General features: G+C 54.9%; 5 protein-coding genes across 6 annotated transcripts; 1 reads left to right on the forward strand and 4 right to left on the reverse strand.

Moving 5' to 3' along the window:
- Positions 1 to 11,816: 11,816 nt before the first annotated feature.
- PMS1 (PMS1 homolog 1, mismatch repair system component) lies at positions 11,817 to 44,607 on the reverse strand. The gene is given in 17 exon segments (XM_029069691.1): positions 11,817 to 12,659; positions 14,201 to 14,361; positions 15,495 to 15,625; positions 16,731 to 17,204; positions 18,020 to 19,008; positions 19,475 to 19,618; positions 20,583 to 20,705; positions 22,181 to 22,297; positions 30,370 to 30,412; positions 30,414 to 30,494; positions 30,496 to 30,526; positions 32,229 to 32,243; positions 32,246 to 32,329; positions 33,383 to 33,566; positions 37,161 to 37,196; positions 37,199 to 37,226; positions 44,603 to 44,607. Coding segments are annotated over 17 exon segments (2,850 nt in total). The 3' UTR covers positions 11,817 to 12,455.
- Positions 44,608 to 49,324: 4,717 nt separating this feature from the next.
- On the forward strand, positions 49,325 to 57,254 carry OSGEPL1 (O-sialoglycoprotein endopeptidase like 1). Its single transcript, XM_029069692.2, has 7 exons — positions 49,325 to 49,403; positions 51,902 to 52,289; positions 53,716 to 53,920; positions 54,144 to 54,292; positions 54,883 to 55,013; positions 55,166 to 55,237; positions 56,351 to 57,254. Exons 2-7 carry the CDS (start codon positions 52,122 to 52,124, stop codon positions 56,427 to 56,429), a joined length of 804 nt encoding a protein of 267 aa, XP_028925525.2. The 5' UTR covers positions 49,325 to 49,403; positions 51,902 to 52,121; the 3' UTR covers positions 56,430 to 57,254.
- A 794-nt stretch (positions 57,255 to 58,048) lies between these two features.
- ANKAR (ankyrin and armadillo repeat containing) lies at positions 58,049 to 94,040 on the reverse strand. 2 transcript variants are annotated; one of them, XM_029069739.2, is made up of 24 exons: positions 93,984 to 94,040; positions 92,246 to 92,841; positions 90,830 to 91,267; positions 89,335 to 89,498; positions 87,798 to 87,904; positions 85,029 to 85,209; positions 83,643 to 83,862; positions 82,753 to 82,794; positions 81,455 to 81,662; positions 78,614 to 78,822; positions 75,237 to 75,341; positions 71,620 to 71,864; positions 70,940 to 71,108; positions 70,435 to 70,676; positions 69,531 to 69,684; positions 69,288 to 69,449; positions 68,597 to 68,703; positions 67,901 to 68,023; positions 66,305 to 66,463; positions 64,414 to 64,531; positions 62,738 to 62,847; positions 61,071 to 61,267; positions 60,175 to 60,221; positions 58,049 to 58,470 (listed from the first exon to the last, which is right to left on the reverse strand). In XM_029069739.2, exons 2-24 carry the CDS (start codon positions 92,838 to 92,840, stop codon positions 58,211 to 58,213), a joined length of 4,362 nt encoding a protein of 1,453 aa, XP_028925572.1. In that variant the 5' UTR covers position 92,841; positions 93,984 to 94,040; the 3' UTR covers positions 58,049 to 58,210. The 2 variants fall into 2 exon arrangements, with proteins under 2 accessions (XP_028925572.1, XP_028925574.1); XM_029069741.2 differs by lacking the exons at positions 58,049 to 58,470; positions 60,175 to 60,221; positions 61,071 to 61,267; positions 93,984 to 94,040 and having other exon boundaries at positions 62,817 to 63,570; positions 92,246 to 93,542.
- A 2,937-nt stretch (positions 94,041 to 96,977) lies between these two features.
- Positions 96,978 to 102,246, reverse strand: ASNSD1 (asparagine synthetase domain containing 1). The gene is made up of 3 exons (XM_029069631.2): positions 100,854 to 102,246; positions 97,690 to 97,871; positions 96,978 to 97,309 (listed from the first exon to the last, which is right to left on the reverse strand). The coding sequence occupies exons 1-3, from the start codon at positions 102,234 to 102,236 to the stop codon at positions 97,060 to 97,062; spliced, it is 1,815 nt and encodes a 604-aa protein (XP_028925464.1). The 5' UTR covers positions 102,237 to 102,246; the 3' UTR covers positions 96,978 to 97,059.
- On the reverse strand, positions 102,156 to 109,369 carry ASDURF (ASNSD1 upstream reading frame). The gene is made up of 4 exons (XM_029069632.2): positions 109,149 to 109,369; positions 105,910 to 105,963; positions 104,841 to 104,916; positions 102,156 to 102,329 (listed from the first exon to the last, which is right to left on the reverse strand). The coding sequence occupies exons 1-4, from the start codon at positions 109,197 to 109,199 to the stop codon at positions 102,259 to 102,261; spliced, it is 252 nt and encodes an 83-aa protein (XP_028925465.1). The 5' UTR covers positions 109,200 to 109,369; the 3' UTR covers positions 102,156 to 102,258.
- Between the last annotated feature and the right edge of the window lie 11,152 nt (positions 109,370 to 120,521).

The raw sequence follows: 120,521 nt of genomic DNA on the forward strand, positions 1-120,521 counted from the left end.
CCCAGGCAGGGAGAAGCGGGTTCAACTCTTACAGGGGACTGGGTCCGCCTCGGGTCCCTTCGGAATGTGTCCTGACCTATAAATCCAGCGTGAGCACGAGCCTCCGGGACAGATGGCCTCAAATTCTTGTCAGGGAAAGGGAGAAAAACGGGGAACTGTGTCCAGCGGATGAGCCGGCTAGGGTGCGGGGAGGCAGGCAGGGGGGCAGGGGGCGGGAGGGCCCAGTGCCGTATCCTGCACCTGTGCGGCCGGCCGCTCAGCCCGTGCGGCCCACCGCCCCGGGAGCCCCGGGACCCCGGCCCGTGACGCGGGCTCTAATGAGTTTAGAAACGGTTGAACAATGTGGGTTGTGTGCAGTTTTCCAGGGATGTAGGCCTGGCACCTGGGGGCGGCGTCCCCCTGTCCTGTCCACAACTGTTTCGGGGACAGTTTGGACCCTCTGCCGGGAAAATCCCATTCCTCTCGGTTCGGGGATCCGGCCTCTCCGAGGGTCGGCCCCTGCTGCGGGGCTAGGAGAAGCGCTGTTGACGTGTCTACTCCCAAGCACTTAGGACAGTGCTCTGCACACAGTGGGCGCTCAGCAAATGTCACTGATTGATGATGCATCGATGGGGCGGGAGTTGGGGCAGGAATTTCTGGGCCTCAATTTCAGCATTTGGAAAGCGATGGGCTGCCTGGAGAGGCTCGGAAAGTTGGAGGGTCTAGAGGAGGGAGGGTGGTTCTTGGGGAGCCGAGGGGTGGTGGCCCTTGGGGTCCTGACTCTTGACTCTTGGTGGTGGGGGAGGAGGGAATAGGATCCGGTGTGCTCTGGGAGTGGGGGTGGGGGCTGGTGTCTAAGATCCAGCTGAGCTGTTAATAATAATCATAATCGTAATCGTGGTATTTGTTAAGTGCTTACTATGTGCCAGGCACTGTTCTAAGTGCGGGGGTAAATACAAGATAATTGGTTTGGACAAAATTCCTGTCCCACAGAGGGTTCATAATCTTCATTTCTCATTCATTCAATCATTTATTGAGCACTTCTGTGTGCAGAACAGTGTACTAAGCGCTTGGAAAATACAGTACAGCAATAAAGAGAGACAATCTCTGCCCACAACAGACTTACAGTGCAGAGTGGGGGAGATAGACATCAAAACAATTAAACAGGCCTCAATATAAATAAATAGAATTATAGATATATACATATATACATAAGTGCTGTGGGGTGGGTGGGGAGAGCAAAGGGAGAGAGTCAAGGTGACGTAGGGGGAGGGGCGGCTGAGGAAAAGGGGGCTTAGTCTGGAAAGGCCTCTTGGAGGAGTTGTGCCTTCCGTAAGGCTTTGAAGTGGGGGAAGAGCGATTGGTGGATTTGAGGAGGGAGGTCTTTCCAGGCCAGAGGTAGGATGTGGGCCAGGGGTCTGTGGGGAGACAGGCGAGATGGAGGCCCAGTAAAAAGGTTAGCACCAGAGGAGTGGAGTGTGCGGGCTGGGCTGTAGAAGGAGAGAAGGGAGGTGAGGTAGGAGGGGGCAAGGTGATGGAGAGCTTTGAAGCTAATAGGGAGGAGTTTTTGCTTGATATGGAGGCTGATAGGCAACCACTGGAGATTTTTGAGGAGGGGGTTGACATGCCCAGAACGTTTCTGTAGAAAAATAATCCAGACAGCAGAGTGAAATATAGACTGAAATGGGGAGAGGCAAGAAATTGGGAGGTCGAAAAGGAGGCTGATGCAGTAATCCAGTCGGGATATGATGAGAGATTGTACTAACATGGTAGCAGTTTGGATTGGCTGGAGAGGAAAAGGCAGATCTTGGCAATGTTGTAAAGATGAGACCGACAGGATTTCATGACGGATTGGACTTGAAGTGAAAGAGGTCGGCCTGATATTTAGATTTCCGCCAGCAGCGTTCAGAGGCTCGAGCGTAAGAACGAAGGAGGTGGACAGTACAGGTGATCTGGAGCTGTGGGTTAGTGGTGTGAGAGTGATGAAGGGATAGGGGAGCAAGAGAGTTGAGTAGAGTAGAGTGGGTGGAGTTGAGAGCATCTATTTGGTGATCAAGAGTGGGTAGATTGGGTATGGAGGCTACGTGGGGTGAGATGCTCCGAGAGAGATGGATAGGGTTGAAAGAGGAGGTCTCTGTGGGGGAATAGTACAGATAAATGGGGTGACTCCTTGGGGTGACTCTTCTTGCTGTGACCCTTCTTGGGGTGACCCTTCTTGGGACACCCCTCTTTGGCATATCCCCTCTTGGGCTGGCCCCTTGGAGTGACCCTTTTAGGGATGCCTTCTTGGAGTGACCCCTCTTGGGATGACCCCTTTGGGGTGATCCTTCTTTGGTATGGCACCACTTAGGGTGACTCCTCTAGGGACAGCCTCCCTTGGGGTGACTCTTCTTGGCATAGCGTCCCTTGAGATTCCCCCCCTTGAACAACACCCCTTTGGAGTGACTCTGCCTTAGGATAATCTCTTGGGATCACCTCGCTTCTCTCCTACAACCCAGCCTGCACACTTTGTTCCTTTAGTGCCCCTAACCTTCTCACTGTGCCTCCATCTCGCCTGTCTCGCCGCTGACCCCTTGTCCAAGTCCTGCCTCTGGCCTGGAACGCCCTCCCTTCTCAAATCTGACAGACAATGACTCTCCCTCCCTTCAAGGCCTTACTGAAGGCCCATCTCCTCCAAGAGGCCTTCCCAGACTAAGCCCCACTTTTCCTCATCTCCCCCTCCCTTCTGTGTCACTCTGACTTGCTCCCTTTGCTCCTCCCCTCTCCCAGCTCCACACCACTTACTTACATATCTGTCATTTTATTAATTTGTATTAATGTCTGTCTCCCCTCCTCTAAACTGCAAACTCATTGTGGGCAGGGAATGTGTCTATTGTTGTATTGCACTTTCCCAAGTGCTTAGTACAGTGCTCTGCACACAGTAAGAGCTCAGTAAATACAGTGACAAGAGGAAAATGGATGAAAAGGTAATTCAGGTTGAATGGGACAGTGAGGAGTGTGCCCATGCAGTCACAAGTATGGTGTGGGGCTGGGCACGAGGAGTTGGTGGTATGTGGCAAAGAGCACAAAATTGAGGGGGTGCGGGGAAGCGGGTGGGAAGGGGGGGTGCTAAAGACCATCCAACTGCACAGAAGCTCCTCAAAAGGGTGGATTGAGTCTTTTTCTTCTATTGTATGTTCCCAGCAACTGGTAAAATGCTCTGCATGCAGTAGGCGCCCACTACAGTGCTCTGCACACGGAAGATATTCATTCATTCAATAGTATTTATTGAGCGCTTACTATGTGCAGAGCACTGTACTAAGCGCTTGGGATGAACAAGTCGGCAACAGATAGAGACAGTCCCTGCCGTTTGACGGGCTTACAGTCTAATCGGGGGAGACGGACAGACAAGAATAGTGGCACTAAACAGCGTCGAGGGGAAGAACATCTCGTAAAAACAATGGCAACTAAATAGAATCAAGGCGATGTACAATTCATTAACAAAATAAATAGGGTAACGAAAATATATACAGTTGAGCGGACGAGTACAGTGCTGTGGGGATGGGAAGGGAGAGGTGGAGGAGCAGAGGGAAAAGGGGAAAATGAGGCTTTAGCTGCAGAGACGTAAAGGGGGGATGGCAGAGGGAGTAGGGGGGAAGAGGAGCTCAGTCTGGGAACGCAGTGTAGTACACTCCGTGTACAGGGCTTTAAACACAGCAGGCTCTCAGAAGTGTTCTGTAAATTGTTGGCACCCAGTACAGCACCCAGGACACAACTCTTTATTATTATTATTATTATTATTATTAATAATAATAATGATATTTGTTGGATGCTTATTATGTGTCCAACACTATTCTAAAAGCTGGAGGAGATATAAATTAATCAGGTCAGACACAGTACCTGTCCTATGTGGGGCTCACAGTCTAAATACGAGAGAGAACAGGTATTGGATCTCTTTATACAAAAGGGGAAACTGAAGCACAGAGAAGTGAAGTGAATTGTTCAAGGTCATACCGCAGACAAATGGCAGAGCTGGAATTAGAACGCAGGTCCTCTGACTTCCAGGCCAGATCTCTTTCCCCAGGTCACGCGAGAAGCAGCGTGGCTTAGTGGAAAGAGCATGGGCTTGGGAGTCAGAGGTCATGGGTTCTAGCTCGGGCACCGCCACTTATCAGCTGCGTGACTTTGGGCAAGTCACTTCACTTCTCTGTGCCTCAGTTACCTCATCTGTAAAGTGGGGATTAAGACTGTGAGCTCCACGTGGGACAACCTGATTACCTTGTATCTACCCCAGCTCCTAGAACAGTGCTTGGCACATAATAAGCGCTTAACAAATACCATTATTACTATTATTATTAGATACATAGTGTAGCACCCAACACGGATAGTGCTCTAAACAATTAGGCGTTCGGTACAGTGCTCTGCTAACAGTTGGCACTCAGTATGGCACTCCACACAAAGCAGGCACCCAGTAGAGTGCTCTAAACCCAGTAGATACACAATGCTCTAAGGCAGGTACTAAGCACTTGGGAAAGTACAATACAACAATAAACAATAAACAGTGATAGTAGGCACTCAGTACAGCACTCCACACAAAATAGACAGCCAGGAGAGTGCTCAGCACCCAACAGGTATCCAGCACAGCACTTCCCGCGTCCTCTCTGTAAGCTCATTGTGGGTAGGGAATGTGAGACTACCAATTATTTTATATTGTTCTGTGGTACTCTCCCAAGCACTTAGTACAGTGCTCTACACCCAGCAAGTGCTCAACAAATACCATTGATTGATTCCCACACAGTAGGTGCTCAGATTAGTAGTTACACAGTGGGTAGCTAGTTCAGTGGTCTGCACGCAATAGGTGCCCAGTCCACCTTACTGAGCACCCAGTAAGTGCCGAATAAATGTTGATGATGATGATAACAATAATAATAATGTTGGTATCTGTTAAGCGCTTACTATGTGCAGAGCATTGTTCCAAACGCTGGGATAATACAGGGTAATCAGGTTGTCCCACATGAGGCTCACAGTCTTAATCCCCATTTAACAGATGAGGGAACTGAGGCACAGAGAAGTGAAGTGACTTGCCCACAGTCACCCAGCTGACAAGTGGCAGAGCTGGGGTTCGAACCCCTGACCTCTGACTCCTAAGCCCGGGCTCTTTCCACTGAGCCACGCTGCTTCTCTACGATGAAGAGCAGGAGGAGGAGATGGAGGGAGGGAGGGAGGTGGAGAGATGGGGAGATCTCTGGGTGCCCAGCACGACAAGATCCGTTAGGAGAGATGGAAGGGATGGAGAAGCAGATTTTGCTAGGCGGGATACGGAAACCATGGCAACGCCAGATGACACACTGCTGAGAAGCAGCGTGGCTCAGTGGAAAGAGCCCGGGCTTGGGAGTCAGAGGTCATGGGTTCGAATCCCAGCTCTGCCACTTGTCAGCTGTGTGACTGTGGGCGAGTCACTTCACTTGTCTGTGCCTCAGTCACCTCATCTGCAAAATGGGGATTAACCGTGAGCCTCATGTGGGACAACCTGGTTACCCTGTATCTACCTCAGCGCTTAGAACAGTGCCCTGCACATAGTAAGCGCTTAACAACTACCAACATCATTATTGTATCCTCTCCAGCGCTTACAACAGTGCTTCACACATAGTAATAATAATAATAATAATGTTGGTATTTGTTAAGCGCTTACTATGTGCCGAGCACTGTTCTAAGCGCTGGGGTAGACACAGGGGAATCAGGTTGTCCCACGTGGGGCTCACAGTCTTAATCCCCATTTTACAGATGAGGGAACCGAGGCACCGAGAAGTTAAGTGACTTGCCCAAAGTCACACAGCTGGCAAGTGGCAGAGCTGGGGTAAAAATCTGGAAGTGGTTTACCGTTGCCTCCTTCCACGTAATAAACTCGAGTCTCCGCCCTTGTCTCTCTCCCACCCAGCAAAGGTGAGTTTTGACTTGTAGCAGATTGCCTTCCGCTCGCTAGCCATTGCCTAAGCTAGCAATGGATAGGCCTCTGCTCGACTCTCCCTCCCATAGTCAAGACTGGTGGAGTACCGGAAACTCTCCAGGCGCACCCATCGTTATTATTATGACCCGGTGAGAGACCTTGAAAGGGGGTGTGAGTGTCACCGTTTTTCGTTTAGCCACACTTCCATCCCGGCCACAGCTTCGGGGCCCTCTGTCTCTCTCCGCCTCTGGTTCTCTCCGCCTTTCTACTTGGCTCCCCCTGAAAACAATGAACTGAGCTGCTCTCTCTACCGACGCAGCAACCCTTAGAGGAGAAACCGCTGGAGGGCGGGGATCAAGCGTTCTGCTCTCTCGGTCGCTCAGTACAGTCCAGCGCCGACGGAGAGGGAGGTTCTCAGCCGGGCTGACTTGCTCTGACTGGGGGTCGCCTCCCCTGACTCTTCTCCATCACCACCCACCGCCCCCCACCATCACCTCCCCAAGTCCTCCCCCCGGAACGGCTCGCTCGCCCCTGCCCAGCGGGACCATTGGACGCTCCGGCCCTCGGCGGGGAAGGGAGCCAGCAGGCGCCCCAGATGGAGCACGAAGCGTGGATGACCTTAGGTCTCCCACAGCATTGGGTTTGGCTCCCTGTCAATAATAATAATCATAATATTGTTGGCATTTGTTAAGCGCTTACTATGTGCAGAGCACTGTTCTAAGCGCCGGGGTAGATACAGGGTGGTCAGGTTGTCCCTCGCCACGCTCACAGTCTTAATCCCCATTTTACAGATGAGGTCACTGAGGCACAGAGAAGTTGAGTGACTTGCCCACAGTCACACAGCAGACAAGTGGCAGAGCCGGGATTCGAACCCATGACCTCTGACTCCCAAGCCCGTGCTTTTTCCACTGAGCCACGCTGCTTCTCTACTATGTGCCAGGCACTGGGGTGAAGAGCAGCAAATAGGGTTTAACACAGTCCCTGTCCCACTTGGGGCTCACAGTCTCCATCCCCATTTTACAGATGAGGTAACTGAGGCCCAGGGAATAATAATAATAATGACGTTGGTATTTGTTAAGCGCTTACTAGGTGCCGAGCACTGTTCTAAGCGCTGGGGGAGATACAGGGTAATCGGGTTGTCCCACGTGGGGCTCACACTCTTTTAATCCTCATTTTACAGATGAGGGAACTGAGGCACAGAGAATAATAATAATAATAATAATAATGTTGGTATTTATTAAGCGCTTACTATGTGCCGAGCACTGTTCTAAGCGCTTGGGGGTAGACACAGGGGAATCAGGTTGTCTCACGTGGGGCTCGCAGTCTTAATTCCCATTTTACAGATGAGGGAACTGAGGCACCGAGAAGTTAAAGTGACTTGTCCAAAGTCACACAGCTGACAAGTGGCAGAGCCGGGGTTTGAACCCATGACCTCTGACTCCAAAGCCCATGCTCTTTCCAGTGAGCCACGACCTGCCCAAGGCCACACAGCACACAAGTGGCAGAGCCGGGATTAGAACCCATGACCTCCTGACTCCAAGGCCCATGCTCTAGCCACTCTGCTAGTTGCCCACATATTGATTCGGCACTTACTCTGCCAAGCTCTGAGACCTCTGCCCAGTACAGCATCTTGCACAAAGTAGGTGCCCTGTACAGCACTCTGTACACAGTGGGTACCTAGTGCAGTGTTTTGCGGATATACCCAGAAGAGCACTGCACAAAATAGGTGCCTGATACAGTGTTTTAAGCACAGAAGGCTTTTTTTTTAAGGCATTTGTTAAGCGCTTACCATGCGCCAGGCACCGTACAAAGCAGTGGGGTAGATACAACGAAATCAGGATGGACGCCGACCCTGTCCCCCAGGGCTCAAAGTCCTCATCCTCATTTTACAGATGAGGGAACTGAGGCATAGAGAAGCGACGTGACTTGCCCAAGGTCACACAGCAGACACTGGCAGAACGGGAATTAGAACCCAGGACCTCTGACGCCCAGTCTCTTTCCCCTGGGCCACGCGGCTTCTCTGGCGTTCAGTTCAGTGCTCTACCAAGAGATACAGGACAATCCAACGAGACTCAATCCCTCTCCCAAGGGGAACTCACAGTCGAAGTGGGAGGGAGAACAGGTATCGAATCCCATTTTCCGTATGAGGAAACTGAGGCCCAGCGAGGTTCAGTGACTTGCCCAAGGACACACGCAAGCTAGCGAGTGGCCGGTATAGCACCTTGCACCTGCTGGGCACCGGCGGGCGACGGTGCAAGGGTCTGAGCACTTGGGAGCGGGAGAAGCGATGAGGGAAGACTGATGGCCAGGTTCTCAGTCGGGGGGTGGGAGAAGGGGCGGTGGGAACCCGGAGGCGGCTTCCTCTACGGTCACCTAATAATAATAATGTTGGTATTTGTTAAGCGCTTACTACGTGCCGAGCACCGTTCTAAGCGCTGGGGGAGATACAGGGTCATCGGGTGGTTCCACGTGAGGCTCCCACTTAATCCCCATTTTCAGATGAGGTCACCGAGGCCCAGAGAAGTGAAGCGACTCGCCCACAGTCACACGGCTGACGAGTGGCAGAGCCGAGAGTCGAACTCATGACCTCTGGCTCCGAAGCCCAGGCTCTTTCCCACCCGGCGGGGGTCAAGGGCCCCTCTGGGAACCGGCGAACGGACAGCCGGTCAACGCATCCCAGTGGCCCCAGGAGACCAGAGGCCACCGGAGGTCACCCCCCAAACGGGCGCTTTCCCCAGGTTCCGGCCTGGGCTTGACCAGTCTTGGAGAAGCAGCACGGCTCACTGGAAAGAGCACGGGCTTTGGAGTCAGAGGTCATGGGTTCGAATCCCGGCTCGGCCACTTAGCTGTGGGACTGTGGGCAAGTCACTTAACTTCTCTGTGCCTCAGTGACCTCATCTGGAAAATGGGGATTAAGACTGCGAGCCCCACGTGGGACAACCTGATTCCCCTGTGTCTACCCCAGTGCTCTGCACATCGTAAGCGCTTAACAAATAGCAACAAGTACCAACATTATTACCCCCGGGAAGGGCGAGCAGGGGGCTGACCCCCGGCCCTCGGTTTCCCCTCCAGGCCACCCCAAAGGCAGGGCCCGCAGAGACGTCCTCGAAGAAATTCTATCGTGGCCCGGGACAGCTGCACGGGGTCCCGGGAATCAATTATCGGAGACCGTTCGGGAGAGGAGGAGGCCGGATCGCGGGGGCCACTGGAGGATTCCGGCCCTTCCTGCATCTGCCTCCGGCTCCCAGCGGGCTCAGCTGCTCCAAAACAAACTCCAACAGGTGCGGACCGGCCGCTCGCATTCCAGGGACAAGTCCGCCTGACCCCTGCGGGACCCCGGGACCCTTCCCTCCGGTTTGGCTCCCGCCCAGTTCCCGGCTCCTTCCCGCACTTCCAGACCCTGCTCCTTTGCACCCCTTCCTTCCCACCCCCCGACCGTTCGGATCCCGCCACGGTCACAGGTGCGGACGGGCGGCCGGTTCCACGGACCGTCCTCCCCTCTCGGATTTACTAGATACCGCAACAGTGAGGTAACCCCACGCCCGGCCCTGGCACTCAGAACCCGGGAATCGATTAAATACATAAAATCGTGGTATTTGTTAAGCGCTTACTATGTGCAAAGCGCTGTTCTAAGCGCTGGGGGATACGAGGTGATCAGGCTGTCCCACGTGGGACTCACGGGGTTTTTTTTAAGCCCCATTTGACAGATGAGGTAACCGAGGCACAGAGAAGTGACTCGCCCAGGGTCGCGCAGCTGACTGGCGGCGGAGCCGGGATTAGAACCCGTGACCTCTGACTCCCAAGCCCGCGCTCTTAAATGTGTCCGGCCCCCAATCCTCAGAACCCAGGGTCCGGTTAACTGGGTCCAGGGCCCAGCCTTCAAAGCCCGGGGTCCGGTTAACCGCATCTGGGCCCCGGCACTTAGAGCTGGAAACTGGAAATCAACCTGGAAATTGAGAAGCGGAGTTGTCTGGGGGCTAGAGTCCGAGCCTGGGAGTCACAAGAATGTGGGTTCTAATCCTGGTTATGCCACGTAGCTGCTATGTGACCTTGGGCAAGTCACTTCGGAGTCAGAGGTCGTGAGTTCGACTCCCGGCTCTGCCACTTGTCAGCTGTGTGACTGTGGGCGAGTCACTTCACTTCTCGGTGCCTCAGTTGCCTCATCTGTAAAATGGGGATTAACTGTGAGCCTCACGTGGGACAACCTGATGACCCTGTATCTACCCCAGCGCTTAGAACAGTGCTCTGCACATAGTAAGCGCTTAACAAATACCAACATTATTATTATTCAGTGGGCCTCAGTTACCTCATCTGTAAAATGGAGATTAAGACTACGAGCCCCACGTGTGGGACGAGGACTGCGTCCAACCTCACTCACTTGTTTCTACCCCAGTGCTTAGCACAGTGCCTGGTGCCCAGTAAGCACTTAACAGAAACCATGAAAAAAATTAAAATTACGGATTTGTTTCTGAGAGGCGTCCTGGGCATTGGTAACCGTGGCCATTCAGCACAAAGCCCTGAAGGGGACATGTGCCTTTTACACTTCACCTATAAAATGTGGACCCAATACCTGTTTTCCCTCTTACTTAGACTGTGAGTCTTGTGTCTGGCAGGGACTGTGTCCGACTTGTTACTCTTGAATCCAACCCAGTGTTTAGTACAGTGCGTGGCACACGGTAGGGGCTTGACAAATACAATTACTATTATTCCTATTAATATTGATCGAGTCTCCTCTGAAATCCCCCCTCCTTCAGGAGGCCTTCCCTGACTGATCTCTCGCCTCCCCACCCGATATCCACTCTTCCCGCCACTTCGGCCCTGATGCATCACCCGAGCCCTTGAGTCCGTCCCTCCAGGTGCCCCATCCGCCCTTCCACCCGTCTGCCCTGCCTGTCCACCTGCCAAACATCTGCCCCACCTGTCCACCCATCTGCTTACACTCCTGTCTGCCCCCACACACATTTGTCTGCCTGGCTTGCCCACCCACCTGCCCCTCTGCCCTCCGATCCGCCAGCCTGCCTCCCTCTTTGGACTAGAGTCTCCTGGAGCCAGGAAACAAGCAACATGGGATGGCGAGGTGCGTGGTTTGCACCTCGTGTAGGGACCATATTAAATTTGATGTCCTGAGGCAAATCACTTCCTGTGATCACAGGGGATCCAGATGGATAGACTCCAAGTGAAGCCCTAAACGTTGACACACCCACACGAGTCCGGGAGAGATGTCTTCTAAGAGCGGAAGAAAATGGGACAGTACTTGGTAGATTAGGGCCATTTAGGTGGAAGAAGCTGGATATCACGGTTAACAAGCATAGCATTAAGGCTGGGGAGAAATGCCTGTCGCTGCTGCTTGCTCTTCTCCGAAAGGACAACAGAGACAGCCCGGGGAAGGGGACATTCCGATGGAAATGTCTGTGTTGGTCTCAGCCCGGCTGCTCACCGTCCTCCAAAGAGAAGGTAGGGACAGCCCGGACCCAAGGGACCTCTCGGCCAGGGGGATGCCCCTGCAGGTCCGGCCCATTAAGGACCTGAACACCAAACGGGACCGATCATCCCATGGCAGGAAATTCTCAATGGCCCTGGGTTAAGGGTTTAAATAATATCAGAGATCTTAACGCCCTGGATTGAGGGCTTAATAGAAAAACGATTCTTTACTATTAATGTTTTTTTCTGTATGCCAATAGATGTTTTCTTTCTGCAATACTGAATATCGTGGTTTATTCCGTTGGTACAGCTGAGTCATGAACCCCCTTGTCCCTCCCTAACTGGCTCTATTAGGCTAAGAGACAGTTTCACTCCAAAGCGCTCGGTAGAGTGCCGGTGGTATCCAGGAAATATCCCCAATTGATCCCTAAACACTATTGGCTGAGCAGCTGATTCTACAAACCCCTGGCTATCTATTTTCTGGACGGAATCCTTGGCTGAATCTTTATTTATCAAAACAGTAACCCAGGTCAGGGCAGAAGAGGGCAGGGCAGGGCAGGGCAGGGCAGGCCAGGGCAAGGCAGAACAGGGCAGGCTGGGCCAGGTCCCGCCGGAGAAGCCACCTGCCTTAGAAAAGTCTAAAACTGGGAACTCCAACCCCTATCGGTGACAAGAGCCCAGCCCCCAGACAGCTGGACCGCCTGGTCATCTGCCCTGTGCGGGCTCATGTCACTGGACAGTGGGGTTATCTGCCCCAGCTGGGGACACGTCACTGGACCGTTGGAACATCCGCCCCGGCCGGGGGCGCATCGGTGGACCACATGGACATCCGCTCCGGCCGGGGATGTGTCACTGGACCTGCGGGGACATCCGCCCAGGCCGGGGACGTGTCACTGGACCATGGGACCATCCGCCCCGGCCGGGTGCACGTCGCTGGGCCGCGTGGACATCCGCTCCAGCCAGGGACGTGGCGTCGGACGGTGCAGACTTCCATTCCGGCAGGGGACATGTCACTGGACAGCGGGGACATGTGCTTCAGCTGGTGACATGTCACTGGACTGTGGGAACATCTACCCCGGACAGGGACGTGTCACCCGATGACATGGACATCTGCTCCGGAGGGGGCAAGTCACTGGACGACGGGGACATCCGCCTCAGGCAGGTCCGGTTCAGCGGCCCGCGGGATATCCGCCAAGTGATGGAAGAACGGTCGGCCGTGGACGCAGGTCTGGGTCTCGCTCCCGAGCTGGTCTTTCATCCTGGCCATCGTGTCCAGCACGTCCTCCTTGGACAGGTGAAGGGGCAGTTGGCGGGACAGGCGCACCGCTTCTCCCTGCCGGGGGCGATGAGAAACCACAGCTCCTCGGTCAGAAGATGGACACCACCTCCGCTCCCCCTTGCCCCCCAACACCCACACACACACACGCAGGCAGTCCAGGAATGTGGGACGCCTGGAGCTCCGGACGGTTGGTCTCTCCCTCCTGGTTAGGTCTGCTTCAGTCTCCTCTGCCACACCCCAACCCAGATCCACTGGGTCCCCTCTGCCACCCACTGGACCCATCAGATCTACTCTGCCACCCACTCACTGGCTCTACTCTACCAACCTCTGGATCTATCCTACCACCCACACTGCATCTCCTAGATTCTCTCTGCCAACCTAGGGACCCAGTCCACCAGTTTGTGGAGCGGTCGCCTCCACCCTATCGTCTTCTGGATAGACCCTGCTGCCTACTGGATCGACTCTGCCATCCAGCAGAACTAGCCGATCCACCCTGCCCTCCACGCGATCTAGTGGGGCCACTCTACCGCCTTCTGAATCAGCCGACCCGCCCCGACTACCGGATCTACTCTACTCCACCACTCTCTGGATGTCCCGGATCCACTAGGTCTACCCTCTGGACCCACTGGAGTCACTACATTTATCCTTCCACTCATGAGACCCACCACGTCTAGTCTCTCACCCACTGGATCCACGATGTCTCCGCAACCTCCCGCTGAATCCGCTACATCTACCACCCACTGGATGGCCCCCGTCGTCCCTGGATCCCAGTGACAGAGCACTGCCCTCTGCCCTTCTGCCCCCCAGATCTTCTGGAGCGGCTCCGTCACCCCTCGGATCTAATGGATCACCCCCATCGCCTCCTGGAGCCTAGTGACAGACTTGAGTTCAAAACTTGATCTTCAAGATGGAAACCTCAGATTCTCAGTGACTGTATAATGCGGGCCAGAGGATGGCTTGGATTGTGTGTTTGGTCAGTGTCCACAGAGCACCCTGTGTACACTAGGCACCCACTCCAGTGCTCTGCCCCAGCAGGAACTCAGCACAATATCCTGTACCCCGTGGGCATCCCTTTGATTCTATTCATTGCTATTGTTCTTGTCTGTCCGTCTCCCCCGATTAGACTGTGCGCCCGTCAGAGAGCAGGGACTGTCTCTATCTGGTACCGATGTGTACATTCCAAGCGCTTAGTACCGTGCTCTGCACATAGTAAGAGCTCGATAAATACTATTGAATGAATGAACGAATAGGTCCTGGAAATGGCGATGAAGCTCAGCTAGAGCTAGACTGCCTCCCCAGTGCCCTCCAGCCCACGACCCACCTATCTCCCCGTCCCCAGCCCCCTCGCCTGGGGCATAAAAGTAAACACTCCAGGTGGACTTCGATGGATTTAAATGCTCCTCCTCTGACCGACAGTCAGAATGACAGTTAGAGAAAAGCCATCGGAAGGGCTGATGATTCCAGACCAAGACATGAATCCCCTCGGCCTCACCAGATGTGTCCTGGGCGCTGCCCGTGTCGCCCTCCCTCCCACTCCCTAGCCACCGACTCCCAGTACCCAGGGGGAGTGCCCCAGCACCGTGGGCTTGGCTCACCTGTAAGTAGTTGACCACTTTGCGTGGCCGGCACTGACGCAGCTCCTGGGCATCTCCGGCCAGCACGGCGCCCAGGATCTCCTTGAGGTCCGAGACCCCGTAGAAGGGCAGGCAGCTGGCCAGCCCCTCTATCTCCAGGCGATCTTCTTCAGCCGACGGCCCTGGAGGAGGACGGGGAGACCGTGAGACCAGCGGGGGGCCCGGCGGCCTCTCGGGCACTAACCCCGAGTCTGTCCGGGAGGCTGGCGCCATGTGCCTCGACCCTGCCAGACCGGAGAGGGACCAGTGCTCCTGACCAAATTGGATCCTGGGCCTAACCTCCCCCTGCCCGGAGAAAGATGGCCCAGATTGCCGAGCCCAGACTCATTAGTGGGCACAGTGCTTGCTGCCGGTTTGGGCTCAGTGTTTGCTGCCGGGTCGGCTCCCAGGGAACCAGGTGGGCCACAGCCTCCGCCCCACTGGGCCTAAGCTAGGAGCAACGGGGAGAAGAGGCAAGAGAACCGAAAGAACCAACGACGACAACCAGACGTGGGCCGTCCCGAAGGCCTCTGCCCTGCCCTGCCCCGCCCCACGCCCCCGGCCTGGCTGCGGCCGGAAGGCCCCCAGACCACCGGGGTCTGGCTTGAATTACCCATTACATTCCCCACCCCTGGGTCCAGACCGATCTAAGCATCCTCTTTCCTCTGCAACGGTTCCTCTCCGCGATTCTCACAGCTGTAAGGAGCCCGGTTATTTTCTCCCTGCAGAGCAGCCAGGCTGGCACCCACTGCCTGTGCCCACATGCCTGCTGCTGCCCACAACTGTCAACTGCATACCTCCTGCCCACCGCCTGGCCATTGCCAGGGCCCTGACCTTCTCCTTATTGAAAGAGTGGCCTAGTGGAGAGAGCGTGGACCTGGGAGTCAGAAGGGCCTGGGTTCTAATCCCGGCTTCGTCAGCTGTCTGCTGAGTAACCCTGGGCAAGTCACTTCACTTCCCCAGACCTCAGTTACCTTATCTATAAAATGGGGATTAAGTCTGAGACCCACGTGGGACACGGGCTGCATCCAACCTGATTAGCCTGTTTCTACCCCAGAGCTTAAAACAGTGTTTGACACATAGTAAGCCCTTAACAAATGTCATCATCTTTATTATGATTAATTCCTTGTACTCCTTCATTAGGTGCCCAATATCATACCCTGCCCACGGCAGACACCCAGTTAGGTGCCCTACACCCAGCAGGGGCTTAACAGCTCTCAATGCTGCTCTGTAGTGAATTTTTCCGCTCAATCGATATCGAGTGAAACCATCGTACCTGGAATCAGTCTGATCTCGAAACCGTTCGCTACAAGACGTGGATCGGTCAGTGAAGTCGACCCGTCGACCCGTCGTCCACCCGTGGGCATCTCCCGAAGGACGTCCAGCACCCGGCGGCCTCCGAGAAGGCTGGAACCAAGGACGAGATCTTCACCGCTGGCACTGGGGAGCACCCACCCGCCTCGGGGAGGGAACTACCTGCGGGTGCCCGCAGACCCAGGGCGGGGCCCAAACCTCGGCCTGGAGGCCTCCGAGCCACCTCGTTGGAGGGCAGGATGTGCCAAGGCAGGCTTAGAGGGTGATGGCGCCCCGGACCGGAGGCCACACGGCCCATTGATGGAGAGGGGCTTGAGGTGGTGGAGCAGGAGGCGCCGAGCACTCTATGACCAAGGACACCCTACTAGGTGGGGGACTCTGGACACTTCCAGGCCAGGGACGGGACGGATGGGGTCAACACCAAATTGCCAATCTTCAAATCCCAGCCCAGGGTGAGGAACCCCCGCTGGAGAGCGAGAGGCGGCAGCAAACACGCCCTTGCCCAGGCTGGGAGGGAGCACAGGGGATCTGCCCCAACAAGAGGTTGTGGAGCTGGGGACAACGGGAGACGCATGGAGACATCCAGAGACCCATGGACCCATGTTTCTGCTGGACCACTGGTGGAGAGTCAGGAGAGTGGGATGGTCTGTGCTGGGTCCTGGAGGAGAGTCAAGGATGTGGGATGGTGCATGTTGGGTCACTAGGGGAAAGTCAGAGCGTGCAGAGTGGTCCATGCTGGGTCACTGGAGGATAGGCAGAAGGTGGAGGGTGGTCCACGCTGGGTCACCGGGGGAAGAGTAATGGGTATGGAATGGTCCACGCTGGGTCGCTAGGAGAAAGTCAGAGCATGTAGGGTGGTCCATGCTGGGTCACTGGGGGAGAGGCAGAGGGTGCAGGGTGGTCCATGCTGGGTCACTGGGAGAAGAGTCAGGGATTATGCAACGGTCCATTCTGAGTCACTGGATTAGAGACAGGGATGGAGAGGGGAGGGTCGGGGTGTGGGATGGTCCCTGCTGGCTCAATGGAGGAGAGTCAGGGATGGAGGAGGAGGCAGAACACAGAGATGGGGAAGAGAAAGGGGGTGATGTGGAGGATAGTGGGAGATGGAGACAGTCACAAGGGCTGGGGGAAAGTGTTGGTGGGGGAGGTTCGGGCCGCCCACCCCTCACCCTCCAGCCCCTGCCCCCCGGCGTGGTACCTCTCCGAGAGCACGATGGGGGCATCCAGGGGCTCGGTGGGGAGGCGGTGGGTGTCGAGCAACCTGGCGAACAGCAGCGCCTCCTGCACGCGGCAGGGGTTCAGCAGCCTCACCGCGCTGCCCGAGGCGGCCACCCAGGCGTCCGGGAGCCCCAGGGGCTCCAGCAGGCACAGGTCCGTCCCCTCCCCGCCGTCCGCCCCCGTCGCCCGTGCCGACGCCCGCCTCAGGGCGGCCATGGAGAAGGGCACGTGGACGGTGCGGACGCCGGGCGCGCGGCCCGCCCCCTGCCGCTCCCTCTGCCGGTCCTGGGGCTTCAGGAGCTCCGGCAACCGGCGCTGACCGGACGGGACCGGTTTCAGGCCGGGCCGCAGGGTCGGGCGGGTGGATCGGGACGCGACGCGGGGCCCCCGCTCCTGAGCTCGGCGGATCTGCTGGTTGTAGCGCTCCAGTTCTCTGGCCGCTGCCGCCTCGAACCTGAAAGCAGAGGGTCCACGGGTGGCGAGCGGCTGGCACCGCCCGGATCGGCGGAGATGTGGTGACCCTGGGGGACCCGCTGGGCCGGAGCGCGAACCCGCTACTTCCATTGTGATTTCTCCAGCTCCTGGACTGAGTGCCTGCTGTTGGCAGGGTGGTGGACTGGATCCCTGCTGGAGGCAGAACACTGGACCGGGCGCCTGCTGGGGGCAGAGCACTGTTCTGGGCACCTGCTGGGGGCAGAGCACTATTCTGGGCACCTGCTGGGGGCAAGGCACTGTTCTGGGCGCCTGCTGGGGGCAGAGCACAGTACTGGGTGCCTACTGGGGGCAGAGGACTGTACTATGAGGCCAAAGTAGACACATCAGAAATTGAAGATGTGCAATCGCCTGCAGCACGGCCCCCGGCATCGCCCCCTCCGCCCCCTGCAGCACAGCCCCCAGGATGCTGGTTGTGCACGTTTACCACCACCTCTGTTGTACTGTCCTCTCCCAAGCGCTTAGTCCAGTGCTCTGCACCCAGTAAGTGCTCAATAAATACCACCGATTGAGTGCTTTAACTACAGCACTCAGTACAATGCAGCGCACCCTATGGGTGCTCAGTAAATCCCTCAGCGCTCTGCGGCCAGTGACCGGCAGCCCGCTGAAGCTGGGAGAAGCCCAGGAGGGAAGCCGCATTCGGTCACCCCCACGGGACACGGGAAGCGGATGAACGGGAAGCGGGTGGGGGGCTACCCCGGGAGGTACGACGCCGACCCGGCTGAACGGGCAGGAACTTCCGGCCTGGCCCCGGGCCCGCTCGGCCCAGACCCTCACCTCTCCCGCTCGTCCCCCGTGGCCACGGCCCACAGGTCTTCGGTCAGCTGGGCGACCCGGTCAGCGCTGGCCCCCGCCTCTTCCTCCGCCAGCCGGGCCCGCTGCTCCCGCTCAAACAGGTCCTTGGCGGACAGTGGCTTCCTGACCGTGCGGCCGCTGATCAGGTCATAGGCGGTGAGGTGTCCGTGCTTGCGGTCCACCACACCGCCTCCCCCGCCTGGCCCGGCCGCTTCGCCTCCGGCCTGCGGGCCCAGGATCCTGACCGGCTCCAGCTTCGTCCCTGTCCGGCTCCAAAAGGAGGAGCCCTTACTCCAGGCCTCGGTCCCTGGGCCGGACCCCTCTGTGGACTCCGGGGGTCCCGCGGGGCTCCCCGCCCCCCTGCCCGGCTCCCCCTGGGTGCCCCCTTGCGGGGGATCAGGACTGTCACGACTGTCTCGCCCAATGCCAGGAAGAGTGTGGCTGGGAAGGGAGTCACCGGGAAGACAGTCGTCCGGAAGAACATCGCCGGCAAGCGCGTCACTGGGAAGAATGCTACCGGGAAGAGGGTCATCTGGAGGAGCACTGTGAAGAGGAGTGCCACTGGGAGGAGCATCGTCGGGAAGAGCGCTGCCAGCAGGAGGGCTGTCGGGAGGGATGATATCAGGCGAAGCGCCATCAGGAGGATGACCGTCGGAAAGAGCACCATTGAGAAGAGGGCTGTCGGGAGGAGTGTTATCGGGAGGAATGCCGTCAGGAGGAGCACTGTCCCTGGCGGCAGGATGCCTGGAGCAGGCCGGTCTGGTGGTTTGCAGGTTTGCCCCCGGGCCAGCCCGAGGGAGCTCAGAGGGGGTGGGGGGACCAGCTGGTTCTCCCTCTCGGTCGCAAGGCCCGGCTGGGAGCCCAGCTCCGTCCGGGAGCGGATCGGGAGAAGCTTCGTCAGCCCCGCAGGCTCCAGGGAGTGGCCCGTACCAGCCTGCCAGCACCGTCTCCACAGCCAGCAGCACGGACTCCTGAAAGGGAAAACCACCGGCTGACGAGAGAGGCCCCTGGCACGGCAGGGGCGGCATCACAGTTCTGCTCCTGACCCTCTCCTTGGTGGGGGGTGGGGGGGGACCATTTTCATCCTCCCCCTGGACCTCTAGCTTCAAATCCAAATCTGCGGCTCCTCCGGAGGGGTCCACCGGTCCCCGGTGTAGCGACTGCTAGAGGGCGGGGCCGCGGAGGCCTCTCCTTGAGCTTTCCAGCTCACCCACCGAGAGCCTGCGCAAGCAGGGTCTCCATTTCCCCGGCTCTAAAATGGGGGTTGAGGTGCTAAGCTGCCCCTTGAGGTAAAGACCCAGGGCAACAACCGGAACAGGCGGTTTGACCTCCCGGAGCAACCCCTGGAGGGATAGGGAATGCTGGGTGACCCCCGCTGGGATAGAGAATGTTGGACGGGCCCTGCCGGGACAGGGCATGAGTCTCAGTGCAGATCACCTTGTTTTGCAGGAACACACGACTCTTATCAGGGGTCAGGTTGACGTCGACCGACGCCGCGGGCACGACGATGTTGACGAAGAAGACGGGGTAAAGGTGAGTGGTCTCCTTCTGGCCCCGGCGACCGCAGTACTGGCGAATGACCTGTGGACAGATGCAGAGGGCTACCACCGGGCCCCGTAGACTCCAGGCCAGCCGCCCGACTCGGAACCACGTCGGCGCTTGGGACAGGGCAGGTCAACGGTCAGTGCCAGGCAAATGCCAGGGACCACCTGAGGAGTTCTGCTATTTGACCACTTTTCCACTGCTGGGTAATTTATCTTATGCCTGCTGCCCCACCAGACTGGAAGCTCCTTGAGGACAGAGGTCGCGTCTGCTAATTCTACCGTCCTCCCCCAAGTGCTCAGTCGGTGCTCTGCATACAGTAGACCGTAAGCTCCTTATTCCTAACTCTCTGACACTCTTCCTCGAGTGGTCTAGTGGACAGAGCGTAGGCCTGAAAGTCAGAAGGACCTGGGTTCTAATCGCGCTTCCGCCATTTGCCTGCTGTGTGATCTTGGGCAAGTGATTTCATTTCTTTGGGCCTCATTTCCCTCATCTGTAAAATGGGGATGGAGCCCCAAGAGGGACAGGGACTGTGTCCAACCTGATTAGCTTCTATCTACCCCAGTGCTTAGTACAGTGCCTGGCACATAGTAAGTGCTTAACAAAAAACATTGTTTAAAAAATGTGCTCATTCCAGCTCTCTGCACTTAGTACACCGTAAGCTCTTTGAGGGCAGGGAATCATGTCTACCAACTCTACTGTCCTCTTCCAAGCATTCAGCAAAGCGCCCTGCACACAGTAGACTGTAAGATCCTTGAGGGCGGGGAGCTTGACTACTGACTCTATGGTCCTCTTCCAAATGCTCAGTCCAGTGCTCTGCACACAGATAGTCAATACTATCGGTGGCTTGACCGACTGACTGTACCATGCCAAAAGGAAATCCAGTCGACCAGGTGACTACTGGCTGGCTGGCTTCTCGGCTCCATCTTAGAAAAGGCCGTCCCACCACCCCCGGTTCAAAAACGGGAGACGCGTGCCAGGCCCAAACGGGTGCACACGGTACCTTTAAGATGTCTCTCTGGCGCACTGGGCGGCTGTTGATGAACAGGAAACTTCTTTCTGCGGTGGACAAGCTTGTCACGGAGTGGTCCGCGTCGGGCTTGGGGAGAAATCCGCTCAGACTCATCTGCAAACGGGTCAGAAGGTGCTTGAGAGGTTCAATGGTGCTGTGCCCACAGGGAGCATTCAGCACAGTGCCTCGCAGCTAGGGGACAAGAGACACAGTGCCCTGCACCAAGAGGGTGCTCAGCACACCCTGGTGACTTGGCGCTTCCCGCCCTCCCTCTTCCTCCTTGCCAGGTGCCAGCCTGGTGCTCAACACTCCCGCCCCCAAGCATCGACTGACGATGCCCTTCCCCTAGCACAGGGCCGGGGGAAGAGGTCCGACATTCAATCGTATTTATTAAGCACTGCGTGCGGAGCGCTGCGCTGAGCGCTTGGGAGAGTACAACGTAACAATATACAAGCACGTTCCCTGCCCACAACAAGCTTACAGTCTAAAGGGACTGTAAGAACCAGATGAGCCTAAACAACCTCGAACCTAGCGCGGAAAGGCTACACATCTACCCGGGATGGGAGCCCAGGGAGGCCGGAGAGTCTAGGGAGCCCTTGGTCGGCTCGCCCCGCTCCTACCTCGCCTTGCTGCTCTCCTACTACAGCCCAGCTGGCACAGTCCGTTCCCCTAACGCCCTCTGACTCACTGTCCCTCAATCTCGTCTATCTTGCCGCAGACCTCTCGCCCACATCCTGCCTCTGGCCTGGAACGTCTTCCCTCTTCAGATCCAAGAGCCCACCACTCTGCCCACCTTCGGAGCCTTCCTAAAATCAAGGGGGATTTCCCGATTAAGCCCTGGTTTCCCCGACTCCCTCCTTCCGCGTCACCCTTGCTCTTGGAGTTGTCCACTTTGAGCACTCGACAGTCACCCCCTCCTCGGCCCCGGAGCATCTATGTCCATATTTGTAATTGATGTCTGTCTCCCCCGGCTGGACTGTAAGTTCCTTGTGGGCAGGGAATGTGTCCACCAAATCTATTCTGTAGTTCTCTCCCAAGGAGTTAGTGCAGTGCTCTGCACTGGTTATGTAGTCAATAAATACCACTGATTGAATGAAGCCCAGGGAGCCCAGGGATGTCAGGGAGGTTAGGGAGGCCAGAAATGCCAAGAACCCCAGGGGGGCCACGAAGCCCAGGAAGCCCAGGGAGATCAGGAAGCCCAAGGAGCCCAGGAAATCCAGGGAAGTTACAGAGCCTAGGGAGGCCAAGAAGCCACGTGAGGCCAGGGAGGTCAGGAAGGGCCGGAAGCTCAGGGAGGCCAGGGAGGTCAGGGAGTCCATGGAGGTCAAAAAGTCCAGGAAGTTCAGGGAGGGTAGGGAGGCCAGGGAGACCAAGGAGTCCAAGCGCTTAGTACAGTGCTCTACACATAGTAAGTGCTCAATAAATACTATTGAATGAATGAATGAATGAGTCCAGGGAGGTCAAGAAGCCCAGGAAGTCCAAGGAGGGAAGAGAGGCCAGGGAGGCTAGGGAGCCCAGGGAAGTCAGGGAGCCCAGGGAAGCCAAGGAGGCCAGGAAAGCCAACTGGCTGCAGCTGCCGGAGTGGATACCTCTGAGTCCGCGGACTGGTACTGGAAAGGTGCCAGGTTGTCCATGACGGCTTTCCCCAAGATGGACATGAGGGCCATTTTATGGTCCGACACTCTGCTCTTCTGCCACACCACGGCCTGGAACCCAAAGGCACAGAGTCACACAGCGAGCACGCCCTCGTGCCCCGTGGGCACCGGGCCACAGGCCAGCCGGGCCCCGACTCGACCCATACCGTGGCCCAGAACCCCCGGGAGCCAGGGAAGCAGCAGTACGTGAAGACACGTGGAGACCCATGGCAGCCACCCACTGAGACATGCTCGTAGAAGCAACGGGGCCTGGCGGATAGAGCCCGGGCCTGGAAGTCAGAAGGATGTGAGTTCTAAAACCTGCTCCCTCCTTTGTCTCCTGGGTGACCCTGGGCAAGTCACTTCACTTCTCTGTGCCTCATCTGTAAAATGGGGATTAAGACTGTGAGCCCCCTGCGGGACAGGGACCGTGTCCAACCCGATCAGCTCGCATCTACTCTGGCACTTAGAAGAGCGCCTGCCACATAATAAGCGGACGCCGAACGGATCCCACGGTTCTCGAGGCGGAGGCCGCGTCCACGTAGACACGAGTAGACGGACTCGACCGAGGCCGGACGACGCGAGGGACGAGAAGCGAGAGGGGCGGCTCGCTTTGCTGCCGACTCCTACGCGCCGGCCAACGGCGGCCCGGCCGACGGCAAGGAGGCCAGAGGCAGCTCAGCCAACTGCAGCCCCGGCCAAGGGGGACTGCCAGCAGCGGGCCGGCCACTGGCGGCGCAGCCGGCCGCAACCCAGCCCCGCCAGTTAAGCCAGTCTGGCACATGTCGTCTTGGCTGGGTTTGCCATCCCGAGACCTCTGTGCCCAAGAAAGAGAGCGAGGGTCTGGAGGAGAGCGACCTCACCCGCGCGACGGGCTCCTGCCCAGCCTGCCGTCTCGTCCCTTCTACGTGTGGGAAGGGGGCGGGAGGGCGGGAGGAGAGGAAGGGGAGGAGGACGGGGAACACGCCACCACCCCCGAAAGACGGTCTCACATCCATGACCCGCCCCTGAGTTTTCATCTCGCTGCCGAACAGCTCCGCGCCCGCCCATTCCCTCCAACCTGTAGGCTGAAACGGCGACTCTCCTCTCGCTCCACGTTTCGGGAGATAGGGAGGTATGTGCGTCGGTGTGTTTGTTTGTTGCATGCGTTAGTGAACTGCTACACAAGCATGCGTGTAAACTGCCTACACAACCATGCGTGTGAACTGCTACACAACCACGCGTGTGAAACTGCTACACAAAGCATGCAGCAATGCAGCATGCAGAGAATGCCAGCGTGGCTTATTGGCAAGAGCCGGGCTTGGAATCAGGGGACGAGGGTTCTAATCCCGACTCTGCCGCTTCTCTGCTGTGTGACCTTGGCAAGTCACTTAACTTCTCTATTGCCTCAGTTTCCTTCATCTGTAAAATGGGGATTAAGACTATGAGCTCCACACGGGACAACTGGCTACCTTATATCTACCCCAGCGCTTAGAACAGCACTTGGCACACAAAGTAGGCGCTAACAATACCCTCGTTATTATTATTACCCAACCCCCCACCACACAAGCATTGCATACACACGCATGCGTGCACATGCCACACTCTCCACGATAACTTCCATATCCAAGGCTCGCGCCTGCCCGCCGCGCTCCAGCTCCCCATCCCGGAGCTCTGCTTCACGCCCCAGGCTCGTCTCCTCGCCTCCGGCCCGGTCCGCCAGACCCACGGCGCCCACCCGCCCGCGGCCCGGTGAACCCGGCTCCGTGATCGATTCGTCCCACGTGACGGGAGTCCCCTCCGAGCGTGGCAGCTTGCAGCGTCCGACCTTGGAGTGGGCCGGGGAGGGCCTGGCACCTGGGCTGGGGGCTTTGGCCGGGACTCGGGCCCGCCGCCTCCTCCTCCTCCTCCGAGAGCCGGGTGGAAACGTCTCCCTCGGTGCCGGGGTTGGTGTCAGAGGACACGCAGAGGGTCCCGGGGCCGGGCGGCCCACCCGACCCCGCGCACGGCGATCCGTCCGCTCTCGGGAGTGCCCGGTCCGGGCTGTGGGTTGACTGGGAGGGCGGGGACTTGGAACGGTGAGAAACCCGGGGCTCGGGAATGTGCCTTCTGACATATGAAGCCACGGGAACATGGCCGCCCTCATTACACACCGGCCGCTGGGGCGGGGGTGGCAGGGAGGGGGAGAGAGAGAAAGATCGGAGGTCAGATGAACTTTAACCCCATAACCGTTCCCCGCATCATAAAACGCTCTCCTGAAACTCACACCCTACGTACAAGAGAAATTCAATGATGTTATTTAGCAGGAAGGCGCTCACCGCTGTGCCGAGCCCTGGGCCCATGCTGGGAAGGCTGGACACTGCCCCGTCCCTCACGGGGCACAGACTGCTTATTGTACTCACGTTCTCCCAGATGGGGAAATGGGGGAGCCAGAGAAGTTAAGTGACTTGGCCGAAGTGACGCGGGTGGGCCAGGGGTGGCCGGGGGTGGAGCCGGTGACTCGAACCCCGATCTCTCGGCTCCCAGCCCACCCTCTCTCCACCAGGGCCGCGCCGATTCTACAGCAAATTCCCTTGAGACGTAGAAGCTCGGAAAGCCTTCGAGGGATATCGTGATCTTGCCTTGGGGTGTTTAGAATATTCATTCATTCAATCCTATATCTGTAACGTATTTATTATGGCTGTAATTTATCGATATTAATGGTCTGTTTCCCTCTCTAGACTGTAAGCTCGTTGTGGGCAGGGAATATGCCAGTTTATTGTTATATCATCCTCTCCCAAGCACTCAGTACAGTGCTCTGCACATAGTAAGCCCTCAATTAAACACAATTGAGGTGAATGAATTTATTGAGCCCCTTACTCTGTGCAAAGCATTGTAGTAAGTGCTAATGAGAGAACAATATAACAATAAACAGGACACATTCCCTGCCTACAGCGAGCTTATAGTCGTACATAACTGATGAAATTTTAGCCTGTCAGAGAGAAGCAGAACAGCCTGAACGATAAACTGCGAAGGCCCTAGAAGCTGCCAGGATCCATGGTAAAGCTAAAAGTCCCCACCCAGCAAGCAGCAGAAATGCTGTAATTATAATAATAGTAATGTTGGTATTTGTTAAGCGCTTACTATGTGCCAAGCACTGTTCTAAGCACAGTGGTAGGTACAAGGTAATCAGGCTTGTCCCACCATGTAGGGCTCACAGTCTTCATCCTCATTTTACAGATGAGGGTAACAGGCATATATAATAATAATTATCGTACTTTGTTAGCACTTACTATGTGCCAAGCACCGTTCTAAGCACTGGGGAGTTACAAGTTCATAAGGTTGGATCCAGTCTCTATCCCACATGGGGCTCGCGCTCTTATCCCGATTTTACAGATGAGGTAACAGAGGCTCAGAAGTGAGATGCCTTGCCAAGTCACACAGCTGACATGTGGCAGACCTGGGTTAGAACTCTGGTCCTTCTGACTCCCAGCCCCGTAATAATAATGATAATAATAATGTTGGCATTTGTTAAGCGCCTTTACTATGTGCAGAGCCTCTGTTCTAAGCGCTGGGGTAGATACAGGGTCATCAGGTTGTCCCACATGGGGCTCACAGTCTTCATCCCCATTTTACAGATGTGGTACAGAGAAGTTAAGTGACTTGCCCAGAGTCACACAGGTGACAAGTGGCAGATCCGGGATTTGAACCCATGATCTCTGACTCCCAAGCTTCTGCTCTTTCCACTGAGCCACGCTGCTTCTCGCTGTGGCTTGAAAGCCGTCCGTAGACTCTCTGAGCTCGCTTTCCCATGTGCAGCTGGGGGGGGACACACTTGGGAGATGCAGGGAAATTTCAGAGGCGCGCGATCCCGTGACAGCAGCAGCAGCCAAGGGCACGTTTCCCAACTCCGTGAGAGTAGACACTCCCGAGCGCCTAAGACAACGCTCTGCACCCAATAAACGCTCAATAAACACTAGGGACTAACCTGTGGAGGAACGACGGAAAAACTACGGTTCCCACCATTCCGTAGGCCCAGAATACCTCCGTGCAGCCCACGAGAACATTTCTCAGCCCCTCCGTGGAGACGGCTCCTATCCCGTTTTAGGACCCCGGTTTAGCCTAGCACAGCACGGCAAAGGGAGTGGCTCCTTTTGAGTGGAAGGTTCACAGGGAACGAGAAGACAGGGAGGCAAAAGAGAAAACAGCACCGGGTGCCGCGAACATCAAACATGACCACCCCACCATTATAATAATTGACGCAGCATGGCTCGGCAGGAAAGAGCCTGGGCTTAGGAGTCAGAGGTCATGGGTTCTAATCCCAGCTCCGCCACCTGTCAGCTGTGTGATCTTGGGCAAGTCACTTAACTTCTCTATGCCTCATCTGTAAAATGGGGATGAAGACTGTGAGTCCTATGTGGGACAATCTGATTACCTTGCATCTATGTCAGCGCTGAAGAGCAGTGCTTGGCACACAGTAAAGCGTTTAACAAAATACTAACATTATTATTACTATTCTTAATACATACGATTAATAATAATAATGATAACCAGGGGGCAGCCTTTTCCAGTGCGCCCAGTGGGGGCGGAGTCACGGGCCTTTCTTTTGGCACTCTGGGGCCACGCACGCCCTCACAGGGTGAACGTCACATCAGAGGCGCCTCTTCCGGTCTGGCCGTGGGCATTTCACCCGAGACAACCCGCGTTCAGTTGGCGGAAACGATGTCAGCTTTTCGACTGAGGAACCCAAGGAGGGAACCAGGATGGTTATGGGACGGAGCTGGCCCGCTGGTGGGGAGGCGGGTGGAGACAGACCCGGCCCGCTTCACTTTCTCGGGCCGGAGCGCGGGACCCGCGTTCGGTTCTGAAGAGCGCGGCGTCGCGATCGTGGCGGGCCCACTGAGGAGCTGGGAAGTCCGGGATTGGTTCGGGGCACGGGCTGGGGGACAGCCCGGGGACACGAGGGCTCACACACGCAAACTCTGGGAGAGCGGATGGGGAGCATAATCAGGGAGGTGGGGGAAGAGGGACAACTGACCGTCGCTTCATCGAGCCTGGAGGCCGGGGTTAGAGATCATCTCCTAATTAGCCACTGCTCCCCAAGCCCCGCGACCCTGTCCGGGTCAAGGAGATTTGGAGACCCTCCGAGCCCCCGGGCCCACCCTCCCGAACAACAAACTTGGGTACGGAAGAAGAGATGCAGCCCCCGAGGGAAGGGGAACCCTGGCCAGGCAGGAGGCAAAGCAGAGCGGGACGCGGGCACCCGGCTCGCCCGGGTCCCGCTCTGGGATTTCCTGGGGGCGTTGCTGCGCTGCGGGCGGTCCCGGGGTGCCCCCCCTCCCCGATTCCCCACTGAGCTGGGGCTAAAAATACCCCCCCTCCCGGCCCCGCCCCTCTCCTATCTAGGTCACCCGGGCTGGGGCCGGCTGGCGGGGGCCGAGGAAGAACCTGACTCTGGCCTGTGTGATGACACTGCAAAACCCCCCGATCCAAACGATATCGTTACACGCAGGGCGGGCAGACCATCTTAGGACACGGCGGAGTCAGGATCCCAGAACCCGGCCCCTTCGCTGGTCCACCGCCAGGTGACGTGGGGGAAGAACGGGCCCTTTCCGACGTGCCCGTTGGCTCGTTCCCGGCGAAAGCAAATCTGGGCAAATCGGGGGGAGGGGGCCCCGGCCGCTGCTGTTCGAGGACCGACGGACTCAGCTCTGCCCTCCTCGCCGCTCAGGGCCCTGGGGCCGCCCGCTTCATTCATTTCGCTGCCCCTTGGTGCGTGCCCCCTGCTCCCGTTTGAGTGGGAGCTCCTTGCGGGTAGGGAACGTGTCACTTTGCTGCCCTAATGGTAGAGCTTGGGCGTCAAAAGGACCCGAGTTCGAATCCTGGCTCCGCCACTTCTCGTTCATTCATTCATTCAATCGTATTTACTAAGCTCTTACCGGGTGCAGAGCACTGTACTAACCACTTGGAGAGTGCAATTCAGCAATAAAGAGAGACGATCCCTGCCCACATGGGGCTTATCCCAAGGTGTAACCTGGGGCGAGTCACTACGCTTCTCTGAGCCTCAGTACCCTCATCTGTAAAATGGGGATTAGGGCTGTGAGCCCTCTGTGGGGCAGGGACTGTGTCCGACCTATCTTATATCTACTCCAGAACTTAGAATAGTGCCAGGCCAGGCACATTACTAGGCGCTGAACAAATATCACAATTATCATTACATAAGGCAGTGCCCTCAGCGCGGGTGGTTTCAGGATAGGCACCACTGCTTCTGCTCCGGAGGACCCAGGCATGGGCACCCAGGCTCAGTCACAGCGACCGAGCCGGGGGGAGCTATTGGACCCTCCTGACTACGGCTTCATACCTGGTTGTTTCCCCCCTCTGGAATTTAGTTCAGCATCTGTTTCCACCCCACTATAGAGTGGAAGCTCCTTGAGGCAGGGATCGTGCCTGCTAACTCTAGGTCCTCTCTCAAGTGCTCAGTCCAGTTCTCTTCACCCAGTAAACCGGAAACTCCTTGAGCCAGGGATGGTGTCAAACATTTCTATTACTCCCCAAGTGCTCGGTATGCTTTCAACAGTAAGCTCCTCAAAGGAGGAAAAGCCCGGGCTTGGGAGTCAGAGTCGTGGGTGGTTCTAATCCCAGCTCCGCCACTTGTCAGCTGTGTGACTTTGGACAAGTCACTTAACACTCTAGGGCTCGAGTTACCTCATCGTTTAAAATGGGGATGAAGACTGTGAGCCTCACGTGGACGACCTGATGACCTTGTATCTACCCCATGCTTAGAACAGTGTTCTGCACATAGTAATAATAATAATAATGTTGTATTTGTTAACGCTTACTATGTTGCAGAGCAGTGTTCTAAGCGCTGGGGTAGCACAGGGGAATCAGTGTCCCACGTGGGGCTCACAGTCTTAACCCCATTTACAGATGAGGTAACTGAGGCACAGAGAAGTTAAATGACTTGCCCATGGTCACACAGCTGACAAGTGGCAGAGGGATACAACCATGACCTCTGACTCCAAAGCCCGTGCTCTTTCCACCGAGCCACGCTGCTTAAATACCAACATTATTACCCCAGTGCTTATAACAGTGCTTGGCACATAGTAAGGCTTAACAAATACCAGCAATATTATTACCCACTCTACTGTTCTCTCCCAATGCTCAGTACAGTGCTCTGCCCACAGTAGGTGCTCAATAAATACTATTGACTGACCACTACGGATATGGAAATACCGTGTATTAAGCACACACTCCTGACAGCGAGCCTCTTCGCGAATACTGCAATCCTAGGCTTTCCAGAGCCGATGTCCAACTACCCCAAGAATTATATAGCGATAGTGGCTCCCTCGGGCGGGCAGTAGTCCGACAATCAAGGTGAAAACAAACAGGCCACACACGTGACTGGGCACACAAGCCTGCATATACACAGCCCACCCCAACACACATGCCCACGCCTATAACACCCTTCCAGGAATGCATGCAAACAATCCACACGTAATAACTATGGTATTTGTTGAGTGCTTATCTATGTGCCAGGCACTGTACTAAGCGCTGGGTGGATATAAGCAGATCAGGTTAGATGCAGTTCCTGTCCCGTGTGGGCTCACAGTCTCAATCCCCATTTTACAGTTGAGGTAACGAGGCCCAGAGAAGTGATTGCCAAGTGACACAGAGACAGTGCATACTCATCTGCGTCCCTGTGCACTGGCTTGGAGTCAGAGTCAGGGTTCTTCTAATCCCGGCTCTGCCGCTTGCCAGTGTGACTTAAGGCAAGTCACTTAACTTCTCTGTGCCTCATTGTCATCTGTAAATGGGGATTAAAACTGTAAGCCCCATGTAGGACAACCTGATCACCTTGTATCTGCCTCGACCCCAAGTGCTTAGAACAGTGCTTTGCACATAGTAAGCGCTTAACAAATACCCCCATTATTATGCACACTCCCACCCGCCGGCCACTCTTGGGCTTAAGGCTCTGGCACCCGTGTCCTGGCTCCGGACCGTTTATGTAGGAGACCCCCTCCAGAGTCCCAGAACGGACCCCACCCTCCATCCTGCTACGACGGGGACCCCTCCTCATCTCAGATCGGGAAGCCCCTTGGCTCCATCCCCAGCAATGGAGCCTGTCCTGTCACGACGGGTGCCTCCTTCACCCCACTCTGGAACCACCAGGAGGCGGCAGGGCTCACCTGTTTGTGCGTGAAGACGACCCTGAGCTGGGGCTTGAGGAGCCATAGCCATGAGGATGGACTGCACGCGCTTCAGCTCCTCTTTGCGCTTCTGGGCCGTGGAGAAGAACTGCTTCCGCACGGGAGGTCTTGAACAGTCGCAGGACCGTGACGGTCCCTGGGCGGATGGAACGAGCCGTCACGGACGCAACGGAACGGCCGCCCGCCGATCCTAGTCTCTGCAAGCTGGCACACACCAGTGACCGACGGACTGATGGTCAGTCCAAGTCACCGACCAGTAGACTGATAGGCGGCACTTATCACTGGCCAGTGGACTGACAGACTGGCCTGGAGCACTGACCGGTGAACCGATCGACGGCCCGGACCACTGACTGATTAATCAGTTTGATCGGTCCGCACTGCTAACCGCTGGACTGACAGATTGGCACGGACTCCTGGATGATGGATTTGATCGATCGGCATGGACCACCGACTGATGAACTGATCAACTGACCCACCACTCAAGTCACTGAGCCGATAGGTGGCACGGACCCCTGGCTGATTGATCGATTGATCGGCATGGACCGATGACCAATGAACTGATCGATCGGCCCACATCCGCTAACTGCTGACTGACAGATTACCATGGACCACTGGCTAATTGATTGATCGACTGCACGGACCACTGACGGATGAACAGATCGATCGGCATATACTGATGCCCGCGGACTGATGTACAGTCACGCTTCACAAGAGGAATGTCCTCTCTGATGAGGTGCCCAGCTCGTCAATCGGCTGCGTTCTTGGACGCTAAACTCCTGGTGGTCACCCACCCTGGGTATGCCTACACAAGCCCTGCTATATGCCCAGGAAACACAGTGCGCCTCCCTGCAGACGGCAACGATCGTGCGTGCCGCAGGCAGAGGGAGGCACGGGAAGGCGGACCGAGATGTGAGGCTGGACATCCGTTAGAGAAACCTGGCACTGCCGCCGCCCCGCCCCAGCTGCCGCACCCTCGGGTCCGGAACGCGTAAGCTCTGTGCTCCGGCCACCCCCTCCCCCAATGCTCCACCCTCAGGGCTCGTGGGACCGCGCCAGTCTCACTCTCAGCTCTGCACCTCTACCAACCCTGCCTCCGGCCCACCCTCAGGGCCCGGGCAGGGACCACGCCAAGATCTAGGGAGTGAGTCTCATGTGCAGGAATCCCTAAACTTCTGTGGCAGGCCCGTGCTGGACCCGGCTTGCCTGAGCCCACTCTTTGGGAGCACCCTCCCCCCTGCTCTGTCCTCCTGCACCCTCTCCTCTTTCCCAAGCCCCCAGCTTGGGGATGGGAAAGAAACACACAGAGGACCAAGGCGATCCAGTGGCCGGGCCCAGATTCTCACGGCTCGGAAACGGGCAGAGGTGGTCCAAGACACTCACTAAATCATAGTAGAAACGGAGGATGGAGAGAGGCGGAGGTGGGGGTCGTGGAAGGGTGTCGCAGTAACCACTATCCACTGCTACCGTGCTGACCCAACGCCATCGATCTCGCCTTGATGACTGCATCAGCCTCCTCACTGACCTCCCTGCCTCCTGTCTCTCCCACTCCAGTCCATACTTCACTTGCTGGCAAAACTGTTCAGTCCATTCAATTGGTGACAGATTGAATATATGGGTCGAATGGGAGAGCTGAGTCAAGGATACGCCAATTTAGGGTTTGTGAGACAGGAAGGCTGGGGACAGGCCAGGGTCCAGCGGTGCAAGTAAGGGAGGATGGGGGTTCTGATCTGGTCGGGGAGGAGAAGGGAGGAGAGGAGCAGGGAGGGATTGGGGAGGCATGATTTGGTGAGGTAGGGCTAAATGACCGGAGAACTGCGCTGGACAAGCCCTTTCCTTACCTTGTCCGAGGTGTGAGGTTTCTGCGCAGTGACGTGGCCGCTGCTGTCCAAAACATACTGGGTGCTGAAGTTGTCCGCCGCTGTCTTTGTCTGATCAAAACCTGTTGAGGGGAGGCTGTCAAACACGCGCACTCAGCACACAGTGCGCACTCGATAAACTAGGCCGTGAAGGGGCGGGGGTCAGGAAGAGGGACGGCAAGGGACCGAACCGAGCCCGCCCCACGGACTCGCCCGGCTTCCTCGCCCATGGAGACAGAGATCCCGGAGCAGTGGCCGGCACCTGCCCCCCAGGAAGGAAACGTCCGGGGCTGACAGCTCTTGCTCGGCGTTAGCTCGGGCCGGCCGGCTCGGAATGGGGGCTGTGGAAACCGAACAGGAATGGGCCGAGCTCCTTTCCACCCAGGCCCTCGTGAGCGGCTAGCTGCTCGGATGGCCGGCGTCTGCCGACACGGACCGGATGCCCGACGTGTGCCACAGAGGTGCCCACCCACCGCTCCCTGCACAGCCCCTGCCATATCCCGCCCCCAGCCTGAAGGTTGTAGTGGTCGATCGGGAGTCTCTGACCCACCCTGTAGGGCCGGCCAAGGGGGCCCTTCCCCGCGTCCACACGGTCCCGCCCTGGCACCCCAAGGTTCAGGGAGGGCAGTGACTGGCTCTTGCCAACAGCCGGGAAAGGCACGCAAGGTCAAACCTCCCAGCCCAGCCCTACCCCAAACACCCAAGTCCAGTGAGAGGCGGGTGGTGGCGGGGGGCGGGTTTGCGTCAGCAGGGCCTTGATGATGTCCCCGGGAGAGGCTGGGGACGAGTCTACAGGTTGGTGAGCCCCGAAGGTCTGGGGACACGCCCCAAGAACCGACAGAAAAACCACCCACCGTGGCGAGGACCTCGGGCGAGGGAGGCTTCTGCCAGGGCTCAATCAAAGCCTGGCCCGGGGCTGCCGAAATCCAAGAATTCACGGATCGTCAAAGGCCGGCAGACCGGTGCCGTCTCCTACCCGAAAGAGCACCGGGAGGGGTCCGGTGGCCCTAGGTTAACCCACACACGCTTGGCTGGCTGATCCCAGGCCCATCCCGACCCCGGCCCGACCCCAGCTTCCCGCGGCACTCGGACGGCAGCTCCAGAGAGCGGCGGAGGCGGGCAAAGGCCCGGCTGACCTCGCGCGATGCAGCACACGGAGCCCAGGGCCTCCCCGCGGAAGCCGTAGGTGGTCAGTTGGTCCAGGTCCTCGTGGCTGCTGATCTTGGAGTGTAGTGCCTGGACCGCCATGACGGGCGCGTCCACCGCACGGATTCCCTGCCCGTTGTCACGCACTTCGATCTTCTCCAGGCCGTAGTTCTCCTGCACAGGGTGGGAATGCCGGGCCGGAGGGGCCGGTCCCCCCAGTGAGGGGGAGGGGGTGGTCTCTCCGAGATTCTTCCTCTTCCCCACCCCCCCGACACACACACACACACACACACACACACACACACACACACCAGGCAGCTCCATCCACGCCTTGGGCCTCAACCACCAGCTCCCGACCATCAGCTCCTCTTCCCTGGAAATGATCAGGGCCTCCCCATTCCCCAAGCTTCTTCCACACTCGTCTCCTGCCCCTCAGCTTCTGGGGGTCCCGACACCTCAACCCCACACTCGACCTCTCCGTCACCCCCGGGAACACGGGCAGGGGGAGGAAGAGCGGAAAACCCTTCATATCGGGCAGAGCGCCACTCTCTCCATCCCTCAAGTTTGACTAAAATCATACCTCCTCCCAAGAAGCCTTCCCTGACTAACCTCTCATTTCCCCACCCTATTGGTGTCTCCCTGCGGCGCTGTCTACGCAACACGGGTCTGCAACGGCGGGGACCCAAAGAGCTGCCTAAGGAGAGCTGAGTTTGGGAATCCGAAAACCAGGGGGGGCAGAGGGAGGGTTTTAAGGACAAGGCTGGCAGTCCGGCTGAAACTGGAAGTCAACGGCCACTGAGAGAGCGCCTGGGTGCACTGCTGTCGAGGAAGGAGCCTCCCTCTTTGAGCGGAAGCCTGATGAGGGCAAAGGCAGAAACGGCGCCAAGAGCTGCAAGTAACAGGCAATATGACGAGGGGAAAGAGGCGGAGAAAGAGGGAAAACGGACAAAATAGAAATAGCGAAAGCGGCGCGGCCTAGTGAAAGAGCACAGGCCCGGAAATCGGGGGAACTGCGTTTTCTAATCTGGGATCCATCACTTGCCTTACTCTGTGACTTTGGGCAAGTCACTTTACTCTCTGTGCCTTCGTTTCCTCCTCTGTAAAACGGGGATTCAATCCCTATACTCTCTCCTGCTCTTGGACTGTGAGCTCCAAGTGAGACAGGAGCCTTGTCCGACCCGATTATCTCCTATCAAACCCCAGCACTCTGGTAGAGTGTTTAGCGCACAGCAAATGCTTACCAACTACCACAATTATTGTGTGTGTATGTGTGCGTGTGTGTGCGGGTGTCCTTGCGTGCCCCACTCAGTGGCAGCTGGGAACCTATCCTCCAGTGGCCCTGATGGGGAACTTAGAGTCAGCAGCTTGGCCAAGTGGAAAGAGCCCCGGCCTGGGAAGTCAGAGCTCCTGGGTTCTAACCCCGACTCTGCCAACTGTTTGCTTTGTGACCCTGGTCAAGTCTCTTCACTTCTTGGCGCCTCAGTTTACTCAACTGTAAAAACAGGGGAATCAATATCTGTTTTCCTAGCTGCTTAGACTGTTAATTCTATGCGGGACAGGGGACCGCGTCCGACCTCATTAACTTGTACCTACCCCAGCACTTAGAAACAGTGTTTGACACTTAACAAATACCATTAAAAAAAACACCCAAAAAAACTTCAGTGGCAGGTGTCTTCTCCAAGCACAGGGGACAGCTAGATCGAACTACCCAATAGGGCAGCAAATAGGAGGAAGAAAAAATTATCCCTTGGATGTGGGCAGAGGTTTTTTCTTTCACCAAATCACCTTCCTCTTGAGCAGCAGCACAGCCCTGGTGGTCCCAGTGGTCAGGGAATGTGGCTACCAATTCTGTTGTACTGTCCTCTTTCAAGCGTTTGTGCAGTGCTCTGCACAGAGTAAGCACTCAATAAATACCACTGATTAACTGACTGAGTGATTAGAGGACGGGCTCTGGGAGTCAGGAATGGGTTCTAATCCCAGCTCAGTCACTTGCCTGCTGTGTGACCTCACTTTCCGCATCTGCTAGATGGGTATTAAATACCTGTTCTCCTTCCCCTTTAGACTCTTGGGTCCCGTGTGGGACAGGGACTAGTCCAACCTGCTTATACCGTATCTACCCAGTGATTAACACATTGCTTGGCACATAGCAAGTGCTTCATAAATACCAAATCCCCAGGAGAAAGTCTGGAGGCAGGGATCGTTCTGTCCATTTTACAGAGGAGGAAACTGAGGTCCAGAGAGAATCAAGGGACTTGTCTGATTCTTCCCGGTGGCTAATGGCAAAACCGGGTGTGGAAATCTGGGTCATCTGATTCCGAGAACCACACAGGGTAGGCAGGAAAGGTGAAATAGTTTGGCAGCCCCGGGAAAACACTCTGGCATTCTGGGTGGTCTAGTGGTAAAAGCCCAGGCCCGGGAATCCGAGGACCTAGGTTCTTATCATGGTTCTGCTACTTGTCTGCCTTGTGACCTTGGTTAAGTCACTTCACTTCTCTGGGCTTCAGTGCCCTCATCGTGCAAATAATTTCTGCCAACAGAAATTACCTGTTCTCCCTCCTACTTAGATTGAGAGGCCCATGCGCGACAGGGCCACTGTATCTGACCTGGTTAACCTGTAATAATAATAATTAATGTACTTGGAGAAACAGCATGGCTCAGGGGAGAGAGCCGGGCTTGGGAGTCAAAGGTCATGGGTTCGGATCCCGGCTCCGCTGCTTGTCAGCTGTGTGACCCTGGGCAAGTCAATTAACTTCTCTGTGCCTCAGTTCCCTCATCTGTAAAATGGGGTGAAGACTGTGAGCCCTGTGTGGGACAACCTGATTACCTTGTATCTACCCCAGCGCTTAGGAACAGTGCTTGGCACATAGTAAGCGCTTAACAAATACCAACAGTATTATTATTAAGCGCTTACTATGTGCCAAGCACTGTTCTAAGCGCTGGGGTAGATACAAGGTAATCAGGTTGGACACAGTTGCTGTCCCACATGGGGCCCACACTCTTAACTCCCATTTTACAGATGAGATAACTGAGGCTCAGAGAAATGAGGTGACTTGCCCATGGTCACATAGCAGACATGTGGCATAGCCAGGATTAGAACCAGGTCCTTCTGACTCCCAGGCCTGATCTACCCACTAGAGCCACGCTGCTGCTTAGCACATGGTAAGTGTTCAAGAAGTACCACTATTAGTAGTACTGTTATTGTTATTATTAGATAGGTATGTGTGGACTGTTTTGGCTTAAGTTATTTTGTACTCTTCCAAGTGCATAGTACCAGTGCTCTGCACCACAGTAAGTGCTCAATAAATATGACTAAAAGAGTAGGGGACAATCAAACCCTTATGAAACAAATAGCCCATAATAATGTTTGGTATTTGTAAGCGCTTACTATGTGCGGAGCACTGTTCTAAGCACTGGGTAGATACAGGGTCATCAGGTTGTCCCATGTGAGGCTCACAGTTAATCCCCATTTTACAGACGAGGGTCACTGAGGCACAGAGAAGTGAAGTGACTCGCCCCACAGTCACACAGCTGACAAGTGGCAGAGCTGGGAGTCGAACTCATGACCTCTGACTCCGAAGCCCAGGCTCTTTCCACTGAGGCACGCTTCTTCCCACTACGTGTGCCCATCTGCACACAGTAATCACTCAACCAATACAATCTATTGATCGGCCACCTGCCGCCCCGGACTCTTCATAGAGTCAGTAACTCGCCCGGGGAGAGACGTCGCCGCCGACCCCGAGAGGAAGTCGCGCGGCTCCGGGGACTCACCAGTTTCACCTCGATGCTGGTGGCTCCGGGCGTCCAGAAGAATTCTCGACCAGCTCCTTCACCACGCTGCCCGGACGTGATCACCTGAGAACTGGGACAGTAGGCGCCACGGTGGCCGCCGGCAGCTGCTTCATCGCTGACTTCTGGGGGGCCTGCGGCGGTGGCGCGAGAACGGGTCACCGACCCCAGGGATCCCTAACCCTTTCCCCACCTCCAGGAAGGGCTAGCGCCGCGAGGGCTGGGAACTGGGCACTGGACAGAGCCCAGCATGTGCTCCCCTGACCTCCGGGAGCTGAAAGGCTGGATGGGGAACCAGGCGCATGCAAATCATTTCACACACTTATGGGAAGAACGAAGGGTATGTGTGCCTGTGGCAAAGTCACTTCACTTCTCTGGGCCTCAGTTCCCTCATCTGTAAATGGATTGAAGGACTGTGAGCCTCACGTGGGACAACCTCATTCCCCTGTATCTACCCCCAGCGCTTAGAAACAGTGCTCTGCACCTAGTAAGCGCTTAACAAATACCAACATTATTATTAGTATGGCCTAGTGGACAGATCCTCTGCGAGTCAGAGGACCTGGCTTCTGATCCCAGCTCTGCTGCCTGTCTTTGTGACCTTGGGCAAGTCACTTCACCGGGCCTCAGTTACCTCATCTGTAAAATGGGGATTAAATCCATCAGACCCACGAGGAACATGAATTGTGTTCAACCTGATTTGCTTGTATCTACCCCAGGGCTTAGTACAGTGCCTGGCACATAATAATAATGTTAGTATTTGTTAAGCGCTTACTATGTGCAGAGCACTGTTCTAAGCGCTGGGGGAGATATAGAGCAATCAGGTTGTCCCACGTGAGGCTCACAGTTAATCCCCATTTTACAGATGAGGGAACTGAGGCACAGAGAAGTGAAGTGACTTGCCCAGAGTCACACAGCTGACAAGTGGCAGAGCCGGGACTCGAACCCATGAGCTCTGGCTCCGAAGCCCAGGCTCTTTCCACTGAGCCAGGACGCTTAACAAATACCATTATAATATTACTATTATTCAGGGAGAGAGTCATTTTTGAAGCCGAGTTCCCAAAAGGATTTGCCTTTAAGTGCCTAACAAATGTACCCCCAGAAAGCCAGGCACCTGGCTGGGGCCCGGCGGGGGGCGGGTTGAGGTGCGCGGCCCTGCGGGTCTCCCCCTTGGGCCGGCCCGGCCCCGACTGTGGTGGTGGACCTCCAGGACGAGGCGGAGGCAAAGGCTGAGGGGAGGCTGAGGCGATAGCAGGCGAGCCGGGCCCAGGAGAAGCTCAGCAGCCGGGTAGGCGCGGGCCGGGGAAGAGCCGTGGGCTCCCCGGGGGTCTGGGCCCGGGACCCCCAGCCCCGTGGGCCCTCGCGCCGGCCCTGAGCCTGGGCCTGACTCCCCGCTGCCCGCCCCCACCGCCACTCCGCGCTGTGACCTCCGTCCTTCCGCCGCCCACCCGCAGATTCATTCAATAGTATTTATTGAGCGCTTACTATGTGCAGAGCACTGGACTAAGCGCTTGGAATGAACAAGTCGGCAACAGATAGAGACAGTCCCTGCCCTTTGAGGGGTTTACGGTCTAATCGGGGGAGACGGGCAGACGAGAACGATGGCAATAAATAGAGTCGAGGGGAAGAACATCTCATAAAAACAATGGCAAATAAATAGAATCAGGGGCGATGTCTCATTAAACAAAACAAAACAAAATAATAGGGTGATGGAAATATATGCAGTCATTTCATTCATTCATTCATCAATGTATTTATTGAGCGCTTACTATGTGCAGAGCACTGTTACTAAGCGCTTGGGAATGAACAGGTCGGCAACAGATAGAGACAGTCCCTGCCGTTTGATGGGCTTACAGTCTAATCGGGGGAGACGGACAGACAAGAACAATGGCAAAAATAGAGTCAAGGGGAAGAACATCTCGTAAAAACAATGGCAACTAAAATAGAATCAAGGCGATGTACAATTCATTAAACAAATAAATAGGGGTAACGAAAATATATACAGTTGAGCGGACGAGTACAGTGCTGTGGGGATGGGAAGGGAGAGGTGGAGGAGCAGAGGAAAAAGGGGAAAATGAGGCTTTAGCTGCGGAGAGGTAAAGGGGGGGATGGCAGAGGGAGTAGAGGGGAAGAGGAGCTCAGTTCTGGGAAGGCCTCTTGGAGGAGGTGATTTTTAAGTAGGTTTTGAAGAGGGAAGAGAATCAGTTTGGCGGAGGTGAGGAGGGAGGGCGTTCCAGGACCGCGGGAGGACGTGACCCAGGGGTCGACGGCGGGATAGGCGAGACCGAGGGACGGCGAGGAGGTGGGCGGGCAGAGGAGCGGAGCGTGCGGGTGGGCGGTAGAAAGAGAGAAGGGAGGAGAGGTAGGAAGGGGCAAGGTGATGGAGAGCCTTGAAGCCTAGAGTGAGGAGTTTTGTTTGAGCGGAGGTCGATAGGCAACCACTGGAGTTGTTTAAGAAGGGGAGTGACATGCCCAGATCGTTTCTGCAGGAAGATGAGCCGGGCAGCGGAGTGAAGAATAGACCGGAGCGGGGCGAGAGAGGAGGAAGGGAGGTCAGAGAGAAGGCTGACACGTAGTCTAGCCGGGATATAACGAGAGCCCGTAATAGTAAGGTAGCCGTTTGGGTGGAGAGGAGAGGGCGGATCTTGGCGATATTGTAGAGGTGAAACCGGCAGGTCTTGGTAACGGATAGGATGTGTGGGGTGAACGAGAGGGACGAGTCAAGGATGACACCGAGATTGCGGGCCTGCGGGACGGGAAGGATGGTCGTGCCATCCACGGTGATGGAGAAGTCTGGGAGCAGACCGGGCTTGGGAGCGGACGAGCGGACGAGCGGATGAGTACGGTGCTGAGGGGGTGGGACGGGAGAGGGGGAGGAGGAGAGGGAAAGGGGGGAGAAGAGGGTTTAGCTGCGGAGAGGTGAAGGGGGAGGGTAGAGGGAGCAGAGGGAAAAAGGCGGGAGCTCAGTCTGGGAAGGCCTCTTGGAGGAGGTGAGCTTTAAGTAGGGATTTGAAGAGGGGAAGAGAATTAGATTGACGGAGTTAGGAGGAGGGCGTTCCGGGACCTGCGGGAGGACGCGGCCCGGGGGTCGACGACGGGACGGGCGGGAGACCGAGACGGCGAGGAGGCGGGCGGCAGAGGAGGCGGAGCGTGCGGGGTGGGCGGTAGAAAGAGAGAAGGGAGGAGAGGTAGGAAGGGTGAGGTGATGGAGAGCCTTGAAGCCAAGTGAGGAGTTTTTGTTTGGAGCAGAGGTTGATAGGCAAACCACTGGAGGTGTTGAAGAAAGGGGAGTGACAGGCCCAGAACGTTTTTGCAGGAAGATGAGCCGGGCGGCGGAGTGAAGAATAGACCGGAGCGGGGTGAGAGAGGAGGAAGGGAGATCAGAGAGAAGACTGACACAGTAGTCTAGCCGTGAGACCCGCCCCCCCAAACCCTTGCTCACCCTCCAATGACCGCCCCCTTCCCCCACTGAACCCTCCCTGCCCACCCTCAAAGGAAGTTCCTCCCCATCCACCTTCTAAGACCCCTGCTGAGTCTCAAATAGACCCGCTCACCCCCAGCTTCAGCCCTCCCGACGAACCTCAAATGAGGACATGGTTCTAATTCTGCTCCACCACTTGTCTGCTGTGTGGCCTCCAGCAGGTCACTTCGCTTCTCTGGGCCTCAGTTCCCTCATCTGTAAAATGGGAATAGAGACTTCCCGCGTGGGAAGGGGACTGTGTCCAAACCGACTGGCCTGTATCCACCCAGCGCTCAGGAGCAGTACCCCGGCACACAGTAAGCGCTTAACAGATACCACAGTTATAAGCAATCAATGTTATTACTATTTTCTAGTTATTAACAAATACCATCTTCATCAGTCCGGCTGGGCAGGGAGGCCCGGCGTCTGGGGGCACAACCCGGCTGCCGGGGCTCCCGGTCGGTTCCTGTCAGTCGGTCGGTCAGTCTGGTGGCATCCAGAGGGGCTTTGCCTGTCTGTCCGTCTGCCTGTCAGCGGTGGGTGGTGGGTCGGTCAATCTGTGAGCGGCCCGCGTGCGGCCCGGAAATGACGAGCGGAGGAAAACCCCCAGGACCCCCACACCGGCACGGCCTGGCGGGCCGGGGCCGGGGTGTCGGGCGGGGCCGCCCGCTTCCTCCTTGCTTTTTCCCGCCACCCTCGAGGCCCCGCCCCCTCTCTCCCCCGTGCCCCCCTTTCTCTCTCCCCCTCAGGATGCTCCGCCCCCCCTCCTCCATTCATTCAAATTTATTTACTGAGCGCTTACTATGTGCAGAGCACTGGACTAAGCGCTTGGAAGGTGAGCAATTCGGCAACAGATAGAGACCGTCCCGCCTTATAGTGACGGGCTTCGGTCTAAATGGGGGAGACAGACGGCAAACAGAAACAGAAACAAAACAGAAACAAGACGTCAATATAAATAGAATCAGATTTACACCATATTAACAAAATAGATAGGATAATAAATAAATATATACAAATGAGCACAGTGCTGAGGGGAAGGGGAAGAACAGAGGGTGGGAGGAGGGGAGGGTGAGCAGAGGGAAAGGGGGTTCGGTCTGGGAAGCTTTCCTGGAGGAGGGGCTCTCAGTAGGACTTTGAAGAGGGGAGAGAGTTAGTTTGGCGGAGGTGAGGAGGGAGGGCGTTCCGGGACAGTGGGAGGACGGGGGCCAGAGTCGACTGTGGGATAGGCGTGAATGGGGACGGTGAGGAGGTGGCGGCAGAGAGCGGAGCGTGCGGGTGGACAGTGAAAGAGAGAATGTAGGAGAGATAGGAGGAGGCAAGGGATGAGAGCTTTGAAGCCAAGAGTGAGGAGTTTTTGTTTCGTGTGGAGGTTGACAGGCAACCACTGGAGTTTTTAGGAGGGGAATGACAGGCCCAGAGCGTTTCTGTAGAAAGATGAGTCGGCAGCGGAGTGAAGATAGACTGGAGCGGGGAGAGACAGGAGGAAAGGAGATCCAGAGAAGCTGACACAGTAGTCCAGTCGCGATATTATGAGATCCGTGTACCAGCACGATAGCCGTTTGAGGAAGGAAAGGACGGATCTTGGCGATATTGTGAAGGTGAGACCGGCGGGTGGTGGGGACCGATTGGATTGTGTGGGTGTGAGAGAGCGATCAAGGATAATAATAACAATAATGCTGACATTTGTTAAGCGCTTACTATGTGCGAAGCCACTTTCTAAGCACTGGGGATACAAGGTGATCAGGTTGTCCCACATGGGGCTCACAGGCTTCATCCCATTTTACAGATGAGGAACTGAGGCACAGAGAAGTGAAGTGGCTTGCCCACAGTCACACAGCTGACAAGTGGCAGAGCCGGGATTCAAAACCCATGTCCTCCCCTCCCACCTACCCCACCCTCTGCTCTTGCCCTTCCCCTCAGCACTGTGCTCATTTGTATATATTATTTATACCCTATTTAATTGTTAATGAGAGTACATCCCCTTGATTCCATTTATCTTGATGATGATGTCTTGTTTTTTCTTTTGTTCTGTTTTTGCTTTGCTGTCTCCCCCATTTAGACTGTGACCCGTCACTGGGCAGGGATGCCTCTATCTGTTAACATATTGTCCATTCCAAGCGCTTAGTCCAGTGCTCTGACATAGTAAGTGCTCAATAAATACTATTGAATGAATGAATGAAAGGTCATGGTTCTAATTCCAGCTCCGCCACCGGACTTTGGGCAAGTCACTTCACTTCTCGTGCCTCAGTAACCTCATCTGTAAAGTGGGGATTAAGCTGTGAGCCCCACATGGGACAGCCTGATGACCCGTCTATATGAAAATAATAATGTTGGTATTTAAGTGCTTACTATGTGCAGAGCACTGTTCTAAGCACTGGGGGAGAGACAGGGTCATCTGGTTGTCCCACGTGAGGCTCATGGTCTCATCCCCATTTTCCAGATGAGGGAACTGAGGCCCAGAGAAGTGAGGTGACTTGCCACAGTCACACAGCTGACAAGTGCAGGCCGGGAGTCAAACCCATGAGCTCTGGCTCCGAACCCAGGCTCTTTCCACTGAGCCACGTGCTTCCCCAACTGCTTCCCAGCGCTTAGAACAGGGCTCGGCACATAGTAAGTGCTTAACAAATACCAACATTATTATTTCCCCTATGTGTAATTTAATGTTTTCTTCCCATCCGGCCTATAAGCTCCCGGCAGAGATGGCATCTACCAACTCTACTGTACTGTTCTTTCTGAAGCGCTCAGTACAGTGCTCTGGCATACAGTCAGCACTCCACCTCACACCCGGGACCAGGCAGGGAGCCCCTTGTTAGGAAGGGAGGGTCTTTCTCTGGTGTCTGGCATCCAATTGTCCATTCCAAGCGCTTAGTACAGAGCTCTGCCCATGAGAAGCAGCGTGGCTCAGTGGAAAGAGCCCGGGCTTGGGAGTCGGAGGTCATGGGTTCTAATGCCTCTGCCTCCAGCTGTGTGACTTTGGCAAGTCACTTCCCTTCTCTGTGCCTCAGTAACCTCACCTGTAAAATGGGGATGAAGACTGTGAGCCCCCCGTGGGACAACCTGATGACCCTGAATCCACCTCAGTGCTTAGAACAGTGCTTGGCACATAGTAAGCGCTTAACAAATACCAACATTTTTTTTTAATTTTATCTCCTTGTATTCCCCCCTCCCCCGCCCCAGTGTTTAGAACAGTGCTTTGCACATAGCTTAACAAATACCAACATTTATTTATTTATAATTTTATCTCCTTGTATTCCCCCCCACCGCCCCGGTGCTTAGAACAGTGCTTGGCACATAGTAAGCGCTTATCAAATACCTACATTTATTTATTTTTAATTTTATCTCCTTGTATACTACCCACCGCCCCGGCGTTTAGAACAGTGCTTGGCACATAGTAAGCGCTTCACAAATGCCAACATTTATTTTTTTTTTTAATTTTATCTCCTTGCATCCACTCCCCCCCAAGAGCTTAGAACTGTGCTTGGCACATAGTAAGCGCTTCACAAATACCAACATTTATTTATTTATTTTTAATTTTATCTCCTTGTATCCCCCCCCCCCCACCGCCCTGGTGTTTAGACCAGTGCTTGGCACATAGTAAGCGCTTCACAAATGCCAACATTTATTTTATTTTAAATTTTATCTCCTTGTATCCACTCCCCCAGCGCTTAGAACAGTGCTTGACGCATAGTAAGCGCTACACAAATGCCATCATCATCAACTTCATCATCATAAGCGCTCATTAAGTAGGACTGAATGACTGAATGACCGAAGTGATTTTCGCAGAGCGCGGGCGGCGCCTTCGAGGAGGGCCGAGCTTTTCCCGCGTCTGCGCGTCTCCATGGAAACGGGCCCGGCCCCGCCCCTTCGGCTTCCCTCGCCCGCAGCTAAGATGGCGCCGCGCCGGGACCTTCCGCTCCCCTCTACGGAAGCCCGCGAGGCCCAGAAAAGGCCCCGCCTCCGCCCTTACGCCATTTCCGGTGGTGCTATAGACCCAGCCTCCCCGCCCCCTCTTTGCCTCATCACCTGGCGCCGCGGGCTGCTGTCACACGTGGGCCGAGCCGGGAGACAAGTAAGGGGGCCGTCGGGTCGGTTGGGGGCCGCGGGGCGGGAAGGGGCGGCCGGGGCGGGAAGGGGCGGCCGGAGCGGGATTGCCCGACGCCGCCGAGGCCGGAGGGAGGCGCCGCCAGCGCACAGGCGCGGCCCGGGCCTGGCGCATGCGCACGCCGCCGCCCAGCCCTCCCGGCCCGGCCCTCGGCGGGCAGCCGCTCCCTGATTGGTCCGGCGCCCTCAGGCCCCGCCCCCTCCCCCCCCCTCCTCACGCGCTCCTTCCTTATTGGTCGGTGCGGGAGCTCCGACCCCGCCCCCGCCTCACCGCATCCGCCAATCACTGCTACTTCATCATCATTCATTCATTCATTCATTCAATAATATTTATTGAGCGCTTACTATGTGCAGAGCACTGTACTAAGCGCTTGGAGTGAACAATTACTATGTGCTAAACACTGTTCTAAGCGCTGGGGGATACAAGGTTATCAGGTTGTCCCACAAAGGGCTCACTCTTAATCCCCATTTTCCAGTTGAGGTAACTGAGGCACAGAGAAGTGAAGTGATTTGCCCAAAGTCACACAGCAGACAAGCGGCGCAGCCGGGATTTGAACCCATCACCTTTAACTCCCAAGCCTGTGCTCTTTCCACTGAGCCATGCTGCTTCTCTAATAATAATGTGGGTATTTGTTAAGCACTTACTATGTACCAAGCACTGTCTAACACTGGGAGAGATACAAGGTGATCAGGTTGTTCCCACATGGGGCTCACAGTCTTCATCTCCATTTTACAGATGAGGTCACTGAGGCACCAAGAAGTGAAGTGACTTGCCCAAAGTCACACAGCTGACAAGTGGCGGAGCCACGATTAGAACCTACGACCTCTGACTCCCAAACCCAAGCTCTTTCCACTGAGCCACGCTGCTTCTGTGCAGAACGCTGAGCTGAGCGCTGGGGTGGATGCAAGCCAGTCGGGTTGGACATAGGCCCTGTCCCATGTGAGGCTCACAGTCGCAATCCCCATTTTACAGATGAGATAACTGAGGCAAGGTCACACAGCAGACAAGTGGCCGAGTCGGGATTAGAACCCATGACTTGGCTCCCGGGTCCATGCTCCTTCCACTAGGCCATGCTGCTTCTCTGTTGCCGAATTGTACACTCCAAGCGCTTAGTACAGTGCTCTGCACATAGTAAGCGCTCAATAAATACTATTGAATGAATGAATGAGGGGAGGTAGATGGGCAACCACTGGAGCTCTTGAGGAGTTTGGAGATGTGTGGAGAACATTGTTGTCGAAGCAGTGCTGCCTAGTGAAAAGAGCCCAGGCCTGGGAGTCAGAGGACCTGGGTTTGAATCCCAGCTCTGCCACTTGTCAGCTGTGTGACTGTGGGCAAGTCACTTCTCTGTGCCTCAGTTCCTCATCTGCAAAATGGGGTATGAAGACTGTGAGCCTAACATGGGACAACCTGATTCCCCCTGTATCCCCCCAGCGGCTAGAACAGTGCTCTGCACATAGTAAGCGCTTAACAAATACCAACATTATCATTATTATTATTGTCTGCCGTGCGTGACCTTGGGCAAGTTAACCCTTTTAATGGTATTTGTAGCACTTAGTATATGCTAGGCACTGTATGGGGTGGATACAATATAATCAGCTGGACACAGTCCCTGTTCCTCATAGGGCTAACAGTCTTAATCTGGAGAAGCAGCGTGGGCTCAGTGGAAAGAGCACGGGCTTTTGGAGTCAGGGCTCATGAGTTCGAATCCCAGCTCTGCCACTTGTCGGGCTTGTGTGACTGTGGGCCAAAGTCACTTAACTTCTCTGTGCGCTCAGTTCCCTCATCTGTAAAATGGGATGGAAGACTGGTGAGCCCCACGTGGGACAAACCTGATTCCCCTATGTCTACCCCCAGCGCTTAGAACAGTGCTCGCACATAGTAAGCGGCTTAACCAAATACCAACATTAACATTAATTAATCCCCATTTTTATACATGAGCCACAGAGAAATTAAGTGATTGCCCAAAGTTCACGCAGCAGACAAATGATGGAGCCAGGATTAGAACAGGTCCTTCTGACTCCCAGGCCCGTGACCTATCCACTCGACCGTCCTATCCTCTAGCCTCTCTGGTGCCTGTTACCTCACCCGTAAAATGGGGGCCTTAATTATAATGTTGGTATTTGTAAAGCCCTTACTATTGCGGAGCACTGATCTAAGCGGTGGGGAGGATACAGCGTGATCAGGTTGCTCCATGCGAGGGCTCACAGTTAATCCCTATGTTACAGATGAGGTCACTGAGGCACAGAGAAGTGAAGTGACTTGCCCCCAGTCACACAGCTGACAAGTGGATTAAGCCTGGGAGTCCTATGTGGGACAGAGACTGGTGGTCCAAACCGATTTACCTTGTATAATAATAAGTGTTGGTATTGTTAAGCGCTTACTATGTGCAGAGCACTGTTCTAAGCACTGGGTTAGGTACAGGGTGATCAGGTTGAGCCATGTGAGGCTCACGGTTAATCCCCATTTTACAGATGAGGTCACTGAGGCACAGAAAAGTGAAGTGACTTGCCCACAGTCACACAGCTGACAAGTGGCAGAGCCGGGAGTCGAACCCATGACCTCTGACTCTGAAGCCCAGGCTCTTTCCACTGAGCCACGCTGCTTCCCTTTGTATCTATCCCAGCGCTTAGTACAGTCCCTGGCACATAGTAAACACTTAAAAACTCCATAACCCCCCTCCCCCCCAAAAAAAGCAATGATATGAGCAGGAGAATGAAGTACAGGCTGGAGAGGGAAGAGCCTGGAGGCAGGGGAGGTCACCGAGGTGGGTGGTGCAGCAGAGACTGAGGGTCTGAACAAGCCTTGGACCAGAAAGTGTGGATGGAGAGGAAGGGGGACGTTTCTGGAGATATCGTGAAGGCGGAGCCAACGTGATGCGGTCAAAGGCGAGTAGAAGGAAGGAGATAGTGAAGGACAATGGCGAGGTGGTGGGCTTGTGAGCCAGGGGGAGAACGTAGGGATTGTGTACAGTGGTTTTAGGTGGGGAGGAGAGATGGGGAGTTCAGTTTTGGTCATGTAGAGCTGGCAGTGTCCGTAGGATATACACGCCCCCTGCCCCACCGTCCGGGGCCGGGAGGGCCATGTGGACTGTAAAACGGGGACACGATGGACCCCCCCCAACCCCTTGGGGCCTACCTGCTCTCTCGGATGAATACGGCACGTCCACCCACAAATGTATACCCACAAATTGAGGAGCAGCGTGGCTCAGTGGAAAGAGCCCGGGGCTTTAGGAGTCAGAGGTCACGGGTTCTAATCCCAGCTCCGCCCACCTGTCAGCTGTGGACTTTGGCGAGTCACCTCACTTCTCAGTGCCTCAGTGACCTCATCTGTACAATGGGATGAAGACTGGTGAGCCTCATGTGGGACAACGCTGATCATTTTGTATCCTCCCCAGCGCTTTAGAACAGTGCTTTGCGCATAGAAAGCGCTTAACAAATACCAACATATTATTATTATTATACACAACACACACACATTTGCATTGCCCACAGACCAGACACATTCACATGCTCACACTCACAACAAGGCACACTCACGTGCCACAGACACACTTCCATGCACACGCACACGGAACAAACCCACGTGCACCACACACGGACAGGCGGGCTCGCGGTGAAGCCGAGCCAAGATTTTCAAAGGTGCAGCACAACCACCGCCGCCTGTACCCCGGCCCCTGCTGGCTGCCCCTGCCCCCACCCTCTGCCCTCTGCCAGCCTCCCATGCCCCCACCCCTGCCCCCCTCCAGCTGGGCCCAGGCTGATCCGGGACGAAGCCTCCTCCCTGTGCAGCCTTGCCGGCTCCGGCTCCGTCCGTGACCTTCCAGAATCGTTGCCGCCTTCTTGGCCGGAGGCAGGGCCCTGCCAGCCTCCTGATGGGGAGGGTAGGGGGTGGAGCAGCAGGGGCAGGAACCCCCAACTATGGCCCCGGGACCCCAGCCCCAAGGTCACCACTCCTTGGGTCATAGCCGAGCCGCGCTAGGCCTCTGGCAGTGGACCCGCCCCTCCGGGGCAGGAAATCTCCCTCAGTGCCTCGGTCCCTCCCAAGCCCTGCCCTCTGGCAGGCAGGTGGGCAGGGGGCTGGAGGGGAAGACCCCCACCATGATTTCTTCCTGTGCAACTGCCTCCCCGCTGGTCTCTCAAGGGTGGCAGAGGCAGGACCCAGGAGGCCACGCACCTGACATAGCGACCGCAGGCTGGGATCGGTGGCAAGGTGGACGCAGAAGCCCCAGCACCAGCCCTCCTGGGACATTGAAGGGGGCACAGGTAAGACCCGGTGCTCACTTTCCCCAAGCCCCCCTCCCTTGTACCCCACAGCCCGAGGGTCTCCCCGGGGCAGGGGAAGGCGGGGAGGGGCTTCGGTGGCCACGCTGGGTGTGTCCAGGGGACGAGCGATAGGAGGGCCGGCACCCCCCACGACGCCCAGCGTGTCCGCGTAGCTGTTTCGCTTAGGGCGTCCCCGGCGGGGGTCCTCGGCAGGATGGCCGGGGGTCCCGGCGTGGGCCCCGGAGACGTGTGTGGCTCGGGGGCGGGGACGCGACGGGGTGCCCACCCCTGGTGCTTGGGGAAATCGGAGAGCAGCTGTGACGACACCGGGAGCCGCCGTCGTGGACGAAGCCGGCCGCGTCCTCGGAGAAGCCCCTACACTCACAGACCCAAGTCCACTTGCGGTAGGTGGACACGGCCGCTGCTGCCTGCCCCGGCCTGGAGGTCGGAGGCTGGAGGTCACTCCCTCCTTTGGTCCTAATAATAATAAGAAGAATGATAGTAATAATAGTACTTGTTAGGCACTTTGCACCAAGCACTATTCTAAGTGCTGGGGTAGATAATAATAATAATGTTGGTATTTGTTAAGCGCTTACTATGTGCAGAGCACTGGTCTAAGCGCTGGGGGGAGATACAGGGTCATCAGGTTGTCCCACATGGGGCTCACAGTCTTCATCCCCATTTTACAGATGAGGTAACTGAGGCCCCGAGAAGTGAAGTAACTTACCCACAGTCACACAGCTGACAAGTGGCAGAGCCGGGAGTTGAACCCATGACCTCTGACCCCCAAGCCCGGGCTCTTTCCACTGAGCCACGCTGCTTCAAGTAGGTTCAAGTTAATCAGGTTGGACCCAGTTCCTGTCCCACATGGGGCTCACACTCTTAATCCCATTTTACAGATGAAGTCACTGAGGCCTGGAGAAGTGAAGTGACTTGCTCAAGGTCACATGGCAGACAAGTGGCGGAGGCGGGATTAGAACCCATGACCTTCTGACTCCCAGGGCCGGGCTCTATCCATTAGGCCCCGCTGCTTCTCCTAGAGGCGGGGTGAGCCCATTCCCGGAGGACTGTTGGGACAGTGGGAGCCCTGACCACCTGGGAACCGGGGAGTCACCACCCTGGGGTCACCCTGTCTGTGTGCTGGGATCTGGGACCTTTGGGCTTTAGTACTTGCCCCACCCTCAGCCCCACAGCAATTACATACATATCTATAAATTATATAGCATCCGGTATTTATTGAGTGCTTACCGTGTGGAAGCAGCATGGCTCAGTGGAAAGAGCCTAGGCTTGGGAGTCAGAAGTCATGGGTTCGAATCCCATCTCTGCCACTTGTCAGCTGTGTGACTGAGGGCAAGTCACTTCACTTCTCTGTGCCTCAGTTACCCCATCTGTAAAATGGGGATTAAGACTGTGAGCCTCATGTGGGACAACCTGATTACCCTGTATCTACCCCAGCACTTAGAACAGTGCTGTGCACATAGAAAGCACTTAACAAATACCAACATCATTACATTATTATTGCGTGCAGAGCACTGGACTAAGCACTTGGGAGAGGACCGTACGACAGAGTTCATAGACCCATTCCCTTCCCACAATGGGGTTGCAGTCTAGAGAAGAGGAAATGAGGGTCTAGTCGGGGATAAAGCTCTTGGAAGAGGTGTGCTTTTAATAAGGTTTTGAAGGTGGGGAGAGTGGTGGTCTGTCGGCTATGAAAAGGAGCAGCGTGGCTCAGTAGAAAGAGCCTGGGCTTGGGAGTCAGAGGTCATGGGTTCAAATCCAGGCTCTGCCACTTGTCAGCTGTGTGACTGTGGGCAAGTCACTTAACTTCTCGGTGCCTCAGTTACCTCATCTGTAAAATGGGGATTAACTGTGAGTCTCACATGGGACAACATGATTACCCTGTATCTCCCCCAGCGCTTAGAACAGTGCTCTGCAAATAGTAAGCGCTTAACAAATACCAACATTATTAAAAGGGAGGGTGTTCTAGGCCGAAGGGAGGACATGGGCAAGGGAGTCGGTGGCGAGAATGACAAGATGGAGGTACGGTGAGTAGGTTGGCGCTATAGGAGCGAAGTGTGTGGGTTAGGTTGTAGTAGGAAATCAGGGAGGTGAGGTAGGAGGGGGCAAGGGGATCGAGCCCTTTAAAGCCGGTGATACGGAGTTTCTGTTTGATGCAGAGGTTGATGGGCAACCACTGGAAGGTCTCAAGGAGTGGGGAGACGTAGACTGGACTGTTTTTAGAAAAACCATCTGGGCAGCAGAGTGAAGAAAGGACTGGATTGGGGAGAGATGGGAGGCAGGGAGGTCAGCAAGGAGCCTGATTCAGTAATCAAGGCGGGAGAGGAGAAGTGTTTGGATTGTTGTGGTAGCGGTTGGGATGTGGAGAGGAGAGATTGGATTTTAAGCGATGTCACCAAGGTAGAACCGACAGAATTTGGTGTCGGTTTCAGTATGTGGGTTGAATGAGAGATGAGTCTAGGATAACGCCAAGGTTACAGGCTTGTGAGACAGAGGAAGGTGGTGACGTCTACAGTGATGGAAAAGTTATGGGGAGGATAGGGATTCGGGTTGGAAGATGAGTGGTTCTGTTTTGGACATGTTAAGTTTGAGGTCAATCAATCGATCAATCGTATTCTGTGCTTACTGTGTGCCGAGCACTGTACTAAGCACTTGGGAGAGTACAGTGTAACAGGAAGCGGACACATTCCCCAGCCACAGTGAGCTTGCGGTCTAGAGGTGATGGCAGGAAATTTACATAGAGCTGTCCTGAGGACTGGAGAGGGAGATTTGGGAATCATCCGCATGGAATTGGGAGTTGGCACCCGGTGCCCTTTGGTCCTCTCCCTCTTCCCCGCCGCCACGTTTTCCGGCCCCGCCTGACCCGCCCTTCTTCTCTCCGCAGGACGGGGGGCATCGTGCCAGCCGTCGCCCAGCGGCTGCACAGGGAGCACATCGGCCGCATCGTGAGCGAGGCCCTGGAGGCCAGCGGGGTGTCTCTGGGCCAGCTGTCTGCCATCGCCACCACTGTCAAGCCCGGGCTCCCCTACAGCCTGAGCGAGGGCCTGGCGCACAGCGCGTGGCTGGTGGCCCGCCACGGCACGCCCTTCGTGCCCGTGCACCACATGGAGGCCCACGCGCTGACCGTACGCCTGACTCACCAGCTGCCCTTCCCCTTCCTGGCGCTCCTGCTCTCTGGGGGGCATTGCCTGCTGGCCGTCGTCCGCGGAGTGACGGACTTCCTGCTGCTCGGGGAGACGCTGGACATCGCCCCTGGTGACATGCTGGATAAGGTAACGGGGCGCCCCGGGGACGGCTCCATCCTCCCCCCAACCCTTTTCCCCCGCCCCCCTGTCCTCCCGCATTTGCCCCCAGCCCAGGGGAGCGGGGGTGCCCCGCAGATGGCCCCAGAGTCCAGTGCAGAGCTCCTGAGGAGCTGGGGAGACGTAGTAGGCCACTGTTTGCATTCCAGTGTAAATCCCCAGGAGCGGGGACCGTTTCTTTGGTACCTGGTAGTTGCTCCCGAGGTCTCGGTTCGGGGCCGAGCCCAGAGCCGGGCCCATGGAAGGAGCTGAGAACCACGGACTGACCACTGCGGGCAGCCGGCCAGACAGCCAGTTAGATGCATTTGAGTGGCCTAGTCGATAGACCCTGGGTCTGGGAGTTAGAAGGACCTGGGTTCTAATTTCAGTTCTGCCACTTGTCTGCTGTGTGACCTTGGGCAAGTCACTTCACTCCTCTTTGCCACAGTTCCCTCATCTGTAAAATGGAGATTAAGACTGTGAGCCTCATGTGGGATGGGGACTGTGTCCAACCCTGATTTGCTTTTATCCATCCCAGAGTTTAGTACAGTGCCTGGCACAGAGTAAGCGATTAACAAATACCACAGTTATTTTGCATTTGGACTCTGAGCCCCAGCCCAGAGAAAGGGGAGGATTGGCTTGACTCCTCATTTCATTCATTCATTCATTCAATAGTATTTATTGAGTGCTTACTATGTGCAGAGCACTGGACTAAGCGCTTGGAATGTACAAATCGGCAACAGATAGAGACAGTCCCTGCCTTTTGACGGGTTTACGGTCTAATCCGGGGAGATAGGCAGACAAGAACAATGGCAATAAATAGAGTCAAGGGGAAGAACATCTCATGAAAACAATGGCAAATAAATAGAATCATCTCATTAAACAAAATAAATAGGGTGATGAAGATATATACAGATGAGCGGACGAGTACGGTGCTGAGGGGGTGGGATGGGAGAGGGGGAGGAGGAGAGGGAAAGGGGGGAGAAGAGGGTTTAGCTGCGGAGAGGTGAAGGGGGGTGGTAGAGGGAGCAGAGGGAAAAAGGGGGGAGCTCAGTCTGGGAAGGCCTCTTGGAGGAGGTGAGCTTTAAGTGGGGATTTGAAGAGGGGAAGAGAATTAGATTGGTGGAGGTGAGGAGGGAGAGCATTCCAGGACCGCGGGAGGACGTGGCCCAGGGGCTCAAGGCCCCTGCATTAGAGAGCCAGTGTGGCCCTGCTTCCCCCTCCTCGCCCTCTCTCTCTCTCTTCCCCACTTCCCATCCTCCATCCCAATCTCCGCAGCCCTTTTTCCCTGACAGGCTGTGCCCACGTGCATGTGCGCACGCACACCGCCCCCACACCCCTCCCCACACCTCCCCCCCAGGGGGCAGACAGGGTGGGGTGGAGGGGGCCAGACACCCCAACGGTTCTGGTCTGGCAGGTGGCACGCAGGCTGACTCTGGCCAAGCACCCGGACTGCTCGGCGGTCAGCGGCGGCCGGGCCATCGAGCTCCTGGCCGGCCGCGGAGACGCCGCACGTTTTTACCTGCCCCTGCCCCTGGCCCACCGCAGAACCTGCCACTTCTCCTTCTGCGGGCTTCAGACCGCCACCGAGAGGCTCGTCGCTCGCCTGGAAAAAGAAGAGGGTACGGGGGCCGGCGAGTGCCCGCGAAGGGCCCAGCTGGGGGCGTGGGCCACGGGGAAGGCCAGGCAGAGCCAGCGGAGACAGGGCAGGAGAGGGCCGAGTAGGGCTGGCAGGAAGGGGGTAGCGGAAGACCGGGACCGGGATTGGGGTGGCGGGGAGTGGGGAGGACCAGGCCGGGGGGAGGCGGGCACGACCGGATGGGGGCCCGCCGTCGCCGTGTGCAGGGCTGGAGGCGGGGCAGATCCTGGCCAGCGCCCCCGATGTCGCTGCGGCGGTCCAGCACCAGGTGGCTTGCCACGTCGCCGAGAAGACCCAGCGGGCGATTCTCTTCTGCAGGCAGAGGGGCCTACTGCCCCAGGGCGGCACGGTGCTGGTAGGTATTTGACCCGAAGGCCTGGCCTGGCCTAGCCTGGCCTGCTCCCTCAGGCTGGTTTCTGCCCGAGAGTCCCGGCTTTGGAAAGCATTGGGTTTTTCCCCTGTGAGGTGAAAACTGGGGGCAATGCCCGGATGCTGCCTTTGAAACATTTGGGAATTTGGGGGCCAAGCTGCTTTCTGAGGCCCCCCCATGGCACTCCCCCTGGCCCGGGACCACTTACGGCACCCAAGGGGCTGAGCCTGGGCAGCGGGAGGCCCCCCTCTGGCACACCTCCCCGGTCCGAGACCACTGGGGGCACCCAGGGGTCGAGCCCAGGCAGCGGGTGTCCCCCCCGACCCCGAGTCGATGGAGTAGAGTGGCTTCCCCCGAATCCCCACGCCCTCTTAGGGACCTGGGTAGGTGGCTCATCCCTGTGGCCAAGAGCTGCTCCGCCCTTTGCCCGTCCCCCGCCTCTGGGCTGGACTCAGGTCTCAGATGGAGGAGGATCCCGCAGAGCTTAGGGTCCTCGAGGGCAGGGCAGGGAAGGGAGATCCGTGCGCCGGCCCATGGTGGAGCTCCCCAGGGGGCTGAGTGCCGCTTTTTTCGAGGTGGCAGCCGGAGGCGTGGCCAGTAACCAGTTGATCCGCGCGGCCCTGGCTGCCGCTGCCCAGGACATGGACAGCACCCTGCTGTGCCCCCCGCCCCACCTCTGCACTGACAACGGGGTCATGGTCGCCTGGTGAGAACCCTGCCCCCACCCCTCTACTGCCGCTGTGCTCCCTCCCGCCCCCCACCGGGTCGGCTGGTGGGCAATGGCGGGTGGGGGGTGCGGGAGGACGATGATTTATCCTCCCCTCTGAGCGTAGCATCATTCACACACACTTTCCGTAGGAACGGGCTGGAGCGGCTGCGGGCAGGTGTGGGTGTCTATCACAGCACCGCCGGGATCAGATACCAGCCGAGGTAGGCCCCGTGACGCTTCCCCAACCTCCGGCCGCCAGGGCTGTTTCCCACCCGGCCGCAGCCTTGGCTGAAGGTTGGGGCTTGGCCTCCGGCGGGCCCCGGCAACTCCCCGGCACCCTGAGAAGCAAGGTGGAGAGCTTGGTAAGGGAGGTGGCGGGGTGGGAGTGGGGAAGGAGCGGATCACTTCTCTTTCTCCTGGCTGCCAGGAAATCACCCCAAGGTAGAGCAGCCCCGTCCCGTGAGAGCAGATGAAGCCCCCACCCCCAACCGCCCAACCCCTAGACTTTGCCTGGGGTGACTTTGAGGAGTTGGGGAGAGTGGACTGCAGGGAGGGGAGCCCAGCTCCAGGATGGAGTGGTGGGGAAAGCTCCTGCTCCTTTCCTACAAATGGAGAAACTGAGTCATGGCAGCCCTGGAGCTGGACTGGGGGAACAGCTCCTGTGCCCGTCTCACAAATAGGGAAACTGAGTCCCAGTCCTGGGGCAGAGCGAGAACACCTCCTCTTTCTTTCCTACAAATAGGGAAATTGAGTTCCAGTGGCCCTGGGTTAGGGCGAGTGGAACCTCTCCTGCTCCTTTCCCTCAAATGGGAAGGCTGAGTCCCAGCAGCCCTAGGGCAGAGCGAGGGGAACAACCCCTGATTCTTTCCCCCAAGTGGGGAGACCGAGTCCTAGGGGGCCGGGGGCCGGGAAGCCGCCTTCTCAGCCGGTTCCATACTGAATGGAACCTGGACCCCACCGGGGACGGACCAGTCCGCTCGCTCTGCGCCAGGGTCCCCGGACGGCTGAAACCCCAGCCTTCACCCAGGGGCCTAGGGGAGCCGCGGAGCGGTCCTCGGTGGCCTGAGGCCGGGGTCCCAACAGGGTCTCCCTCCAGGGACCAGGAGGGCAGTGTGGCCCCGGGGAGAGAGTGGGAGCCTGGAGTCACGGACCGGCTCTGTCCTTGACCTGCTGCCAGGTGACCTCGGGCCAGTGGTTTAATCTCTCCGGGCTGCCACCTCCTCCCCTGAAAAGGGAGGATGAGAGGCCACGATGGCCAGCGGCCGGACGGGCTCTGCCCTGGGAAAGAAATGTCTACCGGATGTCGAGCAGGGTTTGGTCTCCTCCCCGTGCAGGTGCCCACTGGGAGTGGACATATCCGAGCAAGTTGCCATCGCAGACATAAAGGTGCCTCGTTTCCGGATGAAGATCTGATGCTCTTCCTCTCGGGAAGATCCTGAACTCGCAGCAGTAGGGGTTACAGATTGAGCGGGCGGGACTGGGAGGGAGTATTTGTGAGACAGAGCGGGCGACACAGAAGAATGCGCGTCATGGGGAAGGTCCATTAAGTTTGTAAATCCCATCCCATCTGGGACTGTGTGTGCTTGTGCACGTGTAAGCCAGGGGCTGGGGCTGGAGGTCCTGCTTCAGCCTTTTCAGCCAGAGCCGTGCAGCCACGGAGGCTCATTACCGACAGGAAAGGCGGCTGGGCGACTTGGCATGTGGATTTTCTTGGCCAGAAGGCCGAGTCCAGTTCAAGGGGAACACTTACGGTCTCCAGGGCCACTGGTTTGGTGGTGGGCAAGCATGGGTGACGAGCAGATGTAACGGAAAGATGTCCACCCTGACCCCTTGGCCAGTTCTCGCCTGAATATTCTGTGACCTCCATATCCTCCCGCTCCCAAAGGGGGCACCGGCCCTGTATCCCCTCTTACTGCTTTGATCCCACATGCCCCCCACCGCCCTGCGGCTGGCGGGGCAGTGCAGAGCTGAGTCACCAGGCCTGTCATGTTTCATTTACCTGTAGACTGTCAGCTGCTTGTGGGCAGGGATCATGTTTACCACCTCTGTTGTGTTGTACTCTCCCAAGCACTTAGTCCAGGGGTCTGCGCGCAGTAAGAAGCGCTCAATAAATACCACTGATTGATTAATCCCACGCAGCCATGAGGGGGACAGCCAGGACCCTGACCCCTAAACTCGTCCAACTCGGCAGCCTGAGTTTCCCCGGAGCCCCAGGCCCACGGGTCAGGATGGCCACGGGCCGGTAATAATAATAATAATAATGTTGGTATTTGTTAAGCGCTTACTATGTGCTGAGCACTGTTCTAAGCGCTGGGGTAGACACAGGGGAATCAGTTTGTCCCACGTGGGGCTCACAGTCTTCATCCCCATTTTACAGATGAGGGAACTGAGGCACCGAGAAGTTAAGTGACTTGCCCAAAGTCACACAGCTGATTAATGGCTGATCCAGGATTCGAACCCATGACCTCTGACTCCGAAGCCCGTGCTCTTTCCACTGAGCCACGCTGCTTCTCTGGCTGCTTCTTCACGTGCTGGAGGAGCGCTGGGAAGAAGCAGCCCAACTCTGGCCCGGGTGATGAGCCCAAAGGAAGCTCTCCCAGCGGGCCTGGGTATCCTCTACCCACCACCAAGCCCTGCAGCGGTGCCACCGGGAAGCCAGCCAGGGCAGCACTGGCTGCCCAAGGGACTCCTGCCTGGCTCTTCCCCCATCCCTGGCACGGTCGTGACTCCTCCATCTCAGTTGGGGTGTCGGGGACTGGAGGAAGATCCCCCCCCAGGTGCTCCATGGCCCCCCTCCTCAAACCACAGGGGGTGCCTCCCCGTTTCTCTGTAACCACGGCCCTCGGGTGACCGGACATTTGCCGGGGCTAGTGGGGTGCGTGCATGGCCCTCCCGTCCGGTTTCCCACATCAGCTGCCTCTGCCTCCCTGGACACAGTTGTTCCTGATGGGACGGGCATGGGGAGTGGGATGGGAGGACGGGGACGGGGGAGTCCATGGCCAAGCCACCCCATCCAAAAACAAGACATCCTCTGCCTCACTGGGCCACCTGCTCTTTAATGGACTTGGGGCAAGGGCTCCTTTCGGCCTTTTGGGGCAGAGGGCGGGCCCTCTGCCACCCGTCGCCTGAACAGATGGGGTGGGGGGATTCGGCGGGGATGGACGGAGGGCAGGAAGCGAAGAGCGGCCCCGGCCTCAGCTGCCCCCGGTGGCCTCCGGGATCTTGCTGCCCCTGGCTTTGGGCTTACGGAGCAGGAGGTTGTTCAGGTTAACGGTCCGCGGGCGCGACACCTTGATGATGTCCGAAGACGGCGTGCGGCCGAAGGAGAAAGGGTGACGGAAGAGCTGACGGCTCTTGGCCCTGAGCCTCCCCACCACGTGCGATGTGGGGGGCAGGACCACCAGGGAGTCCTTGGGCTCGATCTTGGTCCCCGCTTTCCTGGTGCGTCTTCTCCCTGGAGAGCCCGCATAGGGAGGCTACGGCTTCACAACATCCCTAAAACCCGCCCTTTCCTCTCCACTCCAACTGCTAAAGTGTTGATCCAAATACTTCTCCCATCCCGCCCTCCTCGCTGACCACTCCCGCCTCCTGTCTCTCCCCACTCCACCCATACTTCATTCTGCTGCCCGGATCATTTTTCCAAAAAAAAATTCAGTCCACACCTCCCTACTGCTCAAGAGCCTCCTGTGGTTACCCATCCACCTCTGTGGCAAAAAGAAACTCCGCACCATTGGCTTTAAATCACTCAATCCTCTTGCCCCCTTCTATCTCGCCTCTCTGATCTCCTACTACAATGCACTTCACTCCTCTAATGTCAACCTGCTCTTTACTGTTGTTATTTTTGTGGTATTTGCTACACGTTTAATATGAGCCGAGCATTTTTCTATGCATTGGAGTAGATACAAGTTAAGATGGGCTCACAGTTTAAATAGGACTAAGTAGGCATTGAATCCCCATTTTACAATCGAGGAAACTTAAGGTCCAGAGAAATGAGACGACTTGCCAAGGTCTCACAGCAGGCAGCTGGAAGAGCTGGGAATAGAACCCAGGTCCTCTGGCTCCCAGGCCGGGCTCTTGCCATTAGGCTACACTGCTCCTCAGGTACTCTATTCCACAATCTCATCTCTTTTGCCACTTACCCCTCATCCAAGTCCTGCCTCTGACCTGGAATTCCTTCCCCTTTCTTTTTCGACAGACCGCCACTCTCCCCACCTTCAAAACCCTCCTAAAATCACATCTCCTCCAAAAGGCCTTCCCTGACTAAGCCCTCAATTCTTCTCCCCACCCTCCCCTTATGTGTCCCTTCAGCACTTGATATTCAGTACCCTCAACGCCCTCAGCCCCTTAGGATTTATGTGCATAACCTTACACCCCACCATTTCTCCAAAATCTATTTTAATATCTGTCTCCCCTTCTAGATTGTTAGCCGTTGTGGGCTGGAAACACGACTACCAACTCCATGTTATCCTCTCTCAAGAGCTTAGTACAGTGTTCTGAACATAGTGAATGTTCAATAAAAACTACTGATGGATGGATTGATTGAGAAGGTGCCTTTTTTTTATGAGCCCCTGCCAAGGTGGTGGGATGTACTGGGAGCCGAGACCACTGGGCTGGGGGCAGGGCTTCTGTGCCCGGGCTGAACGGCGGCAGAATAATAATAGTAACTAATAACTGTGGTATTTGTTAATCATCTAGCGGGGGTCACCGTGGGCTGGGGCGGGCCGAACACTGCTGGCCATCGCTGACCAGGCAGGGTTCCCAGATTGGCCCCTTTCCCCTCATGGCCGTTGATCCTGCCTCACTGGAGAAAGCACGGGATTGGGAGCTGGAGGACGTGGATTCTAATCCAGGCTCCGCCACTGGTCTGCTGTGTGACCTTGGGCAAGTCACTTATATTCTCTATACCTCAGTTACCTCATCTGTAAAATGGGGATTTAGACTGTGAGTCTCACGTGGGACAACCTGATTATCCTATATCTACCCCCGCGCTTAGAACAGTGCTCAGCACATAGTAAGCGCTTAACAAATACCATAATTATGATTAGTTATTACACACACTCCCCTCAAAGGCTCGGCGGTGGTCCCCGGGCCGCCCCCACCATCCCCACCTCGCGGGTCATTCCCCTGCCTCCGGTGCCCCCCTGCGGGAACCGGTTACCTCTCACTGGGTGAAACACCGAAGGCGGCCCTCCATTGATCTCCAGGCTGGCCGGGAAATAGCCGATGGTTAGAAGTGTCACTCGCCGAGACCCAAAGTCCCCCTCGCGCCACCGGACCCCCCTCCCACTGCACCCTTAGTGCGCCCACCCACGCAGATGCTCCTTCTCCTCTGCCCAGAGAGCGGGGTGAAGGAAGAGGGGATGGCAGGAAGAGGGGAGCGGGAGAGAAGAAAGGGAGCCAGAAGGAAGGGGGAGGTGGAGGAGAAGGAAGAGGAATAGAGCAGGAAGAGAAAAGAATAAATGTACACTCCAAGCGCTTAGTTCAGTGCTCTGCACATAGTAAGCACTCGATAAATACTACTGAATGAATGAATAATAATGATGGTATTTGTTACGCGCTTACTATGTGCCAGTAAGCCCTGGGGTAGATACAAGCCAATGAGGTTGGACACAGTCCTTGTCCCAAGTGGGGCTCACAGTCTCGATCCCCATTTTACAGATGAGGGAACTAAGGCCCAGAGAAGCTAAGTGACTCGCCCTAGGTCACACAGCAGGTCAGTGGCTGAGCTGGGAATAGAACCCAGGAAAAAGGAAGAAGGGGGGAGAGAGGAGGAAGAGAGGAGGGGGAAGGAGGAAGGGAGGGAGAAGAAAAGGTGGAGGGCCACATCACTTTCCACAAGTTTTCTAGTCTGTCCCCAGAATTTCCCAAAATTCTCTGGCTGACGCAGAGGTTTCTCAGCAGGGGACCCCCCAGATCGCAGCCCCCAACGGCATCTAGGCTGCAGGCCCCAGATCCTGGGCCTCCAATAGCCCAGGTGGCAACAGGAGCTGAAGGCCCGAGCGACTCCCAAGCCCCACCCCAAAGACCCTCCCCTGCCTCCCGAGGGCCCCGGACCTCAAGGCCGGCAGCCCCACGCGCTTCTGCCGGTTAAAGTCCTGGATGAATTCCGGGTTAATGATGGCGTCTCTGCTGAGGTTCTTCGTGAGGCGTGTGAACTGCTTGGGTTTGTTGTGGCATTCCTGGAGCAGCTGGCGGCGAGCCGTCGCGTTGAAAGTCAGGTAACCCAGGGCACAGGAGCAGGCGATCCGCACCTGTGGGGGAGAGGAGCCGTCTCCGGGCCGTCCGGGCACCAGGGCCCTTCCCAAGACGAGGACCGGTCCTCCGCACTGTCCCCAGCCCCGCTTGGCCCCCAGAGCAAACCACCACTGGCCGTGTGGAATCCTAGGCCTCAGTCGCCCCGGCCCTTGGCCCTGGAGTGGGCCCGGAGCGGCCTGGGGAGGAGGGTGAGGAGGGCAGACTGGAAAGGCAGAAAACAAATCCCCGAGGGTCACGGAGAAGGCGTGAAGAGAGCTAGCCGGGCTTCAGACACATCCCCCGGCTGGCCGTGTGGGCCAGCTGTGAGTGCCGGCCACTGAACGTGTCCGAAACCCGACTAGCCCACCTCTCCTCCTTCCCCACGGTGGCCCCTGGGAAGTTCCATCTCAATGATGACCAGCCACATCAATGACGTGTGGAGCGGCCCGACCAGCCCCGGGCCTCCCTGTACGCTATGGTGAAGTTTGGGTCAGAGGAAGGAGGAAGAGAGGACTTCACTGGGGTCGAGATGGTCCTGCACCCCTGGGCTGCGGGCAACTAGGGATGCACGAGTGCCTCAGGGGTGCCAAAGTGACAAGTGGCAGGGAGATCACCTGGGGAGATGAGAGATTAATCAGGGAAGGCTTCCTGGAGGAGATGTGATTTTTTTTTAAAGGAGAGTTTTGAAGGTGGGGAGCATGGTCTTCTGGTTTATTTGAAGGGGGAAGGGGTTCCAGGCCAGAGGGAGGACACAGGTCAAGGTAGTAATAATTATAATAATGATAATTAGGGTACTTGTTCAGGGCTTACTAGGTGCCAAGCACCGTTCTAAGCTCTGGGGTAGATACATGGTAGTCAGATTGGACAAGTGAGACAGGTTCCACCTAGGGCTCATGCTCTGAATCCCCATTTTACAGATGAGGTAACTGAGGTCCAGAGAAGTGAAGTGACTTGCCCAAGGTCACACAGCTGACATGTGGCAGAGCCAGAATTAGAACCCATGACCTTCTGACTCCTAGGCCGCCCTTGCTCTATCCACTAAGCCACAGTGAGTAGGCTGACATTAGAGGGGTGGAGTGTGCGGGCTGGGTTGGAGTAGAAGAGCAGCGAGGTGAGTTGGGAAAGGAGAGTTGATGAAGTGCCCTAACGAGATTAATAAGGTGTTTCTGCTTGATGTCGAGGTGAATGAGGAACCCCCTGGAGGTTCTTGAGGAGAGGGGAGATGGTAACTGAATGGACTGTTGGGAAAATGATCAGGGCAGCAGAGTGAAGTACCATCAAAAAGGGAGCAAGGTGAAACGTGAAGCGAATGAGAGAATCTGAAGGCTTCCTGTGGACCGTAAGCTCTTCGTGGACGGAACCCACTCCTACCAACTCCGTCAGATTGGACTTTCCCAAGCCTTTAGTGCGGTGTTCTCCAGCTGTCCAGCCAGGGCTCTGTTAAATACCCTCGATTGCTGGATTGCCTTTAGCCCGGCCGGCCATACCTCTTCTTTCTTGGAATACAAGTGAGAGCAGAGGTGGTGGACAGCTCCCAGCGCCGTGAACGCCTCCGGGATGCCGGCTCGGGTGTGGGCCAGGCTGGCGATCAGATTCCCTGCCAACCAAACCGGGAATGGCTCATTGAGCGAGTGACGGACAGGCCCAGCCAACCCTCCCTCGGGTACCTCTCAGGCCGGGGCCCGACTCCGGCCTGCAAGTCCTCCCACTTCTCAGGGCCTTCAGCCAAGCCGCTGGCGTTTTTACTTCTGAACACCCTTTTCCCGACGTGACGGGGAAGCGTTGGGTTGAGCATTTCCGGGCTTCTCTTGGTGCTGAGTCTCCTGGGCTTGGCAAAATCAGGCTCCAGGCAGCTCCCCGGGGTCCAGTCCCAAGTGAGGCCTCCCAAGGTGGGCGTGATAGTGGCAGGTCGCCGGGCTCCAGCCCGACAGGTGCAACACGGGCGGGAGCGGTGGAAGCCCCTCGCCCCGCCAGGTGGCCGAGATGAGGGTCACCTGGGGCCCCGGGCCCACCTTCACCCGCCTCGTTCCGTCTCACCAGGAGGGATGGGGGAGGCAGCGGTGGCCTGTGGCCCCCACACGTCGGAGGACACTGGTCAGGTCGTAGCTGAGGTGGTGGTCGCCGTAGCTGTGTCTGTGACTGTTGGACTCCGGGCTGCAAGCAGCCACAAAAATCTGTTCCTCGAGCCACAGCAGCCGACGGTTCCATTTGTCTTTTTGTTGTACCTATCCCTGTCCTCCTCGTTTCGGGGGGGTGGGGGAGTCTTCTTGTTTTTCCTTTCTTCTTGTGCCTTTTACCAGGTCCCTTTCCCGCTCAGATTCTGAAAACGTGGAATCCCTGTGGGCCAGGGATCCTAATTCCCATCCCAGTGTTTAGAATAATGCTCTGCACATGATTGGTGCTTAATAAATGCAATCACTACTTTCTGGAAGTCACTCCCTGAGGGTGTTGAGGTTGGGAATCAGGGGCAGGGAGAGTGGAGACTAGGGGATGGGAGAGCAGGACCCAGGAAGGCCAGGAGGGCAGGAGGGTCTGGGGGATTAGGGGACCGGGGGCTCCAGGGGAGGCTGGGAGGCCAGGAGGGTTGGTAGCGGGGATTGGGGACTGGGAAATGGGAAGACTGCAGGGCCTGAGAGGTCAGGGGACCTGGGGACTGGGAGTCGGAGGGGAGGAGGGGCAGAACAGGAGGGTTGAGGGGTGAGGGACCGGGGACTGTGAAGATCAGGGGTCCGGGGCCGGCAGGCTCCCCTCACTCCCTCAGCCCACTTGGTGCCAGGCCTCCAGAGGGCTTGGAGCACGGGGCAGTGACCTCATTTTTCCCAGAAAGATGGAGGCACTTGCATCACCTCCCAGCTCACCCCTCACACCCAGAGTGTCCAGGGCTTAGCTTGCCTGCATCTAACTCAATTTACTTGCATCCACCCCAACGCTTAGTACAGTGCTTGGCACATAATGAGCGCTTAACAAATGCCACAATTGTTATTATCATCATTACTGCATGCCCCAGAGATGCCAGGTTCTGCCTGGCGACTGCTGCCTCGGCCCCACTGTCCCTTGCCGTGCCTAGCCCCGAGGGAAGAATCGGGTTCAGTCATTTCGTTCTTGTCTCCAGCTCCTTCATGCGCAAAAGCCCTTAGTGTGACCTCCCCGTGACCCCGCCTACCTGTCAGCGCCAGTGTGGCCGGGCTTTCGGAGTTGAGGAGTGTGGTCAAGAGGGTGACCCCTCTGGCCGTCACATGGATCTGCTCCACATCGACGATCACTTTGGCTAACACGACAATCTGGGATGGGACAAGACTGGGTGTTTTCCTCCAGCGTGGAGCCAGAGCCTGGTCTCCTGACTGACCACCTGGATGACCTACTGAAGGGCTGCCTGAGGGTCCTGGTAATGGCGGTCATCTAGCCAAGCACATCACCTCCCTCCCGGCCCCAGAGGGCCAGATCTCCACACCCCAAGGCCCAGCCCTGCTCCTGAGGTGGACAATGGAGGGCAGCTCTCCACCACCCTGGGTACAGATGACCACGGGTCAATTCGTCTATCGATCCCTGGAGGGGACATGCCTAGCAACTCTCTGGTGTTGTACTCTCCTGAGTGCTTAGAACAGTGGTCAACACACAGTCAGCACTCAATAAATGCCACTGAATGATCGAGAGCTTACTTTGTGCAGAGGGAGAGGAACGGAAAAGAGAGAAAAGCAAACTGTAAGCTCCTTGTGGGCAGGGGATGTGTTATTTTGTTAGACTGTACTCGCCCAAGCTCTCAGTACAGTGCACTGCACACAGTAAGCGCTCAACGAGTGCGATTAACTGACAAAAAGCAGAGAGTGGGAAAAGAGGTGAAGGAGAACAGAGAAGGGGGTTAAGGAGACATGTCTTCTGTCTCCGTTGTCACCCTCCAAAATGGCAGCAGCAGCTCGGGTCTGGTCCAGCAGTCCTTTAAGGGCAGGGCAGTGCAGTAGAACCGGGTGACCTGGCCTGGAGCTTGACCTGGGTGGGCGGGTGGGGAGGGGCTGCCTCCACCTCACCCACCTGAGGGTTCAGCCTTGGGCCGTCCCCTCCCAGCTCCCACTGCTCCTTCCGCCGCTGCCAGCTTTCTTGCCCCCACTGGATGCCGGCCCCAAAAGCCCCAGGGACTGGTGTTCCACTTGAATCTGGGGATCTGGGGGCACTGTCCACTTCTGCCCAGAGTGGGCCGGAGCGGCCCCTCGGCTACTACAGCCAAGGCCGTGGGGAGGAGGAGGAGGAGGGATTAGGGCAGCCTTCTCCTCCTCCTCATTTCCGCCGCTACCGAATAACAATTATATAATAATAACAATAATAGTACTTGTTAAGCACTTACTATGTGCCAAACACCGTTCTAAGTGCTGAGGGAGACAATAATGTTGGTATTTGTTAAGCGCTTACTATGTGCAGAGCACTGTTCTAAGCGCTGGGGTAGATACAGGGTAATCAGGTTGTCCCACGTGAGGCTCGCAGACTACATTTACATTTTACAGATGAGGGAACTGAGGCCCAGAGAAGTGACTTGCCCACAGTCCCACAGCTGACAAGTGGCAGAGTCGGGATTCGAACCCATGATCTCTGACTCCCAAGCCCGGGCTCTTTCCACTGAGCCACCATGCTCAGGTAGCCACCATGCTCAGGTAGGCTTTGCTGGGGCCCAGTACAGTGCCCTTACAGCGGCTGACTGTTGCTGGATCAACCATCCCATTGCCCCCATGCCCATGCCCCCTTCCCTCTTTGCACGCCTTTTCACAGCCTGGTTGGGGCCGGGCTTGCTTAGCCCAGGATCCAACCTGTAGGTGGGGGCAGGGTAGGGAGGGGAGGAAAAGAGCAGGGGAGGGTCAGGAAGGAGGTGCCGTTGGGGAGCTCCAGATAAGGGTCCTGCCAGGAGGGGCGGCGGAATGACTTAGTTCCCTGGCCTCTCTTCCCAGGGCCTCTTTGGTCCTGCTGGGCTGGGGGTCCGGGCCAGAGGGTTGGGGCCCTGGCTGATGGGACGAACCTCCCCGGGGGTAGGCGAGGTGCCGCTGATGAGGCGGAGTCGGTCTCCGTACCTGGAACGCAGCCATGGCCTTCTCCGTCTCGATGTCCGAAGTCAGGAAAGGTTCGAAGATGGATATTGTGATGGTCCCGCTCTCCAGGATCAGGAACTGTTGCAGGCAATTGTTGAAGGCAAAAAGGGACACGGCATAGCCGGCCCGCAGGCGGATATCCTGGAAACCAGGGAGTGGTGGAGGGATTGGTTCACACCCTGCCCCTCCATCTCTGGAATGTAAGACTGTGAGCCCGGTGAGGGACAGGGACCGTGTCCAACCCCATTTGCTTGTATCTACCCCAGTGTTTGGTACAGAGCCTGGCACATAGCACTTAACAAATACCACAATTACTATTATTATTATCATTACAAAAAGCCAGTCAGACACTAGTCAGTCAAATCACATCAAAGAGAGGTGCTGGATCTGCACAGTGGTTTGGCTCGGCAAGGGGAGGGGGAAGGGAACCTGTGGGATGAGCTGGGGGATGGAGACACCGGAGGGACAGAGCAAGGAGAGACCGGTGGGGTGGGCAGCGGGGGGGGGGGGAGGGGGACCAGTATAGCCAAGGAGATGTCCCTTTTGAGAAGGATGAACTAACTGTGGTGCCTTGGCAACACCCAGGTGGCAGGGGTGACAGCCCAGGGCCTTTACTGTGTGTGTGTTCTTAATCCCCATTTTGCAGATGAGGTAACTGAGGCACAGAGAAATAAAGAGACTTGCCTGAAGTCACACAGCAGACAAGTGGCGGAGCCGGGATTAGAACCCACATAATAATAATAATGATAGTATTTGTTAAGCGCTTACTATGTGCCAAGCACTGTTCTTAGCGCTGGGGGGATACAAGGTAATCAGGTTGTCCCACATGGAGCTCGCAGTATTAATCCCCATTTTACAGATGAGGGAACTGAGGCACAGAGAAGTGAAGTGACTTGCCCAAAGTCACACAGCTATTTATTGCTCTTGATTCTATTTATTGCTATTGTTCTTGTCTGTCCGTCTCCCCCGATTAGACTGTAAGCCCGTCAAAGGGCAGGGACTGTCTCTATCTGTCGCCGATTTGTACATTCCAAGCGTTTAGTACAGTGCTCTGCACATGGTAAGTGCTCAATAAGCACTCAATAAGCACTCAATAAGCTCAATAAGCTCAATAAGCTCAATAATAACCACGGAGAAGCAGCGTGGCGCAGTGGAAAGAGCACGGGCTTTGGAGTCAGGGCTCATGAGTTCGAATCCCAGCTCTGCCACTTGTCAGCTGTGTGACTGTGGGCGAGTCACTTAACTTCTCTGTGCCTCAGTTCCCTCATCTGTAAAATGGGGATTAAGACTGTGAGCCCCACGTGGGACAACCTGATTTCCCTGTGTTTACCCCAGCGCTTAGAACAGTGCTCGGCACATAGTAAGCGCTTAACAAATACCAACATTATTATTATTATTATTAAATACTATTGAATGAATGAATACTATGTGTGGCCAGGGCAGGGAAGTGCTAGGTCCGGCTGTCATCTGAAATCCCCTGGCACGGGCAGTGTGCTGGAGGTTGTGCCAGCTGCCACCTCGGGAATGCAAATGTGATGCCTGTACCCATTAATGCCACCGCTGGGGACAAAGAACTACCTTTTCCGGAGACTGAAGCAGATGAAGAACATCAGCGTACTGAAAGCCTTCCTTCAGCTGCAGCTCTTCCTGCAGGTCGCTGTTCTTGAGAACGATGCACGCCAAGGAATAGGCCACTTCGACCTAAATGCCAGGCAGCCCGGCAGCCCTCATTCAGGCTTGGGAACCCGAACCCCAATCTCGGGCATCAACCAACACACAAGTCCCCAGATACCCTATGGGGCAAGGCCAAGTCCTCGCTGACTACTACAATGTATTTTAATGTATTTCTCCATAATTTAGAGAAACTGAGTATATCTTGTGAGCAGAGCACTGTATTGAGCGCATTAGAGTTAGTAGACCCGATCCCTGTCCTCAGGGAGTTTAGAGTCTACTATATACGGAGCACTGTACTGAGCACTTGGGAGAGGACAACAGAGTAAGGAGATCCTATCCTTACCCTCGGGGAGCTTACAGTCTACTGATGCAGAGCACTGTACTCAGCGCTTGGGAAAGGACAATAGTTAGTGGATGCGATTCCTGCCCTTGTGGAGTTTACAATCTAGTGCGGGGGCGGGGGGGGGGGGGCTTTATGATAAGCTACAGACAGGAGGGAGGCCCAGGCGGCTGGTGGGAGAGAACCTGGTTCTCTGTTGGCCAGGCTGGCTGGAGGGAAGGTTGGGGTCAGGAGTCAGGGGTCAGGGGCCAGGGGTTGACCTGGATCTGAGACGACGGATGAGTCCTGAGCAGGTGGATCAGGACAGGGAAGGCCTTCTCCTCCACCACGAACTGTTGGCTCAACGCGTTACTGCTGTGGGCCACCCCTGCAAGCAGGCATCGTCACTTCACGGCCGGCCGGGGCGGCCTCTTGTCTGGACTCGAGGCCGGGGGAGGAGGGGATCGGGTGTGTGGTGGAGGAGGTAGAGGAGGGGTAGAGGCAGAGGGGGAGGAATGGGGAGGAGCAGAGAGGGAGGAGGGTGTAGAGGAGGAGGGGATGGAGTGGAGGGGGAGGAGAGGGGAGGAGGGGACGAGGCAGAAAAGGAGAAGGGGATTGAGGCAGAGGGGATACAGGTGAAGGGGGAGGGGAGGCAGGGGCGGAGTGGGAGGAGGGGCAGAGATGGTAGGGAAGGAGGGGACAGAGGCAGAGGGGAGGGGGCGGGGCGGAGGGGAAGGAGGAGGAGGTGTTGGAGGGGGAGAAGAGTGTAGAGGTCAAGTGGAGGATGGAACAGAGTTGAGGCGGAGAACGGTGTAGAAGCAGAGGGTGGAGGGGAAGAAGGGTGTTGAGGAGCAGGAGGGTGAGGGGAGGAGGAAAAGGGTGGGGGTGGGGGTGGAGGGGGATCTAGAGGGAGGTGGGCAGGAAGGGACCAACTCTGGCTGCCCGTGGAGGCCCCGACAGAGATTTGCCCACCGATGCACATGGTGCCCACGGCTCTGATGACGCTAAGGAGCGTGCCCACGGCGATCTTGGCGCTCCTCAGTAAACGGACCAGCGGGGCGATGCCGTTGCCCGCGCAGATCTGGTTCTGGTGGAGGCGGCTGTCCTTACACAGGGCTATGACGGCCTCGCCACCTGCGGGGCCAACCAAGAGGCTAGCGCGGTCCGGGCCCCCGGCTCTGAGCACCCGGGGCCCGCGGGGACAGCCCCACGTACCCACGTACTGCATCCTTTCCGATGGCGCCAGCAGCATGTCGATGATGACGTTGTAGCCGATCTGCTCGGCCATGAACTTCTGCTGCTTCAGGGTCTGCCCCGCTAGGGCCCACAGGGCGGCGGCCCCCTGCTCCTTGACCGTCAGCTCGAACGCCTGCGGTCAAACACGGACCCTCTGCCTGTCTGCCCGCACGAGCTTTCGAGGCTGACTGCATAAGTGCTTCGGCCTCAGCCTCGGGGCTGGACCTCGGGCCCCGAATGCCCCTCTCCATCCTGTAGACTGTCAGCTCCGTGTGGGCAGGGGATGAGTCTACTAACTCTGTCATATTGTACTCTCCCAAGCCCTTAGTACAGTATTCTGCACCCAGTAAGCGCTCAATAAATACCATGGACTGATGGGTCCCGGCCCTCCCCCTGGAGTCGGGCTGGGGCAGCCATGGCCTTGAGCTTGGGGCTGGACCCTGGACCAGGGACCATTTCCACCCCCAACCCCGGTCCCCTCTGGAGGCGATGAGCCCGAGGCAGCTGCAGCCTTGACTTTGGAGCTGGATCCTGGACCCCCAAAGACGCCCCCTGCCCTGACCCCCACTGGGGACGATGGGTCCAGGGGAAACCTCGGCCTTGACCTTGGGGCTGGACCCCCGACCCCCAGATGCCTCCCTGCCCTGACCCCACTGGGGACCACAGGCCCAAGGGCGGCCTCGGCTTTGACCTCGGGACCGGACCCTGGATGTGCTGCCAAAGATGTGCTGCCCACACCGGTCCCTGCTGGGAACGATGGGCTCAGGGGCGACCTCGGCTGGGCCTTGGCCTTGACCTTGGGGCTGGACCCTGGACCCTCAGACATTCCTCCCCGCCCCAGACCCCGCTGGGGACGATGGGCCCGGGGCAGCCTCGGTCTTGCCTTCAGGAGCTTGAGAAGGCACTTGGTCAGCGAGCGCTCCAGGAAGCACTTCTGAATGACGGTGTTGTGGTCGGCAAGCGCCTCGACGGCCATGGCGCCTTTCACCTGGACGCTTGTGGGTCTTCCCCTGAAGAGAGCGACGAGGGGCCCGAGGGCGTCCTCCATCGCCATCGCATCCTGCAGCTCCGTGTTGCCCCGGGCGATCTCGGCCACGGCGGCCGCGGAAGTGGCGGCCAGGACGTCTGGGACGGGCAACGGGGTAGAGGTTTCTCCCTGCTCCGAAGCTGACCCGACCACCAAGTCCCACCCAGTTGTCCCTTGCTGGAGGGCCTAGGTCACAGATCCCACCCTCCAGTGGGGTGGACCACCTGACCACAGTGGCTGCCAGTGGCTGGGCCAGTTGGGAGTTTCCAGACTGGGGTGGTGGCCCGGGCCGGGGCCAGGGGGCAAGAGAGGACTCAGGCAGCGGCAGAGGGCAGAGCCACTGGCCACACCAAGCGCTCACCTGATTCAGAATGGAGAAAGCCGACGAAGAACGGGAGGCCGCCGTGGTCTCGCACAGCCTTCTGAATAGCCGGCTTCCCCACGCACACTACGCGGATGCAGTTCATGACATTCACCAACAAGTCCTTCATGTTGGACTTCAGTAGGTGGATCAGATTGGGGATTCCATTCTGGAAAACCATCCAGAACAGTGACTGCTCACACGCTCAGCGAGCCAAGTGCCCACAGCGCTGCCTGACGCCGTGGGTGGAGAGCGCCGGACGGAGTGCTAAGGGCAGCTCCAGAGTGGCAGTAGACGGTCCCTGCCCTCTGGGAGCTTCCATTCTAAAGGGGGAGGACAGGCGGACGTTGAAATAGTTCACAGATGGAAGGAAGTAAAGGTGAAGAATATAAATGCAAGAGTCCTCTCCACAGGGTAAATACGAAGTGAAACTGATTATTCGACTGATTGATCGATTGACTGACAACTCTGGGGTGAGTGACTTTTCTAAACGGTGCTCTTGGGGCACCAGGGAGAAGACCTCTGGGGCCTAGCCGGGCTCCCTCATTCTCCTTCGCTTTGTCTGGCCGGACAGGGACGACGAGCAGACGGGCAGGCGGATGGATGGGGTGGTAGGAAGGGTCCCGGCATTCCAGCCCCCACCTCCCTCACTCTCCCCTCCCTCCGGGGCTGAGGCGCACCTGCTCTGCGACCAGGCCCTGGTGCCCGGGCAGCTGGGCAATGTCGTAGAGGATGACGGCGCAGCGGGCCTGCAACTCAGGCTGGTCGGAGCACAGCAGGTTGACGAGGAGGGCGACGCCACCGTTGTCCACCAGGGCCTGGCCAACGAGGCCGTGTGGGCTCAGGTTGCTCAGCACCCCGGCCGCCAAGAGCTTCAGTTTCAGCCGGGGCCCACCCAGCAGCTGCACCAAGGCCGGGATCGTGCCTGTCCAGCACAGCAAAGCACAGCACAGCACGAGGACACCAGTCACTGGCCGCCGTTGGCCGCACGTAGGATGGGGTGCAGCGTGGAAGGGGAAGGGGCTTTCCTGGCTGGATGGCACCACCCACCCATGGGCAGGAGGGCCTCAGGCGTGGGGTAGGGGGAAGATGGAGGAGGATTAATCGATCGATCAATCACTGGGATTTATTGAGGGCTTACTGTATTCAGAGCACTGTACTAAGAGCTTGGTGAGAGAAGCGCGTGGGGAGAGGTTGCTGCTGACAACTATCAGTCTTTTCCCCCTTACTCATCCACTCCCTTTCATTCATTCATTCAAATGTATTTACTGAGTGCTTACTGTGTGCAGAGCACTGTATTAAGCAATTGGAATATACAATTCGGCAACAGATAGGGACAATCCCTGCCCAACAACGGGCTCACAGTCTAAAAGGGGGAGACAGACAGCAAAACAAAATAAGTAGTCGGACACCAATACTATCAAAATAGATAAATAGAATCATAGATATATATACATCATTAATAAAATAGAGTAATAAACAATATATAAAAATATACACAAGTGCTGTGGGGAGGGGAAGGGGGTAGAGCAGAGGAAGGGAGTGGGGGGATGGGGAGGGGAGGGGGGCAGAGGGAAAGGGAGGGCTCAGTCTGGGAAGGCCTCCTGGAGGAGGTGAGCTCTCAGTAGGGCTTTGAAGAGGGAAACAGAGTTAGTTTGTTGGATGTGAGGAGGGAAGGCATTCCAGGTCAGTGGTAGGATGTGGGCCAGAGGTCGACGGCGGGGTAGGCGTGAATGGGGGACAGTGAGGAGGTGAGCGGTGGCAGAGGAGTGGAGTGTGTGGGCTGGGCAGTAGAAAGAGAGAAGGGAGATGAGGTAGGAGGGGGCAAGGGGATGGAAAGCTTTGAAGCCAAGAGTGAGGAGTTTTTGTTTCATGTGAAGGTTGATAGGCTGGAGGTTTTTGAGGAGGGGAGTGACCTGCCCAGAGCATTTCTTTAGGAAGATGATCCGAGCAGCAGAGTGACGTAGAGACTGACGTGGGGAGAGACAGGAGGATGGGAGATCAGAGAGGAGGCTAATGCAATGATACAGTCGGGATATTACAAGAGCTTGTACCAGCATGATAGCCATTTGGATGGAGAGGAAAGGGTGGATCTTGGCGATGTTGTGACGGTGAGACTGGTAGGTGTGGGTGACAGATTGGATGTGTGGGGTGAAAGAGAGAGGGGAGTCAAGGATGACACCAAGGTTGCGGGCTTGTGAGACGGGAATGATGGTAGTGCAGTCCACAGTGGCGGGGAAGTCAGGGAGAGGACAGGGTTTGGGAGGGAAGATAAGGAGCTCAGTCTTGGACGTGTTGAGTTTTAGGTGGCGGGCAGACACCCAGGTGGAGACGTCCTGAAGGCAGGAGGAGATATGAGCCTGAAGGGAGGGGGAGAGAACAGGGGAGGAGATGTAGATTTGGGTGTCATCTGCGTAGAGATGATAGTTGAAGCTGCGGGAGCAAATGAGTTCACTAAGGGAGTGAGTATAGATGGAGAACAGAAGAGGGCCAAGAACTGACCCTTGAGGAACCCCTACAGTTAGGGGATGGGAGGGGGAGGAGGAGTCTGCGAAGGCGACTGAGAGTGAACGGCCAGAGAGAGAAGAGGAGAACCAGGAGAGGACGGAGTCCCTGAAGCCAAGGTTGGATGCAGTGCTCGGCACATAGTAAGCGCTTAACAAATACCAACATTATTAATGTGTTGAGGTCGACAGTGTCAAAGGCAGCTGAGAGGTCGAGAAGGGTTAGAATAGAGTAGGAGTCATTGCATTTGGCAAGAAGGAGGTCATGGGTGACCTTTGAGAGGGCAGTTTCGGAAGCCAGATTGGAGGGGTTCCAGGAGAGAGTTGGAGTTGAGGAATTTGAGGTGACGAGTGTAGATGACTCGTTATAGGATTTTGGAAAGGAAAGGTAGTAGGGAGATGGGGTGATAACTGGAAGGGGCAGTGGGGTCGAGAGAGGGCTTTTTTAGGATGGGAGACATGGGCATGTTTGAAGGCAGAGGGGAAGAAGCTGTTGGAGAGCGAGTGGTTAAAGATGGAGGTTCAGGCGGGGAGGAGGGAAGGGGCGATAGTTTTTATAAGATGAATGGGAATGGGGTCCGAAGCACAGATGGAGGGGGGTGGCACTTGCGAGGAGGGAGGAGATCTCCTCTGAAGATACAGATGAAGATACTCTCTTCTCCCACTCTACCCCAGCTCGCACTCTTGGTTCCTCTCAAGCCATCCTACTCACTGGGCCTTGTTTTCATCTCTCTCTCTCTCTCTCTCTCTCTCACCATGAACCTGTCCCTGCTCCTTGGCTCTCCCTCCCCGCTGACATCAGCAGACCCTGACCAAAGCCCTCCTTATCTTCAAAGCCCTTTCAAGTCACATTTCCTCCAGGATGCTTTCCCTGATTCATCTCTCATCTCCCCCTGATCCCACCCAAGCACTCCTGCCCCAACCGCACCCTTAGGCATTCAAACCCCGTCATGGGTCAGCGCTCACTCCGCTTCATATCTATTTTGCCTTTCTTTTCTTCTCTCTCTATCTAATTCTGTGTCTGGTTCTCCCGCTAGATTATCATCTATCAATCAATAGCGTGTTCTGCGTGCACAGCACTGTACTAAGCACTATAAGCTACTCAACCTAACCTCCAACCTCCATCACTCTCTCCTGGGTGCTCAGTAAAGTGCTGTGGGCAGAGTTGGTGATCAGAGCTGACTGACTGAAACCCCAATTCATTTCGCTTATTGAGAGCGAGGAGAGGGGAGGTGGGGGGAGATGAGGGGATCTGGATGGGAGGGGGGCTGAGGGTCAAGGGTCATGGATCTGGCAAATACACTTTGGGCATTTGATTTTCACCCCACCCTCAACCCTGAGCACGTATGTGCATATCTTGAAATTATATATTACAGAATACTTATTTATCTTAATGTTTGTCTCCCTCTCTAAACTGTGATCTCATTATGGACGGGGAATATGTCTGCCAACCCTGTTGCAGTTTACTCTCCCAGGGCTTAGTAGAGTGCTCTGCACATAGTAAACACTCAATAAATATAATCGACTGATTGATTACAGATTGAGTAGGTCCAGAATCGCATGAAAGTCTTTAAGGAGGGAGGTAGAAGTCGACATGGGATTAGAGGCTTTCCACGCTGGACTTGTTCGGTCCCAAACCATGCCCTTCCTTCCAAGACTGCCATTTTGGGGCCCACACCTCTTCCCAAAACAAACCTACACCACAGGAGGGAAAAGCTCATGGAGTCATCCTGGATCTATCCATATAATATTCCACCCATGAAGAAACAGTTGTTCAACTTCCTTCACATCACCTGCGTCTAAAATGTACTTCCAGTACTGGGCTTCTGCCAGGCAAATGACTTCCAAGGACTTGACTGCCATCAGCCGCTGCTTGGAATTTTCAGAGTTCAGCATCTCTGCGGGGCGAGAAGGGGTTAGGGTCTTCAGAGTGGTGCTCTGCTATGCTCCTATGAAGGTTCTTACCCTGCCATCACAAGCCTTTTTTTAATGATATTTGTTAAGTGCCATGTGCCGGGCACTGAACCAAGCACTGGAGTAGATATAATCTAATCAGGTTGGACACAGTCCATGTCCCATGTGGGGCTCACAGTCTTAATCCCCATTTTACGGATGAGGGAACTGAGGCCCGGAGACGTAAAGTGACTTGCCCAAGGTCAAACTGCAGACAAGTGGTGGAGACGGGATGAGAACCCAGATCCTCTGACTCCCAGGCCTGGGCTCTATCCAGTAGGCCACACTGCTTCTCTAGCTGTTGCCATTCCCCGCCGGCCAGCTGGGCGCCTGAGATGGAGGCTCCAGACGCCAAATCCTGGGGTGTCTTGGGGCGGCTGGTTCCTGAGCTGAAGCTAATTCTGACAACTCCAGGAGGGCTACCCAGAGAACCTCCCAGACAATAAGTAAATGGCATGGAACAGAGCATGGGAGCATGGAGCAAGGACATGGGAGGGGCCCAACCAGGCCGGCCCGCCAACATCACGCTCACCCAAACCCAGGGGCTGGAGCTCACGGCCAATGTTCGGGCTTTCCCATTCGGCCTGGAGAGTGCTCAGCCCCTCCTTGACCATCCCCTGGAGACTTTATCCGACCTCTGCTTCATTGACACCATCCTTCACGGGCTCCTCCTCAGCCTCCCACCCCTCTAGCTGTGGGGGTCCCTCAGGGTTCAGTTCTGGGTTCCTTTCTATTCTCTACCCACACCTGCTCCCATGGAGAACTTCCTGAGAACTGCTTGGGAAGCAGCGTGGCTCAGTGGAAAAAGCCCGGGCTTGGGAGTCAGAGGTCTATTTATTTTGTTAATGAAATGTACATCGCCTTGATTCTATTTAGTTGCCATTGTTTTTACGAGATGTTCTTCCCCTTGACTCTATTTATCGCCATTGTTCTTGTCTGTCCGTCTCCCCCGATTAGACTGTAAGCCCATCAGACGGCAGGGACTGTCTCTATCTGTTGCCGACTTGTTCATTCCAAGCGCTTAGTACAGTGCTCTGCACATAGTAAGCGCTCAATAAATACTATTGAATGAATGAATGAAAGGTCATGGGTTTGAATCCCAGCTCTGCCACTTGTCAGCTGTGTGTCTTGGGCAAGTCTCTTCACTTCCCTGTGCCTCAGTGACCTCATCTGTAAAATGGGGATTAAGACTGTGAGCCTCACGTGGGACAACCTGATTACCCTGTGTCTACCCCAGCGCTTAGAACAGTGCTCTGCACATAGTAAGCCCTTAACAATTACCAACATTATTATTATTATTATTCACTCCCATGGCTTCAAGTACCAACTCTAATGCAGATGATGCCCAAATCTACATCTCCATTCCTGATCTCTCTGCTCTCTGCAGTCTCGCATTTCCTCCTGCCTTCAAGACATCTCTACTTGATGTCCTGTCAACACCTCAAACTTAATATGGCCAAAATAGAACTCTTTATCTTCCCACCCAAACCGTGTCCTTCCCCTGACTTTCCCATCACTGTAGACAGCACCACTATCCTTCCTGTCTCACAAGCCCATAACCCTGGCATTATCCTTGACTCCTCCCTCTCATTCAACCCACATATTCGATTCATCTCTAAATCCAGCTGGTTTGACCTTCATAACATTGCTAAAATCTGCTCTTTCCTCTCCATCCAAATTGCTACCGCGTTAATCCAAGCATTTATCGCCTCCTGCCTTGATTACTGTATCAGCCTCCTTGCTGACCTCCCTGCCTCCTGTCTCTCTCTGCTCCAGTCGATACTTCGCTCTGCTGTCCAGATCATTTTTCTACAGAAACATTCAGGCCATGTTTTCCCACTCCTCAATAATAATAATAATAATAATGGCATTTGTTAAGCACTTACTATGTGCCAAGCACTGTTCTAAGCACTGGGAAGGATACAGGGTGATCAAGTTGTCCCAGGTGAGGCTCACAGTCTTAATTCCCATTTTAGAGATGGGGTAACTGAGAAGTGAAGGCCCAGAGGCCCAGAGAAGTGAAGTGACTTGCCCAAAGTCACACAGCTGACAAGTGGCTGAGCCACTATTTGAACCCATGACCTCTGACTCCCAAGCCTGGGCTTTTTCCACTGAGCCACACTGCTTCTCTATAAGAAACCCAAGTGACTGTCTATCCACCTCCGCATCAAACAGAAACTCCTTACCATTGGCTTTAAACCTCTCAATCACCTTGCCCCCTCCTACCTCACCTCGCTACTCTCCTTACTACAACCCAGGCCACATGCTTATATAATGTACTCTCCCAAGCACTTAGTACAGTATTCAATGCTTAATAAATACCACTGATTATTTGGTTGGTCGATTGACCATTGTTCCAGTCCCTGAGGCCCTTGGAGCAGTGGGGCACAGCTGGCAGCCACATCTGAGCCTCCCAGGGCCTGTCACTGCCACTCCGCTCATTGAGTACAACAAGCTGACAAGTCACACAGTTGACAAATGGCAGAGCCGGGTTTAGAACCCACGACCTCTGACGACCTCTGACTCCCAAGTCCGTTCTCATTTCACTAAGCCACATTGCTTCTCAATACAATATACAGTACAACAATACAATACAACAGTACAATACAACAGGGTTGGTAGACATGTTCCTTGTCCACAAGGAGCTTCTAGTCTAGATGGGGAGACAGACATTACTGTGAGTAAATAGCACTAGTAGACTGAGGTTGATGTGGGCATGTTTTCCTGCCTGTTGCAGTTGTTCTTTTATGGGAGTTCTATAAAATTCCTAGGGCTATTTTGTGTGATGCTTACCTGACACCGGGCTTATGGGGAAGCACGCTAGCTTATGTCCATATCTGTAATTTATTTATTTCTATGAATGTCTGTCTCCCCAGCTCTAGACTGCAAGCTCATCATGGGCAGGGGGATGCATCTGTTTATTGTTGTTTTGTCCTCTCCCAAGCGCTTAGCACAGTGCTCTGCACACAGTAAGTGCTCCATAAATACGACTGACTGAATGAATGAATGAATAAATAAATGATGGATCTGGACATAAGTGCTGCGGGGCCGAGGGAGAGGTGAAGAGGGGGTGGAGATCCAACTGCAGACCTGGCCAAATAGAGCTTAAGCCACCACTTCCGAGCCCCGAGGACCAATGGAAAGGCCGGGGGTCAGATGGCCTCCACCCGGTGGGAGGGCGGGGAGAGGCTAGGAGAGGGCACCCTCGCTCACTTACCCACCAGAGTCTTCCAGACGGGTAGCTCGGGGATGTCCAGCTCTATGAGGTGCTTGACCACTTCGGGGTGGAAGTTGAGCACTGACAGGTGGATGACGTTCCGCCCTTTCTGGTCTGTTTTTTTCCAGTTCGCCCCAAGGGAAAACAGGTACTGGAAGGTGTCCAGGGCCCCAGACATCACCGTCAGGAGCAGTGGAGTGCACTGGTCCCTGGAAGAGACGGGGCAGAGGAGAGAGGGGTCTGGCCCGGGCCGGCCCCTTCCACCCACCCATCCCAGGCCTGCGGACACAGTCCTTCCCACTGGACCATCTTGGGGAACGCCCCACATGAGGTCCAGCCACTCAGTGCCGGCAGCCCCAAAGCGGGAAGGTGGCCGTGGTTTCATCTCACTCGCTCCGAGGCCCCCCAGCTGCTGATACCTTTCCAGCGATCCGGGTGACCTGTGCTCCCAGTAGGGCAGAGAAGCAGCATGGGGAGATGGATAGAGTATGGGCCTGGGAGTCAAAAGGTCATGGGTTCTAATCCCAGCCCCACCACATGTCTGCTGGATGACCTTGGGCAAGTCACTTCGCTTCTCTGGGCCTCAGTTATCTCATCTGGAAAATGGGGAACGAGACTGTGAGTCCCCATGTGGGACAGTGACTGGGTCTGACCTGATTTGCTTGTCTCCACCCCAGCACTTAGTACAGTGCCTGGCACATAGTAAGTGCTTAACAAATACCATAATTATTGATTTATTTATTAGAGCATGCCATACCTAACATTTGGTCCCCTGGACATTTTGCCCTGCATTAAGGGCACGGGGAGGAAGCAAAGTTGAGCCTGGAGGAAATTTGGGCCCGGAGAACCTCGGTGGCTTTTGCCATTGTCGTTGTCCCACTTCTGCCTGCCATGGCAATGCCCTTGCCATCTGGGTCGAGGACCACGTCTCCTTGGGGGCTCGGGCAGTGGCAGGGGGTGTGACTGGAGACACTGCCACCGAGGCTCAGCTCCCTCCTGTCTGAAAGGGTCTGAGACTCACCCTGCCTCCTGCTCCAGCCAGGTCTGTCTGCCTGCCCCCCGCCTACCTGACCGCCAGCCTCCCCCATTTGACTGTAAACTGCTTAAGAACAGGAAACCTGTCTTGTCTCTGATAGACTCTGCTGAGCAGTTAGTAGAAAACTTCATGCTCCTTAAATAATAACAATGACGATGGGATTTACCAAGCACTTCCTCTGTGCCGTGCACGAATTTCCTCTCACTCGGGGCTCGGCGGCCCAAAGAGGGAGGGAGAGAGGGGGTCACTTCCCATTTTCATGATGAGGACCCCAGGGAGGCCCAGGGAGGTCCAGTGGCTTGCCCAAGGCCAGTGGTGGAGGTGGGCCTAGAGCACGGGTCTCCTGGCTCCCAGCCTACTGTTCTTTCCTCTAGACCCCGCCACCTCACGCCAGTGATTGAGGGCTGCTGGCTGATGCCCAGAGGGAGACAATGCCATGTTCCCTCGCAGCCCTGCTCCAGTCGGTCCCCAGGGCTGGAGTCCTCTCAGTAGGGCCGAATGCCCTGAGCGAGAGCGAGCAACGTGGCTTAGTGGATAAAGCCCGGGCCTGGGAGTCAGAAGGATGAGAAGCAGCATGGCTCAGTGGAAAGAGCACGGGCTGGGGAATCAGAGGTCATGGTTTCTAATCCCTGCTCTGCCACTTTCATTCAATCATTCAATAGTATTTATTGAGCGCTTACTATGTGCAGAGCACTGTATTAAGCGCTTGGAATGGACAAATCGGCGACAGATAGAGACAGTCCCTGCCCTTTGACAGGCTTAGAGTCTAATCGGGGGAGACGGACAGACAAGAACAATGGCAATAAATAGAATCAAGAGCAATAAATAGCTGTGTGACTTTGGGCAAGTCACTTCACTTCTCTGTGCCTCAGTTCCCTCATCTGTAAAATGGGGATTAATACTGCGAGCTCCATGTGGGACAATCTGATTACCTTGTATCCCCCCAGTGCTAAGAACAGTGCTTGGCACATAGTAAGCACTTAACAAATACTATCATTATTATTATTATGTGGGTTCTAATCCCAGCTCCGCCACTTGTCTGCTGTGTGACTTCGGGCAAGTCTCTTTATTTCTCTGTGCCTCAGTTACCTCATCTGTAAAATGGGGATTAAGACTGTAAACCCCACGTGGGACAACCTGATAACCTTGTATCTACCCCAGTGCTAAGAACAGTGCTTGGCACATAGTAAGCGCTTAACAAATACCATTATTATTATTATTCTCTGGGTCTTTGTTTCCTCATCTGTAAAATGGGGATAAAAGTGTGAGCCCCTTGTGGGAAAGAGACTGAGTCCAACCTGATTAACCTGTATCTACCCTATTGCTTAGGACAGTGCTTGGCACTTTGTAAGCACTTAACAAGTACCATAATAATAATTATTATTATTAGAGAGGGAGGGAGAAGGAGAGGGGGAGAGGGAGAGAGACTGTGAGTGCACGAGTGGGGCAAAGCCACAGGCAACGTCCAGGCAAGGAATGACAGGCCAGGGTCAGTCCCGGACTGCGGGTGGGAGGCGGAGGGCTGGGCATGAGGGGCTGGGCCCTGGGAGTGGAGGGAGAGGTCTGGGAGCAAGAGGCGGAGAGCTGGGCAGGAAGGCGGCAGTCTGGAAGAGGGCCCTTCCCGGGCAGGAGCACCGGAGGGAACACTCTGTCTCCCCACATCCCATCATGGCCACTCTCCCTCTGGGACCCTATCCGGAGCCCTGTGGTTTTCCCACAGACAGCGGCCCCCTCCCCAGCGCCCCGGGAATGCCCGGCGGGGCCGTGTCTGGCTCCGGTGGTCCGGCCCGAGGTGCGGCCCTCACTCGGCCACGGTCTCGGCCTCCAGTAGCTGTGGCTCCTTCCGGCAGAGGACGATGATGCAGCAGATGTTGTCGTAGAAGGCGGCGTAGTGGATGGGCAGCCATCCCCGCCGCTCCGGCAGCCCCATGTCCGCCCGCAGGACCAGCAGGCAGTTCAGAGCTTCCAGGGACCCACACTGGGCGGCCAGATGGAGTGGGGTCACCCCTAGGACTGAGCCACCACAGAGAACAGGGCTCAGATCCCGGGCCCCGGCCTCCCCGCCCCAGCCAGCCTGTCCGGCCCGCACCCCGGCCAGTCTCCCCACCCAGTCCTCCCATTGGGATGACTGCTCATCCATCGGCTCCGTGCCCCCCGCAAGCCCACTTGGGAATCGATGCCCAGGAATGGGCTCAGAGAGCCCGGGAAATGCCTTCACTCAGCTCTGGCAGTGATGCCCACTTCCTTGGGTGTGGGATAACCCATGGCGCGTGACCCGGCACATCTTCCTCACTGGGTGCAGCTACCGGGGAACCCAAGCCAAGAACGGCTCCGTGGCCACTTTGCTGCTTGCTGATCTCCGACCCCTCACCCACCCACTCCGACCCATCAGGACATCTCAGCTGCCCAAAATGCTCCTGGGCCTAGTCCGGGGCCACTTAGCCAGAAGGTCCCTCCTCGGCCCCTTGTGACCCCCCATCACTGTTCTGAAAGCTGAGGTTGGAATGGACAAAGCGGGGCAAGGAACGGTCACCTCAAAGCAAGACGTCTCTCCCCTAGGAATGCACTTGGGGTGAGGACTTGGCCTAACGTTCTCGCCAGGCCAGAGGACTGGCATTCTCCATTTGGGCCAGGGCACCACCCAAAACTCTCATGAGGTCACAGGATAGGCATTCTCCTCCTACGGCAGGGCTCTGGTCCCACACTCTCACTGGTCAGGGGATAGCCATCCTCCTCCCATGGTGAGGACATGATTGAATACTCTTGCCAGGCAAGGGGACCCAAAATCTCCTCCCTGGGAGAGGACCATGCCCAAAGTTTCTGCCAGGACGGGAGACCAGCATTCTCCTCCCTGGCCTGAAGCCCCACCCAAAATTCTCCCCAGGGCTGGGGGCTGGGCATTCTCTTCCGGAGAGGAGGACACGGCCCAAAGTTCTCACTGGGTCAGGGGCCGGCCATTCTCCCTTCCACCTCCAAGTGCACTCTTCCCTAGACTTTTACCCCAAAGACCTGTTTGCGAAATCTAGGCAAAGTATTCAAAGAAAAGAGGTTAGGTTGGATCTAATCTGTTGTGAAATCACTTGCCATTTTGTTTTTGTCTTACCATTTCTCTCGCTTTTGTTGTGGGGTTTTGTTAAATCTTTTCCTAAAATAAAACATATTTCAAGAATGAACTTGACTACCATGCTACATCATAATTCTTAGGAGGATTTCCAGTGCATGATAGATGTCCTATATAATAATAATGATAATAATAATCAGAAGGATAAAAAACGTGGTATTTGGGAAGGACTTATTTTAGAATAATAATGTTTTTTGTTAAGCACTTACTACATGTCAGATGCTGTTCTAAACTCTGGGGAAGATACAAGTTAATCAGATCAGACAACGGCCCTGTTCCATTTGGGCTCATAGTCTAAGAAGGGAGAGAACAAGTTTTGAAGCCCCACTTTACAGGTGATGAAACTGAGGCCTAGAGATTTGAAATGACTTGCTCAAGTGAAATGACCTGTCACCCAGCAGGCAAGAGGTGGAGTCAGGATTAATAATAATGCTGGTATTTGTTAAGCACTTACTATGTGCAGAGCACTGTTCTAAGGGCTGGGGTAGACACAGGGGAATCAGGTTGTCCCACATGGGGCTCACGGTCTTAATCCCCATTTTACAGAAGAGGTAACTGAGGCACAGAGAAGTTAAGTGACTTGCCCACAGTCACACAGCTGCCAAGTGGCAGAGCCGTACCAAGGTCCTCTGACTCCCAGGCCTGTGCTCCTTCCACTAGGCCACATTGCTTCTCCAAGCACCCTGGGGTCCCACCCAGGTGTTCCGACCCGGGAGATGCCAGCCAGACCTCGGCGTCCCCGCCATCGGGGGCACAGCCTCGGAAGTGTTCACCCGGCTCCATCCCTGCCGTGGCTTGCCAGCCCTGATCCCTGATGAAGTGGGCAGTGGCGGTGAAGGGAGGAGGAGGTCCGAGCCCGGCTCTCACTCTACCTTGGTTGGACAAGATGTAGCGCCTCTGGTTGATGTTGAGGTGGACGTTGGCCAGCTGGCAGATAATGGGCACCCGGTTGTGCAGGGCTGCGTGATGCAGAATGGCATAGCCCAACTCGTCGATGACATTGAGGCTCGAGGTGGACGTCTTGCGGCAAAATGTGTAAAAGATGGCAGTCAGCCCTCTTTCGGCGGCAGACTTCATGCCATAGGGCAGACTCTGAAACCGCAGCAAGGGTGCCCCATCATCAGTTTGTCCAAAACCATTTCACCTATCTCACTGCCAAACCCTAGCCCAACTAGTACTGCCTGTGGCCTGGAACACCCTCTGTCAAATCCATCAATTACTCTTCCCCGCTTCAAAGCCTTATTAATAATAATAATAATAATAATAATAATGTTGGTATTTGTTAAGCGCTTACTATGTGCAGAGCACTGTTCTAAGCACTGGGAGAGATACAGGGTCATCAGGTTGTCCCACGTGAGGCTCACAGTTAATCCCCATTTGACAGATGAGGGAACTGAGGCACAGAGAAGTGAAGTGACTTGCCCACAGTCACACAGCTGACAAGTGGCGGAGCCGGGATTCAAACCCATGACCTCTGACTTCCAAGCCCGGGCTCTTTCCACTGCTTCTCTAATTGAAGGCCCATCTCCTCCAAGAGGCCTTCCCAGACTAAACCCCACTTTTCCTCATCTCCCACTCCCTTCTGTGTCACCCTGACTTGCTCCCTTTGCTCTTCCCCCTCTCCCAGTCCCACAGCACTTATGTACATATCTGAAATTTTATGTAATAGTAATAATAATGATGATGGTATTTATTAAGCACTTATGATGTCCCAAGCATTGTTCTAAGCACTGGATAGATACAGGGTGATCAGGTTGACCCACCTGGGGCTCAAACTTTTAATCCCCATTTTACAGATGAGGTAACTGAGGCATAGAGAAGTTAAGTGACTTGCCCAAGGACACACAGCAGACAAGTAGCAGATGTGGGATTAGAACCCACATCCTCTGATGCCCAAGCTCACGCTCTTTCCCCTAAGCCACATCTGTCTCCTCCCACCTAGCCTGTAAGCTCACCGTGGGCAGGGTGCTGTATTTAGGTGCTTGGAAATGTACAATCAGTGTTATTTGTTGAGCGCTTACTATGGACAGGGCACTGTACTAAGCACTTGGGAGAGTACAACACAACAGAGTTGGTAGAGGGAGTCAGAAGACACGATCCCCGCTCCGGAGGGGCTGCCGGTCACTTGGTCTCTCCTAGGTGGCAGTGAGTTTTGTCAGGCCAACGTGGATGGAGTAGGTTCAGACAGGCCTCCTGCCCTGTCCCCAGTGAACCCAGAATCAGCACAGGGAGGTGTAGTACCCCTTCCCCGCAATTACCTTGCATTTTATAGCTTTTTTGAAGCCAAATTTTTTCTTGAACTGCTCGTGCAACTGAATGTCGGACAGTGGAAGCCTTTTTGGCCTCAGGGTGTTCATGATCTCGCTGATGGCCCCCCACCACTGAGTCTTAAACAGCTGCTGGTAGAACGTTTCCAGCTCGATGCCGATCACGTAGTAGCTGATGCAAGTATAAAAGGAAAGGATCTGTCAACTTTGAAGTGACTGTTTTAGATTCATGGTTTATAATGACGGCTCTGATTTCCTTATCCATCAAAGTCTAGTGAAAACAAAAATGCAGTTAGAAGTGTATTTAACTGTGGTTGAATTGACCAACCGGTGAAATTTCAGCCAACAGCATGGCAAGAATTGATATGAAAAATGAAATCGAGGCACAGTGAATAGGTTGGCATTAGAGGAGTGAAGTGTGCGGACTGGGTTGGAGTAGATCAGGGAGATAAGGTGGGGGGGCAAGGTGACTGAGTGCTTTGATGCGGAGGTGGATGGGCAAACCCTGGAGGGTCTAGAGGAGTGGGGAGATGCAGACTGAATGATCTTTTTTAGATCTTTTTTGATTTTTTTTAGAAAAATGATCCGGGTAGAAGAGTGAAGTACAGACTGGAGTGGGGAGAGACTGATGCAGTAATCGAGGTAAGTTAGGATAAGTGCTTGGATTAACGTGGTAGCAGTTTGGATGGAGAAGAAAGGGTGGATTTTAGCAAGGTTGTAAAGGTGAGACTGACAGGAATTGGTGTCAGATTGATTCTGTGGGTTGAATGAGATGAGTCAAGAAGAACACCTAGGTTACGGGAATGTGAGACAAGGAGGAAGGTGGTGCTGTCTACAGTGATGGGAATGTTGGGGGAGGAAAGGATTTGGGTAGAAAGTTGAAGAGTTCTGTTTTGGACATGTTAACATTGAGGTGTTGGTGGGACATCCAGGGAGAGATGTCCTAAAGACAGGAGGAAATAAAAGACTATAGAGAAGGAGAGCGAACAGGGCTGGAGAGGTAGATTTGGAAATCATCTGCGTAGAGATGGTAGTTGAAGGCATGGGAATGAATAATAATAATAATAATTATGTTATTCATTAAGCACTTGCTATGTTCCAGGCACTATTTTAAGCTCCGGAGTATATACAAGATGACTGGGTTGGACATTGTCCCTGTCCAACATAGGGCTCACAGTCTTAATCCCCATTTTACAGGTGAGGTAACTGAGGCACAGAGAAGTGAAGTGAATTGCCCATGGTCACACATCGAAGAAGTGGCAGAGCTGGGATTAGAATCCATGACCTTCTTGACTCTAGGCCCGTGCTCTATCCACTATGCCATGCTGCTGAGTTTTACAAGAAAGTGTGTGTAGATGGAGAATAGAAGGGGACCCAAAACTGAGCTCTGAGGGGCTCCCACAGTTAAAGGATGGGAGGCAGAAGAGGAGCTGACAGAAGAGATGGAGAATGAGTGGCCAGAGAGATAGGAGGAGAACCAGGACAGGACAGTGTCAGTGAAGCTAAGGTTGGATAACGTTTCAAGGAGAAGGGGGTGACCAACAGCAAGGAAAGCACCTAAGAGGTCTGAGAGGATTAGGATAGAGTAGAGGCTGTTGGATTTGGCAAAAGGAGCTCTTTGGTGATCTAAGAGAGGGAAGTTTTGGTAGAGTGAAGGAGGCAGAAGTCTAATGGGAGAGGGTCAAGGAGAGAATTGGAGGAAAGGAATTTGAGGCAGGAGGTGGAGACAACTCTAGGAGTTTGGAGAGGAATGGAAGGAGGGAAATGGGGCGATAAGTGAAGCTGTGGCATCAAAGGAGGGTTGTTTTAGGATGGGGGGATGTGAGCATGTTTGAAAGCTGTGGAGAAGAAACCATCAAGCTAGAGATAGACTGAGGGAATAATTATGGTTCAGCGGGTTGAGAGAGGAATGAGGGAAAGCTTATTGTTGGAGGAGGGGAGACGTCAGAAGGGGTTTGAATTCATTCATTCTTTCATTCATTCAATCAATCATATTTATTGAGTGCTTACTGTCCTATTTATTGAGTGCAGAAGCACTGTACTAAGCACTGGGAGAGTACACTACAACAATAAACAGACACCTTCCCTATGCACAATGAGTCTAGAGGAGGGGAGGCAGACATCATATATGAATGTGGGGGAGGGAAGGAGTCCCCGGCCGGGGAACAGAGTGAGCAAAGGTGGGCGTGGCAGGAGCAGAGATGGAGGCGGGCCGGGGACAGCGGGACAGCACAGCAGAGTGGGGAGGTGGGACCAGGCCGGGGAGAGCCTGGATGCTTCAGGAAGATGATCCGGGCAGAGGCAGCAGAGAGGAATCTGGAAGGGAGCGGGAAGAGGCTGCAGGCGAGGAGGCTGACGCCAGAGCTTAGTCAAGGCAAGACCAGAGCTCGGACCAGGGTGAGGGCGGCAGTTTGGGTGGAGAGGGAGGGGGTGGCGGCAGGAGATGTTTGGTGGTGGACTGACTGTGGGAGTTGAACGATCAATCAATCAATCAGTGATATTTATTGAACGATTACCGTATGGAGAGCACTGTAGTTAGGGCTTGGGAGAGTACAAGATGGCGAGATAACAGATATATTCTCTACCCACAACGAGCTTACAGTCTAGAGGACGAGCCACAGTCTAGAACGACGATGAAGAGAAGACGGGTTTCTGGTACGATGGGGCCGGCGGTGTCACCAGTGAGATGGGGAGAGTGGTTTTAGGGGGACTAAATGAGGAGTTTCTGACTAATAGGAATAATTTCTGAAAGCTCCTTACCTTCTTCCATGAAATTCCATGATGGGAATGGGATAGTGTGCTCTATACGATGAATCTGATTCCAGAAGCATACAAGAAGCACAGTTCTGGATATCATCATAAGCCTCCTACGACGGAAGAGATACGACATTATCCAAAATGATCTTTCTAGAAAACCAATGGATCCCCATTTTTGCATCATAGTTTGCTCTGTCCCCTTTAAAGTCACCCTTAGATTTCAGGCCATAAACGGTATTCTTACTCATAACTTTGCAACTCAAATCGGGCACAAGGCATGGAATGGGATAGAGTCAGCATGGTCTGGTGAAAAAAGCCCGGGCTTGGGAGTCAGAGGACCTGGGTTTTAAGTGCTGCCTAGCACAGTGCTTTGCATACAGTAAGTGCTCAATAAACTCGACTGAATGATCCTGGCTCTGCCACTCATCTGCTGGGTGACCTGGGGCATCACTTCACTTCTCTGGGCTTCAGTGACCTCATCCATAAAATGGGGATTAAGACTGTAAGCCCCATGTGGGACATGAACTGTGTCCAACCTGATTAGCTTGTATCTATCGCAGTGCTTAGTAAAATGGCTGGCACATAATAAGCATTTAACAAATACGATAAAAAAGAAAGAAGTGCAAAGTTGCCAATTCAGGCACTGCCTAGTTGATCTGAAATTGCTGGTGACTGAAGAAGAGCGAGGGGACCTAATATGGTTTCTAAAGAATATTGAGTTGAAAAATGACTTCCTAATAATAATAATAATGGCATTTATTAAGTGCTTACTTTGTGCAAAGCACTGTTCCAAGCGCTGGGGAGGATGCAAGGTGATCAGGTTGTCCCACTTGGGGCTCACAGTCTTAATGCCCATTTTACAGATGAGGTAACTGAGGCTCAGAGAAGTTAAGTGACTTGCCCAAAGTTACACAGATGAGAAGCGACAGAGCCGGGATTTGAACCCATGATCTCTGACTCCCCAGCCTGGGTTCTTTCCACTGAACCACGCTGCTTCTCTAATAACTATTATAATAATTCTAATAATTATCTTATAATTGTAATAATAGTATTTGTTAAGAGCTTACTGTATGCCAGGTACGGTACTAAGCGCTGAGGTGGATACAAGCAAATGGAATTGGACACCATCCCTTGTCCCACCCGGGGCTCACAGTCTCAATCTCCATTTTACAGATGAGGTAACTGAGGGCCAGTGAAGTGACTTGCCCAAGGTCACACAGCAGACAAATGGCAGAGCCAGAATTAGAATTCATGACTTTCTGACTCCCAGGCCCTTGCTCTATTCACTATGCCTTGCTGCTTCTTTATTGCTGCAATGAGTTGCAAGGGCAGTAAAGTAGTCCGTTGTAGGCTGGTCAGTTGTTTCGCCTCTAGCACTGACCTGGACTGAGTGACCACTAGTTCCCGCTCGCCTGGTTTTGGACTCCCCTCCCCAGCCTGCCTGCCCCCGCCACCCCCTCCCAATAGCAGGGTTAGGCAGTTCGAGAGACAGGCTCATACTACATACTACTCAAACTACAGAGGGAAAAAGAAGGAAAACCTGAATCTCTTCCAGAGCTTCTTCGATGGACGCTGTACTGATGTCAAACTGAATTCCTCCATGCATGTGGAAGTACTCATTCTCTAAGTACTCAAAGTGGCGGCACCGGAAATCTCGCCCCAGAATGAACGGAGGCAGCTCCCGCTCGGTCTTGACTTTGTCATCTCCAAGAGTCAGAACACAATCAAAGAGGAGACAGTGTGGATCGGACCGAGATCCACCAACCCGCGATCAATCAGTAGCATTTATGGAACGCTTACTGTGTGCAGAGCACCGTACTAAATGCTTTGGAGAGGACCGTGAGTTGGTAGACACGACCCCTCTTTCCCTCCCACAAGGAGCTTACAGTCTAGAGGGAGAGAGAGAGACATTAAAATAAATTATGGATCTGGATGTAAGTGCTGGGAGGCTGAGGGTGGGGTGAATAAAGGCTGTGAATCCAAGTGCAAGGGTGATGCAGAAGGGAAGAAAGGGAAATGAGGGCTTAGTCGGGAAGGCCTCTTGGAGGAGATGTGCCTTCAATAAGCTTTGAAGGGGGAGAGAGTGGTGGTCTGTCGGATGTGGAGGGGGAGGGAGTTCCCGTCCAAAGGGAGGCCGTGCCGAGTGGTTGGCAGTGAGACAGATGAGATGGGTGAGGTGTCCCCGAGGGCCCCGTGCCAAGAAGAGCCCTTGCTGTGTCAATCTCCGCCCCGGCTTGTGCCCTCACCCATCTCTCCCTATGCTGGGACGACCAGGACCAGGTGAGCTGGCACAGTCCTGAACGCGGAAAGGCCCACTTTGGCCCAGTTGGGCCCCCCGGGCAGGGCGTCGACAGGGACCGTTGGCTTGGCCAAGGCTGAGCACACACCATGTGCCCACGTACAGCCTGCCACTGACGGTCGGGTCAGTGTCCACGTTCACCATCAGCCAGGGGCCGCCCGGAGCGGCTTAGGGTCTCCCCGCGCCCCGCCGGCTCCCGACTCCCAGCCCTTCTACCCTGCTCCCGTGGGCATCAAGCTCTCCCCACATGGCTACACATCAAGGAAAGCAGTGTGGCCTACAGGATAGAGCATGGGCCAGGGAGTCAGAGGACATGGGTTCTAATCCTGGCTTCGCCACATGTCTGCTGTGTCACCTTGGGCCAGTCACTTCGCTTCTCTGGGTCTCAGTTCCCTCATCTGTCAAATGGGGATTAAGACTGTGAGCCCCATGTGGGAGAGAGGCCGTGTCCAACCTGATTAGCTTGGATCTACCGCGGTGCTTAGAACAGTATTGGGCTTGTAGTAAGCACTTAACAGATATCATAAAAATAATAATAATAATTATTATTGACACGCTCTGGTGGTGTTCAGGGCCCGGTGACGGCAGCCCAGGGAGGGAAGGGGTGGAAAAGGGGTGATCCGCAGGCACAGTCCCCCACCAAGCGCCACGCCCCGACCTGCACGAGTCAGGGGGCGGGGAGGGGGACGGGATGTGGCGGAGAGCATACCCTTCTACTACCGGGTTCTCATCCTACCTGAAAAGGGAGGAAGCAGGTGACTGAGGTTGGGCACCTTCATCTTCTTCTTCAAGCCCAGAAAGAGCGGGATGATGAACGCTATGAGCTTCAGGTAGCCCATGTGTCTCTTGGTCTCGCCCTTCCGCTCCAGGTGCTTTTGCACGAGCTTCCTGTGCAGGGTGAGGCGCTGCTGCAGCCGCTGGTAGGTGCCCATGCCCAGCTGCTCCTCGGTGCAGCGCACGGCGTCTCCCAGCCAGTAGGCCGCTTCGAACACGAACACGTTCTCGTGCTGCTCCAGGCGCGTGGTGCTGAACGCCAGCTGCAGCAGCACGTGCTCGACAAACCGCATGAACAAGCCCTTCTCCTCGGGGCTGTCGGGGTCGTAGGTCGGGTCCGAGTTCATGTCCTCGTCGTAGATGCCCTTAAAATCGGGGTCGTCCGAGAGATCGGCCAGACCTGTGCCGGGCAGTGAAATGCACAAGGGGGTGAGATCGAGCAGTCGGGACGCCTGTCGAGCTGAACTCCAGGACCCAGCCTGCTTCACCACGTCACACCATGCCCCACCAGCACGACTAGACCCCGAGCAGCCTCCACGGCCGAGCGCGCCCCCGATCCCGCTACAAACACCTCTGCTTCCCTAGGCCAGTTATGTCATCTGTAAAATGGGGATTATGACTGTGAGTCCAATGTGGGACATGGGTTGTGCCCACTGTTATTAGCCTTGTATCGACCCCAGCACTCAATACAGGGCCTGGCACAAAGTACAGTGCATAATAAGCACTTAAGAAATACCATTTTAAACCTCTCTGCCCTGACCTCTACCCCCCACACACACACTCTTCACTCACCAGCATGGGGTACCCAGAGCCTGTTCCCCAAGGGATAGCCAAAGAAGCAGCCCCACCTTTTCCCCCCAGAATTGGCGAGGACCCAAAGCTGCTGTCCCCAAGCTTTGGGGTAACCGTATCCCATTTCCTAAATTGGGACAGAGCAAACTAAAATCCCACCGGGATGGGGACCGTCTCCAACCTGATGATTTTAGATGGACCCCCGAGCTTAGGACAGTACTTAGCACAAAGTAACTGTATTGTAATCCGAATCGTACTTTCCAAGCTCTTAGTACGGTGCTCTGCACACAGTAAGCGCTCAATAAATATGATTGAATGAATGCACAAGTACCATAATTATCATTATTAATTATTATCGAGATGGGTGTGAGTCTGAAACTTGACACACCCTTCCTTGTTTCTTCTCCTCCCTCCCTTATTCCTTCCTCCCTTCATCCCCCGATTAGACTGTAAGCCCGTCAAACGGCAGGGACTGTCTCTATCTGTTGCCGACTTGTTCATCCCAAGCGCTTAGTACAGTGCTCTGCACATAGTAAGCGCTCAATAAATACTATTGAATGAATCTCTCCCTCCCTCCCTCTCTGACCTGCCGTGCAAAACTCCGCAAAAATGTCTCTGTCGGTCTGAGGCCTGCCGTTGGGGCCGATGTCCATGATGGAGCGCCACAGCTCGGAGAAGCGAACCCGCTTCTCCTTGGGCATGTAGATGCCGTGCCACAGGGCTTTGAGCATGTAGTCAACACCGATGAGGATCTGGCCGACTAGAGTGTCCAGGTAGGCGGGCGGCAGCTGACAACTGGTGCTCTGGTCGAAGTTGGGCTCCAGGCTGATGGACGGGATCTGGTTCAGCGAGAAGATGCCGACGGTCACCTCCCTGATGATCTGGTGGACCTCGCGGAAGTCCAGGGGGGCGTCCGGGTCCACGGGGGTCAGCAGGATGACCCTGGAGAAGCCGATGCTCTTCAGCTGGCTGATGAGCCCGCTGGGGACGTCCAGGGACCAGTGGGGGTCCTCCTTGGTGGCCAGCCAGCTGACGGTGGCCGTGCTCAGCAGCTCCTGCATCTCGCTCCGGTCATACTTGTCGAAGAAGGCGCCCGCGTCTCTCTGCACCGCCAAATTGGCCAGGAGGGTGGTCTCATCCTGCTCGTTCCGGACCACCCCTTTCTTGGGGAGCCTCAGCATCCTAGCCGAGGGGTTGGGGAAGCGCCAGGTGAGAAAACCAGAACGACGGCCCCCGGCGACAACGGCACCCGACGAGGGCGACGGTGATGCTCAATGGCGCTGGCCCCCCGATGACGGGTGGTCTCCGACGCCAGGCCCCACCAACGGCGGATGGGACGACTCTGCTCCGGCAGCCGGGAGAGCCGGCCTCAGGCCCTCGCACGGATGACTCCCCACCCGGCCGGGCTCTGGGCCTTCTGCACACTGACCCTACTGGGCCAAAAAGATGCGTCATGAGCAGGACCCCTGACCTCTGGGAGACCTGCAGACACAGCCAGGCCAGAAGGGCCATCCTCCAGCCAGCCTATAGTGGGTCATGGACCTTTTCCTTTTTCCAGGTTACCAGGCCAAGGTCACTCCGTAGTAGCCAAATGCCTGGGAAAAGTCATCTCACCTGCTTCAGGCTGGACTCAGAGGGGTCCATGCACATATGCCACACCCACACCTGTCCACACCCTCCACGGCCCAGCTGCTGCTGTCCTGTGGCTCACAGGGGAGGGGGGAGGGAGGAAAGGGGAGGAAGGAGGGATGAGGGAGGGCAGGTTAAGCCAGGAGGAGGGGTTGATGGGGTACCGGCCGGGGGGCACTTGGAGCTCATCTATCTCATTACCAACGCCTCGCCCGAGTCCTCCCTTGGGCTTGGAACTCCCTCTTCATATCAATCAATTGAGGGTATTTACTGAACGCTCACATGTGCAGAGCACTGCACTAGCGCTTGCGAGAGTCGGATATAACAGAGGTGGTAGAGACCTTCCCTGACCACCAGGAACATGCCATCTAGTGAGGGAGACAGACAATAAAATAGATTGTGGACATGGACCTAAGTGCTGAGGGGTTGAGGGCGGGGATGATTAAAGTGCAAGGGCGACGCGGAAAGGAGCCGGGGAAGAAGAAATGAGGGCTCAGTCAGGGAAGGCCTCTAGGAGGAGGTGGGCTACTCGGAGGCCTTGGAAGGTGGACAGAAGGGTGGTCTGTGGGGGCTGAAGGGGGAGGGAGGACAGGGGCGAGAGGTCAGCGGTGGATGCGGCAGGTTTGGGGGGTCCGGTGGCATGGCCTGCTGCAGCCTCGCCCGTGATGCCCCTCACCCCCACGCTGCCCGCTCACCTGCCCCGACTCTGCTGCCGTGACCTCCCCACGCTGGCCCCCGAAGGAGCGTTGGAGAGGAGTTGGGGGGAACGTTGGAGAGGGGGTGTGGCCGGGAGGAGCGTTAGGGGCGGGGCCCGAAGGGGAGGGGGCAGCCTGGAGGGTGTCGGGGCTGGGAGAAATATAATAATAATAATAGTAATAATAATGGTATTTGTTAAGCGCTTACTATGTGCCAAGCACTCGAAACCCGTTGTGGGCAGGGATTGTCTCTCTTCATTTATTCAATCATATTTATTGAGCGCTCACTGTGTGCAGAGCACTCTACTAAGCACTTGGAATGTACAATTCAGCAACAAATAGAGGCAATCCCTGCCCGCAACGGACTCACAGTCTAAAAGGGAAAACTGTATTGTAGAGAAGCAGCAGGGCTCAATGGAAAGAGCCCGGGCTGGGGAGTCAGATCATGGGTTCAAATCTCTGCTCCGCCACTTGTCAGCTGCGTGACTTGGAGCAAGTCACTTAACTTCTCTGTGCCTCAGTTACTTCATCTGTAAAATGGGCATTAAGACTGTGAGCCCCATGTGGGACAACCTGATCACCTTGTATCCTTCCCAGTGCTTGGAACAATGCTTTGCACATAGCAAGCGCTTAACAAATGCCAACTTTACTTTGCAAGCACTTAGTACAGTGCTCTGCACACAATAAATGCTCAATAAATGTGACTGACTGACTGAATGAATGAATGACTGTTCTAAGTGCTGGGGTAGGTACAAGGTAATCAGGTTGTCCCATGTGGGGCTCATGGTCTTAATCCCCATTTTACAGATGAGGTCACTGAGGCACAGAGAAGTAAAGTGGCTTGCCCATGGTCACACAGAAGACAAGTGGTTAGAACCCATGTCCTCTGACTCCCAAGCCCATGCTCTTCCCACCAAGCTTACTACGTGCAGAGCACTGTTCTAAGCGCTGGGGGGAGATACAGGGTCATCAGGTTGTCCCACAAGGGGCTCACAGTCTTCATCCCCATTTTACAGATGAGGTAACTGAGACCCCGAGGAGTGAAGTAACTTACCCACAGTCACACAGCTGACAAATGGCAGAGCCGGGTAGAGTATGGGGGCGTGGCCCAGAGGGTGGGGCCATAGTAATAATGGTAATTAAGCACTTCCTATGTGCCAGGCACTGTACTAAGCGCTGGGGCAGATACAAGCAAATTGAATTGGACACAGTCCCTAGTCCATGTGAGGTTCACAGTCTCAATCCCCATTTTACAGATGAGAGAACTGAGGCCCAGAGCAGTGAAGTGACTTCCCCCAGGTCACACAGCAGAGAAGTGGTGAAGGTGGAATTAGGTCCCATGAGCTCCTGACTCCCAGGCCCGGGCCCTATCGCTATGCTGCTTCGGCTGGTAGGGCATCGGGCGTGGCGGGGAGGAGTGTGGGCATAGCACAGAGGGGTCTCATCAATAAGGTCTCGGGGAGATTCTGTTCTGGGGTCACACGGGCTACGCCCGCTTCACTGCCAGCCGTTTTGCAGGGACAAGTGGTTGGGCACGGGGGACTGGGTGAGGGAGCACGACTAGCAGAGAGAGCACGGGGTTTGGGATTCAGGTCATGGGTTCTAATCCCAGCTCCACCGCTTGTTCGCTGTGTGGCCTTGGGTAAGTCATTTCACTTCTCTGGGTCTCAGTTACCTCATCTGTAAAATGGGGATTAAGGCCGTGAGCCCAATGAGGGACAGGGACTGTGTCCAACTCCATTTCCTTGTATCCATGCCTGCGCTTAGTATGGTGCCCGGCACACAGTAAGTGCTTAACAAATACCACACATTATTATTAGTTTAGGGTAAACCTTCACCAGTCCACAAACTCAAGCACAGGCCCCGCTAGCCACAGGCCACAGCTGCCCCCACACCCAACCACCGGTGATTGTGCCTCATTCACCCACATGCCAGGGACCAGAGAAGGTGCCTGACTGCATTTTCACAGATCAAGTGTGCAAGAGCTTCCATCTAGGAACCGGGCACGCTCGGCTGCTTTCTCAGAGTGGACTCCGGGAGTCGCCAGGCGGGGCTGTTGGATGAAGCCGCTCCCACGGCTAATGGGGCACGCCCCTAGCAGCGTGGACACGCTGCCCAATTCGGCAGCCGCTACCCCTGCCCTGGCCCTGGGCTTTGGGCCTGGCAGACCTCCCCAGGTTATACTGCAAGCTCCCCGAGGACAGGGAATGTACGCTTACTTTCTGTTCTATTCTCCCAAGCGTTTAGTCCAGTACCTGCCACTTATAAGGCGCTTGATACATGCCCTTGACTGACAGTGTCCTATGGGGCACCAAGATCCAGGACATGGCTAAAGTACAACTTTTTTTATGGTAATTAGAGAAGCAGCGTGGCTCAGTGGAAAGAGCCCAGACTTGGGAATCAGAGGTCATGGGTTCGAGTCCCGGCTCTGCCACTTGTCAGCTGTGTGACTGTAGGCAAGTCACTTAACTTCTCTGTGCCTCAGTTCCCTTATCTGTAAAATGAGGATTAACTGTGAGCCTCATGTCGGACAACCTGATTACCCTCTATCTACCCCAGCGCTTAGAACAGTGTTCGGCACACAGTAAGCACTTAACAAATACCAACATTATTATTATTATTATTACAAGACAGACTGGACACAATCTGTGTCCCACATAGGAGTCACGGTCTTTATCCCCATTTTACTGGTGAGGAAGCCGAGGCCCAGAGAAGTTAAGTGACTTAGCTAAGGTCCCACAGCAGGCAGGTGGCAAAGCCGGGATTAGAACTCAGGTCCTTCTGACTCCCAGGCCCGCGCTCTGTCCACTAGGCTACGCCGCTTCTGTTTCCACGAGAATTATTTTTGGTGATCTTGTGGTTCCATTTAGCGAGGGCCTGCAGGGCGCGGGGTACTGTCCTGAGCGCTCGGGCAAGTCCCCAGCAGAGAAACGGCGTGCTCCCTGCCCACGAGGAGCTCCCACCCTGGGCTAGGTCACCGATCACAGCAGCGGCAGCAGTCAAGAACAATCGGCCTTTATTTTTCTCAGGGCCAGGAGCCCGTGGACCACCCTGGGCGTGGAGGTGAGCGGGAGGCTCAGGGGGAGACCTGTAGCCTCTGGCACTTGTCCGAGGCCTTCTCGCCCCTGTTCTCCATCTTGGCGATCCTGGTCCCGAACTGCATGGCCCGTTTGGGCAGGACGGCGGCGCCGGGCAGACCGAGTTCCTGGGCGGCCAGCCTCAGGAGCAGCTTCTCGCCGATCCCGCGGGGGAGGGTCAGGTCGGCCTTCTCCCAGACGGGCAGGGAGTTGAGGAAGGATACGACGTCCTCATCGAGGAACGGGAACCTGGAGGGAAGACAGACCTTCTGGATCCCATGCAACAAGTTAACCCGTCCCCGTCCCTAATGGGGCTCACAGTCTCAATCCCCATTTTACAGACGAGGTAACCGAGGCACAGAGAAGTGAAGTGACTTTCAAGGTCACACAGCAGACGTGTGGCGGAGTGGGGATTAGAACCCACATCCTTCTGACTCCCAAGCCTGTGCTCTATCCACTAAGCCACGCTGCTTTTCAACCTGTAGCTTTACAGTCCGCTTGAAGAATTTTTAAAAGAGCCTCCTCTTGATCCCCGGGTGATATAAAACAGGGCGAGACCTCTGCCCCTCCCACCAGGCTGGGGTTGACCAGCACCGCACCAAGCCCGCGCCCCGGCCCTCGGGGATCACCTGGCTTCCTTGCCGTGGTCACCGATGACGCGGTCATCCCGGCCGAGGTTCCGCGAAGAGATGCGGCCCAGCTCCATGGCCAGCTCCTCGGTCAGCCCTGCCGGGCCGTGCGCCTCGAAGCGGGCACGGTGGCGGCTGTAGCCCGCCAGCTGCTCGTCGGCCCCGATGCCCGTGAGAACCACCTGCAGGGGCGGCAGAGACGGGCGGGAGTCATGCCGACTGGCCAGAGGGGTGTGATCAGTATATGAAAATGAAACCTGACTAGACCTGGAATAATGAAGCGGCGGGGCCTAGTGGATAAACATCAGTGATAATAATGATAGCGTTACACGCTTACTAAGTGCCAGGCACTGTGCTCAGCAGTGGGGTAGATACAGGATAATCGGGTCGGACACAGGGTTCACAGTCTTAATTCCCATTACCCAGATGAGGGAACTGAGGCCCAAAGAAGTAAAGTCACACAGCAGACAAGTGGCAGAACTGTAATTAGAACCCAAGTCCTGACTCCCAGGCCCATGCACTTTCCATTAGGCCACACTGCTTATGTAGGCCATGCTACTTCTCACAAATTTGGGAGTCAGAAGGATATGGGTTCTAATCCCGGCTCTGTCACTGGTCTGCTATATGACCTGGGGAAAGTCACTTCACTTCTCTGGGTCTAGCGTGGCTCAGTGGAAAGAGCACGGGCTTTGGAGTCAGGGCTCATGAGTTCGAATCCCAGCTCTGCCACTTGTCGGCTGTGTGACTGTGGGCGAGTCACTTAACTTCTCTGTGCCTCAGTTCCCTCATCTGTAAAATGGGGATTAAGACTGTGAGCCCCACGTGGGACAACCTGATTCCCCTATGTCTACCCCAGCGCTTAGAACAGTGCTTGGCACATAGTAAGCGCTTAACAAATACCAACATTATTATTATTATTATTCATCTGTGTAATGGGAATTAAAACTGTGGGGTATGGACTGTGTACAACCTGATTAGCCTGTATCTACCCCAATACAGTGCCTGGCACGTAGTAAGTGCTGAACAGAATACCATTAAAAATAAAAATTCTGGTACCTGTCAAGTGCTTAATATGTGCCAAACACTACCCAAACCATCGGGCTAGACACAAGTTATTCAGGTTGGACGCAGTCCTCTCCCACTTGGGGCTTGCAGTCCGAGGAGGACAGGAGTCAACCCCCATTTTCCAGATGAGGAAACTGAGGCCCAGAAAAACGAAGCGACTTGCCCAAGGTCACAGAGCAGGCAAGTGACAGAGCAGGGATTAGAACTCAGCTCCTCTGATTCTCAGGCCCAGACCTACTACTAGGCCAGGCTTGATTCACTCCTAAGATTTTATTTAAAACCTAACTGGATCGAGAAACTATATATTGTGCGAAATACCTGGAACTCTCTGATTTGAGCTTTATCTCCATGCTAAAAGACAAGAACAAAGGTGCGTAGGGAGCCAGTGGGAGAACAAAGCAGTGGGGGAAGACTTGCCAACTCTGTTGCTCGAGGCCTTCCCAGACTGAGCTCCCCCCTTTTCCCCTCTGCTCCCTCTACCCCGCCCTTTACCCCTCCGCAGCTAAACCCTCTCCTCCCCCCTTTCCCTCTTCTCCTCCCCCTCTCCAGTCCCACCCCTCAGCATTGTATTCGTCTGCTCCACTGTATATATCTTCATCACCCTATTTATTGTTTAATGAGATGTACATTACCCTGATTCTATTTATTTGCCATTGTTTTTATGAGACGTTCTTCCCCTTGACTCTATTTATTGCCATTGTTCTCGTCTGCCTGTCTCCCCCGATTAGACTGTAAGCCCGTCAAAGGGCAGTCCCTGTCTCTATCTGTTGCCGACTTGTACATTCCAAGCGCTTAGTACAGTACTCTGCACATAGTAAGTGCTCAATAAATACTACTGAATGAATGAATGGATCTTCCATCAATTAGAATTGGATGGAATCTTTGGCCTAGGTCAAGATGGCCGGGGAAAAAGGTGGTCTCATTCCTGGCTGGGGTGCAGCAGCAAGCAGCAGAATTTATTGAACACCTACTGTGTGCACAGCACTATACTGAGCGCTGAGTAAAAAACATACCTTTTGAAAAAACATACCTTTTGAGAATCAGATCGGGTCTCTGACCCTCAAGGGGCTCCCCCATGGACACATGGGAGCCAAGTGAACTGGGCGCAGCTGTCTGCCTAAAGGACCGCAGCTACCTCCCGACTCGCTCTCGACGCCTCTCTCAGATCCCCCAGCCCCTTCCCCACCAGGCCCCGGCTCTTCTCCCTCCTGTGCCTCTCCCCCACCAGCTCCCGGCACCCCAAATCCCCTCAACCTCCTCTAATGGTATTTGTTTTTTGTTAATTTGGTATTTGTTAAGCACTTACTATGTGCCAAGCACTGTTGTAAGCACTGGGTAGATACAAGGTAATCAGGTTGTCCCACGTGGAATTCACCGTTTTAATCCCCATTTTCCAGATGAGGTAACTGAGGCACAGAGATGTTAAGTGACTTGCCCAAAGTCACACAGCTGATAAGTGGCAGAGTCGGGATTAGAACCCACGACCTCTGACTCCCAAGCCTGTGCTCTTTCCACTGAGCTACACTGCTTCTCTATAATAGATAATATATAGGTGGGCATTGACTGACCACTGACTGTGAGTAGAGCGCTGACCTGTTTGGAAGAGTCCAATATAACAGAGTTGGGAGCTGCGTTCCCTGCCTGCAAGGAGCTGACACTTGTTTGTGTGCTTTTAATTCCACCCACACTCAATCCGTGGTCTGCTGTTTCCTCTGTTGCCAAACATTTGTCTGTGACTGCAGCCAGGGTGGAAGTTGCCTGGGGGTAGGGGATGCGCCGGCCGCTCGCTGTCCTTCCCCACCCACTGAGCACAGGGCATCCAGCGGGAGATCGGTTCATTACTCCTTAACCATCGGTTAAAAAAGGAGACGGAACCGCCCGAGAATCCTAGCCGCCTGGGCCCCAGGCCCGTCTGAAGCGTATCCCGCCCATGCGATCAGCCTCCGCTTCGCCCAGACTGGGAGTTCCTCGAGGGCAGAGATGGATCTACTTCCTCTGCCAGACTCACCCAAGAGCTGAGTCTGGTGCTCCGCACACAGTGAGTGCTCAGTAAACAGCATCGATCGACCGATCGGCCCGCGCGGGCCACTCCCCCGTACCTTTGCGGAGCTCTGGTAGGGCTCTGCCCCACCCTGGGCCGACACCCGCCCGGCTCCCCGGGCCGCGAACCAGACGGCGCAGCCGATGCTGTCGTCCAGGACGGTGTCCGAGGGCCGGATCAGCCGGCCGATCCGCTGGCGCCTTGCGCTCTGCAGCTCCTCCAGCCCGACGTCGATCTCCACCAATTTCCAGGGGCGCGAGGGGCTGATTCCCTCCAGCTCCCTGAGCCCAGCCCGGCTGGTCAGCCGGTCCGGCGCCGGCCCGCTCTCGCCCCCGCCGCCCGGTTTCTGCTGGCCGTGTCTTCCAGCGGGACCCGGGGGTGGGGGGCGGGCTCGGGCCGGAAATGCCACATTGAGGAGATCGATGGGCTCCCCTGCGGGGAGGTGGCGGTCGGCCAGGGCCGCGATGACCATGGAATCGACCCCGCCGGAGAACAGGATGGCCACGTGGGCAGGCCGGCCTAGGCCCCGAGGGAGGCCGCCGCCGTCACCCCGCGGCAAACACAGAACTCGCTTCCGGACGGCCTCGCCCAGCACGGCGATCAGCTGGTGGACCAGCTCCTTGGTGCGTTTGGGTGCCAGGAGCGGGCCAAGGAGCTCATCCACCCGGGCCGGAGCCCCGGAGGTGCCCGGACCCCGAGGGCCGGCGCCGGCAGGCGGCAGCTCCCGGTTCAGCGGAACGATGGGTGCCCAGAGGCTCGGCCCAATCTCATTCACCTGGGCGGACACAAAGGGCGGCAAGCCCTCCGCCACCCCTACCGGGGTCTCCTCCCCCGTCCCTGCCCCGGCGGGGAACCGCCAAGGGTACACCTGCAGGACGGCGTGGCCGGCGGCGGTCCAGGCCTCGAGGTCGACCTTGAAGATCCCCGCGGCCGGGACTTCCCTCCACTGTCCGGTCGACTCTCCGATGGATGCGAGGCGGAAGTCTCGGTCCTCCCCGAAGTGCCACAGCAAGCTCCGCCGCCCGAAGAAGTCACGGCCAAACCACAGGCAGCGGCGCGGGCCCTGGTAGTAGATGAAGGCCCACGGGCCCCGGATGGAGGACAAGAGGGCCAGGACGTCCGCCTCGCCGGCCGCCGTCGACAGGCGCTCCGACACCAGCCGGGTGTCGTTGTCTGCGGCTGCCACGTCTAGCCCACCAAACACCTCCCCGTTCCAGAGCAGCACGTTGTTGGACCCGTCGGCCAGAGGCTGGGGAGTCGGGGGCCCTCGGAGGGGCAAGACAAACCCAGCAAACTCGCAGCGGTGGCGCCCGGCTGCTCTGGTCAGCTGCCCGGCAGGGCCGGGTCCCCGCCGTGCCAGATTGCCAAGCAGATCCTCCCCCGGGCCGGGGTCCCCAGCCTGCCCCCCCGAGAAGCTGACGGAACAGCAGATGCCGCACATCGCGCCGGCCGAAGGCCACGGGCTACTTCTTGGCCTTGGTCTTCTCCAAGGAATCCATTTCCTGATGCGTCTTTTTCAGTTCGTCTAATGTGTCTGCGAGGATGGAGACAGGAAAACCTTCTGTATTACACCTGGTCAGGGGGGTTTGGTTACAGTGGAAGTGAAGCAGTATGGCCTAGTGGAGAGAGCCCAGGCCTGGCAGTCAAAAGGACCTGGTTCTAATCCCGACTCTGCTATGTGACTGCTGTGTGACCTTGGGCAAGTCACTTCATTTCTCAGGGCCTCAGTTACCTAATCTGTAAAAATGGGGATAGGGACTGCCCAACCCAATTTGCTTGCATCCACTGCAGTGCTTGGTACAGTGTCTGGCATGCAGTAAGCGCCTAATGAATCCTGTTATTATTATTAATAGTATAACAAGCACCTGCTATGGATTAAACCCTGCAGTAGGGACAAGATTATGAGATGGGGCTCGGTCCCTGTCTACCTGGGACTCGCAAATGTTCTCGGCTCCATTTCAGGGTGAGAAACTGAGGCCTGGAGAGGTAAAGTGACTTTATTCATTCATTCAACAGTATTTATTGAGCGCTTACTATGTGCAGAGAACTGCACTAAACGCTTGGAATGTACAATTCGGCAAGAGATAAGATAATTGGGGAAGCAGCGTGGCTCAGTGGAAAGAGCACGGGCTTTGGAGTCAGGGCTCATGAGTTCGAATCCCAGCACTGCCACTTGTCGGCTGTGTGACTGTGGGCAAGTCTGACTGTGAGCCCCACGTGGGACAACCCGATTCCCCTGTGTCTACCCCAGCGCTTAGAACAGTGCTCTGCACATAGTAAGCGCTTAACAAATACCAACATTATTATTATTATTAATAATGTTGGTATTTGTTGGTATTTGTTAAGCGCTTACTATGTGCCGAGCACTGTTCTAAGCGCTGGGGTAGACATGGGGAATCAGGTTGTCCCACGTGGGGCTCACAGTCTTAATCCCCATTTTACAGATGAGGGAACTGAGGCACAGAGAAGTTAAGTGACTTGCCCACAGTCACACAGCCGACAAGTGGCAGAGCTGGGATTCGAACTCATGAGCCCTGACTCCAAAGCCCATGCTCTTTCCACTGAGCCACGCTGCTTCTCGTTAAGAGACAAGCCCTGCCCAATGACAGGCTCACAGCCCAAGGTCTCTTTGGAGCAGGCCAGGGGAGACTCCGGGTTGCGGGGCAAACCCAACCTCGCAGCTCCATCCCTGCTCCGCACTTAGGATAAAAATCAATATTTTTGCTTACCCTCGATCCTCATATCTGAGATGGATTGGCAGGGTTTGACCACATCTAGCTGGATTCCTATCCCACTGAATGATTTTGTTTACAAAGAAGGTTGAACACGACCCTTCCCCCCCCCAGATAAAACCCAGTGGAATTTCACTGTCTCCAAAACAATTCGACTTTGACCACTGTCAAGGCCGGGTCAAATTTTGGAAGTAGCGTGGCCTACTGGAGAGAGAATGAGGGGCTGGGCCACAGGAGGCCGGATTCTCATCCCAGATCTGCCACTTTGACCAAGTCCCTGAACCTCTCTGGGCCCCAGTCTCCTCATCTGTACAATGGGGATAAGAGCTCTGCTCTCTCTCCTTTAGACCGTGAGCCTTGGGAGGACCAGGGCCTAACTCCTGCCTGACCTGATTATCTTGCCCTCACTCCAGTTTTTATCTGGACTTTGGAAAAATAATTCAAGCCAACAATGACATCCTGATCTGGATGTTCCTAGAGAGCCACCTGGCATATTGGCTGGGTGGAAGCAGCTGAGGACAGACCCAGGAGGGAGACCGACTCCCCAGTGGCATTTACTGAGCATTTACAATGTGCGGAAAACTGCACTAAGCATCTGGGAGACTATAATCTAACAGAGTTGGTAGACACGGTCCCTGCGCACAGTGAGCTTGCAGTCTAATAACGGTCATATTTCTTAAGCGTTTACTACGTGCCAAGTACTGTATTAAGCGCTGGGGTAGATAAAAGCTAATCAGGTTGGACACAGTCCACGTCCCACATGGGGCTCACAGTTTCTTCATCTCGACTTCACAGATGAGGGAACTGAGGCAAAGAGAACTGAAGTGGCCTGCTTATGGTGTCACAGGAATCAAGTGACAGAGCCACTATTAGACCCCAAGTCCTCTGACTCCCGGGCCCGGGCTCTATCCATTAGGCTGCGGGAAGACAGACATTAATATAAACTATGGATCTGGGCACAGTATTGTGGGGTGGAGGATGGGGTGAATGAAGTGTGCAAATTCAAGTGCAAGGGTGACGCAGAGGGAGTGTAAGTTCAATGTGGGCAGAGAATGTGTCTGTTACACTGTCCTCTCCCAAGCACTTAGTACTGTGCTCTGGACACAGTAAGTGCTCGATAAATACGATTGACTGAATGGGAGAAAAGGAAATAAGGGCTCTTAAGTCTGTTTTTAAATGGCAGGAACCCGGCCGAAGGGGGTGGGGCGGCTGCTACGACCCCCCAAAAGACCAATCGAGCGCATCTCCTATGGGCCCCTCCCCCGGCACCGACCCCTTGCTGGACCGGACCAGAAAGCCCCCAGACACCTCACTTTTGCTCTCTGACAGCATCTCCACGCGGTCGGCCAGGAAGAAGATGTTGCTGTTGGGCTGCTGCTTGTACACTTTCTGCAAAGACAAAGAATTTAGGATCAGCCACTGTAAAATGACCTGGGGGCGGGGATCGACTTCAAATTAAAGGACTTCACGATTGGCGCCGGCGGCTTGAGACCCAGTCACAGCCTGCAGTGCCCCCGAGGCAATAATAATACTAACGATTAAGGTATTCGTTAGGTGCTTACGATGTGTCAAGCACTATTCTAAGTGCTGGGGGAGATACAAGTTCATCAGGTTCGACACAGTCCCTGTCTCACATAGAGCTCACATTCTTAATCCCCTATTACAGGCACAAAGAAGTGAAGTGACTTGCCCAAGGTCACCCAGCAGACAAGGAGGGGAGCCGGGATGAGAACCCAGGTCCTCTGCTTCCCAGGCCGGTGCTTTCCACTAGGCCACTCTGCTTCCCAGTTCAGTGGCTCCACATGCGGTAAGTGCTCAATAAATGCCACTGGTTGACTGGCACTCCGGGCCCACCATTGGCAGCAGCAGGGCAGGGGCATGGGAAGGGAGAGGGGCAGGGGGAGAAGCAGGCTGCCTGCAGCACCGGGTTCCTCTCCCTGAGGCAGTTTCCCTGCTCCGGCCACACAACCTGTTGCCAAACTGTACATTCCAAGAGCTTAGTAGAGTGCTCTGCACATAGTAAGCGCTCAATAAATACTACTGAATGAATGAATGAATGCACACCCAGCACGGCCCACAAAACCGTGCTGAGCAACGTCAGGGTGAGTGACGCCCCTCTCCGTTATGTTTCCTGCTCCCCGTGGGCAGGCCCTGGGCTGTCCTGGGCTTCCGCTGCTGTCCGATCCCAGCATGGGTCCAGAGCCCTGCCCAAGGCGGACACCCCTGGCGGAACACCTTGCTGTCCCGGGTCCCGACGCCACCCACCGATCGCCATCCATTCGCACTTGAACCCAGGCTGGGTAGTGTCCCGGGTCCCGAGGAGTACGGGGAGGTGGGAACGCGGGCTCCTTCGTGGGGACCTGTTTTCATCCCACTACTCACTCTGGTCTTCTTCAGGTTGGAGAGTTCGTCCACCACAATTTTCTGCTCCTTAATCTGACAAAAAGCGAAAGATGGAGAGATGGGTCAGGTTGGGGTGGAGAGCAGCCCACCGGGCTCTGTCCGCCCCGGCCGGGAGGCGAGATTCTTCGGGTCCGGCGACTCAAACCAAAGGAAACAGGGGTGGGGTTGTCTCATTTGAGGGTCGGTGGGGAGGGCCCAGTGGGGGACTGGGGTCTCACTTGTGGGTCAGTAGTGCTGGGGTCAGTGGGGAGGGTTCATTGGGAGAGGGAAATCCCAGAGGGTCAGGAGTGGAGGGTCAGCAGGGTGGACTCTGTGGGGGGGCGGAGGAGTCTCATTTCTGCTTCTCTACCATGAGCATGACCACAGAGCATGGTCCATTCATTCATTCAACAGTACTGATTGAGTGCTTACTATGTGCAGAGCACTGTACTAAGCACTTGGAATGTACAAATCGGTAACAGAGACAGTCTCTGCCCTTTGACGGGCTTACAGTCTAATCGGGGGAGAAGGACAGGTCCAGCAAGTCAGGAGGTCATAGGTTCTAATCCTGTCTCTGCCCCAAGTCACTTAACTTCTCTGTGCCTCAGTTACCTCATTTGTAAAATGGGGATTAACTGTGCGCCTCACATGGGACATCCTGATTACCCTGTATCTACCCCAGCGCTTAGAACAGTGCTCTGCACATAGTAAGTGCATAACAAAAACCAACATTATTATTATTATCTGCTGCGTGACCTTGGTCAAGTCCCTTAATTCATTCAATGTATTTATTGAGTGCTTATTGTGTGCAGAGCAGTGTACTAAGCACTTGGAAAGTACAATTCGGCAACAGAGACAATCCCTACTCAACCTCACTTCTCTGGGCCTCAGTTTCCTCAATTCAGCAACAGAAACAATCCCTACTACACTTCACTTTTCTGGGCCTCAGTTTCCTCATCTGTAAAATGGGTATTGAGACTGTGAGCCCCATATGGGACGAGGACTGTGTCCAACACGATTTTCTTGTACCCACTCCAGTGCTTAGCACATTGCCTGGCACATAGTAAAACTTAACAAATATCTTATTATTAAAGTTTGGGGGTAGAGGGTCAGTGGGAAGGCTTGGTGGGGGAGGGGGTCTCATTAGCAAGTCGGGGTGAGGGTTGGCGGGGAGGGTGGTCTCATTTGAGGGTCGATAATAATAATAATTATGGCATTTGTTAAATGCTTACTATGTGCCAGGTACTGTTCCAAGCACTGGGCTGGATACAAGCTAAGTGGGTCGGACACCCACATGAGGGTCTGTCTCTGTCCCACATGAGGCTCGCAGTCTTAATCCCCATTTTACAGATGAGGGAACTGAGGCCCAGAGAGGTGAATAAATGAAATAATAAGGATGGTATTTATTAAGCACTTACTATGTTCCAAGCACTGTTCTATGTGCTGGGGTAGATATAAAGTAATCAGGTTGTCGTACGTGGAGCTCAGTCTTAATCCCCATTTTCCAGATGAGGGAACTGAGGCCCGGAGAAAATAAAGTAATAATTGCGGTGTTATTTGTTAATAATAATAATGTTGGTACTTGTTAAGCGCTTACTATGTGCAGAGCACTGTTCTAAGCGCTGGGGTAGATCCAGGGTCATCAGGTTGTCCCACGTGAGGCTCACAGTCTTCATCCCCATTTTCCAGATAAGGGAACAGAGGCCCAGAGAAGTGAAGTGACTTGCCCCCAGTCTCCCAGCTGACAAGTGGCAGAGCCGGCATTCGAACCCATGACCTCTGCCTCCACAGCCTGGCCTCTGTCCACCGAGCCCCGCTGCTTCTCAGTGAATGAATGAATGCATGAAGTGAAGCACCTCGGCCGAGGTAATAATAATAATAATAATGTTAGTATTTGTTAAGCACTTACTATGTGCCGAGCACTGTTCTAAGCACTGGGGTAGACACAGGAGAATCAGGTTGTCCCACTTGGGGCTCACAGTCTTCATCCCCATTTTACAGATGTTGTAACTGAGGCACCGAGAAGTGAAGTGACTTGCCCAAAGTCTCACAGCTGACAAGTGGTCGAGCTGGGATTCGAACCCATGACCTCTGACTCCAAAGCCCGCGCTCTTTCCACGGAGCCACGCTGCTTCTCTAGGTGACCGGGCGGGGATAGGCTCGATCTGCTGCTGAACTGTATATTGCAAGCGCTCAGTCCAGTGCTCTGCACAGAGGAAGCGCTCAATAAATGCAGCCTGGCTCAGTGGAAAGAGCCTGGGCTTGGGAGTCAGAGGTCATGAGTTTGACTCCCGGCTCTGCCATTTATAATGTTGGTATTTGTTAAGTGCTTACTATGTGCTGAGCACTGTTCTAAGCGCTGGGGGAGATACAAGGCAATCAGGTTGTCCCACCTAGGGCTCACAGACTTCATCCCCATTTTACAGATGAGGGAACTGAGGCACAGAGAAGTGAAGTGACTTGCCCAAGGTCACCCAGCTGACAAGTGACGGAGCTGGGATTCGAACCCATGACCTCAGACTCCCAAGCCCGGGCTCTTTCCACGGAGCCACGCTGCGTCTCTGTCAGCTGTGAGACTGTGAGCAAGTCACTTCACTGCTCTGGGCCTCAGTGACCTCATCTGGAAAATGGGGATGAAGACTGGGAGCCTCACGTGGGACAATCTCATCACCCTGGATCTCCCCCAGCGCTTGGAACAGTGTTTAGTAAGCGCTTAAATACCAACATTATTAAACACTGTTTATTCATTCATTCAATAGTATTTATTGAGCACTTACTCTGTGCAGAGCACTGGACTAAGCGCTTGGAATGGACAGATCGGGAACAGATAGAGACAGTCCCTGCCCTTTGACGGGGTTACGGTCTAATCGGGGGAGACGGGCAGACGAGAACGATGGCAATAAATAGAGTCGAGGGGAAGCACATCTCATAAAACAATAGCAAATAAACAGGATCAGGGTGATGGACATCTCATTAACAAAATAAATAGGGTGATGTAAATAGATACAGTCGAGCAGACGAGTATAGTGCTGAGGGGAGGGGAAGGGAGAGGGGGAGGAGCAGAGGGAAATGGGGGGAGAAGAGGGTTTAGCTAAGGAGAGGTGAAGGGGGGCGGGAGAGGGAGCAGAGGGAAAAAGGGGGAGCTCAGTCTGGGAAGGCCTCTTGGAGGAGGTGAGTTTTAAGTAGGGTTGAATGTTTAAGTACTGTTGAATGAATGATGACCCCCGACCCGCGCTTACCCGGCAGTTCAGCTCCTCCCGGGCCCGGTTGGCCTGCGCGGGGGCCGCCATGGCCTCGACCCGGTCCTGTCCTGTCCTGTCCTGTCCTGTCCTGTCCCCCGCCTCGGCCTGGTCTTCGGCCCTCACTTCCGCCTCCTTCCCTCCAGGACCAACCGGGTCACGTGTCGTCTCTGGGTGTGCACGTGTGTGTGTGTGCACGTGTGTGTGTGTGGCGGGCTCACCCCCTCCGGGCCGCGCAGGCGCAGAGCTGGTCCTCAGCGGCCCTTCCTCCAACCTCATCCCCCTCCCGCCGCCGCCCGTCCCTCCCGCGCATGTGCGGACCAGCGGCCCTTCCGCCAACCTCCTCCCCCTCCCGCCGCCGCCCGGTCCCTCCCGCGCACATGCGCACATCATAATATTATATAATGTCGGTGTCTGTTAAGCGCTTACGACGTGTCCAGCACCGTTCTAAGCGCTGGGGGAGATGCAGGGTCATCGGGTGGTCCCCCGTGAGGCTCACAGCCTTCCTCCAACATTACCAACATTATTATTCATCCCCATTTTACAGATGAGGTCACTGAGGCACAGAGAAGTGAAGTGACAATAATAATGTTGGTATTTATTAAGCTCTTACTAGGGGCCGAGCACTGTTCTAAGCGCTGGGGTAGACACGGAGTCATCAGGTTGTCCCACGTGAGGCTCACAGTTAATCCCCATTTTACAGATGAGGTAACTAAGGTACAGAGAAGTTTAGTGACTGGCCCACAGTCACACAGCTGACAAGTGGCAGAGTAGATACAAGGTAGTCGGGGTGTCCCACCTAGGGCTCATCCCCATTTTACAGATGAGGGAAATGAGGCCCAGAGAAGTGAAGTGACTTGCTCCCCCATCACACAGTTGACAAGTGGCAGAGCAAGGATTCGAACCCATGACCGCTGACTCCCAAGCCCGGGCTCTTGCCACTAATGATAATAATAATGTTGGTATTTGGTAAGCACTCACTATGTGCCGAGCACTGTTCTAAGCGCTGAGGGAGATACAGGGTCATCAGGTGGTCCCACGTGAGGCTCACAGTCGTCTTCATCCCCATTTGCAGATGAGGTCACTGAGGCACAGAGAAGTGAAGTAACTTGCCCACAGTCACACAGATGACAAGTGGCAGAGGGGGCTTCGAACCCATGACCTCTGACTCCCAAGCCCGGGCTCTTGCCACTGAGCCACGCTGCTTCTGCGCTGTTAAGCGCTTACTATGTGCCGAGCACTGTTCTAAGCGCTGGGGGAGATTGAGGGTCATCGGGTGGTCCCACGTGAGGCTCACAGGCTTCATCCGACATTACCAACATTATTATTCATCCCCATTTTACAGATGAGGTCACTGAGGCACAAAGAAGTGAAGTGACTTGCCGACAGTCACCCAAGTGACAAGTGGCAGAGCTAGGATTCGAACCCACACCCTCTGAATCCCAAGCCCGGGCTCTTTCCACTAATAATAACAACAGTGTTGGTATTTGTTAAGCACTTATTATGTGCAGAGCACTGTTCTAAGCGCTGGGGTAGATACACAGTAATCGGAGTGTCCCACATAGGGCTCATCCCCATTTTACAAATGATAATGTTGGTATTTGTTAAGCGCTTACTATGTGCAGAGCACTGTTCTAAGCACTGGAGTAGATACAGGATCATCAGGTTGTCCCACGTGAGGCTCACAGTTAATCCCCATTTTACAGATGAGGTAACTGAGGCACAGGGAAGTGAAGTGACTCGCCCACAGTCACCCAGCTGACAAGTGGCAGAGCCGGGAGTCAAACCCATGACCTCTGACTCCGAAGCCCAGGCTCTTTCCACTGAGCCATGCTGCTTGAGGCCCAGAGAATAATAATAATAAATAATAATGTTGGTTTTTGTTAAGCGCTTACAGTGCAGAGCACTGTTCTAAGCGCTTGGGTGGATACCAGGGTCATCAGATTGTCCCACGTGAGGCTCACAATGAATCCCCATTTTACAGATGAGGTAACTGAGGCACAGAGAAGTGAAGTGACTTGCCCACAGTCACACAGCTGACAGGTGGCAGAGACGGGATTCGAACCCATGACCTCTGACTCCCAAGCCTGGGCTCTTGCCACTACTACTACTAATAATAATGTTGATATTTGTTAAGCGCTTTCTATGTGCAGAGCACTGTTCTAAGCGCTGGGGGAGACACAGGGTCATCAGATGGTCCCACGTGAGGTTCACAATCTTCATCCCCATTTGACAGATGAGGTCACTGAGGCACAGAGAAGTGAAGTAAGCCCGTCAATGGGCAGGGATTGTCCATTCCAAGCGCTTAGTATAGTCCTCTGCACATAGTAGGCGCTCAATAAATACTATTGAATAAATGAAGTGACTTGCCCCCGTCCCCCAGCTGACGTGGCAGAGTCGGGATTCGAACCCACAACCTCTGACTCCCAAACCCAGGCTTTTGCCACTAACAATAATAATAATGTTGGTATTTGTTCATTCATTCATTCAATAGAATTTATTGAGCGCTTACTATGTTTAGAGCACTGTACTAAGCGCTTGGAATGGACAAATCAGTAACAGAGACAGTCCCTGCCCTTTGACGGGCGCACAGTCTAATCGGGGGAGACGGACAGACGAGAACAATGGCAATAAAGAGAATCGAGGGGAAGAGCATCTCATTAAAACAATAGAACAATTAAAACAAATTAAAGCAACAATTGTTAAGCGCTTACTATGTGCAGAGCACTCTTCTAAGCGCTGGGGGAGATAGAGGGTCATCGGGGTGTCCCACATGAGGCTCACCGTCTTCATCCCCATTTAAGAGGTGAGGTCACTGAGGCACAGAGCAGGGAAGGGACTTGCCCGCAGTCACACAGCTGACAAGTGGCAGAGGCGGGATTCGAACCCGTGAGCTGTGACTCCCCAGCCCAGGCTCTTGCCACTGAGCCACGCTGCACATGCGCCGTCCGGCTGGCTCCGGAAGGAAAAGAGGCGGCGCTGCGGCCGTTCCCTTCCCCTCCCCCCGCTTTTCCCCCGGGCTCTCCCCCCGCCGCCGCGCCCCCTTGTGGCCGATGCAAGCATCGCCGCCAAGCCGACCTCAGCGAGGCGTCTTCCGCGTCCTGCGCCCCCTGCCGGTCCCTCGGGAGAATAGCGCCGAGCTGACGGTATCTGGGTAGAACCACACCTGCCTTCCCCCTTTTTTTTCTTTTCTGCTATTTGTTAAGCGTTTACTAATGTTGGCATTTGTTAAGCGCTTCCTATGTGCCGAGCACTGTTCTAAGCGCTGGGAGAGATACAGGGTCATCAGGTTGTCCCACGGGAGGCTCACCGTTAATCCCCATTTGACAGATGAGGTCACTGAGGCCCAGAGAAGTGAAGTGACTTGCCCACAGTCACACAGCTGACAACTGGCAGAGCTGGGATTCGAACTCATGACCTCTGACTCCCAAGCCCGTGCTCTTTGCACTGAGCCACGCTGCTTCTCTGTGCCAGGCTCTGTACTGAGCGCTAGGGGAGATACGAGCCAATCAGGTTGGACACAGTCCGTGTCCCACATGGGACTCAAAACCTTAATCTCTATTTCATTCATTCATTCATTCATTCATTCATTCATTCATTCATTCATTCATTCATTCATTCATTCGTATTTATTGACCGCTTACTATGTGCAGAACACTGTACTAAGCGCTTGGAATGTACAAATCGGTAACAGATAGAGACAGTCCCTGCCCTTTGACGGGCTTACAGTCTATTTCACAGATTCATTCATTCGGGGCTCAGTGGAAAGAGCCGGGCTTTAGGAGTCAGAGGTCATGGGTTCTAATCGCGGCTCCACCACCTTTCAACTCTGTGACTTTGGGCAATTAACTTGACTTCTCGGTGCCTCAGTTCCCTCATCTGTCAAATGGGGATGAAGACTGTGAGCCTCACGTGGGACAACCTGATTACCCTGTATCTCCTCTGGCGCTTAGAATGGTGTAATGTAATGTAATGTTGGTATTTGTTAAGCGCTTACTATGTGCAGAGCACTGTCCTAAGCGCTGGGGTAGACACAGGGGAATCAGGTTGTCCCACTTGGGGCTCCCAGTCTTAATCCCCATTTTACAGATGAGGTAACTGAGGCACGGAGAAGTTAAGTGACTTGCCCACAGTCACGCAGCTGACAAGTGGCAGAGCCGGCATTCGAACCCACACCCTCTGAATCCCAAGCCCGGGCTCTTGCCACTAATAATAACAATAATGTTGGTATTTGTTAAGCGCTTACTATGTGCAGAGCTCTGTTCTAAGCGCTGGGGTAGATACACGGTAATCGGGGTGTCCCACATAGGGCTCATCCCCATTTTCCAGATGAGGGAACTGAGGCCCAGAGAATAATAATAATAAATAATAGAGACAGACATCAAAGCAAAAGACAACATCAAGAGAAATAGAGTCAAGGAGATATACACCTCATTAACAAAATAAATAGGGTAATAAATAATATATACAAATGAGCACAGTGCTGAGTGGAAGGGGGAACAGCAGAAGGTGGCGGGGGAGGGAATGAGGGGGAGCAAAGGGAAAGGGGGGGCTCAGTCTGGGAAGGCCTCCAGGATAGTATTTATTGAGTGCTTAGTGTGTGCAAAGCAGCATGGCGTAGTGGCTAGGACCCGGGCCTGGAAGTCAGAAAGTCACGGGTTCTAATCCCAACGCTGCCACAAGTCTGCTGGGTGACCTTGGGCAAGGCACTTCACATCTCTGGGCCTCAGTTACCTCCTCTGTAAAATGGGGATTAAGAGTGTGAACCCTTTATGGGACAGGGACTGTGTCCAACCTGACTAACTTGTATCTACCCCATCGTTTAGAACAGTGCGTGGTATATAGTAGTGCTTAACAAGTACCACAATCAATATTATTATTATGAAAACACTGTACTAAGAGCTTGGGAGAGTACAATGCAACAACAAACGGACACATTCCCTGCCCACATAGAGCTTACAGTCTAGAGGGGGAGACGGACATTAATATAAATAAATAAATTCTAGGTATATACATATGTGGTGTGGGAATGAGAGGGAGGATGAATGAAGGGAGCAAGTTAGGGCGACGTAGAAGGGAGTGGGAGAAGAGAAGAGGTCTTAGTCAGGGAAGGCCTCTTGGAAGAGATGTACCTTCATCATAATAATAATAATGTTGGTATTTGTTAAGCGCTTACTATGTGCAGAGCACTGTTCTAAGCACTGGGGTAGATACAGGGTAATCAGGTTGTCCCCCGTGAGGCTCACAGTTAATCCCCATTTTACAGATGAGTTAACTGAGGCACAGAGAAATGAAGTGACTTGCCCACAGTCACACAGCTGACAAGTGGCAGAGCCAGGAGTCGAACCCATGACCTCTGACTCTGAAGCCCAGGCTCTTTCCACTGAGCCACACTGCTTCATATGACGTAATGGAGACACAGAGAAATTACGTTCATTCATTCATTCAGTTGTATATAGTGAGTGCTTACTGTGTGCAGAGCACTGTACTAAGCGCTTGGGAAAGTACAATGCAACAATAAACAGTGACATTCCCTGCCCACCATGAGCTCACAGTTTAGAGTTGGGGAGATAGACATCAAAACAAATAAATAAAATTACAGATATGTACATTAATTCATTCAATCATATTTATTGAGTGCTTACTGATAAATAAATAAATAAAATTACAGATATGTACATTCATTCATTCAATCATATTTATTGAGTGCTCCCTGCAGAGCACTATACTAAGTACTTGGAAAGTACAATTCAGTAACAGTGACAATCCCTACCCAACACCGGGCTCACAGTCTGGAAGGGGGGAGACAGACATCAAAACAAGTAAACAGGCATCAATAGCATCAATATAAATAAATAGAATTATAGATATAAATGTATTATTAATAAAGTAATTAGAATAATAACTGTGCATATATACACAAATGCTGCTCTGCAGGGAGAGGGGTAGAGCAGAGGAAGGGAGTCGGGGTGATGGGGAGGGGAGGAGGATCAGAGGAAAAGGGGGACTTAGTCTGGGAAGGTCTCCTGGAGGAGGTGAGCTCTCAGTAGGGCTTTGAAGGGGAGAAGAGTGATTGTTTGGCGGATTTGAGGAGGGAGGGTGGCCCAGGCCAGAGATAGGACGTGGACCAGGGGTCGACGGTGGGACAGGAGAGAACGAGGTCCAGTGAGGAGGTTAGTGGCACCGGAGGAGCAGAGTGTGTGGGCTGGGCTGGAGAAGGAGAGAAGGGAGGTGAGGTAGGAGGGGGCAAGGTGATGGACAGCTTTGAAGCCAAGAGTGAGGAGTTTTTGCTTTTACATAAATACATACATAAGTACATACATATGTACATACTTTTACATAAGTGCTTTGGGGCTAGGAGCAGGGAAGTGCAAAGGGATAAATAAAATTACAGATACACACATAAGTGCTTTGGGGCTGGGGGGGTGGGGAGAACAAAAGCAGCAAATCAGGGTGACACAGAAGGGAGTGGGAGATGAGGAAAACTTACCCAAGGTCATACAGCAGACGAGGGGCAGAGCTGGGATTAGAACCCAGGTCCTCTGACTACCCACCCCGGGCTCTTTTCATCAGGCCACGCTACTCCTCCTGTTTAATGTTTCCAATAAACATTTGGGCCTTTGAACACCATCAGGGTTAGCTGCGAGGGTGTCTTCTCCTTACAAAGTGTGGCCAGTCTGCCAATGGATTGTGACTTTTTGTGATTCTTCTGGAGCAACTATTGGGCTAGACATTGTATTAAGTGTCTGGGAAAATGCAACAGTTGCAAGACACACATTCAGTGCCCTTGAGGAGATTGCAATCTTGGGGGAGACAGACAACAATCATTTTTAGGAAGTGGAAGCCAGAGAGAACAAGGAAAAGGCAGAAAGCTATGCAAACACATCCAGATGAAACAGCTGAGAAAACTGTAATAATAATACTGATAACAATGATAAATTTGTTAAGTGCTTACTATGTGCCAAGCACTGTTCCAAGAGCTGGGGTAATAATAATAATAATTATCGTATTTATTAAGCACTTACTCTGTGTCAGGCACTGTACTAAGTACTGGGTTAGATACAAGGTAATCAGGTTGCCCCATGTGGGGCTCACCATCTTAATCCCCATTTTACAGATGAGGTCACTGAGGCACAGAGAAGTGACTTGACCAAAGTCTCACAGCTGATAAGTGGTGCAGCTGGGATTAGAACCCATGACCTCTGACTCTCAAGCCTGTGCTCTTTCCACTAAGCCACCAAGATATGCACATATCTTTAAATTATGTGCTATAAATTGCTTATTTATTCATATTACTGTCTGCCTCCCCCTTAGACTGTAAACTCATTATAGTCAGGGAACATGTCTCTGTTGCATTGTATGCTCCCAAGTGCTGAGTATAGTACGCTGCACATAGTAAGCACTCAATAAATACCATGCATTGCTTGATTGAAAATCATAGGCAAAGATAAAAATTCCCCCCTGGACCCAAGTGCCAAGGATAGGAATAATAATAATGTTGGTAATAATGTTGGTATTTGTTAAGCGCTTACTATGTGCCGAGCACTGTTCTAAGTGCTGGGGTAGACACAGGGGAATCAGGTTGTCCCACATGGGGCTCACAGTCTTAATCCCCATTTTACAGATGAGGGAACTGAGGCACAGAGAATTTAAGTGACTTGCCCACAGTCACACAGCCGACAAGTGGCAGAGCTGGGATTCGAACTCATGAGCCCTGACTCCAAAGCCCATGCTCTTTCCACTGAGCCACGCTGCTTAAGATACACACGTGCTAGACACGACCGGGCCGCTGGCATCAATCAGGGAAGGCCTCCTGGTGGAGGCAGGGCATCAGTAGAACTTCGAAGATGGGGAGAGAGGTGGTCTGGGGGTGTTGGGATGGGAGTTCTAGGCTGAGGGAACATTGTGATTGAGCCGTTAGAGGGGGTAGAGTTGAGAATGAGATAACAACCAGAGGATGGGCTTGAGGGGAGAGAAGAGAGCTGGCTGGGGAGCAGGACTGGGGAGAATGTATTAATCAATCAATCAGTGGTATTTATTAAGCACTTACTCTGTGCAGAACACTGCACTGAGCGCTTCGGAGAGTACACGGGGACAGAGTTGGCGGACGTGTTCCCTTCCCATGCGAGCTTACAGTGGGGCGAGACAGACATTAATGTGAATAAATAATTTTTAATATATAAATGGATCAAGGCAGTTGAGGGCCCGAAGCCAACAGGTCAGGAGTGAGATGTGGGTAGCCAACTGAACCACTTGTATGGGAGACAGGAAGCCGCCACAACGGAACAACAGTTGCGGTGTCTGTTTAAACAGATGTTGAAGTTAAGTATTTAACTATGAGAATGTTCTATAAGTATGATGAGAAGCAGCGTGGCGCAGTGGAAAGAGCATGGGCTTTGGAGTCAGGGCTCATGAGTTCGAATCCCAGCTCTGCCACTTGTCAGCTGTGTGACTGTGGGCAAGTCACTTAACTTCTCTGTGCCTCAGTTCCCTCATCTGTAAAATGGGGATGAAGACTGTGAGCCCCACGTGGGACAACCTGCTTCCCCTGTGTTTACCCCAGCGCTTAGAACAGTGCTCTGCACATAGTAAGTGCTTAACAAATACCAACATTATTATTATTAACTATGTACTGTAGGGAATGTGTTTCCTAATGCTCTTATACTGTACTCTCCCAAGTGCTTAGAACAGTGCTCTGCATATAGTAAGTGCTCAATAAATACTAAGCACTGTACTAAGCACTGGGACAGATATAAAATAATCATGTCCCATATGGAGCTCACAGTCTAGGTAGGAGGAGAACAGGTACTGAATCCCCAACCTACAGGTGAGGAAACTGAGGCACAGAGAAGTAGAGTGACTTGCACAAAGTCATCCAGTGGATGTGGTGGAATCAGGATTAGAACCCAGGCCCTCTGGCTCCCAGGCTGGTGCAGCATGGCAGAGCGGATGAAGCAAGGGCCTGGGAATCAGAAGGTCATGGGCTCTAATTCCGGCTCCGCCACTTGTCTGCTGTGTGACCTTGGGCAAGTCACTTCCCTTCACTGAGCCCCAGCTACCTCATCTGTAAAATGGGAATTTGACCCTGAGCCCCACGCGGGACAGGGACTGTATCCAACCCAATTTGCTTGTAACCACCCCAGGACTTAGAACAGTACCTGGCACTTAAAAAGTGACTTAACAAATACCATAATTATTAATTATTATTATTATTTCCACTAATCATGTTGCTTCTCTTTCTCAGGAGGAAGGAATTCATCTGTTTTATCCCATGGATTTTCCTATTCCCTGAGATCCGGCAAGGACCCCCTGGGTGGGCTGAGCTCCCCAGAGAGGGGCTCCTTTTGGCCCAGACACACATACGGGCATCTCTCCCCATTCCAGCTTGTCCATGCTTCTTGTTCTGGGGCCTGGCAGTCTTCTGAGACAGGGCCTAGGGCTGGGTCAGGTCCCAGGTCTGAATCTGGGTCAGGGGCCAGGACCAGGTCTGGATCAGGGTCAGGGTTAGGGTCAGGGTCAGGGTCAGGGTCCAGGGTCTGGGTTAGGGTCTGGGTCAGGATCCAGGTCAGGGTCAGGATCAAGGTCAAGGTCAAAGTCAGTGCCTGTGTCAGGTTCAGAGCCTGGGTCCGGATCAGGTTCCGGGTCAGAGGTCAGATGAGGGTCCAGGTCTGAGTCAGGGTCAGGACCAGGGCCTGGTGCTGGTTCCGGGACTAGGTCGAAGGGAGGGTCTGGGTGGGGGTCTGCCTGTAGAAGGGAGTCACTGAGTGGGAAAGGGTGAGATGATGTGTCCATGTCTCAGCACCACCCTTGGCCCCACTTGGGCACTTAGACCCATCGTCCAGGGTCCTGCCCCATGGACAGCAGGGTGTCCGTGAGGGCCTCAGTGGTGGGGTGTGCTGGGGGCCAGGTTGGGACTGCCCAAGTTCAGTTTCTGGCTGCGAGTGGACTCAAGGGACAAGCCCCCTCCACACCCACCCCCAAGTCCCCGGGCAGGACACACCCAGCCTCCATGTCCCCCTCCGAAACGAGGCTAATAACAAGGTGACCACATTATAGGAGGGGTGGGGCCTCTCCATAAAGGGCTCCCAGATGCCTTTATGTCTCAGACAGGATGGAGGGGGGCAGAGAATGAGGGAGGAAGGCAGGGAGGGCCAGGGAGAGAGGAAGGAGGGATGTCCCTAGCTGTCATTTATTTATTTCTATTGATGTCTGACTCTCCCTCTAGACTGTAACTCGTTGTGGACAGGGATTACATCTGTTGTATTGTTCTATTGTACTCTCCCACGTGCATAATGCAGTGCTCTGCACACAGTAAAAACTCAATAAATAAGGAAAGAGGGCAGGGTAGGAGGGGTGTTGGGGGTAAGGAGGGAGGGAAGAAGGGAGGAAAGCGAAGAAGGAGGGAGGAAGAGGGGGAGGAGGGCAAGGAGAGGGCAGGGAGAAAGGGAGGGAAGGAGGAAGGATATGGAGGAGGGAAGGAAATGGAGGAGGGAGAGAGATGGAGGAGGGTAGGGAGGGATAAACAGGGAGAGGTAGAGGGGAGAAGGGGGAGGAAGGGGGGAGGAGTGGGCAGGAAGGACGGAAGGGAAGGAAGAAAGGATGAAGAGGAGGAGGGAGGGAGATAATGATAATAATAATAATGTTGGTATTTGTTAAGCGCTTACTATGTGCAGAGCACTGTTCTAAGCGCTGGGGTAAACACAGGGGAATCAGGTTGTCCCACGTGGGGCTCACAGTCTTCATCCCCATTTTACAGATGAGGGAACTGAGGCACAGAGAAGTTAAGTGACTCGCCCACAGTCACACAGCTGACAAGTGGCAGAGCTGGGATTCGAACTCATGAGCCCTGACTCCAAAGCCCGTGCTCTTTCCACTGTGCCACGCTGCTTCTACTAGATGGGTAGGCAGGGAGGAGGACAGAGGGAGATGGGTAGGCAGGGAGGAAAAGGGGCAGGGAGGAGGAGGGGAAGGAAGGGGAGGGAGGAGGGCAGGGAGGGAGGGATGGGCAAAGGGACGGGCACAGGGAAGAAAGGAGAGAAGGAGGGGGACACCTGCTACTTGAGTTACTGAGCACAGAACAGACAGCCTTAGGCTGTAGTGAATAAAACCTAGGCCACCGGCTCATTAGCACCAACGGCTCATTAGCACCATCATCATCATCATCATCATCATCATCATCATCATCATCCATCATGTTCTAAAGCCTTGTTTGGGAGCCTCCTGTGAGCACTGCCCTACACTGGCCACCTACTGTGTACAGAGTCCTGTTCTGGAGAACTGCTTTGTGAAAAGCACTGTACTGGGCACCTAGGGTACTAGATACCTACAGTTAGCAGAACACTACTCAATCGATCCATCAGTGGTATTGATTGA

This window comes from Ornithorhynchus anatinus, chromosome 7 (genome assembly GCF_004115215.2).
Source record: "Ornithorhynchus anatinus isolate Pmale09 chromosome 7, mOrnAna1.pri.v4, whole genome shotgun sequence".
Lineage (NCBI taxonomy): Eukaryota > Metazoa > Chordata > Mammalia > Monotremata > Ornithorhynchidae > Ornithorhynchus > Ornithorhynchus anatinus.

Coding starts and splice junctions, on each gene's coding strand:
- ASDURF (XM_029069632.2), bottom strand. CDS start 109,199: ATGGCGGCCCCCGCGCAGGCCAACCGGGCCCGGGAGGAGCTGAACTGC. Junction 105,964..109,148: donor GGGAGGAGCTGAACTGCCGG/GTAAGCGCGGGT, acceptor GCTTTTTGTCAG/ATTAAGGAGCAGAAAATTGT. Junction 104,917..105,909: donor CCAACCTGAAGAAGACCAGA/GTGAGTAGTGGG, acceptor TTGTCTTTGCAG/AAAGTGTACAAGCAGCAGCC.
- ASNSD1 (XM_029069631.2), bottom strand. CDS start 102,236: ATGTGCGGCATCTGCTGTTCCGTCAGCTTCTCGGGGGGGCAGGCTGGG. Junction 97,872..100,853: donor CCTACCAGAGCTCCGCAAAG/GTACGGGGGAGT, acceptor CCGCCCCTGCAG/GTGGTTCTCACGGGCATCGG. Junction 97,310..97,689: donor GACCACGGCAAGGAAGCCAG/GTGATCCCCGAG, acceptor TCTTCCCTCCAG/GTTCCCGTTCCTCGATGAGG.
- OSGEPL1 (XM_029069692.2), top strand. CDS start 52,122: ATGGAGGCCCACGCGCTGACCGTACGCCTGACTCACCAGCTGCCCTTC. Junction 52,290..53,715: donor CTGGTGACATGCTGGATAAG/GTAACGGGGCGC, acceptor CTGGTCTGGCAG/GTGGCACGCAGGCTGACTCT. Junction 55,238..56,350: donor GGGATCAGATACCAGCCGAG/GTAGGCCCCGTG, acceptor CTCCCCGTGCAG/GTGCCCACTGGGAGTGGACA.
- ANKAR (XM_029069739.2), bottom strand. CDS start 92,840: ATGCTGAGGCTCCCCAAGAAAGGGGTGGTCCGGAACGAGCAGGATGAG. Junction 71,865..75,236: donor GAAGTACATTTTAGACGCAG/GTGATGTGAAGG, acceptor TGTGCTGGACAG/GCACGATCCCGGCCTTGGTG. Junction 66,464..67,900: donor TGCTTCAGTCTCCGGAAAAG/GTAGTTCTTTGT, acceptor CCTGGTTTCCAG/GATATCCGCCTGCGGGCCGG.